The following is a 101,409-nucleotide window of genomic DNA, read 5'->3' on the forward strand; positions in this document are numbered from 1 at the left end:
GACTGTTGAGAGCTGAGATGAGAACAGCCGTCGAAGTTTCATATCTGTCACATGAAGGCACAGACAGGGCAATGTTAGCCTAGCTTAGCATAAAAGCTGAAATCAGATCTGGATGTTCACAGGGACCAGCACGAAGACAGGAAGCTACTTCAGAAGTAGCTTTGTTTACATTTTTACATTTTATCTTTATCACATCTCTTCACTGGGCAGAAGAAAATCCATCAACACAATTAAAAAGAAAATTAACCGCTCGTACACTGAACCCGCTTTATTTCTGTGGCATTTAAGTAGAAAGTAGATTATGTTAAAAGTGAGCCTTTTTTGCTATTGGCTGGATTATGTTACCTGTGGTCATAAGCAAGCCAACTTGTATCAAGACTATATGCTACACAAGAAAGCAAATCAGATTATTTTTCAGATTTTGCCTTGAACTTAAGAAAGTGTGAGGGAACAAGCATTTGCAACATTAAAACTATCTGCCTAAAGTTGTGCACATTTTTCCTGTGCTACAAGATGGTTCTGACACACGTGAACATGGACACGGGACCTCTTGGGGTGTTCTGTGGTGTGTGGATCCTCTGTGTTTGCGCTGGGAATTCCAGTCTGCTCTCAAGTGAAACTGGAGATGGAAATTTTGATTTGGGTGGGATATGGAGAATGTGGAGGCCAGCTCATCATCACAGACAGAATAAAAGATGACATAGCTTCTAGGTTTGAAAAAAAAAGTCAGTGTGCCTTAAAAGCCTTAAACCTGCATTCTCTCCAATGGCCAGCAGGAGGCGATTCCTTTGGATGCAAGTCAAATTCCGCTTGTATAAGAGTCTTTGGCCCTCACCTTTTTTTGGTCTATGACATTATTAAACATTTCCTTGATGGGTTATGAGCTGAATATTCTATTCAACATGATGTCAAACTAACAGTTAAGTCAATTTTGTGAATTTGGATCATTCTACGAGTCAGAATGAATGATAATCAGAGCACTTTGAATCATAAGCATAGAGTGTCCTCAGTCTGTATTTCAAATCACATTCAGTTTCAAAACACTGACAACAAAAATCCCCAGCTTGAGGCTTAATAACAGTACTTCACACATCAGCTGGTAACATCAGGACAGCAGTCATAAAACCATTTTTAGACAGGTGCTATGAAACTAAGTAACATCTCCATCAGTGATACACACAGCTGCTACACATTCAGATGTTCACATTTTTTTGGAGCACATTTTAAAAATTCAGCAGCACGTGCTGTATGAAAGAGTCAGTCCATCAAATATTAACTAAAAATCTGATCTAAATAACAAAAGCTGTTAATTAGTAAAACACAAATTTGTCCACAGCATTACAAAGAATTTATAATTCTGTGTTCAGCTCTTTAAATTGTCCTCATGTGTTGCAGTATTTTCACTGCTTTACTGTTCACGTCTGTTTTCTTCTCATCCACCTCTGATTTTGTGGCTAAATTTTGGACATATGTTTTGCTGTGAAATTGCAGCTTTTCAAATACTTTTTTTTTGTATATATGGAATGCTTTTTAAGAAATATCCATCCATTCGCTTATCCTTCTCAAGGTCACGGGGGGTGCTGGAGCCGATCCCAGCTGTCATAGGGCGAGATGCACCCTGGACAGGTCGCCAGTCTGTTGCAGGGCTAACACTGCAATCAATTAACCTATCCTTGCATGTCTTTGGATGGTGGGAGAAAGCCGGAGTACCCCACGCAAACACAGGGAGAACATGCAAACTCCACACAGAAAGACCCCATGCCTGATGGTGGAATTGAACACAGGACCTTCTTGCTGTGTGGCAACAGTGCTAACCACCGTGCCACCGTGCTGCCCTTTATAAGAAATATATCTTTTTATAAGCAGCCAGTCTGCCCACTTTCAGAATTTTTTTTTTTTTTGCACGTTAAAATCTGCAGCAATATTTGAACATGAATATCTCAAAACCTATTAAAGATAAAAGACTGAAATTTTTATTGTCCGTTCGTACCATAAAAATGACTCAGGACCTGTAATCTGGAATAGACAAAAGAATATCTGTGTTTGGGCAAAGTAAATATAAAATAAATAAATAAATAAATCAAGCCATCCTGTAAAATCCCATATTTGAGCACACATTGATTTTAAAAAAAAAATCACTAGTGTCAACTTCAGGACGTTATATTGTTGTATGTCACAAAAATACTGAAGGAAACATGCAGAATACTTTTAAACATGTTAGTCAAAAAATGAAAAAACATGCAATTTTTATCAAAATGTTAGGCTATATTGAGCAAATATGACAAGTTGTGACAAGATAGTCCTGCCTGGACAGAACAACATTCTCAAAGTTTTCTATTGGCACTCCAATTACAGCCAAGAAAATAATTTTGTTAAATAGGTGCATATTTTTCATTCATGCACATTGCCTTAGAGGAGTATAATAATCCAGGCAAAGCTTAAAAAGACTTTCCTGACGCTTGGAGCTGCTACACACACATGCATTCAGCCACTACATTTCCAAGTAGATCTGTGGCTGTAGTAGTGTTTATGTTCCTCTAAGTGGCAGTGTGTCCCATGACGATTACTGTATGTGACTGTCTTCTTGCTGCGCCATCAGGACAAACGTTACCTAAATGATTATCTCTTAAGATATGTCATTACTGATTACCAGCCTGCTGCAGGTAAATGTATTAGAAATCTGTCAGTTTTGGTACATTGTACACTGTAGAGGCCTGTGCTTAATGTTACTGTTTAATACATCAGCTGATTTCTTGACTTGACAAATTTGATATGTTTTAAAAATATGTAGGAAACTATAAAAGAATCCCATAATGGTAAACTGTGTGTAATATTTCACCCACACTAAAACGAAACTTTCACATTCATAAGATCTAAAGAATGTTTTCTTTATATATGTGTAAGAATTATTTATATGTGCTCATATTGTAGCACCAAGGTTTACTTTAACCACTTCCAAATGTTTTGTTGCTCATTTGCAGAAGCAGTAATTCTGCATTTTAAGCGAACATGCAAGCAGCCCTCAGTGGATTTTGTGTGGGTGTATGCCCTCTCCAGTTTCAAGAAACACGAGCATAATGGAGGTCTTCGAGTTTCAAGGAAAATAAAAAGCACAATGCAATACCTTCTCTTTGGTCTCTCCAAACACCCCCTCCTGCCACATCAATTTGAAAGAAAAAACCGCTGGTGAATGACAGCGTGCAGCTTTTTTATAGTGTCTGGCTGAATTCTGATATTTTTATTTTTCAATAAAATAACTAAAAAATCCTGTTGAAGGGAAATATTTTCTTCCCGCCACAAGCCTGAAGTGTAATCTGGCACAAACATTTCAAGCTCTGTGTTTCTGTTAAAGGTGCTTAACCTCAGCTGCAGGAGCAGATGCTGCACACCTACATTAGCTGCTGCTGTGTGGGAGGGGTACACATTTGGCTTGTTCTCACATGAGGTGCTAGAAATTGCGGCTGTTTCACACTCACATGGGCAGCTGTTGATGACAGTTTTGAGGCTGAGAAATAAACAGAATTTGGTTTAAATAAACAGTTTTTGCAGTAACGTCTGCATTTTCTAACAAAAAGACCTTAAGCGGCCTCTTAAAATCATCGTTAATCATGACTTTAAACTTTTTTTTTTTAAATCATGCAGTCAAGTGAAATATAATTGTTATGCTTAGATGGCAGGTCTCTCTTGGAAAATGAGGAAATGAGAATTTTTAATCTCAATGAGATTTTTTACCTGTATAAACAAAAGACTAATAATAATTAAAAAAAAAAAGATTGCTCAGTTATGTCAAAAAGGTTTTTCTTGGTTGTTGTTATTTTTACAACTGCATGAAGATCCAAATGTCTACCATGTTCTGAGACAATTCAATTAAAATACTTCTTTTTTAAATTACCAATATTAATGGCATAAAATCTCTCAGATAGATAAGGACTTTATTAAGTGCACACTGCAGATAAAATGGTCTTTATTATAAATATAACATTATCTACAAGAAATATTTTCTTGATTGTTAACGGTCAACTCAAACACTTAATATTTGATTTATAGTCTTTGTGATGGGAGTCCTGCTGGGAAAGACGCACCCAAAGCAAAGAAATCACACAAAACTGGACCCTATGAGCCCTTCCTGTTATTTATGTCACAAAGGAACCTGAAATTCACATGCAAGGAGATTTGCTCATGTTCAGTGGCAAAAAATGGTGTTGAACCACATTTTAGTGGCTCATCACCATCACCACTGGAGTCCGACTTCACTCCGGGCTTCACGTGTTTAGCGTACGCTGGAAGTAAAACATAGCTCTCTGTGCTGCTCGACCAGGTCGGCATCACCATGATTCCAAAAATAAAAATAAAATGGAAACCGGACCCACCATCTAGATATTAAAAAAAACAAGCAAACCACTTCAACCTCAATTAAAACACCCTTATTATTTGTGTAATCTGTATCCTGTGTTTGTTGAGTCTTTTCTGTAGATTCTTGGCAGCTTTGGACATCAGCAATTCCTCTGCAGTGTGCCACTTCCTGTCAACCATGTCAACAATAGCGTTCAGGACAAAAGTTGGGATTCTCACTCTTACATTTCATTTTAAATCGCGCGTGTGTGTGTGTGCCTTAGTGCATGTTTGTGTTATGACAGAGGGAAGTGTGCTGACGTCATTGTGTTGGACTGAGACTCGAAGCATCAAAGAGCCACAGAATAAGACTCTTAGAGGAGCATCAGGAGCCATTGTCCTCCTTGTCAGCTGCGTGATGGAAATCACTGTTTATGATCCCATGAAAGATGGATTTGGCAGATTTACAGGGAAGCTCCACACATTCAGTCCAGTGAGGTCCTCGGAGCCCATTGGTATTTGGGGTTTTTCAGCAGGCCTTAAATTCTGACTCAACCAATTGCAATGAGGTGCAGTTCGCAAATTACAGTAAGAGAATTTATTTAGTTTTTCCCAAGAAAACATCTGGCTCATAAAGCATGCAGAGAGGTCATCGTGTGTTTGATAAACTCTGCATAGGTGTGGGCGGCCAACGGAGGGAGGAGACTGGGAACAGGACCATTCCCATTATAGGAAATGTGTGGCCAAAGGTGTTTATAAACCCTTGCCCAAGTTTACAACCAGCACACAATCGTTTCTATTCTCTTGTAGCACAACTGCAAAGAGGAATCTGGTCAGGATCTGCAGCATATTGGGCTTCACTGGAAGACTTTACAAGAAATGGGGTGTGAAATCAGCCGGACAGTCTGAAATAATTCAGCATTATCATCTGTCTCCTGGTAACTCTCAGATCTTGGACTTGCTTTAAGCCCTTCGTTTTGTTTTGTTTTTGGTTTTTGTTTTGATTTTTTTTACTCTGTTTTAGAGCACCCATGTACAGCAGCGGCTATTCCCAGGTCTCCAAGCACAGCCCACAGGCTAAAAAAAAGATGCAGTACCGCTCCAGCAGCAAGAGTTGCGGCTACTACATGCGCATCGTCTTCTTCTTCTCCTCGCTCATTCAGTCTCTTATCATAGTTAGCCTCGTGCTCTTTCTTGTCTATGGTAAGACGCAGGACTCTACATGCCAAGAACGCACGCAGGACCTTGAGGAGCGCTTCAGTCAGCTATCCTTGGAGAATGTGGCTCTCAAGAAGCAGAGGACAAACTTGACCAATTTCCTCAATGTCACCCTGACTGCGAAGGCTCGGCTCGACTCTGACCTGACAATACTGCGTCAGTACACCAATATGTCAATTCTGTATTTCCACGAATGCGATCAGAAGCAGGTGAGGAACTGAGCTTTTTACAATACCGATATCTTTCTTCTATGTCTACCTTCTTATGTGTTATCTAATTTAATTTATGAAGCTTTCATCTTTTTAATAAGTAAAATTACAGATGACAGGAAAAGATGATCAATACACCTGCAATACTTTAGCCAAGTTGATGCAAAATAATAATATACTTAATATTTCATTTGTGCTTCACAGCTTGATGAACTGCACATTAACAATAAATCCACAGGTTCAAACATACAAACTGTCAAATATACGGTCTTACATTCACTCCTGCATGCATGCTTACGCACACACATCAGAAAAACAAGAATAAAAAAAGCTATAAAAATGAGCTTTCATCATTCATTCAAAGCAAACCACATATTCAGCCAGGCTGAGGATGGCTGTTCCAGAGTCTAGGAGCCACAACTTCGAATGGCTTTGTACCAGCTGAGCATTGTTTAAATGCAACAGCTTACCTAAGTATTGCTGACCATTTCCATCTCTTTATGGCCAAGCTGTACCTATCTTCTGATGGTCAAATCAGAGCTCTACATTGATATTAATGAAATTTGAAAATTAATTCTGAATTTCTCAGTGAATGGCAGCAAGATTAAATGTAATATTTGAGTGCTGGCGAGTTTTTTGTTTGCACCAGTTGGAGACAGGCTAAGGAGGACACAGAGGTGTACATTCAGTGATTTACGATAATCTGGACAGGGGGCGGCACGACAGAATGACTGACCTCCTCAGAGAAGCTGTCAGGTCCAAACACCAGAACCTCAATTTTGCTGGCATTAGGATGCAAGAAATCGAAAGATATCAAATTAGTAATGGCAGTGAGGTATTTACCCAAGGTGGTTATACACGTTAAAAGGTGAAAGTCTATGATAGTTGTACCTGTATTTGAGTTTATGGGCCATGCTGAGGGTTAGGTAAATGTTTGTAGATAAATTATATGAACCCCAGTGGTTAGGGTGAAGATGGTCCTGGTAAAAAAAAGCTCCAAGAAGTTACGCATAAATTTGTCCACAAAGGGAATGTGTCCATTCCTGCTGTATAAAAGTTGGCAGAGACCGCTGAACTTCACACCACCAAAACTGGAGATGAATCAAAATGATCATAGATCCATAGAACTTTAGCTCAAATATTTCTTGCGACTGGCAAACCTGAAGTTTTAAAAATGTGTTTTTTCACTCTGTTTTAGAACAAATCCCTAACACTCTGTTTTGTTTTGTTTGTATTAATGTCAACAGCTACAGCTCAATACTGAGCTGCTCTCATGCAGACTCTTACGATCCTCCCCATGCCCCATGTCAAGAGGTAAATATGATACGTCTTCAGTGCAAGCCCCAAAATAAATACATTAATGCATTTCATGCAGCTGTGACTTACTTTGTATGTTGTTTTTCTTTTCTATTTTTTTAAAGCTACAGATTTTAATACTTGTAACTGTGGGGTGATGGTCGAAGAACTGAAAGCTAGGTTTCAGCTTGTGAGTTCCAACTTCACCCAGTCAGTGCAAGCCATGAAGATGGAAATGGAGGAGATTGCCAAAGAAAGGGACAACCTCAACTTGGAGACCATCAAGCTGAGGAGGGATATCGCCACAAAAGAAAAGCAGCTGCAGATCTACGAGAAAACATCCAAAGATGAGTTTTCCCAGTCCTTGGGTTCGGTCTACAATGTTTCCAGGGCTTTTCTGCACAAGATCGATTCGCTCTTCCCTGCACACATTGCCTTCCAGATCACCTGTCCGAAACAGAGGGAACACCTGGAACAGATCCGCTCCAACTGCACCAACCTGTCCAGAGAGGTGGAAGACAAGCTCCAGCGTTACATGAACACCGTGGGAAATCATGTGGCAGGCATCCAGCATGAGAACATCCGCTTGAAGGCTGAAAACTGGCGATTCTCTGAAGACTACCGCTCGTGCAGCAAGGAGCGCGCAGGCATGGTTGAGCAATACAAACAGAACCTAGACAAACTTCAGCAGAAGCATGATCAGGACCAGGAGAGACTCCTGAGGGAAAAGAAGAGGCTAAGCGGAGAGAAAGAGGTCTTAGAAAGCACCGTCAATTATAAAACTAAAGCGATTGAGAGCCTTATGCAGCAAATCGAAATTCTCAACAAGTCCAAGGTAAGAAAAAACACTCAAGACTGATCGATATGCTACACAAGCCCCGCTTTTTGAGCTTTTTTGTGTTCTTAAATATCCAAGTTATGTAAAAACTTGGATATTTCAGGAAAAAAAAAACCCATTTAGTCATCAAAAACCTAATTTAATTTTCAACTGAGTCCTTCATCCTTCCAAAGCTTTTCTCAGGGGTACTCAATGACAACTGCAGACAGAGATTCATGCTATTATGAAAAGTGATCCCATGCAATTTGTCTTTGTCTGTATATTTTGTTGTAGATTTTCCTATAAAACTATTGATAAGTGCAATGATCTGCATTTATTGATACAGCAACTAGCTGATTTTGTGCAAAAACGTTAGCACTGCTGTTAATGACAGCCTCTGCGGTACAGAGCAAGTGCAGGAATGCTAACATAGAAAAAAGCCCATGCCTCACCTCTTTGAGATAATGAGGTGTTATATAAGGTGGATGAGATCAAAGCAGCATGACTGGTTGTTGGAAATGATCCAGCCTCAACTCCAGCAAGTGCAGAAGATGAGGGGGGAGCAGGGTATTGTCCGCCAGTAAAAAACTAGAGGGCAAAGAGGTGAAAGCAGGCAAATGTTTCTGCCTTTCGTGTTAAGTGTCTGCTATGGTCTGAGGAGAAAATTTGAACCTAGATGTGAAGCTTAGTGCAGTTTTGTGATTACTGAGGAAAAATTGAGTTTTTTCTTAAAGCAGAACTTGATTTCATTGTTTTGATATTTTCTCTTGATTCACGTGTTTTGTTGTGTTATACATGAATGAAAATTGAAGGCTCTATTTTCTCTCATGTTTAAACGGACCATTTTTTATTTTTCAGACAGGGTTTGCTGGAGCCCTGGCCCATCAACCAGTACAGAATCGCTTGGGTGTCGGCTCTAATTCTCCAAGCTCTACCAGTTTCGGTCAGCAGGGTAAGACAGGGTCAACTGGACTGTTAGGCCAAGGTTATAGCTCACTTGGATCATTCAATAAACCTGCATCAACTCTACTGGGTGCAACTGGAGCAAGCTCCTCAAATACACCCTTGTCCACTGGGTCAAGAGTCAGCTCTCCTGGGTCAGGACTTAACAATCCAAATCTTAGCTCAGGTGGAATAGGCTCAAATAACCCATTATTGAGTGGGAGAGGCTCTTCTTCCATCGGGTCTTCCTCTGGGTCATCAGTGTCTACTCCTAACCTCAGCTCAAATTCGTTTTCCTTGAATAAGCAAACTTCAAATACAAGAAGCTCTGGCTTAGGATTAGGTTCATCATCCTCCTCTTCCTCCTCCTCCTCCTCCTCCTCCTCATCATCATCATCAACAAGTAAAACTACCTTTGGGCTTCCTTGGTTTGGGAGCAGTAACTCAGGTCAAAGTAAAACACCAAGTATACCAGGGAAAGGAACATCAAGTGGTACCAGTACTGGAGCTGGATCGCCATTTGGTGCAGGAAAACCCAATGGAATGACAGGTACACCCCTTGAGCATAAATAAATACATTTGTTTTACTCTTATTTATTATTCTCACTGTCAAACATCTAAATTTATATGATTAATAACTCATGGCGAGGTCATGATAAATCACTATTTTCTTATCTTTTAACAAATAGGCAACATCGCTCAGCACATACAAAATCTACAACGCCTGATCAACCCGCCTGGCCCACAGTAAGTATTGTATTTATTCTCTGAGGATTATGAGTTATTGCAAGTGTTGTAAGTTGCTGATTGCTGAGTCCTCCTACATGACCAGGAGGTGAGCAACCAAGATGGCGCACGGGTTCATCTTGAGCCCCTGAAGGTTCTTACCGATGTTGCTAAGTGAACGCCTAGCAACAGGCTAAAATGACCTCATTTAAGCATTTCTCCACCTATCTATCTGCGTCTGCATCCACAAAAGCTGAATGGCACATGATATATTATTGCATCATCGTGTTACCTAGCAACCACGTAGAAATAGGTTAAAATGACCCTTTTTATGCATTTATAAACATTATAAAAGCATTGCATCATTTTCCTTTCACGGTCAGCAGGCCAAATAATACTGTAGAATAGGCATGTACTGGTATTGTTATTATACTAATGTTCAAAAAAAAGAAAAGTGCAGGTTCTTAAAGAAAGGCGCAGGGCAATAAAATATGACACTAAATGATGTAAATGACCATTATTAATGCAGGATTATTTAAAAAAATAGTTAAAATCAACATCAGCCATCACTTATGTTTTACTTAATGCTGAAAAGTGTGCTGATTAAAGAAGCAATGACTTTGACTAGTTGAATGTCAGCCTTTTGGGTTTGATTATAGAATCATAAAGACATACAACAGGGTATAATACTCTGTTCACAAACCTGTCTAGCTCTTACTAAATTAAGTTGCCAGCTGAAGACCTGCAAGTCACTCAAACTAGAAACACTAGTGGGTTATTTGTGCACCAAATAAAATTGAAGAAGCAATGCAATTGCTTACGTGCGTGAATGAGGCAACAACCTGTGTGGGTTTAAGTCTGCTAAAATAGCCAAGGTAGAGCATTTTTTTAAGCAAATGTGCTGCTTCTTTAATCAGCATGACAGATTTCAGCCTCTGCTAATGTGATTAATTGGCCTTTTTAGACAAACCAGTTTTTTTTAGGTAACACAATGTTCGATGGAACACCTTACCAAAAAAATTTGGATTTTGGTAAGCGGTGGGGTAAATACATAAATGTTTTAAAATAGCTTTATAGGTTATTTCTAAATAGTTTATATCAAAATTTTCTAGAAGACCCTTGTGTATTACACAGATTATCACCAAAGTTATCCTTTAACAAAATGTTGCAGGTTTGATGCACTTCCACTTTATATACAATTACCAAATTTTTGTCTTTCTTTCTTTCTTTCTTTCTTTCTTTCTTTCTTTCTTTCTTTCTTTCTTTCTTTCTTTCTTTCTTTCTTTCTTTCTTTCTTTCTTTCTTTCAACAGAGAGAAACAAGAAGTCTCCAGAATGCTGGGTTAACCATATCATTTTTATAATCTGTTGTTATCTGTTACACATGGCTTCTCATATTGAGTTCTCACATTGTCTATACATAAAAGTACTGTATAATACGCTCTGCTTACGACAGGTAATGTTTCAGTATGCATGAATGAAATACATTCCAATAACTTGCACTTTTACATTTAAAATGTGAAGCTTTGTCATGCGTGTATGAATAATGGCATCTAGTATTTAGTATATAGTATTTTTACACTGTAAATACAAAGATAAAAATAAAGGTTTTGTTTAAGCCTAAGCATGTAAACTGTGCCTCTAGTCTCCATTTCTCTGTCTCCTTGTCTTGTTCTTTATAAACAAAGCTATTTAAAATATTATCCCATTCAGATCCGGAAAGAACTGTTTGTTTCTGTGTGCGTCACCTATTGTGTAACTAATTGTCTGCAGCTGACTCCCAAGCCCCTCCTGTGACAGCTTATTGGCAACACGGTTTAATCCTTCTAACATGTTTATGTTTACCTGCCAACTTGTTAGTATGGAGGCAGAGAAAAATGGTAGGAATCTTTTGACAAGCACTTAAAAACAGTGCGTAACCTCCTTACGGCAGAGAACACGGATATCCATAATCTAAATAAGATCTTAAAATACCTCTCATTGAAAAAGAAAAAAAACAGGTGGGAAAAGACGGAGCAATCGCTACATGATGAGTGGTCTGACCACACCTTAAACAACCTTAGACATAGCAATCAGATTTTATCTTCTTTCTCCGATCACAGCCTGAATATTAATACAACAGCTTTAATACAGACAAAAAGATAAACAAAGCTACTGGTCTTGGATTCGTTTCATACAAAGGTTCATTTTATTTGGACCCCAACAGTGTGGAGCCAACATGGTCCAGTGGGGAAAAAACATCTTGAGAACAGACAAACATCCTGTTCAAAGAACTGTGAAAGGATGGGGACATGCTGTTAATTCAAGAATCAAAAGGGTATTTGTATTGGTGCCAATTAAATACAGCACTTAGGCTTGGGCGAGAGGGATAGGATATCCTTTGTTTAACAGTAGTGTTTTCCACATTTAGGATGTGAAATGCAGGAGCGCCAATCAGGGTATTAAAGGTCAGATGGTTGGATGCTACTGGGAGTCTCTTTATTGGATGCGATGGGACACAGGATGTGTTAAAACTACTTACTGGAAAATTATCTTGATGATGCTGGTCTGAGCAAGTCTGTTTCCTGTCATGTCATCTCATTTTCCTGCCCCGTACATCATTTGTGTATTCTATGTGCACAGTTCACCACTGAGCATTGTCTGACTGACACAGTGGTCAATAACAACAATTGTTATGCACTTTCTATAATTTCTCATCCAGTTCAGGCTTGTCATAGGGCAAGATGTGGGGCAGACTCTGAACAGACTACGAGGCTACAGGCATAGTTTGAACTTTCCCACCTTACATTCTTTAAATTTAATTTATGCTTGAACAACTCCCTGAAGGTTATTGTATTTATATCATTCCTTTTAACAGAGCTCAAAACAAAGTATTATAAATATGTTAACATGTCATAAAGTGAACAGACCAATAGGACATACGAGATATACTTACATTCGAGCAATGCATGTCACTTTTTTTTCAAGTTTTCTGTCACTTTGCCAAAACTGGACACAGTTTGAAATAAAGTGTAAGCAGCCTATCCATACATGTCCTGTTTTTTTTGTTTGTTCTTTTCAGTTGTTTAGGTTTTTAAAAATCTTTTAAAGCCTGAAACATGACATAGTTGCCAGGAAAGTTTTAGTGAACCATCTGACCATTTGTTTAAAAAAAGAATTAAATTTAATGCTACATGAATGCTACATCTGGCAATTTTTTAATTGCTTGTCTCAAAAAGTCACAAAAGACATGTATCAAATACGATACACTGGGTGTTTAAGCAGGTCATTATTAAGGCCAGATGTACGTCTGGGTAAAAGCTAATCCAGCACATGGTCAGGTTAAGACTAGATAACATTCACACACTCAGTGCTGGCTGTTGACTGAGGATCTTGACCCTAAGAACTCTGGTCATTACTTACAAAAATATGAGGCATTTGTGGCACAGTCTGAAGGACCACCTCCCTCTACTTCCTAAAAGGCAGGAAATTGTAAGGGTGGTTATGATTACGACCTCCTTCCTCACCTGGGGCTTCAGGACTGTGACTCTTTTGTCTGTGCATGCTAATGTCCCCTTTTTTACTGTGACTTCTAATTGCATTTCCTGTCTGTTGGGCTGTAGCTGCCGTCACACGGCTGCCCAGGATGGAAAAGACATCATGAAGCAAAACCCCTTTTTTTGTCCATCAACACTGCAGAGACTAGAGGGGATTATGAGGCTTTTTCTTTTTCTTTTTTTTTTTACATCCTTCAGAGCAACCCTGACCTTCACCTTGACTTCTTTCAGCAGAAATGTTATTGGAAGAAAGGCGAAGATTGTTTTGTTGTTAAAGACAACAGTTTGCTTTCATATAATCTTTGTTTTAACAGCTAGACCTTTATGTTTTTTGAAGAAACATTAAGTTCAAATGGTAACATCAATATAATAAAATGTTCCACCTACAACTTTCCTTTAATTTACTGCCCCAACACAAAGAGCACAATAATACCTTACATTAAACTTTATATAGTAAATTATGTACAGACGTGTCTGTGTGTGTCTCTTAATTTAATGAAAGTACTAAGGCTGTCAGATTGTAAGTTCTGTATTTTTGTTTAATGTTATAGGCCTGTCATAAATCTGTAGTCTTCTACTAATTGGCAGGTTGATGGTTTGATCCCTTGTTTCTTCAGTCTGCATCCAAAACTATCCTTGGGCAAGATACTAAACCCCGAGTTTCTCTGTGATGTTAGATACAAAGCACTAAGGCATAGAAAGAAGAGTTTGTATCAACAGATGAATTTTTCTTTTGTTATGAAAAGCTCATGGTCAGGTTCAGCTTGAATTGCTGGACAGATGGAATTTCATCATGACTGATATCACTGAACTCACTGCTGAATCAATCGTTACCAAATGTTTGAAGCAAAACCGTAGCAGTTTCACTACTCTACATCCCAGAGATTGATTTCTCTGTCGAGTGCATATCAATTTAAACACATGTACAGTAGTTTTGCTCTAATGTTCTTTACGAACACCCTGGAAGTCAAATTTGTGCAGTTATTCACAGGCAGACTTCGACACTTTGTACTTTAAGAACAACACTTACCTCAAGATCCTGTGATGACATCTCCTTTTTTCCATCAAACAGTCTTATAATAACTGTTAGTTTCCAAAATCTATTTGGGTTAATGAATTGCACTGAAACTAAAATTAAAACGTTGCAAGTTGCAGTCTGAATTGTCCTAAAAGTGAATGGCAGCAAATCACATATGGCCCAAGGTAAAAGCTAACATCAATTTGCAAAAATGCTCAACATGGAAAAGCTAAAGATTTTGTAGCTGAGATTAATGAAAAAAACATTTATCCTGCATTTGATTGGCTAATGAATCAAAGTGAAACGTAGACTTGATGATAATAAAATAACAATATATCAATGTGTAGTGAAAACGTGAAGCAGTTTGTTGACTGTCTTGTTGAGAGGCAAAATAACTCAACAGAAAGTGCTGCATAGCAGAAACATTTAATGTTGTCGGCTAGTGCATCTGCAATATGTAACAAAGGGAAGCCGTACAAACAAGAAACAAAAAGCAGGCCCACTCAAACCTGTTTACAAGAGGGTGCTGTTGATCTAATCAATTATCCCTCACATCCTGAGAACTCTATTCTACAGCAGGGAATATAGAGAAGGTTATTGATCATCCAGTCTGCTAAGGGTAACAGTAGGTGCTGTATACATTACACACCTTAGAGAGGACATCACTCATCACACAAAGCTCTTGAAGTTATCATATCTGTTTAGTTTGAGCAAAGCAGAAAATAATTAAGAAAAATTGGTGAACGCTGGGAAAAATACCCTCTTTCAGATGTCACCGATAATATCTTAAATTCATATGGGTACTTTTCAAAGGTCATGTCACTCCTGGAGTTCCCCATTTAAATCATAAAAAGTTATGACAGAGGTCTAGTGCTACAACCCGGTGCAACACGCTGATAACAAAATTGGTCTGATAAGAAACTCTGCCTCTCAGTCCGTGACAATGACAGCCCCTTCCTTACTTTTGCTTAATAAGTAAGGAAGTGCTTTTGTTTATCTCAGTGTGTCATAGACCTGTAGTGTCTTTCTTTCAATGCGATAAAAGGGTTACAGGTTCACATATTAACTTTGCAGCAGAGCCATCCTTCATGACGCTAACCTGTGTACTGCTTCCATCTAGTGTCTATGCCAGTGTATTGCTATACTACAGGGTGGGCCATTTATATGGATACACCGTATAACATGGGAATGGTTGGTGATATTAAAGTCCTGTTTGTGGCACATTAGTATATGTGAGGGGGAAACTCCTCAAGATGGGTGGTGACCATGGTGGCTATTTAGAAGTCGGCCATCTTGGATACAACTTTTGTTTTTTCAATAGGAAGAGGGCCATGTGACACATCAAACTTATTGGTAATGTCACAAGAAAAACAATGGTGTGCTTGGTTTCAATGTAACTTTATTCTTTCATGAGTTATTTACAAGTTTCTCTTTGTTCACAGCCATTGACATGTCGAAGAGGTTAACACGTGAGGAGCGAATCGAAATCGCAGTAACCGGGTCATTGCAGCAGATTTCAATGCAAGACACCCTACGAAACCACCCATCTCCCATGCTACAGTTAGCAAACTGCTTGCTAAGTTTCGTGAAACTGGTTCAGTGTTGGATTTGCCAAAATTTGGACACAAGAAAACTGTCACTGATGAAGAAACATCAGTTTCAACAAATAACTCATGAAAGAATAAAGTTACGTTGAAACCAAGCACACCATTGTTTTTCTTGTGACATTACCAATAAGTTTGATGTGTCACATGGCCCTCTTCCTGTTGGAAAAACAAAAGTTGTATCCAAGATGGCCGACTTCTAAATGGCCACCATGGTCACCACCCATCTTGAGGAGTTTGCCCCCTCACATATACTAATGTGCCACAAACAGGACTTTAATATCACCAACCATTCCCATGTTATTACGGTGTATCCATATAAATGGTCCACCCTGTAGAACACAAGGGTGTCATGAATGCCCGTTTATCTTTCTTTTGATTGTTTCATTTTTACCTGCCTGGAGGGTACACCAATTTACAAAGCAGGAAGTTAATGCAATTTATAAAACCTGAGGTTTGGTTTATTTTTTACCAAGTAGTAGCCTATACTGGCATACAAAGTCAAGAACAGAAAAATAATCAACAGTACTCCATTTTTATCTCTAAATTCAACTTACTTTGTCAGCGCTCAGCCGTGCTTACCTTTCGCTGCTGCTCACGTTGCACAGCCTGCTGAAAGGCAGACACAAGATCTCTTTCTGAGCTGAGGGACAATTTGTCAGGTCCATGTGCTGACATGACAGTGAAAACTGTGGTAGGCAAACAGCTGTGCCTTTGTGTGACAACAAAAGCAGAAGGTGTAAATGAATAATAGATTCAAATAGCTCTAATTATTGTATCGCTATCCAGCTGAATGCTTTCTTTTATACTGCTCGTGAAAAACGATGCACACATATTTAAATACAACGCCATATGCTATTATTAAAACCTTAATTATGACATTATTAATGCTTCATATTGTTTTTCTTCATAAAAAAAATAAGAACATTTACTGGGCTTGTTGATTGACTCACCATAAACCTTATAAGTTACGCCTTTATTCTATGCTATTATTGCCTTAATTCTTTGTGGTTTGGGTTCAACAAGGAGCTGGAAACGTTTCTCAGAGGATTTTGCTCCATATTGACATGATAGTGTTACACAGTTGCTGCAGATTCATCGGCTGCACATCCATGATGCAAATCTCTTCTTCCAACCACATTCCAAAGACACTCTGTTAGACTGAGATCAGGTGACAGTGGGACGGTTTGAGTTTAGATAACTCGTTGTCATGTTCGAGATGATCTCAGCTTTGTGACACTGTGCGTTATCATACTGAATGCAACCATCAGGAGAGGGCTACACTGCCGTCATAAAGGCCTGAACATGGTCAGCGATAGTACTCGGGCAAACTGTGGTGCTTAACTGATCCTCAAAACAGGCTCAAAGCGTGCCAGGAAAATATCCCCATGCATTTACACCCAGAGTTGTTACACCACCATCATCCTGAACTGCTGACACAAGGCAGGTAGATCCATGCTTTTGTACTGTTTATGTTAAATTCTGACCAAACCTTCAGGGGCACATATGCATGACTCTTTGTGGGCCCTCTTCCATTCTTGATCCATATCTTACATGATTTTATTTCATTTTATTTCAACAAATAATTTAGTTCATAACTGTACACAATAATCTGTAGTGTAGCCATTCATGAGCTGCCTTTAAAAACACATAAGACCAAAAGTCTGTTTAGTTTGAAATATCCCCACATTTCTACAATTATATTAGGTTTCAATGAGTTTAGCTTGGAGTATCCAACTTAGGGGTGTATTATTTTCTTCATTTATATTTCAGTATTTATTATTTTCTTGGCATAAAAAAGCTTAAAGTGCAATCTTAGCTTTCTAACATGCTCTGTCCTCTCCGCGTCCTTCCCATCACCCCAGGGTAACCTTCATTTTGCTCTCTCTTTTCACTTCCATCATCTTTTATCGCATTCAGGACTGATTGCAGCCCCTTAACCTTACAGCATCATGCTGCTTTCAACCTGTTTGGCACAAAGGCACATCAGAGGTCAAACCAGATCATCACGGCAAACCAGAATAACTATAAATGTACTTGTCTTGATCATTGTGTGTAAAAAGTGTAAATAAGTATCCATATTTACTTGTTTCCATGAAAGTCTAATGACAGTATTGTACAGGTCTAACAGCAGTGTGTTTACGATATGTGCGATGATGTAACAGCCGCCATCTGTTAGTGTTCCTTTGATGCTATCAAACATAAAAGTTATATAGCAGTTTTTTGGTCTTGACTGGATGATTTAGCAGAACATGAAACTGTGAGCGTCTACGTGGATATGTTGGTGCTTCATAAGAACTAACCAAAGGTAAATAAATGCGTCCATCGCCATATAAGTGACTACTTACATACTTTTTTTTAATATTAATTAAGGAGCATTGTATTATTTTAAAGTACTATTTCATCAGCCTTAAAAAACACTTGCTTAAAAATGCCTTGTTTACATCACGGCCTCACTGGTCCAACATAAGCTGAAGCTGAAGCTGCTATTGATAGAAAAGACTAGAATAACTTTAAACTGCTGCTACATGTGCTCACCTAGTATCACATAATCTAGAGAGGGACCTGCTGCTGCTTCAGTCTCTGGCTGTTTCTGAAATGAATATTCATGTGTTAATGAGTTAAGTCGTGCTGGCTAACTCTGATAGAACCACTGGCTCACTGTCTTTAGCAAACGCTCTTAGCTAAACCATTCTTAACCTGTTAGTTGTGCTCTGCTCACCTTTATTTTGAAAGAAGTCTGTTAATGGCTCATTTGCCTCACTTTGCTTTCTTTCCCTTTCCTTTCTTTTGATTCCTTGGTTAGAGAGATGACTTCAGGTATGCATTATCAGTCAACTGTAAAGTCGAGTCCAAGTGTGGTGTGAATGAAATGATTTCGTGTCAGGAGATTTATTCAAGTACTGCAAACAAAAACAAACTTGTCATTCCTGTAGTTGGGGCTCTGGGGAATCTGTCCAACTTCTTACTCTGCTACAACATCCATGCTACCATCCGAATGTCACAGACTCATCAGCCTTGCCAACGTTTGTCCAATTCTCTAGTTTTGGTGAATGTGTGTCAACTGTAGCTTCAGTTTCCTGTTGTTAACTGACAGGAATGACACATGGTGTGGTCTTTTGCTGCTGTAGCCCATCTGCTGCAATGTTCAATTTGCTGTGCTTTGAGAGATTCAAAGTCTCTTAAATCACATTTTTTCCTGATTCTAATACTCAGAAATGTGTCACCAGAGGGTGGTCAGAAAATACCAGCATGCACATTTATTTATGTTGATCTGAGCAGCAGAAAGTTCACAGAAGCAGTGGACCTGTGAGCTCATGAGAAATAAACGTGAATTTTGTTTTCTTCCTTCTTTAGTTTTATTAAAATTGTATTTGAGAATTGACTTTGTGCTTACTTAAATGTATGCAATGATGTCTTGGGAAATATTCATGTGCACTTCTATCGAACAGGGAAATGGTTAGTGTGGCTTGACCTAATTAAAATGTGACATCATTTTTTTTGGTTTTGTTTGTCTTGTTTTGTACATGAACAAACGTGTAAAACTCAACTTCATTATGACCAAATACATGACCCTTCCTAAAACCAACTTGTTAGTTGTGTCTAACCATAGTCGCATTTGCTCGCTATATTTTTAGTTGAGTGAGCAAATTTGGAATATGTAACTAGGCCAGCAAGTCACACAGAAAAAAAAATACAGTGAAATGAAAAGGCTTCCATATGCAGTCCAGAGCCACATTTTATAGATGCCAAAATAATGAGATATGACTCAGGGATTATTAAAAACATGACCATGTCAGACTGTCAGGTTTCTTAATTTACTGCTGTGTAATAAGCAAACTACTGAGTGTCACGTGCATACAGACTTGTATAGAAGCTGCTGTCACCACTAGACCCCTGGTAAGCCATGGTAACCACTTCCTCGGCTGCATTCTCCTGCTTGCAACCTCAGAAGATGATTTAAAAAGCAAACTAGTCTGAATTAATTTTTTTAATTCACAAAAGACTCCGATGATATCCTGGGCAGAAAGAAGATTGATTTAAAAACCATTGGTTACGAGTTTACAATCAAAAGTATATTAGTTACAGATACAGGCCATTAAGTCCTGGTGATAACAGGCTATTAAGCTTGAGCACTGACTTAATTTAATATGCGAGAACTTCCAATCCTGAAGGGACTCAATACAATCCTGTTGACTTTATAGATTTTCAATAAATATATATTTTTCAAAAAAACCAAAACATAAAGTGCACCTTCATACCGCCAGTGGACCTGCAGTCTGCTAGGTGTTCCCCTAAAACTCTGTCGTCACACAGTCACGACTGGTGCGCGTAACGTGTACATGCCATGATCATGTTCCTCCTCCTCTTCCTCCTCCTCCTCCTCCTCCTCATCTTTCACATACATTAGGGTTTCCCTTTGCACGCAACAGCCATGAAATAAACGAAAAAATCAGAGTCCTCCGTGCGGTGCGGTCTTCCAGCCAATTCACCAACTGGAGTATTTGTGCACCACCATGCAAGCGGCGGGCACCGCGGCAGCTGATGCCGATGCTACTGTAAACAGTGGCAGCAGCAGCAGCGCCGCAGCCATAAGCGACAGAGACGGGGCAGGGGAGAGGATGGAGAGGACGGTGCCAAGCGAACAGCAGCAGGACAGGACCAACAACCAGCAGCAGCATCAACAGACGTCCTCAACCCCGTCTGGAGTGTTGAGTGAGTATCGCAGAGAAAGATTGAGGGGGTGGGGAGAGGGGTGAACTGCAAAATGTGTGTGTGGACTCGCTTTCTCTGTGGTCACAGAAAGCGAGTGTTTGTGTGCCTTTACCAAGAAAAAAGAAAAAAAGAAATGAGTGAGAGAATGGGGATAATGCACAAACGATATGGTGCAGTCACTGGTGCTGAACAGACTTTACTGAATGACTCACTGGGGAGACAGGAGGGATCCGTCTGTGACTGGGTTGAGGTTTCCGTGTCCTTTAATTTCGCCGCTACACGGTGCGCATTCCGATTCAGGCAGGCCCGGGAAGAGTCCGAGGCAGGCTTTCTGGTCCACAGGTGCATGAAGGGCTGATATGCAACGGAGGTGTGTGTCCCGGCGGGCTGTCGGATACTGTGCGCTATACTCCGAAGACACTAAATAATGCGCTGCGAGCTCAGATGTCAGCTGTGACTTTACACGGAGAAATAGCATGCTACAGTAGTGAGTAAGCAAGAGGTGGATGGATGGATGGATGGATGGATGGATGGATTATGAAGATTATAAAAAGCAGTGAGAACTATATGCGCTGTCATCTTTTACTCCACTCTTCTGTGACAATTCATGGGGGTTTGCTCTGTGGTGGCATGTTTCAGGACGCATAGATACCTTGCCTTTATTAAAGACTCGGGTAATAGTCTGGGCCTCTTACTGTATAACCCTTACAGTCCAGGCCTGAACAGTGTCACGATACTGCTTTCATTTACGATCTGACTTCAACCAGCCAGCGTAAACCACACTGGGGGGAACTTTGGTGTCACATAATATATATACATACATAAAAAAGAACTTTAAACTTTCAAAGGTTTGGAAAGATATCCTACCATTTCCCATTGCTCTGTCAATCTGGAGGCTACAGCAGATTATCAAAGCTTCCGCCTTTCTGGTTTGTGTGTAGCCTGTTTGTTGAAGACTTTGCACTTCATGGATTCTTGCCTGCTGTTTGACCATTGCATGCTGGGAAACCACCCCATCCCAACTTGACTTGGCAACAGAGTATGTAAACAATATTTAGGCTTACTCCTCAATAAATATTTAAATTAGTAGTAAAATCAAACGGAAAAAACATGTTGAGAAGTAACTTTCTAAAAGCATTCTTGAGCTATAACTTGCTGTCTGATGAATCCCAACAAAAATATGACACAGAGTAAACTAAGACACAGTCTCATATTTGATCTAATATTTAATATTTACTGTTAGACTTGTTTTTTAGAGTCCCATTGCGCTTGATAAATATCATCATTCTCATTCGTTATGTGAAACCTCTCACGTTTGTATCAGTAAACTAGATGTTAAAATCACAATTACAGTTTTTCTCAGTCGCTTTGGTGCATTTCTCACAACAGAATTAAACATTGCACAACAGTTAGTTCAACCACCACAACATGTAGTCGTTTTGGCACAACCCTGTGGCGGTTTCACGTTCACTGCGTCCAAAGGCAAATGCCTTTGGACATGAAGCAGTTGAGTGAGTACAAATATCTAAAGAATGGTCACGTTTGACTTCCTATTCATCACTATCTCCTTTCTTTTATCATGAATGTCACAATTATTTATACTTGTACCGGCTGAATAGTCATTGTCCTTACAACTAATAGTCTTCATTGCATTGCTTGTGTCAGTGCACTCAAAATTGTTGAACATCTTGTCAAACACTTTGTACACCCATTTTGAAAACCCTATTTTTAAGGAGTTTCCATGAAACCCCTGCACACGTTTGTATATCTTGACGAAGCGGGATTCAATCTTGCAAAAGGCGTGAACGAAATCACATTGGAGAAATAGCCACCATTGATGTCCCAGGCCAACGAGGAGGAAATATTACAATGTGTGCAGCAATCTCAGAAAATGGCGTTCACACCCATATTCCTCGTATTGGTGCATACAATACACAACACCGGTTGGCTTTTCTGGACGCTCTTTATCGGGACCTAATCCCACAAAATGAAAGGGATGATCCTGGTGACAATCGGACAATGTATGTAGTGGTTTGGGATAATGTTAGCTTCCATCACTCTGCTGTAGTCGGGCAGTGGTTTGCAGCACACGACAGGATACTTATGGAGTTTCTTCCTCCTTACACTCCATTCCTAAATCCAATTGAGGAGTTTTTCTCTTCCTGGAGGTGGAAGGTATATGACAGGCATCCACATACCCAAATGACCCTGCTAGCAGCTATGGATGCAGCTTGTGATGACATCACAGCAGAGTCCTGCAGAGAGTGGAGTTGACACTCCAGAAGATACTTTCCCCGATGCATCGATAGAGCTGACATTCGCTGTGATGTTGATGCAAATATGTGGGCAGACAGACGGGAGCGTCTAGATATCAATGATTGATATGCAGCAGTGTCTGTTTTTCAGTTTTGTTTTTTTGTTTCATAACCACTGGAGTGAGGTTTACTGTCTAAGTGAGTTTATGTTTGCTGTAAAATGTTTGATTTACTGTATTTCCCCAGTTTGCACAATGCTGTGAACAGTTTCAATTAAATATTATCAAGAGTGCATATGGAGTGTCTTGATTTTCCTTTACAATTTATGGTTTTCAACATGCCATGCATGCTGTCCAGACTTGACATGTCATTGGGAAGCACCTACAAAGAAATCCGTCACAATGAGAACATGTTCAAACCATTTGATTTTGTGACCAAAGGTGCTGGTGTAATGACTTGTAATTGTGACAGCCCTGACACTTTGTTTGGTATCAGTACTTGCTTTTGATGAATGTATTGTCTGTTTTGCTCAAGGGATTTGTTGTTGATGCATTGACAACTTATTTTGGACACCTGACTTTTCTTTTTGATGGAGTGACTCACTTTTGCAAGTTATCCACCATGTTTTGCAGTTTGCACTAATTGTTTTGAGAAGTGCCTTAGTAGTGGTGGAGAGTTCAATTCTGTTGTGAGAAATGCACCAAAGCGACTGAGAAAAACTGTAATGATCAGAAAAGCAAAACAAACTGCAAAACCTGGACTGATATAAAAACGCAGCTGTGAAAAAAAATATCCGATAGCCAGTGCTTAGTAAGTGTAATTTTGTTTGTCATGTTATGTATTAATTTATCTATAATTAATATGATAATTATGTCTCATGGTGTGCACCTGCTCCATTGCATTCTTATAGGCTATTAAATAAGCTCATCATTTAAAGATCATTTGACCCTAATTTGATAAAATGCTTCTTCCCGGGAGAGAAATTTGCATGTCAGACACACGTTCAAGTAGAGGATTCTTCATGGCTTTAATGAGCATTTCTGTCATGGGGAACCAGCGAGAACATCGGTGTGCAGTACTCTGAAACACACAGAGCATGGAGTAGAACCGGCCAGTGTCTGTAGCTTGGCTTGGATCGCATCATTATGTCATACAAAACGTCAGATCTTTATGAATTTATTCATCGCATTTCTGGTTAGGTGTGATTGATGTTGGAGTTTATTAGTTATGTATTGAATGCAGTGAGCCACAAAATACTGTAACACAGAAGATGACAGCAGCACCGAAGGCCCTCAGAAAGAGGGCTAATACGTGCTGTAAGTAGGTGATGTGATATTGCAGAATGTGACATCCAGAAGACAGGCACACACTGAAAGAGTGTTACAGTATAATTCAGTGAACTATGAAGCGATTCGCCCATCACCGTGGCTGTCGCTCCTGAGCGTGAGCCACTGAAAACCAACGTGTGAAAGGCACAGCAATAAAAATGATGACTTCAGACTTCAGCGTGTCGTTATAATGCACAAGTGGGATGACGCTGCTGAGTACAACCGAGGCCTGTTGGTTTGTCAGCACTTAATTTTTATCTAGAGAGGCTTGAAAAAGTAGGTTGTTAGTGAGTATTTACTCACCGACCAGTTTGCAGATGGTTTGTTTGTTTGCCTCTCAGAACATTTGCTCAGTCACAGCACTATTAACCTTCACTGGAGATGACTCATTATTTTCTACATTTCAGTCCCTATGTCACCATGACAGAGCAAACAGTTAATAGTGAATGGAAAATGTTGTGATTAAACTGATATCAATGAAAAACTGGTCAGTTGTGGTTAGCATCTGTCTTTTTTCTCCTTAAACTTTGTTAACCCCAGTTTGACCCAGTCTCATCCTTTCTCTATATTACCTGTCTTTCTTAGATAAACTGTTTGGGAAGCGACTTCTACAGGCCAGGCACTTTATTATGTCACGGAAGTCCTGGTTAAAGATGGTTCCCACAGAGAACTGTGATATACTGATGACATTCCCAGGTACAGTAAGCTCAGACGTGTCCTGTTTGTTTTGTCTGTCCTGTGCTGAAGCCCTTGCTGCAGAGAGAACAGTGTTCATTTAATATCAGTGATGATCAGCCACCCACTTAGTCAGATGATTGTGACTATCAGATGGGCTCTGGGGACAATTAGAAATCTTCCATTTACTGTGCTTGTATTTGCACACCATCCCCTTCTGCAGTGTATTTTAATGAAGCTGTGAATTCGTTGGCCAAACCTTCACATATACAACACGAAAGTCCCATCCTATACATTATGTTGCATTTTAACATGACACCGTTTGTGTGGGGTCTATGTTAGACTGCTTTTGTAAATAATCTTTGGTGACATGAAATCCTGCAGCATATATGTTCAGTTTACTGCATCTGTCTGGTATTTCTACTCTTCATTTTCAAGACAGTGTGTCCTGGTTTTGAGGTGTACATTTTGCGACCTGAATTCCCAAAAAGGTGGGATGCTGTGTAAAAACAGAATACAATTATTTGCTGATCTCATAAATACATATTGTACTTACAGTGGAATACGGAAAACATCAAATGTTTAAAGTGAGACATTTGACCAAGACTGCAGGGGGACTCCTAATCCTCCAACCAGTGTAAAATCTTAACCAAATCAAACATGTGCATCATAAAGAATGAGATAACCATGTCCGGTCAGGGCCTGGGTTAACAAGGACTGCATCGGGTGCCGTTGGCCAACAGGGTGCTGGAGGAAGCTGTGCTACTGTTGTTGAAAGATAAAGAAAGAGGAAAGGGGAAGGCATGTTTGAAGGTAAGGAGAGAGAAGGAAAGGCAGGGGAAAGTAGCAAATCTAGGGACTATAACTGGTAAAGAAAGAGAGCTGGCTGATATGATGGAGAGAAGGAAACTAAATATATTACGTGTGCAGGAGACCAGGTAGAATGGAACATTGTAGGTGGATTCAAGCTGTTTTACCATGCTGTAAGTAGGAAGAGAAATGAAGTAGGGGTAATCTTGTTGGAAGAGTGTGTGAACAGTGTTACTGAGGTGAAGAGATTTTCAAAGTGCCCAAAAGGGTAGATGTGAATAAAAAGAGAAAGAGGAACTCTGGAGTAAGTTGGATGACATGCAAGAGAGTGTCTGAAGGGGGAAGAGGGTGGTGATTGGAGCAGACGTCAATGGACATTTGCGCGACAGAAACAGAGGTGTTAAGTGGGTATGGTGTTAAGGAGAGAAACACAGAAGGACAGATGGGGGTGGATTTTTGCCAAAACTATAGAAATGGCTTTGGTAGGGAGGTAAGAGGGAGGACCACGGCATGACATATAAGATTGGAGGAAGGTGCACACAGGTGGATGACATCTTGTGCAGAACGTGCAGTCTTAAAGAGATAGGAGGCAGTAAGGTGGTGTCAGGAATGTAGTTATAGGGAACATCAGATGTCTGTAGGATAAGTGAAGGCAGATATAAGGATTAAATAATGCAACAGTCAAAGGACAATAAAGGTGAAGAAGAGAGTCCAGGCAGGACACGGTTGTCAAGGGTGAACTCTGACAGAAGAATGGCACCAAGAGTGAAAGGGATGGTAGTGAGACCTGCTATGATGTATGATTTGTAAATGGTGGCAGGAATTTGACAAAATTCCTCTCCCAAATTTCCAGTAACTGCTCTCCTCAGTCACCGGATTTTTACAGGCTGCTGTTAAAAGGAGAGGGGATGTTACACGGTGGTTTACACGACCCTGTCCCAACCTTTTTATGAGACATGTAATCATTATAAAATGGTACATTTTCTCAGCTTAAGTATTTAATATGTATTTGAAATGTCTTCTTGTCAATAAAATGTGTTTATGCAATTTTATTATCCTCATTATTAAGAACTGAGGTTATATATATATATAACCTCAGTTCTTATATATATAATGTCTCATATATATAATGTCTTATATATATAATGTAAAATGAATTTCATTTAACTTAATTAGAGTAAAGGGATGGTTGAGACTGTTAAGATGTTTAGTGGTAAAACAGGAATTGAAATGTAAACTCTTCGACATTGGATCTTACGATTACTGTGAAGATTTTTTATGATTAAGAAAACAAATCTGAAGAATGCGCGTCTGGTTTTTATGACCACTCTGAAAAATCTTTTCACTGCACACACTTCCTTTTGAGCCGACCTTCAGCAGAAACATCGGCTGCTTTGATTGTTTAGAGTTCAACTGTTTCCACCTATTTACGCTTTGATGTTTTAAGTCATTCATCTGAAAGTGCACACATGACGCACAGAATTGCACCTTAACTGTCTTATCTTGCGTACCTGCAGTTTTTAATCAAGGCAGGGACGCTTGAATTTTAACCAGAAAATGTATTCTTATCGAGTCAGCTGAAGCAGTTTTTAATCAACCATAAATGGCTCAGTATGAGTTTATTCTAAGCAATCAAAGACAGCAGCTGTTACAAAATTGTAACTCAACAATGTGCAACAGTCAGAGCTGAATCTGATAGAAAGAAACACAGACATGTTTATATATAAATTGCACCTGTTTTAAAGCGTTTCCACGTTAGATGAACTTAACGTTGTAAATGCTTTTCAGTGTGATGTTTAGTGTTAGTAAGGTCTATAACAGTTTCATTACTGGTTCAAATTTTTCATAGTCAGCTGAAAAAGATTGATTGGTTACAGTCCTTCCTCAATAGCTTTTAAAAAAATCTTTGTGGTAAATGGAGACAAGTATTTAACTGGAAAGGCCTGTTACTGCCGCCTCCACCTCCCACCTACCTCCCTGCTTCATGACACTTCAGTCAGAGCTGTGAAAAACTGGCTTTGGTTCAGCCTCCTTACACAGCATCAAACATGTAATTTCCTTATAATTTTGATAAACGAGACTCTAAACCTGCCAAGTTAATGTAGACTGTAATAAAACTACATGTAAATGACATTAATGCGATTGATAAAAAATGTCAACATTTTCCCCTACAGACACAATAGATGACCACACTCTGCTGTGGCTTCTTAATCAGATTCGGGTTGGAATCCCACAAGTCAGCATCCAGGTTCGACAGCATAAACACACCCAGGCAAACGCCTTCTTCATCACAACAACGTTTGAGAAGTAGGTAACTCAAACTCTGTCTGTGTGTTAGGCCATTTTGACATTTTATACCATTATTGATTTACACCTGCTTCATCTTAGCCACAAACAAATACCCGGACTTAGTGTTGGGTCGTGGCAAATAACTGTGTTTTGGTATGAAAGAACTGTGTGTTTACAGCTCCGATTCAGTTAGGTGCAGTTAGATACAAAAATGTGAAGTATTAATTTTACATATATGATTAGATGGTTTTGGCATATACAGTTAGGCCCATAACTGTCTACTGTTTGTAGACAGTTATTTTTGTTTTTCCGTTACGTGATCTTGTGTGCACCGTCACAGTGGATTTTAAGATTAAAGCCCAGAGTTTCAGCTTTAATTAAAGAGTTTTAAAAAAAAATTATTATTTTTTTAAACTAACATAATTTTAAATACGAGGACTGTTTTTAATATTTGAAAATCCTTTGTAATCAATGACTGCCTCAGGTCTTGAACTCATGGATATTACCAAAGGCTTTGAATGCTGTGTTTGCACTTTGTCCCACATAGCAAAATTGGTATGGTCCGAATCTGGCCCACACAATGTGCTTAGACATGGCCCGCATACCGCAAAGAATGACAGCCCTTTGGTGGCCAGGATCTGGTTTGCCAAAGGTGGCCCACACATGGGCCAGCACAAGGCCAATTGCAGACACACTGGTGGTCCTTTGCTGGCCCATGTGTGGATTACCTATGTGGGCCATGTGTAAGTTGTGTGTAGAGGCGGTTCTAGCCTGTTTGGCGCCCTGGGCAAACACTCCCTCTGGGGCATCTCTCTATATACTGGACTGTATGCAGCGGAGATGACAAGAAAGTTTACTTTGACTTCAGCAGCGAGCAGGCGCACCAAGGGCTCTCGCGCTCACTTTTCGCGTATAGAATTTCGAAAAAACATCGGTGCAAATTATAAGTCTGTATCATGATGTCTGGTGTTTTCGTGTTTGTTGTTTTGTTTTTATTTTGTTTTATTTTGCGAGTTGGTTATTAGATGCTACTCCAGCCAGCCAGAGAATCCCCCGCTGCCCCACCCTCTTCTCCCTGTACTGCAGTCAGCAGGCGCACCTCACAAACAGAGGGCACCCTTACTCCCAGCAAATAGAAAACCGATCAGTGCCTCTGCCATTCCCAATATGCGCTGGCATGACGTCGGGGCCGCATCAGAACGAGCATTTTTTATTTTTATTTTTTGCCGATGCCTATGATGCCGCCCCCCACCACGATGCCGCCCCGGGTAACCGCCCGTGTCGCCTGTATCAAAAACTGCTACTGGTTGAGTGCAGCCACGGGCCAGTTACAGACACACTACTGGCCCTGTGCTGGCCCAGAACAGTTTCAGCTCTGGCCCCAGATGTCAGCCTAATGTGTACCTTAATTAAGCCATGTAATAAGAACATGTGCATAATAGTGCAGATGTCGGCATGATACATTGCCGGCTTAATACCAGATCTGGGCCAGACCTCCTTGCAATTTGGGATAGCTCTGTCTGATCAGTTTGCACCATTTAATTTGTCTGAGTCAGAGCTGTACACATCACAGTTCATCCTGCTGCTTCTATCAGCATCATCATCATCGATAAACATGCCAGTCATACATGCCCATGCCATAACACTACCTCCACCATGTTTGACAGATGATGTGGTGTACTTTATTTCATCAACTGTTTCGATTTTTCTTCAGACTTTTCTCTTCCCATCATTCTGATATAAGCTCATCTTGGTTTCATCTCTTCTTTTTCAAGAACTGTGGAGGCTTTTTAGATGTTTTCTGGCAAAGTTTAATCTGATCTTCTAGTTCTTGAGTTTAACTGGTGGTTTTCTCTCCTTATTTACACTCATGAAGATGTCTGTTGATTGGAGATCTTGACAATGATACCTCCTCCAAAGTGTTCTTGACTTGGTCTGAAGTGTTTTTGTTAACCAAGGAAAAAAATTCACAATTCATCCGCTTTAGTTGTCCTCTGTGGTCTTTTTTTTTTTTTTATTGGTGTTGAAGATCTAGCAAGTACATTCATTCATTTTAACAATGTACCAAGGTGGAGTGGGTGGAGGTGAGAATTAGGGTTGATTTGTGACTCTAGAATTGCAGCAAGAGTGAAAGACGGGTGAGACCTGCTATGATTTATGTTTTGGATACAGTGGCATGAACACAAAGACAGGAGGTAGTAGAGTTGAAGATGTTAAGATTTTCATTGGGAGGGACCAGAGTGGAAAAGATTAGAAATTAGTACATTAGAGGAACAGCTCAGGTTTAGTGGTATGGAGACAAAGTTAGAGAAGCAAGGAGATGATTTGGACATGTGCAGAGAACGTAGTGGATATATTGGAAAAAGACTGTGCCAGCTGCCAGGAAGAAGGAAAAGATGAAGACCACAAACGAGATTCATGGATGTGAAGGAGGACATGCAGTAATTTGGTGTGACAGAGGACGATGCCTGAGAGAAAGGGAGTCAGAGGCAGATGACCAGCTGTGTTACAAAAGACCAGGTCTTACCCAGCCCAAAAAAATTGGTATTTAGTCAATTGTTCCAATAATAATTTTGTGGCTCTGAAAATGGAGTACTAAGTGTAAAATGTCACAGTCAATGAACAAACTCTAAGCAAGAAATGTAATTAGAGTATTAGAGTAAAATTATTTTGAACACATGTGACAAGTCATCCTCCACCTCCACTTGTATTCACTGCAGTTTGATATTCACCGGCCCTTAATGTACCTAAATAATGAAACATTTTCAGTGCCGCGTCTGTGCAGTGTCAGTTCTCCATCAGGGTTTATGCTGCTGTTCATTCACCCTCAGCTTACTGCAAGGAGCGGAGCAGATGGGCATGCACAAGAACGTTAAACCACAGTTTGGTGGTGGCATGCGGCGCTTTTCCTGTGAGGAGGACAACATCTATGAGAACATTGAGAGCGAGCTCTGCTTTTTTACCTCTCAGGTTAGAAGCCAAACCCTGGGTCATGTTTGAATATCTTAAACAGTATAAACGGATTAAAATGTATGTGTTCCTTTTTTTTCCTGCTTCGTGTTCGTGGTTTTGTTCAGGAGCGCCAGAGCATCATTAAGTACTGGCTCGATAACCTGCGAGCCAAGCACGGGGAGGTGCTTCACAACATTCACTTCCTGGAGGGACAGCCAATCAGTATGCTGGGGGTTTTTTATGAGCACTTTATATTGAGGCATTCCTTAAACACTCCACAAATTCATTTGCTTTTAAATGCAATATTTCATATTTTATCCGAAGTACAAATAGATGCCAAGTTCATCATGAACATCTGTTGTTCTAACACAAGAACCCTCACTGAAAACTATCAGGACATCCACTGTTAGAGTTTTACTTGTTTCACTAAGATAAACTTAATGTATTGTTTTTTTGCTTGATTACATGAGATTTTAGAATCCATGTTTTTCCAAACTTGATGTGTCTCTTTAGTTCCAGAGCTGATAGCTCGGGGGGTGATCCAGCAAATGTTTCCTCTTCATGAGCAGAGGATACTCAACCAGCTGATGACATCTTGGGTCCAGGCTGTATGTGAGAGGCAGCCCCTCGGTAGGAACATTTACTTTGGAGGGCAGTAAACAGAAGGCCTCCATTAGGCCTACATACAGTTATAAGGAATATTAAATGACACTGTAAAACATTATGTGATGCCTTCAAATCCTAAACCCTCAACATTTTCAATTTTTCTACTTTGTAGATGACATCTGTGACTACTTTGGGGTGAAGATTGCCATGTATTTTTCTTGGCTGGGTTTCTACACCAACTCCATGCTTTATCCTGCTGTCATTGGTTTTCTCCTCTGGATGCTAGCAGAGGCTGACCAGGTACTTGGACCATTTTTTTTCTTTCTTGAAAACATTTGTAATTTTTGGACACAGATTTTTGACAGTAAATTTGCCTCTGTACACAACCACAGTGGGTTTCAAATACTCAGAAGTAACTGGACAATTGACTACAAACAGAAAAAGCACGTTCCCTCATTATTTCTTGATTAATTAGGAAAAGATCAAAGCTCTAGAGCTGATTCCAAGTGTTCAGCTTGTATTTGGTATTTCTTCTGTTCTCACTATGAGGTCCAAATAGATGTTGATGCAAATGCAGGTCATCATTAATTAGAAAAAAAGAGTGTTTGATGAAAAAATTATTTCCAGGAAACACAACTTCACAACATGTAGCCAAGTCAAAAACACCCTTGAGGATGTAGGCATGTCATTGTCAACAATCGGTAATGTACAGAATTTAAACAACTCTACATCAAGTCTACAATCAACAGTTGCCTTCATGTGTGGAAGGGTTTGTAAACACTGTATTTCCTTGTTCCTCTTGTATTTCCTTGTTGTAACAAGGTGCAAAACACTGGATACACTCAGTAACAAGGAGGCCAGATTATGCTTCCCCAGACAACACCTATAACACAAAAGCCTGCACAGTTCTGAACAGGTGAAACCAAAATTAACGAGTGAAAAGAAAAGCAAGAAGAAGTAGAGAAACAGCTCATGAAGCATGCCACATTATCTATTAAAACATGTTGGTGGCAGCGTCATGGTATGACTGCAGTGGAACCGGTTCACTAGTGTTTTCTGATAGAAGTAATGGGATGAATTGGAAGTGTACAAGGCTATACTCTCTACTCAGCCTCAGACAAATATTACAAAACTGATCAGACATTGCTTCACGGTGCATTTACAAAGCAAAGAAATCGGATATACTTCACTGGCTGGGTCTGTCATCCAACAGAGCATGCTTTTCAGGTATTAAATACAAAACTGAATGTAGAGACCCACAAACAAGCAGCAACTGAACACAGATCCTGGACAGCCTGAAAGGATTTTCAGGATTTAAAAATAAATAAATAAAAAATCTTTACAATTAAAATTATGCCAGTTTGTCCAATTTCCTTTGAAATGGATGCCTGTGTATAAAACCAGCTTTAATTTCAAAGCAGGTCAAGCCAAACCTTTGTAAAAGGCCTTAAATTAAACATGAAAGTCTGCACTTCAGTCACACCTTCATTGATTTAAAATCCACTGTGGTGGTGTACAGGGGCAAAATAACAAAAAAAAAAAAAAAAAGCATATTAATCTCAGGAAAATATTTAATTTTTTCTTTAGCTTGTTGTGGAAATTGAAAAAAATGTATTTGTATAAAGCAAATTCAGAGTATTATGTCATCAAACATATGGCTGTGGACCACTAAATATTCAAATAGATGATAGTTGATCTACACGGAAATAATCGTATTCGTTTCAGCGTATCGTTTTCTGGTTTGGCTCTCCTGACACTATAAATACTCTGGCACAGAGGCTTTTAATTTGAATGTGTGAGATTGAAAAGATAGCAGTCCCCGACAGGAAGTAGGCAGCTTTGATTTATGGTCAAGCTGACGTGCTGGCACGGTGAAAGCCGAACAGACAAAAATCCCTCTTCACGATCGCACAGTCGCTATGTAACATGTAAGGAGTAAACACTGGGGTAGTATGCATGAAAGTAAATATGAAATTTCCACTGAATTGCCTCTAATGTTTTTCATAAAATGCTTAAACTGTTTATAAGTTAAAGCAACACATGATACAAACTAAATAATCTAATCAGTGGCACTGCATGGTATAACTTTATCATCACATGTTACAGCATTTTGTCTTTGGTTCTCTAATGCTCCTGCTCAGACCAGTCAGGATATCTGCTGTGTGGTTTTTGCCCTCTTCAACGTTGTGTGGGCGACTTTGTTTCTGGAGCGCTGGAAGAGGCGAGAGGCAGAGCTGGCTTACAGGTGGGGCACTCTGGATACCCCCACAGAGTCCTTAGAGGAGCCCAGACCTCAGTTCAGGGTGAGCACTGTTTCAGATCTTATACCACCAAGAATTTTTCAGTGATAATGATAATAAACTTCTAAAGCTTTTTTTTTTAAATTAATGGATTTACACGCAGACTTTGAATTCTTTTATTCAGCATTTCCATTTTTATCAAAGTAAAAAGCTATATCGCTGTCTTTGCATGATGCAAGGGATCAGTTACTCAGTTCTGCAGCAACTCAGTTGCGTCACAATTCCAGGAAATGTGATCAACGTGTTTCTAAGAGTATTGTGTGAGTGTGAGTGTGTCTGCGCGGGGGGGTGGAGGTGTCCAACTCACTGTGTCCCGCTGTGAGGAATGAATAGAAAACTGCAAGGGGGGGGGTTAATGCCTCAAAAGGGGAGTGTGGGAACTCCTCAGCACAAGCCCGGCTAGCTCAGTCGGTAGAGCATGAGACTCTTAATCTCAGGGTCGTGGGTTCGAGCCCCACGTTGGGCGTGATAGCTTTTAAAGAAGAAATACATATAACCGGAAGTTCTACAAAGTAGGAAGATCTGACTTCTTGGCAGGCAATGTTGCAAATTTTACTGATGGCACGAGTTTCATGTAACAAATTATATAGAGAGAATTAGCTGTTTGCTGTGATAAGACACCTCATTTCATTTTTACACTTCGAATGATGACAAAAATCCCAAAATAGCCTCCAATCTCATATTCAGCCTGCCCCGTCTGTTCCCTCCTCCTCTGCTGTCTCTGCAGGGAGTGAAGCGTTGCAGTCCTATAACTGGCTGTGAGGAGTTCTACTACCCACCCTGGAAGAGAGCTCTGTTCAGATGGCTGGTCAGCCTGCCCATCTGCCTCCTCTGTCTCTGCTTCGTCTTCCTTGCTATGCTCCTCTGCCTAGAACTGCAGGTTTGACACCCAGAACAACCGTGTGCAGGTTCAGTGAGACAAAATGAATTTAATATAGTCATGGAGATTATGTATATCTGTGTTTAATTCTACTCTTAATGAAATAAATACAGTATATAAGGAGTTTAACAAGAGAGGTAAAAAGTGAGAACAAATTTGCTTCAGACCAATAAAGTCTATCTTTACTCTGTCATAACGTTACCATGTTTTGTTTTTTTAATAAAAGCTATGAAGAATGTAAGATCCATGTCAACTGGTAGTCCTGAGTAATGTGTTATTTTCTAAAACAGGTTAAACAGACCATAATCAACTACACCTCCTACCTGCTCACATTCATTTAACGGCCTTTTAAAAATAGCCCAGGGATTTGAGACATGAATGAACAGGCCATTAAAAATGTATCATACTTCTATTTCACTTTGCAGGAAGTGGTGATGGAGATTCAGGAGCTGCCTAGTATTACAAGATTCATTCCGAAGATACTTCTGGCCATGACAGTAACTGTATGTGATGAAGTGTATAAGAAGATCGCCTACTGGCTCAATGACATGGGTAAGAAGAAATTAAATTTAATGAAGCGTACTTGCCCATGACTGTGATTTAGATTATGTAACTCTTTGGTATGTAGAAGGCTGTCCTATGTCCTAGTCTGCATTTTTACTTTTTGTTAGAGGAAAAACTCCTGCACACTGAATAACACTATTCTTATTTGCATTTCTTTGCCTAGAAAACTACAGACTCCAGAGTGCCTATGAGAATAATCTCATCATCAAGATGGTTTTTGTAAGTCATTATTTCCCCTCATTTGGGGATAAAAACAGTTTACCATGAACGAGTGAGTGAGTGAGCGTTTGCATTTCTGCAATGCTTTCTTCTTGTTTTGCAGTTTGAATTCATCAATTCTTACCTTAGCCTTTTCTACATTGGATTCTACCTCAAGGACATGGAGAGACTAAAGGAGGTAACCACAGTTTTATTTATTAAAAGTAATTTTATCTTCAAATGCCCAAATGTCACTTTGCTGAACACTGGGCACCGTGGCCCAAAGTAGCGACCCTACACCTGAAACTTGGCAGTTTGCAGTAGTAACCTTGTTGTTGTCTGCAATTTTATCAACCAAACTGATTAACCAAAGGATTTTTTTCAGCTGCAGACAGCTTGGTTATTAAGTTAAAATGAGCGCCATATTTTATTTAGTATTTGGGGGCTTTTCACATGAGTTCATTTCCATTCAAGTCAGGAAGTGGAAATAAAACATTACATTAATGGTTGTTGATATTAACTTTATATCTAATTCAGGTTCAGCTACAAAGACATAAACTAACAACCTCAAACCATATGATCACATGACAAAAATGACTTGAATATTCAAATTCATATATATATATATATATATATATATATATACTGTGTGATGTCAACAGCTAAGCAACTTGAATTTTTATTGTTGTTTCCTTTTGAAGGGGTGTTTTTCCCAACTGGAAACTAATTATGCCAACAGCACATGAATGCAGCATTAGTAGAAATACTTATTTTTTATTAAAAAAGCACTACACACCCAAAAAAGGTATTTTATCCCCAAAATTCTTATAAATACAATATGACAATAGTATGCTATGTTATATTATAGTAAATATTACTGCTGTCTTATAGGTGAACCATTTTTTCAAATGTGCAAAGGTTACATTAAGGCAGGTATTTTGTTTGAGTCTACAAATTCTGAGTGAGTGAACATAGAGTCACGTGGCAAAGTGTAAGGCTACAATCCAATGTCACTGTTTAGGTGAGAGATTTAATGTTAGTTGTGTAATACCGTATAAAGGTCTTCAGCTATCCCTCATTTTTTTGTATTTTGCCAATACAATAGATGCTGTGATTTCTTTAAACTTGCAAACAACAATGAAAGTACAGTAGATGAAGCAAAAACCAGTTTGTTCCAACAACCTCAAAAGTCAATATTTGATATGACCACTTTATTTTTCAGTACAGCCTGAACTCTCCTAAGAAAGCTTTCTTCAAGCAGTCATCAGGAGTAGTTCTCCAGGCTTCTTGAAGGACCTTCAAAGATCTTCTGATGTAGGGTGCCTTTTGTTCCATTATCTGTCAAAATGATAATGATTCTGAAACGGTCTGTCTGCAGTAGATTGTTTTTAAGCCTGCAACTTGGCACACAAAAAGAAATTGGTCAGGTACAAGGACTGAGTGAAAAAGCAGCCAATGTCTAAAGAAAAGCTTTGGAAGACCTTTAGAAAGCCTGGAGAACTACTGATCCACACCAGTTTAAAACAAAAATTAGAAACAAGTCTATTCCATTCTGAGTCCCAGAGGGATCCCTGTCAGTCACAGTGCAAACGATGCACGGTGCAGAAGTAAATTTAAAGAATTGAGGGTTGCTCAAGACTATTGCACAGCATGGCATAATAATGAAACACTGCATTTGTTGCCCTAAACTTTAAATCATACAAGATCAAAGCTTTAACAGCAACACCCACAATTTCTTGAACTAAGCACCAGTTTATTATGAATCCCAGAGTCTGTTTTTTCTTTTACTCAACAATCACTGGGTCTTGCTTTGATGTCATTCTTACATTCAGCATAGTAACAGATCCCGTCCTTCTCTTCACAGATGCTAGCTACTCTACTGATTTTCCGCCAGTTCTTACAGAACATCAAAGAGGTCCTTCAGCCTTACCTGTATGAGCAAAACAAGCTCGGTGTGTTCACTCCAAAGGTGCTGTGGGAGCTTCTCCAAGCCATCGTGCTCAAATATGGCCGCCTGGCTCTGGGAAAGGCTCAAGCTTCAATGACATCCTATTCCTTTCTGAGTCCCAGAGGAATTCCTGTGAGTCACAGTGCAAACGGTAACCCAGAGCCAAAGAGAAGAGGAGATCTGAAAGCAGGATTCAGGCTGACAGAGGAAGAGTGGGACATGACAGACAGTGCCATGAAGCAACGTAAAGTCAGCTTCACCGAGAAGGTCGACTACCAGGATGTCACAATGGACACGCAGGCAGCGGATGACAGCTCCCTAGAGGACAGTCCCACGCTGGTGGAGGAGGGCATGGATCCTTCCAGTATTTTTGATAGCTGCGATGAGGACAGTGATTGTGAAGTGCTGCCTCAAGTATGTGGTTTTCTTAATTGAACTGTGTATCAGATTCTATTGCTGCTTCGTATTCTTGCCGTATGTCTTTAAGATGCAAAATTGACGTCCTTTGCTTTAATAGGTATCAAAGGTCTCAATATTACACTGTGCTGTTTGAGAGTCATTTATCTCACAATATCACAACTAAAGTATGCAATGCAAAGCTATAGAATTAAAGCTCCTGTTACTACATTAGCAGTCTAATATTTACTTTAGCAGGACACCAAAGACAATACCACCTCTGTCTGTCAGAGAAGAAGGAATGTGGGGGAGGGCAATGATGACAAGAAATCATGGATCGATCCACCAGAAGAGCCAAAAACTGTCACTCTGACCCAGGCCGAGATTGAGAGTTGTATGCAGACATACGAGGTAGGACTACACTTAAATTGAAAATAATTTAACATTTAATAGAAATTTTGTTGCTTAACGACAACTTGACCCTGACAGGACACACTTCAGGACTACCAGGAGATGTTCATTCAGTTTGGCTATGTGGTGCTTTTCTCTTCTGCGTTTCCGCTGGCGGCCATGTGCGCCCTTATCAACAACATCATCGAAATACGCAGCGATGCCCTGAAGCTCTGTACCGGCCTGCAGAGACCGTTTGGGCAGAGGGTGGAGAACATAGGACAATGGCAGGTCAGTGTGTGTCATGCTTTGAAAAATGTCAGAAAAGCCTCCAGGCTCCAGTGTGCACAGCAGGGGCATCTGATAATATGTAAATATCTCTCCCTGTGTGTCACCAGACTGCGATGGAGGCCATGGGCTTGATAGCCATTATAGTTAACTGCTACCTTATTGGTCAGTGCGGGCAGCTTCAACGTCTGTTCCCCTGGCTTAGTCCTGAAATGACCATCATCTCCATCGTCCTATTGGAGGTATTTGCAGTCGTGTAAATTTGGCAGGGAAGACCTTTGTTTGTTTTCTGTAAATGTGGAAAATGATATTTTCTTATATTTATTGTGATTTTTGGTATTTGTATGACATGTTCAATAGAAATATTAAAGACAGGCGGGAGTGGGAGAATGCCATTGTGCCTTGGTGGAACTGTGTGTTGAGAGTGTCCCTTTGTGGTCTTGGTGGTTTACAGCACTTTGCAATCCTCCTAAAGTACATCATCCATGTTGCCATCCCTGATATCCCTGGCTGGGTAGCAGAAGAGATGGCCAAGCTAGAGTACCGACGAAGGGAAGCTTTCAAGGTATAACTGTGATAGCTTGAAAGACCTTCGGCCAACGTAAGGCTTGCTGTTGGCTGCATACTGTGTCATGTCTTTGTATATCTCTACATTTGTGCCCCTTGGTGCCTCATGGTGTGCATTATCCAACAATGCACACCAGTGAAGCCTTTTCTGATTGTAATGAAGAAGTAACTGTTTGTGTTTGTCTGTATAGTCTTGTTGGCATCTTGTCATGATGATAAGTCTCATTATAGAGATAGCAACACAACTATGAGCCAAAATGGAAAAAAATCTAGATATTTGTATTTATGTTTGCATTTCATCACTGTTAGTATATATATATTTTAAATGGATAATATTTCAATGTATATTTCTATATGTATTTATCCCTCATCTTCTCTCTTTAATGTCAAACTTCTCCCTCTTTAGAAGCATGAGCTGCAGGCCCAACAACACTTCCAGCAGCAGCTCAGGCGCCGGCGTGAAGAAGAAGAGCTTCAGCGTCATGCTGAGCTGCAGGCCGAAGCCCGTCAGGAGAGTGACTGCCATAAGGCAGACACCCAGCACCAGCATCACCATGACAAAACACAAGTAAGCAAGCCAGGGGACAAGCCCAAGAGACCAAGCTCTCTGCTGGGAAACAACAATGTGATGAAGCTTAAGCAGATCATTCCTCTTCAGGGGAAGTTCTCCTCCGGCACGTCACGCTCACCGGCTCAGTCCCCAACGGGAGGCGAAGCAAAGCTCCCGGGATTTCTGAAGTTCTTGAAGTCACCTGAGGTGAAAAAAGAGCCAGCAGTGGCAGTTGGAGCCACGCAGGGGTCAACAGTGACCTCTTCAGTTCCCCCTAGTGGCCAGGAGAGGTCACAATCCCCCAACCGGACATTCAGTCCTGGGAAACTGTTCAGCTTCAGCAAGTCAGAGGGTACTGTGGTGTGCGCAAATGGGACACAGCTGACCACCCAGGCTGCTAACACTCAACCCAGTAGGGTTGAGTTAAACACATCCTCAGAGGAATTACCCTCGAATGAGTCAGATAAAGCTGAATCGAAACAACTGACTGATTTAGAAAGCTCCAACTCAAAGACTTAATAAATGATCAGCCAAACCAGTGTATTATTATAAAGTGGAGAGCAGAATACAAGTGACATTGATGCACCTGCACTGCAGAATATTAGTCATGAGGACCACATGTAAAGTCAGCGAGGATTAGACTTTCACACTTCATGCAACTTACTTCTCACAAAACATTAAACTGTATCTATTAACACTCGACTATCTAACTTCCATGTAAAAATGTACAGTAAGCATAACTCCTTGAATGGAGCTTGAGTAACCTTTAATGAAGGTTCAATTACTGCATGAGTGGTTTTCAACAGCACCAAACGCTGTATTGATGTGAATGATAGCTCCCCCCCCTCAATTTCCAGGACTTTATCACCAATGAGCCCTTTTGTCAGAGGTCACGAGCAGCAACTTGCCATTCTGTGTTTATTTCTCCTTCATTTTGATGCCTGTATAAAATGCATGTTGCATTATGTGCATGCATTACTTCTCCATTATGTCTTTTTAGTTGTGAAGCACTTTCAAAGCCATTGTATTCCTCCGCAATAGGTCAGATTTATTCACTGTGACCATAAAAAAATATTCTATTTTTCTTAACTTTGATTTTCTATGAATTATTTTACTACATAAATTAGTGAATGTACTTCCTTGATGCAAATAAATCTCACTTTAATAAACACCCATCGAGAAATAAAACACTCACTGTATGACTGACCGCGCTGCTGGATCAATTTCTTTGCTGGATGTAGGGCTTGAATTAAAACGCTCATATACATTCAGAGGCCAGTTTATTAGGTATATCTGTTCAACTGCTTGTTTAGCCATGCAGACATAGTCCAGATGAACTGCTGTAGTTCAAACTGAGCATCAGAACGGGAAAGGAAGGAACACATGGTTGTTGGTGCTAGAGAGGTTGGTCTTAAGTATTTTGGAAACTGAGCTGATAGGTAGGCAATAGTAACTCAAATTATCAGGATCTCTGAATGCACAACATAGCAAACCTTGAAGCTGATGGGCTACACAGCAGAAGACCAAAGCAGGTGTGATTGTTGTCAAGAAAAGAACAGGAAAGTGAGGCTACAATTTGCAAAGGTTAACCAAAACTGGACAATAGAAAATTTGAGCAATTTCCATTTTGCAATAATTGTGTGATCCTATCATGTCAATATGGACCAAAACCTCTGAAATATGCTTCCAGCCCTTGGTTGGATCTATGCTGTGGAGAATTCAGGCATTTCTGAGGGTACAAGTGAGTCCAACCAATTATTAAAAGAACTGTACTTAAGTGGTCATTGGTGTATTCTCTTATATAAACATGGTATTAAAGCTTTCAGGTGCCAAGCTATAAAAAAATAAACAAGTGTTTAAAGTGTTGTATATTACCTGCATATTTGCACATGCAATCAGAAAGAAGGATCTTTCTTCAGTTTCACCCAAAGACTGGCTGCTGATTACAGAGTCATCTTTACTGCATGTCACAGAGCAATCTATACAAGAACATCCAAAACTGACAATACAGCTATACAATCAACTCAAAGCAAAACAACAAACTTAATCAAGTGATGGAATACAAACCATAAGACATCAGGAGAAATGGGTGACTCTTATATGAAGCTAAAGAAAATACACTGCCTCTTTCAGGTTTAAAGTAGTACTTGTGAAATCTACGTGTACTCTCATTCCACTGACCTGCACAAGCGACGAAAGTGAACATTCATGAGTCAGACACACTGATAAAACCTCTGAAAGATGAAATACACAAGTCTATCACCCACTTTCTCTTAAATAAAGTGGGCGTTTAAACAAAGTACATAAGTGGACTAAGGACAGCACTTGCTTCTGGCCAAACATCAAACTGCCCAGGAACAGCTCAACCAACACAAAGAGCCCAAAGCACTGACCCATCCCTTAAATTCCACACACTCAAAGCTCTTGCACGAGGGGGGATCGACATGACATAAGGTCAGTTTTAATTTGTGGCTGGCTCGTGTACACTGTAGCAGGTTAAACTTTTCAAAAGGTATTTCTTACCTAAGGTGCAAAAACTCAGCAAATTAGTTAAATGCTTTTGTTTCATTTACAGAAACTCCCTACAGCATAAAAGTTGTCTTAACAATTTGAGGATAACTACAGCTAGCTTGGGAAAGACAAAATTGGAGTGAGTCTTGTTACCTGATAAAAAGGTGAGGGCAATCACAATACACATACTGTACAAATATACAAGATTCGCAGAGCCATGGGAGCAGCTTCACTCTTCGCAATGTATGTACTGAACCTTGTTGATCCAAATATATTTCCTCAACATGGCTCAAATGACTGACGTGTTTAAGCACATGAGAACAGCACATTTACATCTAGGATGCTCAGTAGTCCCTCAAAACAACAGTATGGCTAAAGTGTAAATTTACACATATTCAGTCAAATACTGTGCTGATGGTGCCATTACAAAGATCCAACTGCTGAAGTATTAAGAAGCTGAGATTTTAGCTACAAAATATGTACAAGTAAAAATTGCATCCTCTAGTATAAATATTGGCTTGGATGTTTTCTTACACCAAAGTCCATCCAATTCTGCAGTGCTTAATCTTCCTGAAACACAATGTAAACCAAGGGGCACCCTAAGACGCAAGTGGAAACACACTCACTTCCACATAAGGCAATAAATCATTATAGTTATTATTCATCGGGAGAAAACAAACATTTCTTCAATCACTCGTCTTGTTTCTGCAACACAGCTCATAAAAAACAAACCCTGAATCTAACGCTAAACCTGAACCACTATTAAAATAATTATTTCCACTTATTGTAATAGCAGTAATCTTTAAAAAGATTACCTAAAATGACATAAGTAACAACAGAAATTGTTCATAATTCAAAAATGTAAGTTCCTGATTGAAAAATATCCACAAGGTCATCTCACAGCACATGCACATTTCAGATATGTGTGAATTACTGCAACTGTAAACCTTTAAAGGGTCAGCCCAAAAGTTCTGTTTTTTTTATAAATCCCTGGCATCTTTAAATAAAAACTACATGGGTGTAAGTGGAATAAAACCACAGGGACTGAGCAATAAGGAGGTAGATGTTTGATCATTTTAAGACTACTATGAAAAGAAAAAACAAACCTCTGAAGTAGAAGTATGGCCTCCTCAAAGTGAAGAAAACAATGCATGAAAGCAGTGAATAAACTGAGGAAAAGGGTATTTGGTTAAGGAGGAGCTCTAAAGTCAAGTCCAAACATTAAGAACAACTTGACAGCTGTGGTCTGAAATCAAACTGCTTGTGCAGCTGTGGCGAACTTGTTTGCAAACATGTATTTTGCAGCGGCTCGTGCATTTTGTCTGAGTGGGTCAGTCTCTACTCAGAGAATCGATGGCGCAGCAGTTTATGAAGCTTCATTCGGCTCTCTGTTGTCTGTTCTTGCAATTTTTCGTGGAGGTGCCGTGTTCTCCCCTTCTGTTGGTTCCTGTTCTCGCTTTTTTGGCCCATTCTGATGGAGTAAGGAAAAGGATGTTAACCATTGAACTACAACATAATGGAGACGTGCCATCATAGACAATATAGTTAGCAGAAACTGCTTCCTCCATTAGATGAACGATATTTAAAAGCCTTTACCTTCTTATCCCACTGTTGATGTAGATAACGTAATAAGATGTTTGTCTTCTCTGTGACTATGACTGAGGAACAAAAACAGAGATGATCTGATCATGAGAAACACAAAAGCACACAATGCAAAAAGAGAAAACAAATGTAGAAATGCATAATAGATGCAGAGTGTTTATGTAGAGTGACTTTTGGTGAAGATGCAGACATCAATGTTTAGGGAATAAAAAGAATTGTGATATCAATGAATCAGCCAATAATCTCTGAATGCATAAATAGGTAGACAATATATTTGAGTCAAAGTGAATATGTTAAATGATGAGCCATCTCCAACCATATAGAGCATTTTATAAATGATTTTACTTGACTGCACACATCTAATGCCTACTGCTGAGAGTAACAATATGAGACATCATATACAGTGATGTGAAAATGTATTTGCCAGCTTCCTGATTTCTTTGTTTGTTTGTTTTTCCCCCCGTGTTTGTCAAACTTACATGTTTTGGATCAAACAAATTTTAATGTTAGACAGAGACAACCTGACTAACTGCCTGTTTTTAAAATTATGATTTCATTTTTTAAGGAAAAAAGCTATCCAAAAACACCTTTCCCTGTCTTGATGCATGCTCAATCATCCAGGTAAGTACATCCCAAAAGGTTGATTCTGTTCATCTGGACGTAGCATTTTCAATGAGAGAACGTTTCGTCACTTGGATGAGTGACCTCCTCAGTCTCAGCTGTGTTCAGCAAGAACTACAATCAAATCTCTGTGACAATTGGTAATGAGTCTTTCACATTGCTGTGAACTTGCTGAGTAATTTGGCCCACTCTTCTTTGCAGAATTGTTTTAATTCAGCCATATTGAAGGGGTTTCTACCATGAACGACCTGTTTAACATCATGCCAAAGCATCTCAACTGGATTTACAGTAAGTCTAGACTTTGACTAGTCCACTCCACTCCAACACCTTTTTTTGAGCCTTTCAGAGGTGTATGTTTTGGATCATTGTCCTGCTGTATAAATCAAGTAAGCTTGAGCTTCAGAACAAAGTTATAGCAGGACATTATCCTTCAGCGTTTTCTGGTATAGAGCAGAATTCATGTTCCATCTGTTACAGCAAGTTGTCCTGAAGAAGCAAAGCAACATCAGACCGTGACACTACCACAACCATGTTTGACTGCCGGTATGATGCTGCTTTTATTAAATGCTGTGTTAGTTTTATGCCATACGTAATGGGACACTCCTGGGAAGGTTCACCACTGTTTTCCCAAATTGTGGACAATGGCTGTCATTGTGGTTCAGTGGAGTCCCAGCCTTAGAAACAGCTTGTAACCAAAGACTGATAGAGGTCAGTGACTTTGTTTCTCTGCTGTTTCTTTAGATTGTTTTATAATGTGTTCCTTTTTGAGATTTTTATGCCTGCACAGGGGTTGGGGCAATTACTTTTTCCACACAGGGCTAAGCAGGCGTCCCCTGACAAATGATCAGTTAATTAAGTGGATATTGTATTTACTCAGTCATTTACTTTGACTAATATTAAAATTAGTTTAATGATCTGAAACATGAAAGTGTGCCAAATATGCAAAAAGAAAGAATATGAAACAAAGAAGGGGCAAATGCTTTTTCACAACACTGTAAGGTGATAATGATAAGCCTATGACAAGTTGACATCAGTCCAAAGTTTAGCAATCTGTGAGAAAGAACGTAAAAGCCTAGAGGCCATTCACTGGGTGTGTACTTACTCTGCTCTGAGGGATAATCCCGAGTTGGAAGATACACAGATGGTCGACGGTTCTACCAAAAGAAAAAGAAAGAATAAGACAGAGGCCCAAGTTAGTCTATTATTGTTTAAACTGCTTCAGACATCAATAAAGGCATCACAACATGACAAAACGTTCTTGAGCTCAGATTAGAAATGAAAACATCTGAGCATGATGAGAAACACAAGCATCACTCACTGAGGCTTTGCACACCGAGTCTGCATGGAACCTGCTGAAGTTGTTTTTGTTGTAGACGGGCAGTCCCTTCAAGAAATCTCTCTGTATACACAACAGAAAAATAAGACGATAAACACTTAAGTGTAACTACAGCTGCGACACACATACACTACCAGATGTAAAACACACTCAGGCAGGTTGCACAAACAACTCCTGCCCTTCACATTTATCAAGGTGACGTATTTGTAACGTGACAGACTATTTACAGCACGTCGCACTTGCTACAACAAGCAATTCGACGCAATAGCAACTTAAACAGTTCAGGAATGAAGTATCTATGAACCAACCTTCTCCATTTCTGCCCGGGTCGTGCTCTTCGTCTCTTATTGAGCAAAGCACGGTGAGGGTGAAAACCAGCAAATGCTACTGCTTTAGCTAGCTAGCTACTAAGCCTTGTTTTTGTCGAAGCCAAGATACCGAACTGTTTACCCGTTCAACGGCGCCTGCTACAAAACATAAACTACGTTTGATATGATTGCATCGCGTCACTTCAGTCAGGTAGAAAACTACCACTCGTGTAACTACAAAAACGCCGAGTTTTAGGGTCTTTTTGGCCGCCAACTTGCTACTATTTTAAAACTCCATATTTGTTGTTCGTCTCTTATGGGCGGCTATCTTCTAATACCCAGCCTATCTCATTGGCTGAGCAGTGACAGGTCTGGGAAAAGAGAGAAAGAGCAAGAAGCCGATTGGCCAGAAAGTCATGACGTAGAAGACAAATTCCCCAATACGACGCAGGTTATGGACGAGGGTGCTCATAAAAACAACACTACTTTCTCCACTATTCCTCCCGCACGTACACCGTTTATCAGCTTCTGGGGATCTGCACACAGAGGGAGGGAGTGTTAAAAACGCAGATTATACAGCAGCATAAAACAAGCTATAATAATAATAACATTAATTTAGTGATCGGACTGATTCCTGTCGTGTATATTCAGTTAAAATGAATTACAATAATGGTTTAAGAATATTGCAAGGGTGTTAAACTGTAAATGTTCAGCCCCCCCACCCCCCCCCCCAAAAAACAAGACAAAGCCTACCTTTAAACTCATATTTGAAGAGCTACAACACAATTTAATTGATTTAAAACATTTAAACATTTGAATTCATTTCAGTTTTCTTTTAAATAGCACTAATTCACAATAATAGTCGCCTCAATATGTTTTATATTAGAATATTAGAAAGAAACCCTAACAATCAGATATCCCCCTAAGAGCAAGCACTTCATGGAAGAACTCTTTTTTACAGGAAGAAACCTCTGACAGAACCAGGTTCAGGAAGGGCCAGCCATCTGCCAAGACCAGTTAAGTGTAAGTGGAAAGAGAAGAAAGCAGAGAGACAGGACAAAAGACACACTATGGGAGAAAGAGCCAGAGTTTAATAATAACTAATGATTAAATACAGTAGTGGACAATAAACATACAGACTATTTGGGATTAAATGAAGGCTTTTCAGGGAGTTTTTAGGACAGCCTGAGAATAATGTATGACAGTCCAGCCTACCTTGGGATGTTCTGCTAGGTCTTGGCTGCAGCCACCTTCAGTTGCCACTTATTTGTGGGTCTCTCTGCCAACAGTTTTGTATATAATACCTGAAAGCATGCTCTGTTGGGTTGACTATTGAATAATACCACATCATTTTCTTTTGAGGAACTCTTTGGCTCATTATTCATTTGCACTGTGAAGCGCTGTCTTCATAAATGTATGAAGTGATTCTCAAAGTTTGGGCTGGGGACCCCTGGTGGGCTGCGAAGGTACTGCAGGTGGTCGGCAGCAATAACAAGTTCAGTTTGAAATTAAATCACTACCTACAGCTTCATATTTACAGTATTGGGGAGTAACGGAATACATGTACCGCCGTTACGTATTTAAAATACAAAATATGAGTAACTGTATTCCGTTACAGTTACCGTTTAAAAAGGTGGTATTCAGAATACAGTTACTTTGTTGAAATAAATGGATTACACTGCGGTACTTTCCTGTTTCATTTTGTCGCGGGTCAGGACTGTTTGGGTTTTGTTTGACAGCTACGTTCTGTTGTTCCAGGCGGCAGCGCTACGGTTGCCATGGTTACAGGGCGACGCTCTCTCTCTCTGCGACTGTGTGTTTCCTGGGTGAGAGAGCGCCTTTTCGTTGTTGTTGTGCTAAGCTAACAGGCAGAATGCTACAAGCATAGCTCTAAAGAATGTAGCATCATGGCCAGTGTAGACCGTGTTGCAGGGAGAATGGACTGCCATACACATTATGGGTCTGTGAGCGCGAGGAGGGAGAGAGAAAAAGGGGAGTGGAAAGGTTGGAGTTGTCATCGAGGAAAAACGGGAGCTGGAAGCATGTAAATATAATAATAACCACTTCAGCCAAGAAGAGTGCCTGACGAGCCCAGTTGTAAGTAAGCTATTAAGACTCGACTGTACACCGTGTTCGTGTTTTCCTCCGAAAACAATAAGTTCCGTTGGAGCAGTCTTTCAACGCCTCTCTCTGTCTCTCGCAAGAAAAGTTGACCCACACAACAAAGTAAAGCTATTTTTCGGCTACGAGCCGACAGGGACCCCGCCGTATTAGTCAGAGGTCCCTTTACTACAGTTCGGAGTCGCGGACCTTCAGTAATAGTAATAAATCACACAGCAATAGTACATTCACATTGTTGTAAAAAGCATGATAATCTATTAAGTAATCCAAAGTATTCAGAATACGTTACTGTCATTGAGTAACGTAACGGAATACGTTACAGAATACATTTTGGGGCATGTATTCTGTATTCTGTAATGGAATACATTTTAAAAGTAACCTTCCCAACACTGCATATTTATATTTAGTATGAATTAAAATTGGTAATGGTACATAGTTAGTTTGTGACATTAGTCATTACTCTGACATTTACTGCTCTTGTATTGAAGTTTGTGTCCCAGTGGCAAGTGGGTCACGCACTGGCCTTAACACTTTGCATGTGACTGGGTAGCATTAACAATTTATAACCAACAGTCTGTGTTGGTCATGAATGTTTTTTGATTGCATTTTTCAAGGAAATAAATGACCTTCTCTTATATTTTGATTAGTGTAATGATTTAAGATTGGGTGGAGCCTAATGGGATTTTCTGGATTTTAAGTGATATGTAGCAATCTTGATTTTGAAAATGGTTGAACTTGTTTTAGTGTCACTCTGACAAAAGATTTTTCTAATTTTAGAGATGTTGCACAAATGAATGAAGGCAGTCCTATATATTTGTTTGATGCGCTCACTCTAGAACATGTTGTGGTCAAAAATGAAACCACCTTGTTACTGGAGGCCAAGGTAATGCCATCCAGAGTAGGTATCTGATAACAGACCATATTTCTAAGATTTTTAGGGCCAAGTACTACAACCTCAGTTTTATCTGCATTTAGAAGCAGGAAATCAGAAATCATCCAGACCTTTATGTCTTTAACTAGAATCGTGTCATCTAGCTCTGTTGCTTAAAGCTGAGTGTCATCTGTATATGAATGAAAATATGGACACTTTTGCAGTGTTTTCTAATAATGTTGCCTAGGGGAAGCATGTACAATGTAAAAAGTACTGGTCAATGTTATACATGATTAACTTGTGTGTGAAGACTCCCCATTTACATAACCAAACTGTAGTCTATCAGTGCAGTGTAAAAGCAACAGTGTGTAGTAAAATCTCTCTGTAGTAAAATACTGAGGTCTAATAGGAAAACATAGAAATAAAGTTCCCTGCCAGAGGCCAGAAAATCATTCATAACTTTCACTAGTGCTGTGCTATGATGCACTAAATCTTGGCACAAACTCTAACTCTGCAGCAAGCTCTTTAACAACTACTGTTTCAAGAGGGGTCAACAGATTGATGGTTAAGGGGAAGACATTATTGAAGTAAACTAAGATATATCAGCAGTTGCTGTTCTTAAAAATGCATCTGTGGCATGGCTGTGACTATTTTTGTAATGGTTACATTTTTATTTGTAAATAACTCATGAAGTCATTACTAGTTAAGGTTAAGGGAAATGTTTGAACAGAGCTTGGATTCTGTTCGCCTGAATGCAGTGCTGAAGAGAAACCTAGGGTTGTTCTTATTTGATAAATAGTAAGATGTCCTAGCTTTAGGGAGGACTTTTTTAGAGCAACAAACTATTTGTACAGCCTAAATGAAGACCTTCTAAATTAGATGCATGTTTGAGAGTTATACCAAGGAGTACAAAAGAGTAAAGTACTTCTGGTTCTGATTTGTTGGGATGTTCTGCTAGGTCTTGATGGCAGCCGCCTTCAGTTGCCACTTGTTTGTGGGTCTCCCTGCCTTTGGTTTTGTATATAATACCTGAAAGCATGCTCTGTCGGGTTGGCCATTAAAGAATACCACACTGTTTCCTTTTGACAAACTCTTGCCTTGCTTTTGCAGTATGCTTTGGGTCATTATTCATTTGCACTGAAGTGTTATCTGATCACTTTTTAGTGATTTTGTCACGGACTAATGACGAAACAGGGCCAATCTGGCCACAAAACTGATTGTTAGTCAATCGTCCAGTTAATTCTGAGCCTCTGTATCGGTCAAATATCAAAAAAGGAGCTTTTTGGTACAAACCAAAGGGCAATCTTTAGTTTTTTTAGGCCACTGTTGTGATGTTTCATTTACTCAAGCACAATACACATTTATCAGATATGCAGAATAAATAATGTATATACCTTTTTGTGTCAACTAAGGTAACACAGACTTATTTTTTTGCTGCAAATGAACTGATCATGCTCATGAGCACAGCGACTCTACAAAAGCCATTCTAAACAGGACAAAACTAACAGAAGTGAAGGTGGTATTTTCATTTTCAGGCCAACCATGCTGATTCTGGAAAATAATTTTATTATAGGAACATTTTTCTTTAAGTCAACAATGTTTACTCAAAAAGAAAAAGAAATGAAGTCACACAAATGTGCTAACACCTAATGACTTTTACCAAAACCGCCCTGACCAGAGAGGGTGGGCAAAACTACAGGGCACATTTACACTCTCAAGACCAATACTGTGGAACTGCCAGACCCAGACCACACCCAGTATCACACCAGTTAACCCAATACACAAGTTCTTTGCTGCATGCTGAGCACCTTCAGCATATAAGAACCAAGGTCTGTTTCTTTAAAGTCAAATCTTCCATTGGGAACTTTCAGTGTGTGAGCGATTTCCGTCCTTTCAACATCCGCCGCAGAATCACTTCGATGCCTCCTTGTGAGCTGATCCTTTTGATCCAGCCGTGGGTTCTCTTTCGTTTGATGTTTTTGGGCTGATACTCGGTGCCTCTTTTCCGGGTCCGTACCTGCTGGTACTGCCAGGGAACCTGCTGAAACACTCCTGAACCTTCAGCTTGTGAAGAAATTGTATCTGAAGCTTTGAAAACCTGTGTTCTAGCAGCTGCTCCAGGACCAATCCAGCTGCTGAACGATCTAAGGTAAGAGGTTCCAGTTAGGTCTGCTGTGGGAATGCTGTTGGAAGAACAAAGATTAAAATGTTGTTGAAATATGTTACTCTAATTTCAAAATTATGCCCCAATAATACAGTAACGTCGTGCAAGTTGTAAATCCATTTATCATAATGAAGTTTATGTGTACGGTTTCATTTTTTCACAACAGCATTATATCAGTTGTACTGCTTCAATATTTACAATAAAGGGGCTAATTAAGAATTTGCAAACAAAATTTAGTGCAGGTTGTCTTAAAGAGTGGTGGACCGGGGGCAATTATAACATCTTTTACATTTTCCTTGATAGCTCACAGACTACGTGAAATATACTGGTCATATTTTCATAAAAGAAACACACACACTCGTGTGTGTGTGTGTGTGTGTGTGTTATTGTAGAGTATACATTCAAGACATCCATTTCTGTTTTTCCAGAAACTTTACAACAGTTCTAGCTTCTACAAAATAGGTTTTAAGTCTTTGTGTTGAGTTATAAGTGCATTTTACTTGAATACGATATTTACCTGGGACAATAAAAAGGTTCCATGTTAAAATCTTGCATTATAGCAAACAACACCTATATTTAGAGTAGGCTGATCAACCATAATGAGCATGATCAAAGAAAGTTGGTCGAATAACAGATCGCTACAACTGGCCCCGGTCTCCTCTACATAACATATGCAAGCAGAATACTGTACGGATAAAATAACTTGTGCAAAAATTAGAGCAGAAAAGTGTTTCAGTCACCCCCCAAAACTGTTTTTCAAAAGTTCTTTATAGCAAACATTATTACTCTGTGTTTTTCCCCATGCCCACACTGCTTATTAGCAATTAAACGTAACATCGCCTATAAATGTAAATCAGTAGTGTTTGGTTTAGCCATTGCTTGACTAAATAGAAGTTCCCATGAGTATCTATCCAGGTTAACTGCAACTAGCCATGCTGCTAACTGATTACCAAGCTAGCTTTTCAATGTTAGCCTCATAAAGAAACACTGTTTGCTTCGGGGTTAACCTCGCGTGCAAATAACTTAAGTCGCTTACCTACGCACGTGAGTTAGACCACGCAGTCGGGAAAATGAGGACAGCATAATGTTCATTTTGAGATATTTAGGAATGTACAGATGACACCGACATGAGAGCAGTGAATGTCACAGGCAGGTCTGCTTCTTCTTCTTTGGTTTTGTTGAAAGACTGCAAAAGTGAATGCTGCCACCTACTGATCCCAGCGTGTAAGATCCACAGAAATGGTTACATTAAAATGAGGTATTTTTGGATATTACTCTGAGTCACGGTACAACTGCTTTTGGTCCCGTTGGACTGACTTTTTTTTTTTTAAGTTTTTACACAACATTTACGTTGGTGTAAGGTATTTAGCATTTGTATATTCTAACTGCTCTAATAGGGTGAATGACCCACCAGACATGTTATGAGTTTTACATTGCTTGTGCCAGGTTGAACCCCCTATCGCCTTAATTCAGCCTTAATTCTTCATGGCATAAATTCAACAAGGTGTTGGAAACATTTTTCTGGTCCATGTTGGCATGCGCATTACACAGTTGCTGCATATCTGTTGTTTTCACATCCATGATCCTAATCTCCTGTTCTACCACATCTCAAAGATGCTCTTTTGGATTGAGATGTGGTGATTATGGAGTACAGTGAACACACTGTCATGTTCAAGAAAGCCATTTGAGATTATTTGACTTTAGGGTGTATTATTCTGCTGGGTGCAGCCTGAAGATGGATACACAGTGGTCATAGCAATGAGATGGGCATAGTGATCAACAACAGTCATCTAGGCTGTGTGCTCAGTTCTTACTAAGCAGCATAAAATGTGCCCAGAAAACACCATCGTACCAACACCAGCCTGAATTGTTGATACCAGGCAGGGTGGATCCATGCTTTGGTCAAGATTTGGTAACATGTGTAAACTATGTCCTCATTTTCCTGTTCTTAGCTGAATCTGCAGTCTTCTGTAGCTTAACTGCTTCAAATCTTGGCATATTGTGCATTCAATAGTGCTCTCCTTCATACCTTGGTTATAAAGAGTAGGGATTTGAGTTACCATTGCCTTCCAATTAGCTCAAAGCAGTTCAGCCATTCTCCCCTGACCTCTCACATCAACAAAGCATTTTCTCTAAGAGAGCTGCCGCTTATTAGATATTTTTTCATTTTCAGGCCATTCTTCCATGTTTTGGAAATCCCAGTAGATCAGCAGTTTCTGAAATACTCTGTCTGACAATAGCAACCATTCTACTTTCAAAGTCACTTAAATGACCTTTCTTCCTCACTCTAACGCTCAGTTTGAGCTTGTGAGCTTTAGATGTGAGAAGATGTTTTTATAATAAAGTTTCTGTATAGTCTATCCTGGCATGCTGACTGAGGACTCCTTGAGCTGGAAGTGTAATTGCTGTTGAGTGCTCTGGTGGCCATCTAGAATGTTATATGTGTAATTCACCTGCATTTTGGAGGGTCTGCTTTTTGCATTGTTGCTATATTTTAATCTAAAACTTTAGTCATTTAACATTAACTTCAGGCTAGCCTTTGATGTAAAAGACCACCCTGTGATAAGACAATACACACAGAAGCAGAGATGTGCAAACACAAATTCTGAAGGTCTCTCTACTGACAGTCGGTTTCAGTACTTTTCCATAACCAAGCTGTTGCTTAAAGTCATCCCTTTGTGCAGTACATTATGATTACAGTGATGATGTTTCGTGAATAATCTGCACACGGTAGGAATCCTGAAAAGAAATGACGCACGTTTTGTTTTTAGGCCGGTATCAGTGATAAAGGCCTAATTTTTTAAAATTGAATTTTAATTGTCCAAAACACAGATACAAACAGATAAACCAATGATTATTTACGCCAAGCAATAAAACAAAGCACCCAGTTGGCTCACGGGCTCTCCGCCCAATAAACGTCACAGATTGCTTTCCAGTGACTGGCACTGGACTGTCACAGCAGCAGGCCTACCAATTTGCTATGTGAGTTCAAGAAGGGGGCACTGCTCGAAATGTGTTAGATTAAAACTGAAAGGTCACGTCTGTCCTTGGTGGTGAGGCAACAATAACTCGTTCTCAGGTGACACTTTATGATCATAGTCCGCAATCAGATGTGGGATTTGAAATAAGACCCCACGCAGAGCCCCGACTGTGGTCACGTGCCAGCCCAATTAATTTAGATAAATTAGCCGGACAGTCATTTTTATCATTTGTCTCCTTTTCAGCGCCCAGGCAGGACCACACAGTCTTTCCCCTTTTTTTTCTTTCTTTTTTTGCTGGCCTGTCAGCCCTAGCAACAAGCAAACAGGCGCCTCTCATTGGCCTCCTCAATATACAACTGCTTTCTATTCGCCCTCCCCACCGCCACTCAGCAGCGAAAATACCCGAAGATTGCTGCTGGTGCTGCGGATTCAAGGGCAGCAGGGCTGGGTAGGGTCTGGCCCGAGTGCGCAGTGGATGCAGAGGAAGCGAGAAAAACACGGGCGTCTGTTTTCGTAATGGGTATATCATTAAACTACCAGTGGCACTCTTTTATGGATGCATGCTTTATCTTCACTCCATGCCCCCCTGCGGTCTGTAATGACGGTCTAATTGGGCCAATAAGGAGCTTTTACTGTTTTGCAGCATCTCTAGCGTAGACAAATTGTTGCGCCAGATGCAACGCCGTTCTCGATACTGTGTGGTCGGCCCTTGACTGTCATCTTTGGGTGCAGGTTTCTCATCACCTTAATCATCAGTACTTCTGCAGGTAATGCAAATCTTTTGGTTTTGGTTTTGGTTTTGTTTTGTTTTGTTTTAGCTTTTTTTGTATTGTATTGCTCTGGATACCTGATGTTTACTGTGCAGCATATCAGCGCCAATAAACGGCTGCACGCATGATGCATGCATGCATTTCGCCTGAGACAGGATTAAAATAATAACAGATTATGAATAATACAAGCAGTATCATTCAAAGCGCACTATTTGTGAAGCCTAAAGCTGTTATATATATAAATATTTATATAAACATTTTTGGTGCGTATATTTGTGAGTATTTGAATCTTATTGCTTATAAATTGTTTAAAATAATAATAATAATGTGTTGTTGTAGGAGCCAAGCCGCTAAATGTTTGTGAATCAGGCGTTTTTAACATAACGGTCTCATGTTGAAAATATAGGCCACTCACTTCACGTGCATCTTGACAGACTGCGCCTCACTCTGCTAGACTCTTGTTATGGAAATGCAGCAGCACACAGTGTACCGAATGTGTGTTACTGTAAGAGTTGGCAGGCCTGTCAACCTAAATATTCTGCAATGCAGACACACAAAACAAACAACTTCAACATGGCTGAGTAACCTTCAGCCCTGACTTTGGTCGAGGTTGGATGTCACGGAAACCATTACATTGCTCCCCACAGCCATGTTCCAGACCTGCTGGTGGGATTGGAGAATTGTAGGTCAGGAAGAGAAGCCCAGATTTAAGTGGGAGGACTGTTGGGTTTGTGCTGCTGTAGTTTGTTTTGTGCCGATCTGTTGATTGTCGGTGGCCATGTAGAATATTTTTTATCTATGTGTTTTTGGGTTTTTTGTTTTGTTTTATTTTATTTTTGCAGACTAGCATGGTAATAACCTTGCTCTTTGGGGAGGATTTTGCTTCTTGTGTTGATGTTCTGTTTTAATGTAAGGTGAAAAACTGGCACGTGCACAATATACAAAAATATACCTAAAGGATTTGTTTTTGTCAGATTTCCACAGACATCCACCAACAAATAATCATTCCCACTATTTACATTTTGTTTTTATATTTCTTTAAACCTGTCAAGGTACCAATCATTAAATATACTAAGCACCCAGCATGATTGGAAGACAATAAAGATGTAAACAACATGTACTATTTTGTACTTCTCAGTATACTTTGCCAAAACGCACAATAATATAGGGGAATGCACAAATATCCTACAATAATGCACATAATGCTAAATGGTGATGAGTTGCGAATGCAGCTCAACTCAAATGTTACAAGGGTTTTCAATTTGTGTGTAAAAATAAGGGTTCATTTTGCATCCAGTGAGATCACTTTGCATTCACACAAAAGTGTGCTGAATGATAGTGCAGATAATGCATACATAGTGCATAGACACAACAGCAGTTCCTTAAACAAGGAAACAAACAAGTAAACAATAAAGTCTCACCAGCTACTGAAGATGTGACTCAGCCTTGTGTGTTTCCTAGAGATAACTGTGTTTTGTATCAAAAGTGGGGACACTAACATGTGTGTTTGTGCTGCTGACAGCAGACTGTCAAGCAGTGGCTGGACCTGAACGGAAACATAGAAACCAGCTCTCATCTCCCGCTGGAAAGAACGCAGTTTGGAAAACTGCTATCACGTTGTCGTGAGACACACAGTCCGCAGACATGTGTACAGTCATGCCCTCTGACTGGAGTTCTCTATTTATATATATCCTGATTCTGACCTTGTGAAATGGAGGGGTTATTAATAGCAGACATCTAGCTTGGCCTAGGTTTTTTACATGGTGTGTGGTGCAAATACTGCTTTGCAGTTGTTTGTTGAATGCATCAGAATGTCAAGCCAGGTGAGTCACTGAGGTGAGTGTGTTAGTAGAGACTTCAACAGCTCTGTTGGATATAATATGGCTATTGATTTTGAAATCAGAATCAGAATCAGAATCAGAAAGGGTTTTATTGCCAAATGTTGAGCAGGTTTACAACATTAGGAAATTGCTGCGGTGCTTCAGTGCAAACATACTGTCATAAATTGCACTTAAATAGACATGAAAAAATAAAAGTAAGAATAAGAATTAAAAGTGCTACGTAGAAAGATATATGCATGAGTGCAGGTGGTGATCAGTGCCAAACATGGAATGATGTAGTGAACACAGCGTAGGGTCATGTGTTAGTGGTGGGAACAGTCGTACGTTTATTGTTCATGTGTCCAACAGCAGAGGGGAAGAAACTGTTCTTATGGCGAGAGGTTCTGGTGCGAATGGACTGGAGCGGAAATGTGTTAAAGTACCCTTTATTTTGGCGTACTTTCTTTCTGGCTCTGGACTGATGAAGGATAAAGAAAGCCTTTTCATTGTGTCTCTGTTGCTAGGAAACAGCTTGGGTTCAGTTTTGTAGGAATCAAGCTGGGTCCAATTTCTTGCAGTGCAGCCAATGCCATTGGCAAAGCACTGCAAATGGAACAAGTTAGAATGCTTGAATGTTTGAAACTGTGACACTAAATGAGCTGTGAAAAGTAGGGCAAGACATGAAAAATATTTTTTTTCCACATTTCAAAGGAAGCATCAGAGTACTGATATGTTTTATTTGTGTCTGTGTGATGTTGTTCCTGCAGGGAAACACCATGCTGACTAGCATCACTGAAGGGATACTGTGCTGCCTGACTGGGAAGACTGCCAATCTAGTCTTGCCCCTGGAGTCATCAGAACCCTCTGATGGTTTTGAGTATGTGGAGGTGAAACCTGGGAGAGTCCTGAGAGTGCGGCATATCGTCCCCGAGCGCCAACCCATAGAAACAGAAAAACAAGTTGCTGAAAAGAACAATGCAGATGTTGACTGTTATGATAAAGATTCTCCCATATCTAATAATGACGGCGACAGTGGCAGCATTGTCCACTGCAAGAGGAAGATCACAGTCTACCGAAATGGCCAGCTGGTGATCGAAAATCTCGGGGATGTTTTGCACTCTGAGATTCTGCAGTGTCAGGATGGGGATTTAGAGCCTTGCAGCACTGTAGAGGTGGAGCTTGCTGACTACAAAGACATAGCCTCTTCTCCAGACCCCAACCCTGTTCCTCCTCCAGTTCCTCCACCACCTGGGGAACATAAACCTGCTCCGCCTCCACGCCGCCGCCGTCGCAAACCCAAGCGCACAGTTTTAATAGACTCCAAGAGGATGATCTCGAGCTGCAAAGGAACGCACTCGGATGTAGCACTGTTCTTCGTGCATGGCGTCGGAGGATCTCTTGACATCTGGAGCAGCCAGCTGGACTTCTTCTCCCGCCTGGGCTACGAGGTCATTGCGCCAGATTTGGCAGGTCACGGAGCAAGCACAGCGCCACAGATTGCAGCAGCTTATACCTTTTATGCCCTCGCGGAGGACCTGCGAGCCATCTTCAAGAGATATGCTCGTAAACGCAACATTCTTATTGGCCACTCATATGGGTGAGGATTTGTGAGATGCTTGTGTTACGGGTCAGCTTAGAAAAGTCAGTGGCGTACAGTGATTAACATGCTGTACCTACCCCATTATATCTCTTCCAGAGTGTCATTTTGTACCTTCCTGGCGCACGAATATCCCGATCTGGTCCATAAGGTAGTAATGATCAATGGAGGGGGTCCCACAGCTCTGGAGCCCAGCCTCTGCTCCATCTTCCAACTGCCATCTTGTGTCCTTCACTGTCTGTCACCTTGTCTGGCCTGGAGCTTCCTCAAGTAAGATGCTGTGATGCTGCAAACAGTAGTGACACACTGTGACAGACAGATGTAATAGATAAATAATAGCTTGCTTAAAATGTTAACTATCTTTAAAATGTACAGGAAAGAGATTTTGGTAAAGTTTTTTTCTTTCTTTTTCTAATCTTCAGAGCTGGATTTGCCCGTCAGGGTGCCAAAGAAAAGCAGCTTTTGAAGCAGGGCAATGCCTTCAATGTGTCTCCGTTCGTTTTGCGAGCCATGATGAGCGGTCAGTACTGGCCCGAGGGGGACGAGGTATACCATGCCGAGCTCACTGTGCCCATTCTTCTGGTTCATGGCATGTGTGACAAGTTTGTGCCCATGGATGAGGACCAGCGGATGGCAGAGGTATATCACACCTTTATCCAAACAAGAGCTATTTTGTTTCATTTATTAGTTATTGTCTCATAGCTTTGGATTCGGATCTGTTGTAAGATTATCCATTTTGGCTCTGGTTTTTAGATCCTCCTGTTCGCTTTCTTAAAAGTAATCGAAGAGGGAAGTCACATGGTCATGATGGAGTGTCCTGAAACTGTCAACACCCTCCTGCATGAGTTCTTTCTATGGGAGCCTGACATGTCAAGAAAAGGCAGCAGCAAGACAGACACAGAGAAGGCGATCGCTGCCAGTGACACTCTTCACACGCTGAAAAACAGTAAACCTGTGAACAAATAACCATCAAGGCATAAAGTTTTATTAAAGAGCAAAGGAGAAGGCCTATTCTTCGGCAGTTGGCATGTATTCCTAAGGCTCCCAGGCTGAGAGCTGTTTAAAACAGGGTCACATCTTATGGATGTAGATGACCACTGGTGCTCCGAGATGAAGCGGGAAAGGACGTATGATGAGAGGGGCGGACGCCGATACACAGTCAGTTTCTGCTACGCTTTTTGATACCAGTTTGTCCTCCATCTCACCATGTTTGCAAACCAACACAAAGTCTGGAGGTAAAAGGCACCATGATTTGTGTATGAAATGTTTGTGGTGAAGAACTGACCGACGAGGCATAAAAGGCGTGAAACGCTGTTGGAATCGTCTCGCCTCCATCATATATATTCTGTAAAGTACTGCAGAAAAGAGCTCCTGTTCTACCTTAATAAAATGGCTAATTTATCCATTTTAACTCTGCTTTCAGTGGAAGAGAAGAAAAAAAAAACATCAAACATAGTCAACCGAGGAATCAGGGAGGGTGAAGAGCAATTTATAACAGAATAATTGTGTTTGATTAAATGCAGACAGTGGAAAAATAGATTAAATGCATTAAATATACTACACTGTCCATGTAAAATGTGGATAATAACTGTGTCACATGCTTACATAAATGACAATATGATTGAAGGAGAAACACACACATACAAAAATATTTGTACCATATTGTTTTGGAACCACATTCACACAATATGCAGTGTACAGCATCTCAGACACACAATCTGACTGATTAACAAATGACAGAAGCAAGTAACTTTCCTTGCACTAAACTCAAAATCAAAAATGCTATGCGTCAGTATTAAAGTGTAACGATTTCATAGTTAATATTAAAACATAAAACAAACATCAAAGCCGAGAGAGATTCTCTTCCAGATTAACAGCCATTGCCTCGATACCATACATATATACACACATATATATATATTATCCTAAGGATAAAAAGTACTGAGAGCCTGCATGAGTTCAGAGTATGGAAAGATATATACACAAGGGTTGTTTCAGACAGTTGCAATATATTGCCATAAATTCCCAGCACAATTGTCTTTTAATGAAATGGTTCCTCTCAGTGTGTAAGTATTATTATTGTTTATTTATTTCTGTTTTTATCTTGGCGTTACAGCAGCAAACTGATAAAATGTTGTCTTAAGCTAATAACTGATCGCGAAACATGTGTGCGTTACCTAACCCTGCTGCTCCCCGTCCACCCTACACTGTATATCTACTCATGTCGGACTGAAGGAATGAGCAGGACGTGCTGCTCGCTGTTAGACATTCATTCGTGAATGTTGCTTTGTCTCATAGTGGGACAGTAAAGTGTGAATAAAAGCACAGTCTGATTCTCCCTGACAGTGCTTATCTGTTGACTGGATAGATTACTGTTATGTGTAACAGAGGATGTAAGTCAGAGGAAGCCCAAATATGAATCTGCCAAAGGCGAAAAATCCCCTTAACCTCCTAAGACCTGAACTCTTCCACGGCATGCATTTTTAGTTTCTCTTTGATATTTGGACATATTGGGGCCCGATGAACGTAAAAACAAAGAATTACTAGATTTATTTTTTTTTTTACCTTATTTTTGTTTTTAAGAAAAATAAGAGCCACATATGAGCACATTCATTTAAAATTTTCTCGTAAGTGGATATCAGGACCTTGTAAAGCAAAATTGAGTATTTTGGTCTAAATAACCCAAAATGTGATGTCCACATATGTGGACGCAGGGTCCTAGGAGGTTAAGAAAAAAAACAACAAAAAAAGGGACTTTTGTGCTCTTCATGCTGGTCTGTTATATATGCATTTTAAGAGAGAGTGCAGATGCGAGATGACTGGATTTATGCAACAGGAACAAATGAACAGAAATAGTTTGGGAATAAATGGAACCGGCTCTAAAACATTATATATTCTCTATGGACTTTATAAAAACCAACAAGTGCTGCTGATGCAAAGTACTGTATGTCTCTTTTGGTGTAAAAGGTCAGTAAAACTGTATGGACTACAGGGTGCACATGTACTTCTCCTTATGCTAAAAGTGTGCATATATAAATTGTCAGTGCTCATATGTGCTATATCTTTTTGTGGTTAACAAAATATGTTAATGTTATTGTGGCATTTATTCAAGGGAATCATATTATATGCACTGCCTGAATGTAGATGCATATAACATTATATAGCCTATTAAAACAATTGAATTCAGTGTATGAATGTGCCTTTCCTGGCATGAAATAAATCAGATGTTCCCAGTTAAAAGGTGTTTGTTTTCTCTGTTGAGTGCTGGATATGATTCTTCCTTCTCATCTTCTTCTTCTTTTTCCTGCGGCGCCCTTTAGGGGTCACTGAACATCTGACTACACCTCACCCTCTGCTTAGTATCCTCCTCTGTCACACCAAACCCTCTGCATTTCCTCCACATGACCTTGCAAACCGCCTCTTTAGCTCTTGCTGTGATCCTTTTGTCTCAAATGACTCCTAAACTCGTCTCCACCCTGCCTGCACACTCTTCTTCATTTCTCTTTGGCACTGTCCATCACTTTGAATTGTTGACGCCAGGAATTTAAACTCATCCACCTCTACTGTACTTTTTTAATCTTTTCAACCTTTCTACTTTGCTCAATCACAAACGTGTCCTATAAGGATTCATTACAAATTCGAAAATGGAAGTGGGCAATTTGCATTTTACTGAAGAAAAAATCATGTTTTTTTTCTTGATGGAAAAAAAATTATATTTTTTTCATCAAGTTTATTAAATAGGGGCCTGCAAATATTCCTAAGGCAATATACTGAATGGACACATATTAGCTCAATCCTATTCTTTTTCTTAAATGACCATAGAAATGCATTTCTTATCTCTGGACAGCACTTTTTATAAGCAGTCATGAAAAAAATCTTATTTTAAAATGTTTTGTCGCTCCTCTGGTGTTTCTGTCACTTTTGTGAAACTGCAGACTGGCATCAAAATGAAAAAATTATTTTCTATTTTTCAAGCAAAAACAATCTTTAATTTAGCAAAATTTCATACACTGGGTCTCAGCTTCTTCTTTTTTTGACAGTTAATCGTATCAAATTTACTTGCGCCTCTTTGGCTCAACTGCTTTATCTGAATGGGGTGAAGCTTTACGCAACTCATTTGCTACAAGAGCAGGAAAAACTATTTGAATTAGGAAGAAAAGGCAGTCGCTTCCTTTTATTTCCTATTTGCATAGGTTAGGAACAGTTTTCTGGACGAGCTGATTTGCATCACTGAGAGGTCAAAGCAGGGTAGGTGCCAGCTCCAGCTGGATAACGGCAGCAGTCTTGAATTCTGAGCTATTCAGATACTACATTTACAACTCTGATTCACTAAAAAAAAAAAAACAACAACAACAACAGCACAACAAATCAAACATAAACTAGTTTTCTGCACCAAATATTCTGATAATATTCTAAAAACTTTCTCCATCTTTTTTTCTGAGAGACACAGCCTCTCTGGGCTGCTCTGCACATAACCAGTTAGGTTATACACCAGTTATTTTCACCATGTGGTCTTGTCTTTTATTTCTGCAAATATGCAGGTACTTGCTGGCTGAGATGGAACAGTGGGGCAGAATTACATAGATAGTTAATTTGGGTGCAGTTAGAGCCATTCCCAGAATCTTTCAGGCTAGCTTGTCCTGCAGCATTGTCTGTTAAGCAGCTGTAAAGGATTTTATTACACATTTTTACATCATACAATTTTATGCTTTCTATACAAGACAGCAGGCATGTTCTAATTCAGAACAAAAGTATGGGGGTTTTCCCACTTCAGGAAGCGTAAGCACTCCCCACTGAGATGGTGTGAAAACATGTTAATCCTGTCAGGGTGATACAAAAGAAAGCTCAGTCAACCACGGCATTTACAATTTCAAAAAAGGAGACACTAAACTAAACAGATGATACAGTCTGAATATAACTTTTGAGTTACTATCTACTGAAAAAAGTGGCAATTTTCTAACATTAGAAAGGAACTCACTTGAGTTTAAATAAGGTGAGGCCATGTCCTGTTTCTCTGAGTTGCTGTTGTTGAATTGAGGAACATTATTTTAAAACTTTTTTTAACCTATTCAGCTTTTGTTTGCTGCTATTTCAACTTGTGAAATAGACGGCTGACACTAAAAAAAATTTTCAGCACTTCGTATGATGTCTTTGCTGTATTGTCGTTGACTATAGGATTTAAATTGCAGAGAAAAACATTAAAATGTTTCACTAGAAATACCTCTGATCATCAGATGTTGCAACTGGCCCTGTCCTTGCTGTCCAGAGGTCAGTGTGGAACTTTCTCCACTGTTCTGTACTGTAATGCACTCTTGTACACTGTTCACCAGGTTACAGTATAGTTTTCTGTCGTAATAAATGTGTATTTATTCGTAGTATTTATGTATTAGTGCTTTTATTAGCATTTATTGTATGTTTAGCATGTTTGTGGATACTGCAGAAATCTGTCTACCTGCATTTGAAGAGCTGGACCCCTTTAACAAAACTTTCTATAACCTACTGAATGAATAGCCTACCTTTTTCTATATTATCTTGAGCTGAAACTTTAAAGAATAAAAACTGTAATATGAACATCTTAGCAACATGTGTTAAAAAATAAAATACAATGATATCCATCGTTTATAGGTAAAAAGTGAACTATTCCCTTGACCGATACTGTCAAGTCAAATCTTATGGTTACAGAAAGACGGTTTTTGCGGTCTTATGACGTGACTCAGAGTGGCTTTATGATTGGCTAAGCGTCTCCCATGCGTGTTGTGGTAAACAAAATCCGAGGAGCGTGTACATGCGTAGAGCTGGTAATGGAGGATACTGGTCTACTCACAGGGGGCTTAGTTAGCAAGCTGTGTTTTGTCTGTTATGTTCCAGGTGGCCGCTTGTATTGATTACGACGATATCAACAACGCGAGGGACTGCTTCTGAGAGAATTAAGCAGCGGTGGTAGGTACGTGCATGTCGAGCTGTCTTCGTCGTAGAATGTGAACTTCTGAACTTACGATGCTAATATGTAGAGGGCGATGCTAGCCCTTTCAGGGTGCAGTCTATTTCCTGACAAAACATCATTGACTTGACAAATGGTAGTTTCACTTTTATTGTTGTCTGTGTAATTCAACCCGAATAGTCATTTCAAACGATGCTTTTTGGAATAATTTTATATACCTGTGATGTAAGAACTCAAGCTACCGCTGTGCAAGTTTGCAAAGAGGACACTATACGAATTCGCTGGATAGTGTATACTAGCATTGGTTGAAATTGTAATACGGAGCATAGTCTCAACCCATGTCGGTGTTAACGTGAACTAAGGTTAGGTTAGTTAACGAAAGCCTTCTCGAATCTGTTGCCTGTCACTTTGGAATTAAGGTTTAGTCACACAGTTCACTTTCAGTACTATGTCCTAGTTTGCAGTGTTGCGGACGTCACCAGAGCTAAATCGGACACCAGTGCTATGCTATCATAGTGGCTAATGCTAACATTAAGTGCCGTTACATGAATCGTTTCCTGTTTGTTTAGCAAGTTTGTAAATGAGCAAATATTTGTTTCGTGGACTTCATCTGCGAGTCCGAATTAAAGAGACGGATAAATGGCCGCAGGTTTTTCGGGGGCGGTCACAGTACTTAACAGGCTAGCTTGTTCCACGTTAATGCAATGCTGAAACTTACAAGTGTGCAAGTGCGAACAGACAACAAGGACATTTAAGGACAATTTCGCATTAAATAAGGTTATGTTTTCTGTGCAAGACCGTGGGAGCGTTTTAATTCAATGGTAAACGTTTACGTGGTGTGCGCCCACTACAGGACGTATTGAGTACTGAGGCGCTGTGACGGTCTTGACGGTGTTGTGGCAAAAACTGATTGCTCATATTTAAACTGCTATAAGTAACTTGTTGGGCTATAATATGGTAAACATATGTCAAATGCATCCCTTATGGATGACATAAAGTCATCTTGAGCCACAAACAACATTCGTGTAACAAGGTAGAAGCCGCAATCAGTTTTTGGCAGTGACTTTTATATAACCTTTATTTATGCAGTTAAAAAATGTCATTAACATTAAAAATGTCTTTTGTAAGAGTAAGCTGGCCAACAGCACAGCAGAAATTCCAGCAAATATTACAATAGTTCTGTAAAAATATTTTAAGTGGGGATAAAGGACTGGATTGGTTATAATGTAAGTACAATAACACAGAATTGTAAAGATACTTGAAAAACAGATAATTTTTTAAATTCTATATGTAACCCCTTTGTAAACCCTGTTCACCGAAGTCTGTTTACGAACGTACATAAAGATATTACACATAAAAAATACACAGAAACATTGGAAATCACTTTTTGGCAGGCAATCACTTTTTGGCACAACAACTGAAACTACTAGTATTTATAACACTATATTTTGACGGCGGCTTACTGCAGCGTAAAGATTTAGTTGAGTTGCACTATGAATAATATCAATAAAATCATAAATATAAATCAAATACTGTGCATAAGTCTTGAGCCACTACTTGTTTCTATATATTTCGCTTCCAAGGAGCCAGACTTATCATTTTTAAAATTGGTCTCAAGCAATAATTTCTGACTGTTTTTTGAAGGTTTTTCATAGTTTTTCTTTAGACATTGGCTGCTTTTTCACTTATTTTCAGTCCAGTTCTTTTACCTGCACATTTTCAGAGGGTTTGATTTGTTAAGTAAGTAATTTGTTCCAATAGAGCTCGACAGACCACGTGACTTTCGCGCATTGCGTTGTAGATACGTGTGGCAGCAAAATCAAAACACTGCATTAAGCGCTAGCATTTCCAGCACCGGTAATCATTAATTCTGCGGTTTTAATCCCTACTTACATTTTATTTGCCCCAAAAACAGTTATGTACAAAATGAAGGAGAACACGGCAGGTCCGTACAAAGACAGACTTGACGAAAAGGGCAAAAAAACCAAAAAAGTACGAGGAAAAAAATCAAAGGAGTGAAAGGGTTTCCAATAGAAATAAAACAAGTGTTTCATAATTCATTCAATTTATTGTCTTTGTTTATAACTGGCATCATTGTTTCATTCTATTATAGAATCCTACAGGAAGGAGGCAAAACTGTATTCCATTGTGCTTTATTAGCTACTTCAGTGAGAAACAAATCAACATACTGTAAAACAGTTATTCATCACTTGATTGCTTCAATACAAGGTTCAAGGTAACTTTGAACCTTGAACCTTGAACCACTTGATTGCTTCAATACAACGCTTGGGCACATATGTGCAGGACTTTTCGTGGCTGTTTTGATTTCGCGCTCCCTTTTAACCGATCAAATCTCGCTGTGGTAGCAGCTTTAAACTTTGTATGACCCATGTTGATAGAAGGTGCCCAGTTTGGATTGCATTTCAGCATTTTGTAGGCTGGTTTTCCTACAAAGCAACAGCAAACAAAGCAGCACAGCGCAGCGAATTCAATTCAAATCAATATAAGACTTATTTGTAACCTACATCAACAATTATGTTATGATAAATTATGTAATAACTACAACAAAAGACTCACCTTTGTGGAAATGCTTGGAGCAGACTAACATGTAAGCTGTAGTGTTCTGGAACGTTATATTTTGTCTTCGAATCACTGCAATCCAGGCCATCAGTCGGCTCTTTGTTACTTCGGAAACACGGCTTGAACAATTTTTCTTCCACGGCGGAATCCGATAAAAACCGATCTTTTTACCCGTCGGCTTCCTGTGGCTGTCATGGGACCGGGTATTGCAGTTAATAATGCAACAGCTTCTTGCCATTCTTTGTGCTTCTTTTTATCACTGTGTGACTGGTTTCTTGTGAAAGCCTGCGTGCACTAGTACCACTTGCCACTCGTACCTACAATCCTTTGCGGTTTTGACGTCAAATTTTCGAGCTCTATTTGTTTTGGTGAATCCATAAAAAAGCCTAAATGTAGCACAGATTGACATGTATATTACAGTATTTTCACACCAACAAGCTTACTTATATCTATGTTATATCTACGTATATCTTAGTGTGGTCTATAGTGTGTATGAACACTGGAGGACTGAAGAAGTGGCAGACCCAAAAGAAAAAAAAACAAACAATCTACACAGATGAACACTATCTCAAAAGTCATATCCCTTAAGTAGATCCATCTATTGTTCACTGAAGCCTTATCAGAAATGGTCTCAATGAACAATGGCTGTGAAGAAGCCATTCTTAAGGAAGAGGAATGGGGAGGAAAGGCTGAGGTATGCCAGACTAGCCAAGAACTGGTCTGAAAATCAGTGTCAACAGGTTTTATCGAGTAGAAATTGTTTTTTGAAAGTTTTAGCTCAAATCATCATCAAAAAAAACATAAAGTGCTTGTGTGACTGGGTGAATGAGACAAGTTGTGTAAAGCACTGAGTGCTCAGAGTAGAAAAGCGCTATATAAGAACCAGCCCAAGGCTGAGTCACAAGAGAATAACAATGAAGACATTATATAAATATAAAGAAATTATAAGAAGACTTGGCTAAGAGAGTTCAGGCTGTGTTGATGGATAAAGGTGGTCAAATATTGACTGTCAGACTCTTTTTGCCTTCTACTGTATTTCCATGTATGTTTGCAGATCTTTCTCATTTTCCTAGCAAAAAAATATTATATAAAAGCTGTGGCTCAAGACGTTTGCACAGTACCTTACTTTACATTGAAAAAAATAAAATTATTTGTTTACTCTTTATGTGTGAAGAGCGACATGTAAGTTCCACTTAAATGTGTTTCGTTTTGCATGCCACAAAATACTTTGACCATTTACATTTGCAGGCGCTGCCATCAAGTTTTGGAAATGGCTTCGGACGCTTCCAAAGGGATTATGACTTTTTATCCCACTGCTGAGGAATTCAAGGATTTCAGGCGCTATGTTGCATATATGGAGTCGAAGGGAGCACATAAAGCAGGCCTGGCTAAAGTAAGTGCTAACACAACATATGCTAACACTTGGGCCATTATTTGATATTTTTATCTAGCCATTTTCAAAGCTTCACTGTCTAATGTCTTCTTCCAAGATTGTCCCACCAAAAGAATGGAAGCCCAGACATTCTTATGACGACATAGATGAGTTGGTGATACCTGCACCCATTCAGCAGGTTGTGACAGGTGTGTCAGGTCTCTTCACGCAGTACAACATACAGAGGAGATCCATGACGGTGAGAGAGTTTCGCAGGGTTGCCAACAGCAACAGGTGAGAAGCGCAAAATTAAAGAGGTTGAAGATTTTTATTTTCTGATGTGTCTTGAGTACTAATACTAACATATTCAATATTTTAATGCTTTAAATCTGTGTACGGGGTCAATGTTAATAAACTGTTTTTTTTTTCTTTTTCTTCTTTTACAGGTACTGTAGTCCACATTATGATAACTTTGAGGAGCTGGAAAGGAAGTACTGGAAGAACGTGACCTTTAATGCTCCTTTATATGGAGCAGATGTTAATGGAACATTGTATGATCCAGTGAGTTAGCATTATTTCACCCGGCACACAAGCTGATGACATCACTGATCATACTGTACTGACTGATTCTGTTTCTGAGTCTCATTTTAAAAAAATATCTTGTTTCCTTTCTGTTTACTGGTAGGATGTCAGGGAGTGGAATATTTGCCATCTGGACACCATTTTGGATACTGTGGAGCGTGACAACGGCATCACTATTGAGGGTGTTAATACACCCTACTTGTATTTTGGCATGTGGAAGACCACCTTTCCATGGCACACAGAGGACATGGACCTCTACAGTATCAATTATTTGCACTTTGGAGAACCTAAATCATGGTAAAGATGCATGCTAGTTAGTTAATTGATTTACAACTGTAATTTGTTTTATCTAATAGTAACTTGCACATAGTGTTGTTTTTGTTGTTGTTGTTCTGTTAAATAGTGGTTTCTCATGTCTGCTTGAAACTTGGGGGTTGCGGGTTGGGCATGAGTGCTGTTTCATGCGTGGCTGCTGAGGCCTTTGATGGTTTTCATTTACATTAGACAGTTTTGTCTCTCAAGGTGTTAAAGAAGAGGCAGAAAAAGCAGTTAACTGTTATGTGTGTACACAGTGTTAAAACGAAAGAAAGCATTCAACTTAACTTGTGCATAGAAACCAGGCTGAAAAGATCTAGGGCAGATGGATACATGCACAAAGTAATTTTCAGCATTTGACTGTCTGCAGGTATTGTATTCCTCCAGAGCACGGGAAAAGATTTGAGCGTCTGGCTCAAGGTAGGTGGCCAGTAGGATATTTTCTGTAGATATGTGTTATATAGCTATACAATGAATACATCACAGTCATGGATTCTTGTACTGTAATATTTCATATTTCACAAGAGATTTGATCTCTTTCCTTCTAGGCTTCTTTCCCAATAGCGCTCAGAATTGTGATGCCTTTCTAAGGCACAAGATGACACTGATCTCTCCTTTTGTACTAAAGAAATACAGCATTCCATTCGAAAGGGTAACTTTTTTGTAACAATTTATTGTATTTTTAGCCACGACACAGGCTAAATGCAAGAACTGCACTTGCTTATTGTTTTATTATCTGTTCATTAGATTACTCAGGAGGCTGGGGAGTTCATGATCACTTTCCCCTATTCCTATCATGCTGGTTTCAACCACGGCTTCAACTGTGCAGAGTCCACCAACTTTGCTACAGAGAGATGGATTGAATATGGCAAGCAGGCAGTTTTGGTGAGGAGAGTCATTCAGTGTCGGAGAATCAATTTGATTCTTATCTTAGTGGAAAGAAATACGTTTTATTATTACTTAAAAGAGAGTCTGTGTATGCATTTTTCCCTTTTAGTGCTCATGCCGTAGAGACATGGTGAAGATTTCCATGGATGTCTTTGTGAAAAAATACCAGCCAGATCGCTACGAACAGTGGCTGGAAGGCCGAGACCTGGTGCCCATTGACCATTCACGACCCACCCCAGAAGCTAAGGAGTTCTTGGATGAGTCATTTAATGACATCACCAGCAGCAGTGAGACTAGCTCCATCAAGAGCTGTGGGGAGGACGGACAGTGGAAGAGGTGGGCCATTTACTGTACAAATGAATCTCCTCGTGAAAATGAACTTTTCCTCTATGAAGACAACGAGCATCAAATTGACATTATAGGTGTATCTACTAACAATCTTGGACGAGTTTTGGTCTCGGTGACCTCTGACCTTTGGGTTCAAACTCGTCATGTGATAGCTTGAGAACAATGCGACATAGAATTTTGAAATTGATACCATGTGACCTCTGACCTTTGGGTTCAAACTCGTCATGTGATAGCTTGAGAACAATGCGACATAGAATTTTGAAATTGATACCATGTGACCTCTGACCTTTGGGTTCAAACTCGTCATGTGATAGCTTGAGAACAATGCGACATAGAATTTTGAAATTGATACCATGGCTGTAGCTATGGGGGGGCTTAGGGGTACCAGTGGCTGCTGCCAGTATTTTTACACCTGGTTTCACTTTATCTCATTGTATGTCATAACTTTACTCTTGTCCACGGCTGGCTATAAGAGTACAAGCAAGAGTGGTTCATAGACTGGTTCTAATACATACTTTGTACACTGCCTCTGTTTGGCAACAGTGCACACTGTAGGAAGATGGGCAGTCGCTGGAGTTGAGCTGACAGCGGGGGTGCCACCTATTGTGGGACCATAAAACCAGCTTTAGCAGAATATTAAGATATTTAGTTCCTTTCCCCTTTTGTAACAGTAGCAATTAAGTACTTCACAAGTGTGCTTTATTAGCAAATTTACCTTAAGGTATCAAAAGTATTCATTCTGCATGTTCTTCACATGTGTTTTACTGTTACATATGGTGTTCATGGGTTAATCTCACTGATGTAATAATAGGTATCTTGTTTTTTACAACATATGTTTAGAATATGTCTTCACATTACTTCAAATTAAATGGTAGAAAAACATTGATGAAACTGGGCAAATCTGATATAGTATTCACAAATCCCACATCTGTTTTGTTGAATCTCAGCACTAAACAAAGAATAGAGACCAAAAGACACCGGGTGTGTCTGGAAGTGCCCGAAGAAGTTGTACCTCAGGTTGAAGATGAAGACGATGAAGAGCAGTATGGAAAGCGTCCTAGACTCAGTCTTATACCTCCACGGGCTGTGGCACAAGATGGCAAAAGAAATAAAGGTATTAATACCGTCTCACTGATTCCTGTATGGCAACCAAGAGTCCAATAACAATTACTGCTTGATGGTGGAGTTAAACAGTGTAGCAAAACTTATTTTCTGTTTCATTTAATTTACAGGCCCACCAAAGTTGGTTGTCACTCCAACCAAGCTCACGCTAATGGATCCATTTCACAGGGGCCTGTCCCAAAGTAAGGGTGACAGTGGCTGCCCTCCTCATTATACCAAGACTCGTGCACCTGCAATCTCATCTCAGTCCAGGTCCAGAAACGGGCATCTCTCAGTCTCAGCAGCCTCTATGTGGACAGAAGTTGGAACTCAGCCTGCCCGCAAAATGGGTGTTGCCAGTCTGCTATTCCACAGGACTCTGAGTCCTAAAGATATTCTTCAGGTGCAGAGCTACAGTCAAGAGACGCAGCGGCAACCCACCACACAGCTACATGTGCACAGCTATGCCAGAGAGCACCAGGCCCGCCATCTCCAGCACAAAACCTTAACGCCGGTTCCATCTTCATCTCAGGTGCCGCACTGTGAGCAAATGAAGGCACGGCCTCAATTTGAAATCACTATGACCAAAGTAGCACAGAATGAACAAGAAGCACAAAACATTGTGGTGACGGAGAAAGAAGAACATGAACCCAAAACGTCCGTGCCTGTCGAAGCTCTGGCTGAAGTCAAGAAGCCTCAAGTTGAGCCCATAAGCAAGCCTGCTTCCCCGCTGGTTCACACACAGCCACAAGATGTGAACAAAGTGGAAACTGAGGCTCCCAAGAGTAACAAGAGAAAGGTTTGACTTTGTTTTTATATTTCTTTATTATGAAAATTACAAAAATTATGTTTTTATAATAGACAAATACATTAAAGATGTAATGGGAGAAAGATGTCAGTTGTTATATTTGTTCATTTGGTCAGTGTTGTGTTGTATGCATGTTTGAACACGGGCCACAGTGCATGCATTATCTTTGTCTAGGTACCAGCAGGCTGGCCAAAGCAGCTTTTAATCACATCTTTGCTCTCTAGTACTGACGCCTGTTCCTAGAAAGCAGATGTGACAACTCAAAACATAAGTTTCCCTCTGAGTAGACTAACCCCAGCATGAGAAATGATGATTCATGGATTAGTGCAGATCCTCCCTCAGATTATATTAAACTGACAGGCAAAAATCTGCGCTATGGCTGATTTATTTCAATTAATTTATTTTTCTTCCTCTTCAGGCCTTCTCTGCTTGTTCACTCATATAAGAACACAGACATGTATCTTCACTGTAGCACTGTATATAGTCATATGGCAAAAACGGCTGTTCATAAACGCCAAACAAACTAATAATAAAAACATATTTATTAGTGCTGTCAATAGATTTAAAAAAATTAACTAATTAATCTCACATTTTTCTATAATTAATCGCAGTTAGTTGATCGCTAGCCTGGTTGCAATTACATTTTTTGCAACTTCATATTTAAGTTTGTAACTGACATTTATGCAATATAATGAAGTAAATGGCGAATAAATACAAATAATGTATTCAAAGAGAGTTTGAATAGTTTTCTTCAATCTTTTAGCACAGGTTCTCTCCTGTGAAATACAACTTTTTAAAAAACCTATATACTAATTGGTAAGTGTACACTAACATATAATATATATTAGTTCTGTCAAACAATTACAATGTTTAATCAGATTCATCATAGGGTTACTGTCGATTAATCATGATTAAATATCATCCATTTTCATTCTATATTAATCGCATTTCATTTTGCATGAGCAAACAGACTCGAGGAAAAAAGGGAAAATATATGCACTTAAAATGTTTATTGAACATCTTGAACATTTATGTTCACAAAAACCTTTGTAAACATTGAACGAGGATAAGACAGAAGTTATATTTTTTGATAATCGCACCCCACTGGAACAACTAACTGATGCCTTAGGGCCCCTTGCCAGCCATCTCTCGCTCACTGTTATAAACCTTGGTGTTTTCTTGCACAGCTTTTTTTAAACTTGAGAAACAGATCTCCTCTGTGGTAAAAAAACAGTTTCTACCAGCTGCGTCAGATATCTAAAGCAAAGCCATAACTCCCTTTGAAGGACCTTGAAAAGCTCATTCACGCTCTTATCACTTCCAAATTAGACTTCTGTAATTCCCTGTACTCGGACCTCCCATCTTCCTCTATTCACTGGCTCCAGTTAGTTCAAAACGCAGCTGTGCGTCTCTTAACTGGTACTAGAAATTATGCCCACATCACACCGGTTTTAGCCAACCTACATTGGCTCCTTGTTGAATATCGTATCAATTTCAAAATTCTCTTGCTTACCTTTACAATTTTAAACAATTTGGCTCCCAGCTATCTATGCAAACTCCTCCATTTGTATATCCCTAATAAGACACTTAGATCTTCCAATCAAAAGCTCCTGATGCAACCGAGGTCTCGTCAGAAGTCCAGAGGTGATCGGGCCTTTGCTGTCGTAGCTCCCAGATTCTGGAATAGCCTCCCTCCTTTTATTCGTTCCTCCGAGTCATCCAGTCTTTTAAATTGCGTCTTAAAACGTATTATTTTAATCTGGCTTTTGATTCAAGCTAGTTATGTTTTGGCTTTTTTTGTTTGTTTTACCCATATTGTTCATATTGTTTCTTTTAACTGTTTCTTTTTATTCTTTCTTATGCTATTGCTCTGACTAACTGTGAAGCACTTTAGTCAACTTTGTTGTATTATTATGTGCTATAGAAATACATTTTGATTTGATTTGAAACATTTATCCACTCTGTCACTCTTGGTGAGGCACTTCAAGTCCTTGAAACGAGGAACTAAAGCTATGTAAAGCGCGTGTTCTTAACGATATTAATACATATGCATATGCATTTTGTTGCAATCCACTTGGCAATTATGTCAGTTAATATTTCTGAGGTAGACTTACTGAGTCCCCGATGCTCCGTGAGTGGTTTGTCGCAAGCTGGGTGACGCACTACCCAAAGTCCTACCAGCATCCCCGACTAACGTATGCTTCATCAAACTGCCCGAATTGCGTTGACAGAAACATTTCAGGGATTTTGAGTCATTCTGCACTCCAGATGCGTTAATTGCGTTAAAAAAAAACTTTAATCGCGGATTAATTTGCGTTAACGCGTTAATTTTGACAGCACTAATATTTATTGTTTTTCTTATTTGCAAGTAATTAATTACAGGCACTATTAGCTTGATGAACACTTATTTACAGATGTGGCTAACAGGACATTTTAACTACCCCAGAGTGTCACTGCATGAAAAATTGTTGAGCAAAATGTATTTAATAAAAAAAAAAGCAGCAATGTAAATGTGCAAGTTATGTCAATAGCGTACACGTAACACAGGCATGCTGTTGCAGTTTGTTTTGAGATGAGTTAAATATAATTTGTCAGGATCTGAGTGTTGTAAAATAACTCAGAAAAGCTCTCCAGATGTTGGTAATCCTGATTGTAGTGGAAATTGGGTCTAGCTTGATCACCAGATGATGCATGCAATGCAATGTTACGATATTGTTTAGATTTATTTAATAGCAGTTTTGGTAAAAATTAATTTTTATTACATGAACAAAAGTTAGCTAGCGGAAGGGCACACATCTTTAACTCTAAGACATTCATGCAGATTGATTAACAAATTTAGGAAGTGATGGGGAACGGGCGTATATTTGTAGGCTAACAAACTAACATCCAAAAAGGGAATTGTCTCACCGTGCGATGAACAATCTTAGGTTTCACTAAAAGCGCTTGCTTTGGTAATACGCATGTGAGTGTCCAAACTAAAACAGCCACAGGACTGTCTGGTTGCTCCGTACTGGTGCATCTTTCTGTGTATGATGTTTGCACACTAATCTCTATTAACATCATAGTCTTTTTATAATCTCTCTCGTTGGCGTGTTGAATTTTAATAGCCATTATTCTAAAATCTGAGATGTTCAATGTAATTCATGCTGTTTAAACTACAGAATATCCAATCCCCCCTCGTGGATAATGGCATTGTCATCCTGAAAGACACCATTCCTGTCATGAAACCAGTGCGCGATGAGCTGAAGGTGATTCCTCAGATTCATCATGTAAGTATTTAATACCTGAGACCAGAAGCTTAAAGGCACGGTTGGATCAGATTTTTATCTGGAAAAGTGTGCATATCAGTACAGAGCTTCCATTATGCCTGATTGTAGGGAGACCTCACTGCAAATTAATTTTGTATGTGTTTATTACAACATGCATTATGTGTCCTTTAGTTATGTCTTGCTATGCACTTCTTTCTACAGCAGGTGTCAGACGAGCAGTCGTACTGCAAGCCTGTCAAGAACCAGCAGGAAGCACAGCTGTGTAAGCTGCCTCGTCATCATCCTCTGTTCAGGGAGGCACACAGTGATGATGGTACGTAGTATTTTAGATCCTCTGTGTAATTGTGTGGTGTGTAGTTCGCCAGATTACCAAGTACTGTGTTTACCACAATGATTTTATGTCTTGTTTTAGGCTTAAATTTTTTTTCTATATCTTTTTCTTGCTATATCTGCTAATAAATGAACTCAAGTTTTGTAAATTTCTAAGACTAAGGTGGTTAATGTTTTTGTTTTATCACTTCACCTTGTCTTCCTAAAACATAATGGATTCACCATCTCCTTCCTTCATTTATGCCACACCTGTTATCCATAGATTTATATGTAGATGTGCAGGTCATCCAAGAGGAGAAAGAGGAGTGGGCAAAGCCACTAACCCAGTTATGGCAGTGTCTGCCATTTAGCCCTGCTGCAGAGAGGGAATATAACAAACGCATGGGCCAACAGGCTCCCTACTGCTCTATCTGCCTGCTCTTCTACACTCACCATCAGGTAGGAACTAAGGGCCTAAATTAACAAAACCATGTGTAGTCTATGTAGGTGTGGTTAGTTTTACAAGTGGTTCACAAAAGTTCTTGTTTTCTAAACACAGACACACTCAGTTCATTTAAATGTCAAGGAGGAAAAAAGACATGTTTTTTTGCTGTTAGGTATTGTCACAGTTAGCAGTGAACTGTGTGTCGCAAACATTAGTAAATCGGTTTGTCTTGTATTCATCTATATTATATCCTTGCTTCTGTTGTAGAAAGAGCAACTATGCATTTGCAAATAATATAATGTGTTAGATATATTAATATACCTCTTTAAATAAAGATTGCAATAAATGTGCTGCATGTTTCCTACAGTTACCATAGTACTGGATTAATCAGAATTTGAGGAGAACAATGATGCTAACAAACCTCTAAACTTTTTCTCTTTTAAGTCTGAATCCAATACTGGGAGTTCTAGTGTGACACTGGTGAACCGTCCAGGGGGCCAACAGTGGTCTAAACCACTGATCCCTGAAATGTGTTTTAACACCCAGTCCAGTAAGATTACTGACAGCGGGGAGGGGCAGCTGTCTAACCCTAATGTAGCTGAGGATGGTACCAGCCGCCTGGTGAGCTGCACTCAGTGCTGCGTACGTGTACATACAAGTAAGCCTATTTTCTCTGATGCATCTATTAAAATAGTTAGAAGAAGGCTGAGGGATTATTAAATTAAATCGTAATTACATTTAGTACATCCAGACCTGTTTGTTTTTCTTTAGGAAACTAGCACTCAGCTGCTTTTTTTCTTAAGCTACTTTAATAAACCATAATTCAGGCACATCAAAGATGAATACATAAACACCCCTTTGACGCTTAAAACGATTCAGCCAGTTCCTCTAGCAGCTGCTGCACAAAGTCTCAAGTGAATGGTTTTGCTGAATGACGTGCTAGAGTTATTTGCTTCACAGAGAACATAAATGGGGAGTAATGAAAGTGGAAAATTTGCTGCAAACAGTAGCCCTCAGTTTGGTTTTTTAAATACCTTCTGCACTGCTAACAGTTGATGGTTTAAAAATATTATACTTAGAAAAGCAAAATAAGAATAAGCAAAAAGTTGATTTTAGCATCTCTGCCCTTTTAAGCTTTGAAATGTCTGAGTTTGTTTATTTCTGGTTTTGTTTTAGGTTGCTATGGCATTTCCAGGGATGATGCAGAGCTAGATGAATGGCTGTGTGCCCGCTGTGAGGCTGACGCCATCACTGAGGTTAGTTAATGAAGGCATGTCCTTCGTTTTTTTTTTTAAATAAGTCTTTAGCCCTGCTTAGTTGTAAACTTGTATCTAAATGAATAATTTAGTACATGTATTTAGTCTAAATGGCATCACATCCATTAGTGTTAGCTTGTGTATGTTGATTATGTTACAGTAAAATCAAGTGTTTAGCAGTGTAGCCTGCTGCTTGGAAAGGCTCATAAATGGAAGCAGCTTACCACTGGAATCTTAATGGGCCCCATTTGTGTCACTCTTTCATAGCGGTTCTGTTGTCTGCTAAAAGAAACGGAGGAATGTCTGTTAAAACACACAAAAAACATGTGTGTATGTCTTTAATTAAGTGTTAAATGTAAAGTAAAATTAGATGAGGTAAGATGTAAACAAAGCTACTGTATTACAGGCCAAGAATAAATTTGTGCTGAGCCACATTCACCATATAGGATGGTAACACACACTGTGGGGCCATTGGCATTGAAATATCAGTTTCTGCGGTTGCATTGAAACCAATACATGTACTCCTTACTTAAAATATATAAACATGGGGTGGTTATACCCACACAAAAAGTACCTGAAACAAAAAATCGGAAGGTAACATAAAAGGATTACCAGTAAAGACATGCTGTGTTCACGGCTACCTTCCTCAGAGGAATGAATCATTGGTACTGTTCCCCAATAACTAGAATTTCAGAACTTGTATAACAGATAAACTTCAATTGTGAATTTAATTGACTGAAGTTGAAATGATTTGCAGCTCCGACTGCAAAAAATCTCTTGGCAATTTTTGTGAGTGTGAAGATACTTTTTTTTTTTTTTTTTTTTTTTTTTAAACAAAGGTGTCTGCATATGTGCACATGCCAGCTCTTTCTCTCTGTCAAAACATTGTACTACTACTGATAATAATAATAATAATAATAATAATAATAATAATAATAATAATAATAATAATAATAATAATAATAACGACAACATATTTCATGATACAGAATAAGGCATAACTGTTCACGTCAGCACTACAGAATTGGCTTGTTGTTTTTTGGGGGGTAAACAGAACTGAGAGCCGCATCATTAAAACTTGGCTCTGTATGACGTCGCTTCCTCTCTGCAGAGATAGCGTTAGTGGCCCCTTCCTCTTGGTGGACATGTATTTTTTTTCCACCTTTTGTTTTAAAAGATTATCTGAAAATTTCCTTTGCTCTCAGCATTCCCATCAGCTCAAAACAATAGGGAACTATTCTGGGAATGTCTCCTGAAGATAGTCTAAATCCCTCTGACCACTAGTGGGCAGTGCTCCACTGTACACTTCATTAAGCCTGAGACGATGTTATGTAGTTTTGTGTTTATGTGTTTTTTACTTGTGGAAGTTTTCGGTCTTATCTAACTTGATGTCATGGTTTAAGTAGACTAAAAAGGTTTTTTTTGTTTTTTTTTGGTAGGTTTACTTAAAATGTTATTGCTACAGATTTCCTTGTTCTGTTTTTAGCGAATTTTAGGGCTTTAATCAGGATTCAGGGTGTCCACATTAAGCTGTTACTTCCCCATGATTCACAGATCTTGTGTCAGTGCTTTTCTGGTTTATATCTTGTATAAAGGTTTCTAAAAAAGGTGTATAGAAAGTGTATAGAAAGCTATTAAAAATAGCTTGCAATAATTTTTATATTTATTCACAGAAAAGTAAATATTAACAAGATAATAAAATGTGAATATTACTGCCTAGCATAGCTTTAAATGGCTTTAAGAGACTTGATACATTCAAGTCTTTTTGTCCAAATTTTTAGAAGCAAAATAAACAGAATTTTTTTTCCTGCATGTGATTCTTTCATGAATGTTGTGCAGCTTTTTGTTTATTGGCGACACTCAGCGGTTTATTTACTTGAAACATGCAGAAGTGGTTTTTCGTGTTCTAGCACATGTCTGTTGGGTTTGTAGGACAAACAAATGATCAGACAAGATTAAGCTTCATATGATTGATTTTTTTTTTTTTCATGCAAATCTTTTACATAATTGTGGTTTTCCTCCAGTGTAGACTAAGAACAACATACTGTCCTAATCAAAACATACAGTTTGGTGTAATAAGAGAAATGAATCATATACTACAGCTAAAAATATATGATGCATGTTTCTTTTTGCAGGACTGCTGCCTGTGTTCCCTGAGAGGAGGAGCTTTACAGAGAGCCAACAATGACAAGTAAGAAGTACTGAAATAAACAAGTGATGATATTCTAAGCACAACTTTGTCATTTACACACAGTAATGTTGAGGTTGAAACTGGGGCTCTGCCTCCACCTTTGTTCACTTGTTTGAAGTTGTAAGAACTTCAGTCAGGAAAACATTTCCCTGCTTCTTGGATTCAGTCAATCACGCTCAGTCGTGACATTATGTCATAAAATTGTTGTCATTCTCTTTGACTGCTGTAATTTTTGCTTCCTTTAACCTCTTACCTCTGAAATCATCTCATCCATTAGACCTTTAAACTAATCAAATTTTTCAAATTCATATGTGTGTTGTGCAAACAAACAAACATCTGTGGTTACCCAAATAGAAAAGATTGACTATCTTGACTATATTGACTACATGCATTCTCACACGCACCCGAGTCCAGGAGCTGTACTGAATTTATGTTGAGAGCGCCTGAAGGCAAAATCCTTTAGCCCAGATGATGTTAGTCACACCCTGTTTGAGAGTAGAGCGTTCTCAGTGTGCTGAAGTTCAAATAGCAGATTTTCCTCACACTGTCAAAGTGATATCATTCAAAAGTCATCTTGAGTTCAGCCCAACTGGAGAAACTAGTTTATCTTTAGATTTTTGAAAATACATGATTTAATTTTTTTTACAGTTTCATTCATTTATTTAGTATTGAATATGTGTAGACAATAACATGTATCCCTAAGGCTTTGTCTACACTAATCCGGATAAAGTTGAAAACGGCGTTTTCGTCTAAAAACGCTCCGCGTCCACACTATCGTTTTCAATCGTTTCAGAACAGTTTTTCATCCACTGAAACGCCTGAAAACACTTTTCTGCGCATGTGTGAATCGTGAGACAATTCGACCTGCATAATTTCTGTCTGCTGTTTATTTACTTTCCGGCTCTTTGAAACATCACGGCAAAAGGTCGAGGAAAAGCACCGAGTTTTTTAAATGGATTAACAATGAGGAGTTCTTGCTGCATGTAACACAAAAGTACAAAGTTGCAAAAGCGAGTGAGAATTAAAGAATTTGTAGAAACGCTATCTGGAGCATGTACAAACTGATATTAATCTTTAATAGGGCTGTCAAAATTGAGCGCAAACAAAACAACTGCTGTATAATGCCCTCTGGGTGTAACATACTCTTTCTGTGAAATCCAATTCATGTTGCCTTTCACACAGGTGGGTTCATGTGCTGTGTGCCATAACTGTGCTGGAAGCTCGCTTTGTCAACATCACTGAGCGGAGCCCCGTTGACCTCTCTGCCATCCCACTGCCACGTTTCAGACTGGTAAGTCAGTACAGCTGTGTACTGTAGGGTTACACATGAGTGCGGTGACCCACACAAGGCCACGCGTTTTGTAGATTTGGGGATATTCCTGTGAATGTGGAATGCATCTGTCATGGAATGCAAATGACACAGTAAGGTGTGTGTGTGTGTGTGTGTGTGTGTGTGTGTGTGTGTGTGTGTGTGTGTGTGTGTGTGTGTGTGTGTGTGTGTGTGTTTGTTTTCCACTTCCGAGCACAAGGGCACTTGGAATGTCATGAGTTCACACATCACTTCTGTTTAACTACTGTGGTGCCTGTTGTACTGTCACCACAGTTTTACTTCTTGTTTTTGTATGTTCTAAAAATAAAGAAAAAGTACCGCTTAACTGTGTAATGGCACGCACGCACACACACGCGCGCGCGCGCGCACACACACACACACACACACACACACACACACTTTTTTAGCTTCCTGTCAGCTCACCGAAGTAAATTTCAAAATAATGTAAAAGGATTGCACTATCCTTATCTTATAGTTTGTTTGAGATCTAAGCATTCTGAAGGAAACAATGCAGGAATTCAGTTACGACAGTTGGCCTTGTTGGCATTGTTACGCGTCTGTAACACAAAGGAACCTTTGTCAAAGGATCTACTTTTACGTGTGTTTAAATAAGATATATGATGTCACTAAATTGTCAACAGGAAGCTGTGTAATTTCCTCCAGCATGTCTGCATCTCAGTTTGTGTGCCTTTTATAATTCATTTCTGACTTCCTTCCTCTCATCCTCCCTGCTTGGCTTAGACGATTTCTTTTCTTTGCCTTTAGACAACAATTCTGATGGCAAAAGAGCCAAACGGGACAGGCAAAAAGAAAAAAAAAAAAAAAAATTTATAGTACTTTCTGAAAAAAAAAAAAAAAAAAAAGACGATTTCTTTTCTCCTTCTTTGCTTCTCATGTTTTTCCTTTTCCTAGCCTCCCACTTACAATATGGAACACTTAATTTCACCCCCTTATTTCACTCTTTTGTCTTTGTTTCTCCCGTAGAAATGTGTGTACTGCAGGAAACGGATAAAGAGGGAAGTGAAAGGCTGCTGTGTTCAGTGCTCCCATGGGCGTTGCTCCACGGCATTTCACCCCACATGTGCTCAGGCAGCTGGTGTCCTCATGCACCCAGATGACTGGCCATTTATTGTCTTCATCACTTGCCACAGGCATAGAGCACCAGCCATACCTGAGGTAATCGTGGAGAGTCCCAGTCCGGCCAGTAATAATTTCTGAAGACACTGTCCTGTGAAGATGTGTTTAAGGTGTAAAACAGATTACCAGTGAAAGGAAACGACAAACAAATTTGCCTTTTTCTCAGCATGAGCTTACACTGCTTTTTCTGTGAATTTTGTCTTAAAATTGTTTCAGAGAAACGTTTTCAGTTCCTCACTGTAAAGAAGTGTTAGTTCCACATTATCAGCAAGCTTTAAAATGACCCTGAATAGCTGTCTGGGACTTTGATTTAAAGAGCAATTAAGTTTGATGTGCAGGTTAATGAATACTGTTAAATTAATTATTTTTTTCATGCGCGTCCAGCTGAATGTATAGAGATACTGGGTCATAATAAGAACATAATGCCATCCCATGGTCTCCTTACACCTTCAACACATCTTTTTTTCCGTCTCATCCCTGTGATACATTCTAAGTTCAGGTGTAAAGTTGCAGTCTAGCAACATGTCTAAACATCGTACTGTTAGAGACACTTACTCATCACATCCTAAATCACACATCAGATTTGTTGCTGAATTGAAGAAAAATATGTACTAGGCAGTTGGAAGCTAAGCTGCTAATTTGCAGTGGTGTTTACAGTTTACAGTGATGTGCTGTGTTGGACTGGTGCAGGTGAAGCTGTGGTCATGTTTGGTTTCATTAAGGGTATCAGACGTCAATATAAATTCAAGGTTATGATTTCGTTTAGCTTCACACATTAAATTCTACCTTTTGTACTAGCTTCATAATGTTTAGAGGGTTGGAAATCAGCCATATAGCCCTCTGCCTGTATCTTGTGGAATTCAGTTTGCTAGATCCACAAAAGAGCGGTAAATATCAGAGTAGGCGCACAGGTCAGCTGATCACAGCCTGTACACAAAGAAAATTCAGCCAGAGTGCTCAATAGAAATGATGAAATGACTTCTTTAATGTAACTCTTTGCCCCACGCTGCACCGCTGCTTAAGTGGTTCAGTCTCCAGCTCATTGTGTCCATATACCCATTAAAATAGTTGATGTTGTTTACACTACTGTTGGGAACTGTGGCATGAGTTGTGTAGCATTTAAAATTCCTCTCTTTTTTTTTTTCTTTTTTTTTGGTTTATGTTATCAGTTGATGAAGTGTCTTTGCAACAAGATGCTTTTATAAAGTGAGGACTGTCTTGCCTCCCGTTGTAGCTTCCAGCACAAGCTTAGTCAGCTGTGCAGCACCATAACAGCTGGAAGCTACCACAGGGATTTCTGCTTTTGCACGTTGAAGCTTTGATTCACTAACTGGAGAAGAATAACACAATAAACCTGCTCTGACAGTCTCCATGGTATTGTTGTGACTACCAGTTTGTGTTGGTTCTCATGTGTAGTGTTCATATCTTTTTTTGAACAATGGGGCAGGGATAGTGTTTAAACATTGCTGTAACCTGCTAATCCATTTCTCTGAGTTATCTTTATTGCACTACAGCCACCGTCTTACCCTTTATCTTGGGACTATGGGAAAAAATTTACTTTAAAGTAATAACATTTGATTAACACTCAGTATGTTTGTCTTCCACAGCGCAGCAAAGCTGCCATGCAGGAACTGGTAGTGGGCCAAAAGGTGATCTGTAAATACAAGAATGGCCGTTACTACCAGAGCGAATTGCTGGAGCTAACCACGGCTACGTTTTATGAAGTGGTGTTTGACGACGGCTCATTCAGCGACAACCTCTTCCCTGAGGATATTGAGGTTAATAAACCTCTCAGATAGCTAAAGCTGATCTCAAATTTTCCATTTCTAAATGCCCTCCCTTTTCAGATGGCCTGAGGTCAATATTTGTTTAAATGTGTTTGTAGAACCGGGACTGCGTCCGCCTCGGCCCACCTGCCAAAGGTGACGCTGTTCAAGTTCGATGGACAGATGGGTTGATATATGGAGCCAAGTTTGTAGCTTCCCACTCCATCCCAATGTACCTGGTAAACATGCATTTATCCCTCTGATCCTCATCAGCTTCAACTCTGTTTGATTAGACTCCATCAACACATAAAATGCTGGGTTAGGATGATTGTAAAGTCTTGGTTGTCTGGTTTAAAAATTAACATTTTGTCATGTTAAACAGATGGTTGCTAACCAGTTTTGTAATACTTTAAGATGAAGGGTCTTTATCAGTCATGTTTTTTAAGTTCTAAACAGAAAATAGGAGCCTTTATGCGAGTGTTGATGGTAGATCAGTTTGTCGCATTCTCATGAATCCAGTGTGTTTGAATATCTTTAAAGAATTTCTTGGCACAAAGAAGAATCACATAAAAATTTGTCAAGCTTAATGTAGATAAAATGTTTTTCTTTAATACAATTATACTTTTAAAACAAGAATTAATGTGGTCGTGATGAGAAAAATTCACTTTAATATCCAACAGGATAAAATATCAGAGCGAGGACATTTAATGCCTGAGGGAAGCGAACTTTCCTTTTACATCAGTCAGGAGCAGAGTCAGACATTTCACTTTTTGTTACACTTACTTGATGATGTTAATCTTTGTTGCCCTAGGTGGGAATAAATGGGAATTCTACTCTGGCTATGAAGAAAATTATTATGTGACACATACAATACAGTATGAGGAGTAGAAATATTCAAATACGCTTTAATTTAAGCACTTCCTCTGTGTGTGTGTGTGTGTGTGTGTGTGTGTGTGTGTGTGTGTGTGTGTGTGTGTGTGTGTGTGTGTGTGTGTGTGTGTGTGTGTGTGTAGGTGGAATTTGAGGATGGCTCGCAAATCTCTGTCAAGCGGGAAGACATCTACACTCTAGATGAGGATCTGCCTAAACGGGTCAAGTCAAGGATGGTGAGCTAAAAGTCTCAATGCTTTATGTTATGTGGAAATAAATATGACACCAGTTGTTGGGGATGCTGTGTAAAATGTAACTAAAAACAGTGGAATGAATAACTTAAACTCATATTTTATTTACAATAGAACATAGAAAGCACACACGCCCAAGCCTCAACTCTCGCGGCCTGGTACTAAACGACTCATGGACCAGTATGGCCCGGGGGTTGGGAACCGCTTATCTACGGTACATAATACCAACAGATTCAGGGAATCTGGAGAAATGGTCTTCAGACCTTTTCCCAATTTTCAGGAGAAAAGGTTCAAAATCAGTATTGGATGCCTGGGATCTTCAGACCGTCAGGCAGCACTGCATTAAAATCACTCCATGGGCTCAGGAAAACTTCCAGAAATCACTGTCTGTGAACACTGTTGACCGTGCCATCCACAAATGCAGGTTATAGCAAAAGAAGCCATCATCACTGCTCTCTTCTCTGAGCCAGAGCTCATTTAAAATTGGCTGACACATACTGGGAAACAGTTCTGTGGTTAAAATTTGAAATTCTTTTTGGAAAACATGAACATTACACCCTCCAGACTGAAGAGGAGCTTATAATCAGCACTCCGCTGGTATGGGAGGTGCATAAGTGCACGTGGAATTGACAGTTTGCATATTTGGAAAGGTAGCGTGACAACTGAAAGGTATTACAGGTGTTAGAGCAACAAGTGCCCCATCCAGATGACACCTTTTCAGGGAAGACTTTGTATATTTCCACTAAATAATGCAAATCCACGTACTGCAGCTATTGCAACAGCGTGGTTTCATACATAAAGAATCTGGCCTTCACCAACTGAAAACATTGAGTATCATGAAGTGAAAAGTTCAACAAAGAGCCGAGACTGTTGAGCAACTAGAATCCTTTGTCAGACAAGAACAGGACAGCAGTCAGTTCTCAAAGTGTAGACCGTTGGTAATTTATGAGGGGACGATTAATCTTTAACTATTTATCTGTTCTGTTATGAGTAATAACGGGTTTATGAGCTTTGCAGAACTTTGCAGTCTGCTTTTATTACCTCTCAGCTCTAAAAGGCTAATAGGGTATTGTCATCACCCTGCTTGGTGGATGACATGGACACCAAACTTTGTGAACACGATAGCTTGAGAATGAGGTGACGTAGGATTTTCAAATTGGTCCCATAGGTGCATCTACTTTGAAGGCTGCAGGGTGGGACTGGTGACCGTATTCTTTTTTACTTCTTTTCTTCACAGCTAGCCAACTTTGTTGTGCAATTGCAGCTGTATGTTTGCATCACAACTGTAGAACTAAGCAGTAACTTTTGTATCTCCTTTTCGGTTTTCAGTCGGTGGCATCAGACATGCGTTTCGAGCTCTTCGCGCAAAACGATGTCAAGCAGAACACCAAAAGGCAGCGGGTCATCAATTCTCGATATAGAGAGGACTACATTGAGCCGGTCATCTATCGAGCCATCATGGAGTGACATCCTTTTCTTTCTGAGGGTACTGCTTAAAGGATTGACCGCCCCTCCTGCTCTTCCACGGCCTGTCAGGCTCCATATTTATAAACTACGGCTGGGACTTTAACTGACTCTTGTGTGCTTTGAATAATATTCATCGACATTCATGTCCCATTGCAGTCTGGAGATTGTTTGCTTTCCCCCATTTCATCGTTTTTTTCTTTCCTTCAGGAAGAAGCCATTAATGAATTAAATGTGAAAAAGATTTGATATTTTCTTTGTTCTCTGCCACCCTGATTAGCAACTGTTGACTAAAAAACTACATGTTCTACAGCAGAAACATATTTCTCATTTAAATCACAATTCACTGATTCAGACTGATGTTTTCACAATTTTTGCCATACAGAAACTTGTTGATGGAGGTTTTCTCAACTCTGTTTTCTCCACTGATGCAGACACACTGTAGCCGTTGACTGTTGACAGTTTGAGTTATGAAGAATTGTGTCAAATCATAAACCCCAAAGAACTAAAATTCTCTGTCACCGTTTTAACAACGGTTGATCTTGTTGCTTATTGCGTTACATTTTGTGGTTGAGAAATACGTATACGAGTATGTAGTTCACCCATACATAGTTGTCATTGTGCATCTACTGTGAAGACAGAGGACGTTTGACATGTTTTACAGGCCCAAGCCTTACACTTCAGAGGGCCTACAATACCTTGGTTTATTATAATTATTGTAATTACTGTTATTACTATACTTTTATTTATGCAAGTGCATCAAGTTTGAAAACAAAGCTATTTTTGTCATGTCCTTTTCACAGTCTGTAGAAAACCTCAGATGTATTTATATTTATTATATTGACTGGTTTTCAGACATGCTGTTTAAACTGAGGCTCGCGTTTGCTCTGCAGTGAATTCGGGAGGTAAAGATTATTATTGCTAAAGTTGTTCAAATAGCTTATTGTTATCTTCTTTCTGAGCATTTTTTTTTTGGTGTTTTTTATTTTATTTTTTTATTTTCGTTTTGTTTTCGACTTATTGCCTCAACCAAGTGGAGTTTTTGTGTTTCTGATAAATGCTAGCTTTAGAGATTGTAGTTTCAGATGATAGTTCAATCCCTGATGACAACAAACTCCACGACAGCTCATTTTTGGATTTAAGTGAGTTTGCTTTCATTTGCAGTTCCTTGAACCTGCTTTAAAACAGACTTGTGCAGAGAATTACGAACCTCTGTAGGATGACCTTTGCAGATACTTTTTAGCTATGATCTTGGCTACTGTTGGGTTTCCTTTGGGTCTGTCTCCACAGCAGCATTAAGTCTGTGCACTCTTTGTAAACACCAACTGTTTGAGTAAAGTTTTGAATACGAAAAATACCCTTGTGTAATTTATTTTCTCTACAAAATCCTGGCATGTACTAGCATGTAGCAACTATAAATCAAACTTTTCTTTCTTTAAAGGAAAACAGAAAATCATTACATGAATAAGTCTGCTCTGCTTGGCTTGCCCACTCCTGCTGTCAGATAGTGGTAATAGCTGTATTCAAAATGCAAAATATATGTATACATCTCTGTAAGTTAAATCATATCACATGTTAGAAAAATTTAACAACCGGTACCAGCACTGGGGTAAATATATGTACAGATAGATAATTCTATTTGCATATATCTTCTCGGACAACATAAATAATCACACTAGAGCTGGGCGATATATCGAGTTTTTAAAACATATCGATATATTTTTATACGAGATATAAGATGTGACAATATCCTTTATATCGATATAGTCTATGTTACGTTATAATTATAGTTGTGGAGCCGCAAGTTTGCCTCTCTTTCGTCCACTTTTGTCTCTACGCAACGTTACTCCGCCTCGCCTTCACTGAAGACAACTCCCCCTCCTCCCCCATCGCTTCACATGCAGGCAGCGACAAGACGGACACGGCGAATCTCCGTTAACGAGTTACTGCGCATCGCCCCATGCGTGGGGCTGGACGGCGTCAACGTGCTAACGAGCTAAACATGCTAACGAGCTAACAGCGCTAACCCTAAAATCCTTTCATTCTCTCAAAAGTTGATAGCGCGCCTTATGTATGAATTCTGGTTGTGCTTGATGGCCGCGAACTGATTTTATGTGGTACACGGCGCTCAGCAATCTGTCAAAAATGTTTGAGTACGACTTTGGTAAGCTACGGAGCTGCACCGCTTGATAGATTGTCGGCGCATTACGGCTACCGAGGAGCTTCGCGGAGTGATACGTACTGTGCATCAACGTAATATTACCGTATTGTGTGTGTATTAGTGATGTGCGATACCACTGATTTCCTTTCCGATCCGATACCAAGTAATATTCAGGGTGGTATCGACGATACTGATCCGATACCGATACTTTGTACAAAACGGATTTTATTTATTGTATCTCAAATTATAGCGTCATAATGATTACAGGACATCAGAATACCTTCTTCTTATCACTTAATAATGCAGAGTTCATCATATAGAAATAAAAAAACTAAAGTTGTGTGCTATTTGAACACCTTGCCTGCCTGGAGGACTAAAGGACTCCGTGAGAGACTCTCACCCTAGCAGCACCTGTCCCTCTCCTCCTCTTCAGTTCGCCTCAACATACGCTCGTCATATTTTGTGATATGATTTACTCTGAGGTGTTTGACAAGGTTAGTGATGTTGCCACAACCATACATGCCAACCCTCCCGATTTTTCCGGGAGAATCCCACCTTTCTCCAGATTTTCCACCCGGACAACAAAGTTGAAAAACCATATCGCAGAATTCATAGCGCGGCCCAGCCAATTCCAGTTTCCAACAATGACGGCAGCGACTTAGTTTTAATATCACTCTTATTTCTCTTTCTGGGTCGCAAAAAAACTTTTAACATATTTTCAGGTGAGAATGTAGCTGTGTAAACTTCAAATATCTGAGCCGACCGACACATCGTCTTCAAACCCCTGCGGTCTTTCACCACTCGGGTTAAACATGATGTACAAGTCACTTTGATAACTTAAAAATGTTCTTGTTTGGCTTTTTCAGTGTTTTATTTGTTCGTGAGTAAATCGGTTTGGCTGATATTAAAGTTATTAGATTAGATTAAATTAAATTAAACTTTATTATTCCCTCGGGAGGGTTCCTCCGGGGTTTTCACACAGCTGAATAAACGTCAAACAGAAAACTGATTAAACAGAAGAGTTTACGTCAGTGTCCGGTTATATTTTAGACAGCAAGGAGCAGACGGCAGAGTTTCACTCCACCGAGGGAGCTCGTGACGTACTACCCGGCTTTCTTTAGACCGCGAAGGCCGGTCCTCAGGTGGAAGCAGCCTCTGAATTTGGACACCCCCGCTGTTTCCGGGCCGGCCAATAATAACGGTGACATTTAACGTATTTTATCCGATAAATAAACCCTGTAAAATATATTTATCCGCCCAAACAGCCCTTTTGAATGTCTCCCTAATTCTGAGGTCTCAAGGTTGGCAAGTATGGCCACAACACCTCACTTTTTTTGCCACATTTATTGCAAACCACGGCTCAGCTGTTTGTGGAGGTAAAATACATCCGCACAATTACGCTCAGCCATTGTTGTGAGTGCGCGCGCCAAGGGGCTGCGAGACATTTATACAGCCGTATTTCGCACATGACTATGAAAGGCGGAAGAGGAAGTAGTTCCTTTGAATGTAGGCAATCCGAATGTTATAGTTTCTTTCCACTGTGTTCCTGTTAATGACAAACTACAAATTTACTCTAAATTACTAAAATATCGATATTTTAATGTGAGAATCGATTCTAGAACATAAATGATTGGTATCGGAGGAATCGATATTTCAGGATCGATCCGCACATCACTAGTGTGTATAAGGACCATAAATGGCACCTGTAAGAGACACGGTTATGAAGCGGATTTCAAACTCCAGGCTATCAGTCACACAGTAAAACTTGGGAACAGAGCAGCTGTGAAATCTGTCTGTCTTTGTTATTACGCTCAGCGTCTTTTAGTTTACATTTTGACTGCACAATTGTGAGCTCTTTGTTTAGCACAAAAACAACCTTGTTTTCTTTTATTTATGGAGCATTATTATTTAATGAATGCTCATAATTTAATTTTGAGTAATTTTTCATGTACATCTGTGCTGTATGTTAATAAAAGTGCCTGTGTGACATCTGGGACACAGCTTTGACTAAGAACTCTCTTTTTGTTCTTACTTTATGGCTTAAAAAAAAAATCGAGATATATATCTTATATCGCCATCCAGCTAAAAAATATCGAGATATGAATTTTGGGTCATATCACCCAGCCCTAAATCACACTATAGTTAACAATAAGCTGTGAGTTGACCGTAAGTGAAGTGTTAATTTTAGTAAACAAGTGCACATGATTACAATCTCTTTTAAAATCAGCATATTTGCAATTCTAATATGCACATTGCAGAAAAACAGCTTATTCTCAAGAACTTATCCCCACTTTGAATTGTGATTGTTCACATTGCATTATCATACTGACATTAATATTGGCAAAATTTTTTGGAGGGGGTGATGGTGCATTTTACTATTTAAGAAAAGAAATTGTGTAAGATTTGATTCTGTTTTGTTTATAGAGTAATAATTACAACAGCACTTTATACTGTAAGGCAAAGACCCTACAATAATACAGAGAAAATAATTACATGACCCCCCCTATGAGCAAGCACTTGGTGATAGTGGGAAGGAAAAACTCCCTTTTAACAGAAACCTCCCAAAACCAGACTCGGGGAGAGGCAGCCAATCTGTGGTGACCAGTTGGAGGTGAGGGGAGGGAAACAGGACAAAACATAGACTGTAGAAGGGAGCCGGAGATTAGTAATAACTAATGATTAAATGCAAAGTGGTGTAAACACATAGTGAGTGAAAAGAGGTGAGAGAAGGAGTAACACTTAGTGCATTAGCACCTTAGGCCTACTGCAGCATAACTAAAGGAGGATTCAGAGTCACCTGATCCAGCCCATGTAAGGAAAAGGATTTAACAGAGAGCCAATGAAGGGAAGCCAGTCTGAGAGAAATATGAATCTCTCTTTCGGTCCCCGTCAGTACTCTCGCTACAGCATTTTGTGATCAACAGAAGGCTTTTCAGGGAGTTTTTAGAACAACCTGCAATAGTCCAGCCTAGAAGTGATAAATACACAAACTAGCTTTTTAGCATCACATGACAGGATGTTTCTAATTTTAGAGATAATGATCAAATGCAAGAAAACAGTACATATTTGTTTAATATGTGCACTGAAACATGTGCCTAGTCAAAAATAACTCCCAAGATTCCTTACAGGGTTACTGAATGCCAAGGTAATGCCATCTGGAGTAAGCACCTGGTTGGACATCATGTGTCTACGATGTTTTTAGGGCTGAGTACAATAACCTCAGCTTTATCTCAATTTAGATACAGGAAGTTAGAGTGCAAACTAGAACTCAGACATAGCTTATAAAATCAACAAGTGTTCAAAAAAACTGATTTTTTTAAAGAAAATACAAATCCTATAAAGTACGGACCCGTGCTGCTCATCTGTTATCTGCATTGTGAAATTTCATAGTTAACTTTGTCAATCACCAACATTAAAGATCCTTTACCTAAACTGGTTGCTCAGTAAAGGGTGCCCAAGGTCTTTGAATCTCTTTTATAATCTACGATTCACTGCCACTGACACACTGCACCCCAGACCAGGCACAACACATCAGATGTATTGAACTGCCTGAGAGAATCTGATGCAACTGCATAGCAGAGCATACCGGTACAAAAATTTTTTTTAATTGCTTCATTTTATCTACTCCCAGCATACGTCATTTTGTTCACCACAGTCCCCACCAGAAGAAGAATCTATGTGGATTTAATGCTACTGAACCTTTTCCTATAAATAACTGAAACACCTGGGAAATATTAGCAAATGGTTTATAAAATACTAATATAGAGCTGTAAGACCTGTGTTTTTATGTACAATTTTGTACATGTCTGTAATAGTACCCAGTTTTCATGAACACACCTGATGACACAGGCTGGTGTGTATTAGCACAAAGCTGAGTACCTACCCTGCTGTGACACAGACACACTCTAAGGTTTCCATCACATGTTTCTGGGAATTTTATAGTCTGATTCAGCGTTTGGTTTACTTACTAATCAAGGAGTACTATTTGACTTCTTGTTAGGTGAATTCCTGATGACGTGAGTGAGACCATAAAACTCCGCTTACGTTTCAATGAAAGACGGGCAAGATGTGGTTATCCACGTATAGGCTGAATACCAACATCCTGCCTATTTCACTTTTGTGCTGTGCTTTCCCTACTGTTTTTTTTATCTAAAAGACACGTAACAAGAAACCCCTCTTTGGTTTCAGGACTTTCTGAGGTGGCACCTTTGGTTTTGTTACATCATACTCATGCATCGCTTTCTATCGTCATTAAGGAAGTCAAGATAATCATAGCTTCCTCTGTTGTATTGCTTCTTTTCTAAATTGGTGATTTCCAAATCTTTCTGTTTGCACCAGGGTGAAATTATTTCCAGATCATCAGAAACACTATTTATTGCTGGAATCTATGGTAAGCTACCTGGTAATAGCATTGTCATACTATACCTGATAAAATATTTGTCATTCATTGTTCCCAGATACACAATCCTGATGACAAGATACTTTGTCTTTTCCGCTAGCTAAGGGGAAGGGGTGTCGAAGGGTGTCCGATTTGACCCAGAGGATTTCTTTTCAAAAAATGTTTTTCACTATTTCTTTTGATTTCTTTTGATTTTTTGTTGTCAAGGGGAAAAAACGATTTGACAAAAATTTTCAGTTTTATAATTACAAGACAGTCTGTCTTGAAAAAGTTATTTCTTACAATTCGAGCCCAAAAAGTCATGCTCACAGCTTGTTTTTGTTTTTGTTTTGTTTTTTTGTTTAAATCACTACAACAGTATTTCTTTATCATGTAGAAAAACTGAGATGTACAGTTAAAATTGCACATGTTGGGTTTTCTGGTAAGCTATTTCACAGATTAAATATGTGGTCAAACTTCTTTACAATAAAAGAGAGGGGAACTTTGCTGGCCACACCTTGACGTCACAGTTGCGATTTGGTGCCAAATAAAAAAAGCCGGATTTCGTCTGATCCAGGTAATCTCAGAGTTAACACTGAGGTTTCTGTTGTAGAAACGTGGTTCACGTATAACGCCATGGTAACTTATGCTGGCTGACAACACAACAAATGCTGGTGACTTATGTAACTTACTTACTATTCCTGGGAAACATCTCAAACCTGTGTAACCAGATTATTCCAATAGGGTAAACGGGCGATTGATTGTCACACTTTTGCCTCTATGTTGTGCTGTGTGTTGTCTTCCTTTATTGCAATAATTGCATAATTGCAACAAAAAAGTAATTAACTATCAATAAGACTCTTAGACAACTAAAGGTAGTTATCAATGGGTTTAAAAAGTAGTAAACATCAGTAATGTTTGTAATAGACACCACCTAATGCCTAGTGTATTTAACACCAGCGATCATTTTTGTGAATGATTCTACATGTGAGCAGTGAAATTCAGGACTTTACATGGTAAATGGTAAATGGTCTGCATTTGTATAGCGCTTTTTTTCCAGTCCCTAAGGACCCGAAAGCGCTTTACACAACCTGTCATCCACCCATTCACACACACATTCACACACTGGTGATGGCAAGCTACATTGTAGCCACAGCCACCCTGGGGCGCACTGACAGAGGCGAGGCTGCCGGACGCTGGCACCACCAGTAGGCAACGGGTGAAGTGTCTTGCCCAAGGACACAACGACAGAGACTGTCCAAGCCGGGTTCGAACCCGCAACCTTCCGATTACAAGGCAAACTCCCAACTCTTGAGCCACGATCGTCCCATACTTTAATAATGTATCCTGTTTTAAAGCCATAAAAGAAGTGAGATTCCCATGACTGTATTTTGAACTGAGTTACTGATGTCATTAAAGGCCAGAATTTCACTGTATCTTTTACTATTTTCCAACAAGTAATTCGTGCAGTAGTGAGCAAGTCTATGTAAACACGTGAGAAGAAAAATGAACTACAGTCATATCAACCTGACTCTGAACTGTCAGTTTGAAAGTCTCTGGGATCTTCCTTTTTAAGGTTGCTAGCCTTGATTTAGCAACCCTCTAACTTATTCACAGTAACACACATCACTTATGACAAATGTATAACCTTGGATTGCCAGCAGTAGGGTAGACTGGAGTTGGTCATCACAAAATGTCAGTGTGTCATTGATGGTTCATTACTTTTTGTTAAAAAAAGGAAACCAATCGTATGGCAGCACCTTAAACCTCGATTTAATGAAGCAGTTGTTGTTGAAAGACCCTTCACTGATCAGCAATTCATGCAAGAGTACAGTGTGAGAACCAAACTTGCTCTATCCTACTATTTCTGAGATCAGTTTTGGCAGATAACACATGAAGCCATATTTCCTTTGTCAGAAGAGCAATGCTTTTAGATTACCTAGATGCAAAAATATTTCTTATACTAGAGATTTGTGTAGTCCTTTTTACTTGAACTGCAATTACACAGAGCACACCAAAAATACAATGTTCAAATTAATTTCACTTGTATCTGCTGGCATACCAAAGCTATTTTCACATCTCCTTTATCAGGCTGTGGGACTGTAAGCTTTCATTTTTAAATGAAACCGGTTTACTGTCACCTAAGAAATAAAAAACAGCTCTGAGAGCGCACTCAGTGATTAAACTAATCTTGAATAAGGTTGTGACTACAGTTCTGTGTGCTAAATCACGATATAGATTTATTTATTTATTTTAATTGCAGGATTAATTGTGTGTCCTTTTTGCAAATGTTTTTTAATTTATTTTAGATTTTTAATCATCGTGTCTGATAAAGTCTCTGGAGTAGGGGGCAATGATAACAATAATTCTGTGAAAGAAGAGTCACGTGACATGTGAAACTTCCCTTTTAGATGAGTCAAATGCTGCTAACACGATGTCTTTCATGAAAAGGAAACACTGAGTTAACTTGGTTGATTTATGTAACTGCTTATCTCAGCTGTAAATGTTGGGATAAGTGAATCCAGATAGCAGAAAGGTATTCTGGTTGAACTTGCTTTGTGGTGTAGGGATCAGATCGGAGCTCTATTTTTAACATAAAATGGTTTGTCTTTAAATGGTTGACTTACTCTACATGGCGTAAGTATGATTGATTATGAGATAACGACACACTTTAGATTTAGTTCTCACGGGTTTCTGAAGGTTATTGACTGCTGTTCAATCATTTTAAGTCCAGTCCTTGTACCTGACACATTTTCGGGATTTTTTTTAAAATTATTTGTTTTTGCTTGAGCCACTTAATACTGACTTGAAGTATTCAAACATAAAAAGGCATCGAACTCAAGTTAAGCTGTTTATCATTTGTTCTCGTGTCTTTAGCTGAATCTACGAAAGGCCAAAGATAAAGTTTGAAAAGCATAAAATGCTGTATTTGCACTAACAAAGAGCTATTAGCTGAAAGTGTGGCATATCATAGCATGGTGTGTGGTGTCCTTAAAAAATCTAAGGAAAGAGGACAGTGGAGAAAAGAAGCAATGTGAGGCCTAAATTATCCACAGCAGATGAACAGTATCTGAAAGTTAAGACGTTAACCTCGTAGGACCTGGCGTTCACATACTGTATGTGGGTTGTCTAGACCACAATACTAAATTTTACAAACATGTTCTCACTGGGGGGAAAAAGTTGAAGTAGCAGTTTTGGAGTGAAACGTTTTGTGTTTCATGCGATGTTCAGAAATCTTTTACTTTTTTTGTACTTTGTTGCAGACATACGTCTTCCTGCAACTCTTAGCAGCACTTCAAATGAGCCATATTGCTCAAAGGGGCACAATTGTTGTTTCCCATTTTGGTTTTGTACTTGGGAAAATGCTGCTGTGTTCAGACACCAGATAAAGATGAGTTGCACATCATTACTCAATTGTGACTTTATGGTGTTCTACTGAAATTTAAAAATGAATGTCCACATATGTGGATATCTTTTTTCTCAGAAACCAAAGAGCAAAGAGAAATAAAATAAAAAATGCTGGGTATGAAAGAGTTCGGGTCTTGTCAGAGACAAAATGGTTTTAATGGGAGGCTGACTGTAAAGAAACCATTCTTAAGTATGGGAAATGCAGAGAAAGGGGTGAGGTATGCTGAACTACACAAGAACTGGAATGAAAGATCAGAGAAAAACAAAGGTCTGGGAAGATTAATCTAAAAATTGGAATTTTTTGTTTCAAATCTTCAATATGTAAGTAGGACAGGAGAGGGATATAGCAGTGAGACTGCACAGCCATCTGTAAAACACAGTGGAGGCCAACGTTCCCTCTAAGCTGCGCGCGTGCGCAATTGCGCATTGCTGGCACGGTCTCTGCGCACAAAAAATCTGTGTTGCGCACAAAAAAAATCCAACCTGAATTGAAATTAAAATCAATACTTTAACAATTCTGTTTTGCAGTGTTAGTCAGTAAGTGACTGGATGCTCCCGTATGGGATTAGAACGATGCCACCTTATCCCATAGTCCAGCCAATAATGCGATTCACATTTGTATATACGCAGCTAATCAACGTGGTTGACAGGCTATGACAGCGTCCTTATATGCCGACACCTGTGTTTTAGCTAGCAAAGCGGCGTGGCTGCGGAGTGAAGCCACGTTAATGACAACGTGTACAAACTCCAAAACACTTGCAAACTCCAAAACACATGCGAACTCCAAAACACTTGCAAACCCCAAAACACATGCAAATTCCAAAACACAATGGAAGTGCTCCAGGACGCTAGGGGCAGTGTTGAGCTTTTGTTACCTAGTAACTACACAAGCCAGGAAGTACCAAGGACCGGATTTGGGCTGCAGCCTTAAAGGCCGCATTTTAAGGCCGATTACGTCACAGCGACACGACGAAGGCTGTCCCAATTCAAAGGCTGCTCAAAATGCGGCCCTCAAATGCGTCCTTAATTTCCCTGAATTTTAAGGATGGGTCGGTGTAGCCTTCATGGCCCAACATATCCCAGATTTCATAGCGCGGCGGTGGTGTGGATAATTTTGCCGGAAAAAAAGGCGGAAGCGGAGCCGCCGAAGAGTAAACTTTCAGAAGTACTGAATATTATGTCACTTATTTATGCGCAAATGTTTTTATAATGAAGAACATTAAAACATTACTGTTGGCCACATGTCGGGAAAGTTATGTGACATTAGCGATGTTTGTACTAACTTGGTTTTAAAGCCTTTACTTCAAAATATACGCCGTTCAATAGTTGACTTTAATCTTACAGAGAATGTGATGATTTTATGGATAATTAAAGTCAGTCATATATCCACAAACACAACAAGCTGAAAGTTAGTGATGCTGCTCGGTTTGCAGTCCTGAATATCACAGCACAAGCAGGATTCACTGCACTGTTAATGTTAGCTATGTTATATTGCTGCCTCTGTTCGGTGGTGTCGAGCCAAACGGACTTTAACGTGTGTTTGAACGAGCTGACGGTTCACTCGTTAAGCTGAAAGAAAGATGCTTTAATCACAGGAGTCACACGTGTCCACTGTACCATCTGGGAACTCTTCTTGTTTCGTAATAACACAATCCTCCTTCTTTTGTGCTGTTTTGTAGCAGTGTATACGCCTGAGACTGTCACCTGTCTGTCTGTCCTGCACTCTCTCTCTTTTTCTTTCTCTCTGATTGTGTAATAAAAGTATGAACATTCATTTATAAGTCACACTTGTGTTTGAATCCTGCAGCTTATCACACATTTGATTTCCATGTGTGACAACTGCAAGTGTCCAGAGTGAGGACAGACTGAGGGACCCACTGCTGCACATCATCTGTGAGGCTTTGCACCCCTCACACAGAACATGACATCGTGGTTCGGGAACAGCTGTGTGAAGGACCAAAAAGCTTTCCAGAGAGTGATCCGTACAGCAGAACGCTGCTGCAGGATTGCTCTCCCCCCGCTTCAGGACACCTACACCAGGAGATGCCGGACTAGAGCAGCGCAGATACTGAAGGACCCGTCCCATCCTGGCAACAAACTGTTCCAACTTCTGCAATCTGGTAGAAGGTTCCGCATCTTCCGGGCAAGGACAGAGAGACTCAAGAGGAGCTTCTATCCCCAAGCCATCCGTGCCCTAAACACACACACCCGCCCTCTCACATCATCTATAATCTATAATTGACTGAGACAGGACTCTTCCAGACACTAAACCAAGGCACAATGTCCATTTCAATTCCTTTAATTTTAAATATGTTTATATTGACTATCCTGTAAAATAGTCAGATATCTATTCATATTAATGTACAGAATTCACCTGCTTGCTGCTACTACTGCACATTCACCCAGTGTATATACTATATGTGTGTATATATATATATATATATATATATATATATATATAATGTTCTTCCTCTACACCCCCCCCCCCCCAATTTTTGCACATGTCGAGGAGCGTGTCAGGCTACATTTCACTGTGTGTTATACTTGTATAACTATGCATGTGACAAATAATAAAGTACCTTGAACCTTGAACCTGATGATCCACCAGGACAAACTCAGCAGTGTGTGAGGAAGAGGAGGAGGAAGAGCCAGCAGCAGCTGACAGATGGAGAGAATAGACAGACTGTTCCCTGTTTGTGAAGGACTGCTAGGAAAGTTTAACATAACTAATTGTCTGTCCTGAATCAGTCTTATTAGGTAATGTTCAAATAATTTGATCATCCCAGTGTTTTCAGTGTGGGAGAAAGTACTCAGGGCCTTCAAGTTACACACTATGAAAGGCAGCAACAAGTGTAATATTCAGAAACCTAAAGTACAGTGGGGCAAAAAAGTATTTAGTCAGCCACCGATTGTGCAAGTTCTCCCACTTAAAATGATGACAGAGGTCAGTAATTTGCACCAGAGGTACACTTCAACTGTGAGAGACAGAATGTGAAAAAAAAATCCATGAATCCACATGGTAGGATTTGTAAAGAATTTATTCGTAAATCAGGGTGGAAAATAAGTATTTGGTCAATAACAAAAATACAACTCAATACTTTGTAACATAACCTTTGTTGGCAATAACAGAGGTCAAACGTTTACTATAGGTCTTTACCAGGTTTGCACACACAGTAGCTGGTATTTTGGCCCATTCCTCCATGCAGATCTTCTCGAGAGCAGTGATGTTTTGGGGCTGTCGCCGAGCAACACGGACTTTCAACTCCCGCCACAGATTTTCTATGGGGTTGAGGTCTGGAGACTGGCTAGGCCACTCCAGGACTTTCAAATGCTTCTTACGGAGCCACTCCTTTGTTGCCCGGGCGATGTGTTTTGGATCACTGTCATGTTGGAAGACCCAGCCTCGTTTCATCTTCAAAGTTCTCACTGATGGAAGGAGGTTTTGGCTCAAAATCTCACGATACATGGCCCCATTCATTCTGTCCTTAACACGGATCAGTCGTCCTGTCCCCTTGGCAGAAAAACAGCCCCATAGCATGATGTTTCCACCCCCATGCTTCACAGTAGGTATGGTGTTCTTGGGATGCAACTCAGTATTCTTCTTCCTCCAAACACAACGAGTTGAGTTTATACCAAAAAGTTCTACTTTGGTTTCATCTGACCACATGACATTCTCCCAATCCTCTGCTGTATCATCCATGTGCTCTCTGGCAAACTTCAGACGGGCCTGGACATGCACTGGCTTCAGCAGCGGAACACGTCTGGCACTGCGGGATTTGATTCCCTGCCGTTGTAGTGTGTTACTGATGGTGACCTTTGTTACTTTGGTCCCAGCTCTCTGCAGGTCATTCACCAGGTCCCCCCGTGTGGTTCTGGGATCTTTGCTCACCGTTCTCATGATCATTTTGACCCCACGGGATGAGATCTTGCATGGAGCCCCAGATCGAGGGAGATTATCAGTGGTCTTGTATGTCTTCCATTTTCTGATGATTGCTCCCACAGTTGATTTTTTTCACACCAAGCTGCTTGCCTATTGTAGATTCACTCTTCCCAGTCTGGTGCAGGTCTACAATACTTTTCCTGGTGTCCTTCGAAAGCTCTTTGGTCTTGGCCATGGCGGCGTTTGGAGTCTGACTGTTTGAGGCTGTGGACAGGTGTCTTTTATACAGATGATGAGTTCAAACAGGTGCCATTCATACAGGTAACGAGTGGGGGACAGAAAAGCTTCTTACAGAAGACGTTACAGGTCTGTGAGAGCCAGAGATTTTCCATGTTTGAGGTGACCAAATACTTATTTTCCACCCTAATTTACGAATAAATTCTTTACAAATCCTACCATGTGAATTCGTGGATTTTTTTTTCACATTCTGTCTCTCACAGTTGAAGTGTACCTCTGGTGCAAATTACTGACCTCTGTCATCATTTTAAGTGGGGGAACTTGCACAATCGGTGGCTGACTAAATACTTTTTTGCCCCACTGTATGTATCAGCAGCAGAATGGACCTAAAAATAAATGTTTGTTTCAGTTCTATGAAGCTTTGAGTATTTTGGATTAGTAGCACTGCTGTGTTTGTTGCATCATATTGCTGTAATTGTTTATATGCTTTATATATTCTGAGGTAAGTTGATCTATAGTGTTACATCATATTCTATAAGGATGTTATGTGTTTGTATACTTTCTGCCCAGTTTGACCCATTTAGCAGAAGTCAGCCTGTTTAAGGCTCTGATATCTATTCTGTATGACTTAAAGCAGTTATGACATGGTCTGATTTTCTCACCCAATAAAGGAATATTCAATATACCAGTCATTTTATCAGAAACAGTTATCACAGCTTGTACATTTTCTTTTTATAAATATATGTAAGCAATGAGCCAAATTTAGTAATGCCAACATACTGAAGGAACAACATTTGTCTCTTATATATGATACACCTATATATGCACTGTCAAAGATACTTGTCTTTGAGTGAAGATTTAAGTTGATAAGACATATAAATAACTGCAACTTGAATCTGTACTGAGGCTCAGTATTTGACACATAGTTCATGTTCACTGCTGTAATAGCTAATAATGATTAATATAATAACTATAATATTGGCCATATTATATTTACATTACCAAAGTGAT

General features: G+C 39.5%; 6 protein-coding genes and 1 non-coding gene across 15 annotated transcripts; 5 read left to right on the plus strand and 2 right to left on the minus strand.

The window, feature by feature from the left end:
- Positions 1 to 4,800: 4,800 nt before the first annotated feature.
- plvapa (plasmalemma vesicle associated protein a) lies at positions 4,801 to 11,172 on the plus strand. 3 transcript variants are annotated; one of them, XM_076876964.1, is made up of 7 exons: positions 4,801 to 4,920; positions 5,143 to 5,759; positions 7,007 to 7,073; positions 7,181 to 7,890; positions 8,731 to 9,364; positions 9,504 to 9,561; positions 10,853 to 11,172. In XM_076876964.1, exons 2-7 carry the CDS (start codon positions 5,364 to 5,366, stop codon positions 10,884 to 10,886), a joined length of 1,899 nt encoding a protein of 632 aa, XP_076733079.1. In that variant the 5' UTR covers positions 4,801 to 4,920; positions 5,143 to 5,363; the 3' UTR covers positions 10,887 to 11,172. The 3 variants fall into 3 exon arrangements, with proteins under 3 accessions (XP_076733079.1, XP_012772260.2, XP_012772259.2); XM_012916806.5 differs by lacking the exon at positions 4,801 to 4,920 and having other exon boundaries at positions 5,102 to 5,270; positions 5,357 to 5,759; XM_012916805.5 differs by lacking the exon at positions 4,801 to 4,920 and having other exon boundaries at positions 5,102 to 5,759.
- An 8,888-nt stretch (positions 11,173 to 20,060) lies between these two features.
- Positions 20,061 to 40,571, plus strand: ano8a (anoctamin 8a). 4 transcript variants are annotated; one of them, XM_023154576.3, is made up of 18 exons: positions 20,061 to 20,413; positions 24,582 to 24,692; positions 27,656 to 27,788; positions 30,602 to 30,740; positions 30,848 to 30,944; positions 31,236 to 31,352; positions 31,501 to 31,628; positions 33,539 to 33,631; positions 34,356 to 34,508; positions 34,934 to 35,060; positions 35,236 to 35,291; positions 35,395 to 35,469; positions 37,135 to 37,632; positions 37,870 to 38,025; positions 38,104 to 38,295; positions 38,403 to 38,534; positions 38,747 to 38,857; positions 39,266 to 40,571. In XM_023154576.3, the coding sequence occupies exons 1-18, from the start codon at positions 20,215 to 20,217 to the stop codon at positions 39,926 to 39,928; spliced, it is 3,180 nt and encodes a 1,059-aa protein (XP_023010344.1). In that variant the 5' UTR covers positions 20,061 to 20,214; the 3' UTR covers positions 39,929 to 40,571. The 4 variants fall into 4 exon arrangements, with proteins under 4 accessions (XP_023010344.1, XP_023010345.1, XP_004542436.1 ...); XM_004542379.3 differs by having other exon boundaries at positions 20,062 to 20,413; positions 33,470 to 33,631; XM_004542380.3 differs by having other exon boundaries at positions 20,062 to 20,413; positions 33,470 to 33,631; positions 37,873 to 38,025.
- On the plus strand, positions 34,022 to 34,094 carry trnak-cuu (transfer RNA lysine (anticodon CUU)). Its single transcript has one exon. It is a non-coding gene; the product is annotated as a tRNA-Lys (tRNA).
- Positions 40,572 to 41,342: 771 nt separating the features above from the next.
- On the minus strand, positions 41,343 to 46,137 carry LOC101477996 (DET1- and DDB1-associated protein 1). The gene is made up of 5 exons (XM_004542381.5): positions 45,788 to 46,137; positions 45,462 to 45,542; positions 45,246 to 45,297; positions 43,517 to 43,578; positions 41,343 to 43,391 (listed from the first exon to the last, which is right to left on the minus strand). The coding sequence occupies exons 1-5, from the start codon at positions 45,794 to 45,796 to the stop codon at positions 43,287 to 43,289; spliced, it is 309 nt and encodes a 102-aa protein (XP_004542438.1). The 5' UTR covers positions 45,797 to 46,137; the 3' UTR covers positions 41,343 to 43,286.
- Positions 46,138 to 47,556: 1,419 nt separating this feature from the next.
- abhd8a (abhydrolase domain containing 8a) lies at positions 47,557 to 61,345 on the plus strand. Of its 2 annotated transcripts, none has more exons than XM_076876608.1 (5): positions 47,557 to 47,884; positions 57,282 to 58,111; positions 58,211 to 58,381; positions 58,534 to 58,750; positions 58,865 to 61,345. In XM_076876608.1, exons 2-5 carry the CDS (start codon positions 57,291 to 57,293, stop codon positions 59,075 to 59,077), a joined length of 1,422 nt encoding a protein of 473 aa, XP_076732723.1. In that variant the 5' UTR covers positions 47,557 to 47,884; positions 57,282 to 57,290; the 3' UTR covers positions 59,078 to 61,345. The 2 variants fall into 2 exon arrangements, with proteins under 2 accessions (XP_076732723.1, XP_004542435.1); XM_004542378.6 differs by lacking the exon at positions 47,557 to 47,884 and adding an exon at positions 54,329 to 54,691.
- Positions 50,326 to 52,156, minus strand: mrpl34 (mitochondrial ribosomal protein L34). The gene is made up of 2 exons (XM_012916680.5): positions 51,980 to 52,156; positions 50,326 to 50,962 (listed from the first exon to the last, which is right to left on the minus strand). Exons 1-2 carry the CDS (start codon positions 52,033 to 52,035, stop codon positions 50,647 to 50,649), a joined length of 372 nt encoding a protein of 123 aa, XP_012772134.1. The 5' UTR covers positions 52,036 to 52,156; the 3' UTR covers positions 50,326 to 50,646.
- Positions 61,346 to 63,891: 2,546 nt separating the features above from the next.
- On the plus strand, positions 63,892 to 87,691 carry kdm4ab (lysine (K)-specific demethylase 4A, genome duplicate b). 3 transcript variants are annotated; one of them, XM_012916857.4, is made up of 23 exons: positions 63,892 to 64,055; positions 67,881 to 68,025; positions 68,123 to 68,298; positions 68,451 to 68,565; positions 68,690 to 68,883; positions 69,272 to 69,321; positions 69,450 to 69,553; positions 69,649 to 69,786; positions 69,899 to 70,125; positions 71,085 to 71,251; positions 71,370 to 72,037; positions 75,208 to 75,315; positions 75,517 to 75,628; positions 75,908 to 76,083; positions 76,514 to 76,727; positions 77,246 to 77,325; positions 79,461 to 79,516; positions 80,699 to 80,807; positions 81,831 to 82,022; positions 83,591 to 83,761; positions 83,869 to 83,988; positions 84,763 to 84,855; positions 86,200 to 87,691. In XM_012916857.4, the coding sequence occupies exons 2-23, from the start codon at positions 67,903 to 67,905 to the stop codon at positions 86,335 to 86,337; spliced, it is 3,531 nt and encodes a 1,176-aa protein (XP_012772311.3). In that variant the 5' UTR covers positions 63,892 to 64,055; positions 67,881 to 67,902; the 3' UTR covers positions 86,338 to 87,691. The 3 variants fall into 3 exon arrangements, with proteins under 3 accessions (XP_012772311.3, XP_076732529.1, XP_076732528.1); XM_076876414.1 differs by having other exon boundaries at positions 75,520 to 75,628; XM_076876413.1 differs by having other exon boundaries at positions 63,892 to 64,051.
- Positions 87,692 to 101,409: the final 13,718 nt, after the last annotated feature.

This window comes from Maylandia zebra, linkage group LG18 (assembly GCF_041146795.1).
Source record: "Maylandia zebra isolate NMK-2024a linkage group LG18, Mzebra_GT3a, whole genome shotgun sequence".
Lineage (NCBI taxonomy): Eukaryota > Metazoa > Chordata > Actinopteri > Cichliformes > Cichlidae > Maylandia > Maylandia zebra.

Excerpts from the sequence above, each read along its gene's own strand:
- plvapa (XM_076876964.1), top strand. The coding sequence starts at position 5,364 with ATGTACAGCAGCGGCTATTCCCAGGTCTCCAAGCACAGCCCACAGGCT. Across the intron at positions 7,074-7,180 it reads CCCATGCCCCATGTCAAGAG|CTACAGATTTTAATACTTGT; the intron begins GTAAATATGATA and ends ATTTTTTTAAAG. Across the intron at positions 7,891-8,730 it reads AAATTCTCAACAAGTCCAAG|ACAGGGTTTGCTGGAGCCCT; the intron begins GTAAGAAAAAAC and ends TTTATTTTTCAG.
- ano8a (XM_004542379.3), top strand. The coding sequence starts at position 20,215 with ATGCAAGCGGCGGGCACCGCGGCAGCTGATGCCGATGCTACTGTAAAC. Across the intron at positions 35,470-37,134 it reads ACATGGAGAGACTAAAGGAG|ATGCTAGCTACTCTACTGAT; the intron begins GTAACCACAGTT and ends TTCTCTTCACAG. Across the intron at positions 38,026-38,103 it reads GTTGTATGCAGACATACGAG|GACACACTTCAGGACTACCA; the intron begins GTAGGACTACAC and ends TGACCCTGACAG.
- LOC101477996 (XM_004542381.5), bottom strand. Across the intron at positions 45,298-45,461 it reads ACTCGGTGTGCAAAGCCTCA|AACCGTCGACCATCTGTGTA; the intron begins GTGAGTGATGCT and ends TTCTTTTGGTAG. Across the intron at positions 43,579-45,245 it reads GGATTATCCCTCAGAGCAGA|TCATAGTCACAGAGAAGACA; the intron begins GTAAGTACACAC and ends TTTGTTCCTCAG.
- mrpl34 (XM_012916680.5), bottom strand. The coding sequence starts at position 52,035 with ATGAACATTATGCTGTCCTCATTTTCCCGACTGCGTGGTCTAACTCAC. Across the intron at positions 50,963-51,979 it reads GGTCTAACTCACGTGCGTAG|CATTCCCACAGCAGACCTAA; the intron begins GTAAGCGACTTA and ends TTCTTCCAACAG.
- abhd8a (XM_076876608.1), top strand. The coding sequence starts at position 57,291 with ATGCTGACTAGCATCACTGAAGGGATACTGTGCTGCCTGACTGGGAAG. Across the intron at positions 58,112-58,210 it reads CTTATTGGCCACTCATATGG|AGTGTCATTTTGTACCTTCC; the intron begins GTGAGGATTTGT and ends TATCTCTTCCAG. Across the intron at positions 58,382-58,533 it reads CTGGCCTGGAGCTTCCTCAA|AGCTGGATTTGCCCGTCAGG; the intron begins GTAAGATGCTGT and ends TCTAATCTTCAG.
- kdm4ab (XM_012916857.4), top strand. The coding sequence starts at position 67,903 with ATGGCTTCGGACGCTTCCAAAGGGATTATGACTTTTTATCCCACTGCT. Across the intron at positions 75,316-75,516 it reads TGATTCCTCAGATTCATCAT|CAGGTGTCAGACGAGCAGTC; the intron begins GTAAGTATTTAA and ends TTCTTTCTACAG. Across the intron at positions 75,629-75,907 it reads GGAGGCACACAGTGATGATG|ATTTATATGTAGATGTGCAG; the intron begins GTACGTAGTATT and ends TGTTATCCATAG.